Consider the following 122,174-nt stretch of genomic DNA (forward strand, 5'->3'; position numbering starts at 1 on the left):
TTTGAAAAGTGTAAATGGTCAAATTCAACATCATTCTTTTTATTATTCATGATTTCTATGATTACCATTTGTGATGTGCTTGTAGAGACAACACTATGTTATTCACTACTTTAGTTGCGGGCACAAACAAATTATAAACTCATCAAGAATCAGTGCTTAATTAAATGAATTAACAAACCGTATGTCCCTAGGAAAGAAGCATGCTGCTGTCACATCTGTATAGATTAGCTGATTTCTACAATTATAGTGGCAAAGGGTAATATATCCCCTAATGAGTACTGAGTCAACGTATTCTAATGGAGATAATATATTATGAATATAGGAGTTAAGGAGATAATATATTGTGAATATAGGAGTTAAGGAGATAATATATTATGATTATAGGAGATAATGATATAATATAATATGAAGGACAAATCAACTACTGCAACATTATAAAGGTGCCATGATTCCCTGCTTTTTATAGACTGATTTATAGACTGTGTTTTGTAGATCGGTTTACAGACTATGTTTTATAGACTGATTTATAAACTGTGTTTTATAGACATATTTATAGACTATGTTTTGTAGACTGACTCATCAGTTAAAGCTGAGTAATTTATCCTTATATATATTAATACATTAGTTATTAACTATTAATTAATATTATTATATTATTTCATTTACTTAGTAATTAGTTATTAGTAAATTCATTTTGTATGTGTGACGGGCAGGTGTGAACAACAAAAAAGAAGCGATCACGCCAAGTCTCAGGGAAAAAGGATGGTTTAATATAAAGTGTGCAAACCTAAAACCCGTGCAATAGATCCAAATTAAGGATATAATGACCAGCGGTCAACTGGTACGACGACAAGACATATATAGACAGACAAACGACCATCAGGTGGGAACGGATCACGGGCTCGGCCCACCTGAGGGGCGTACACGACATCACAAAACAACAACAACACAGCCGCTGTGGACGGAGGCGACCGGTAGGGGGCCGCCTCACCGTGACAGTATGGAGTGATTTTTGTTTCAATAGTTCCACAGAAGCAAAAATAAATCCAAGAGCAGAAAGTATATGTTATGAATGCAAAACAGAAAAAAATATATCAAAAGTATATTTTTAAAATATAATTGGTTATACTTATTTTCTTATACTTATAAACTTATTTTCGTTTGCATTTTGACAAGTTTTTGGTTCCATTGTTTTTGTTTTTTTGGATTTTCCCAGTAAGGTTTTTTGCTTCTGAAATCTCTCTTTGCTTCTGCTTCGTTTTTTGCTTCTGACTTTTGGAACACATTTCACGTGTGGGAGGGTCTTAGATGAAGGCGTTCGTCTGCAATCTCCATTGGTCACTGATTCCAGACTGACATGCTGCTGTGAAACAGAACCCTTGCGTTCCACCATGTTTGAAAACGCTGGGAAGCTGGTGGGGTGGGCGTGGCTTGGTCCCAGAGGCGGTCTCAGAGCTCTGTGTCAGTCTGGAATCAGTGACCAATGGAGATTGCAGAGGAACGCCTTCATCTACTTTTAACTCAACTGCTTGATTTTCACATTAAACAATACTACATGAACTTCTTTCTACTTTTACTTATGGGAAGGATGTGTGCATATCCCCCAGAAGCAGCTGGATGTCAGAAGAGTGGTCATGTGTGTGTTCAACGAGTGTGAACATAACGCACAGTGTGAAGTATAAACACGACCTTGTCAGCAAGTCTCCTCCATTCCACAAGAACCTTCTGCGGTGTCTCCACACCAACCTCCACACCCGAAAAGAACAGGAGGGAGACAAGGACACGCAAATGGCTGACAATTAATGCTGCTGTACCTTTCAGATGTAATATCAGACTGTGGCCCAGTGTCATCCCTCATTACCTTAAGGTGGGAGACGCCACTGAAATAATGAACCAAGCAAGTCCTCAGATGAATTGGAATGTCGATCTCTATTAAGAGCAAGAGCACGGACTCTGTCCATCAGGAGTTCCCTTTCACTTAAGCTGTGAAGACACAGCCAGAGAAACGTGATCTCAGAAGGACTTCAGAAGTAATTGTCTAAGTGGAATTATCTGAGCACATTGGCCATTCCACAAAAGTCAGTAATTGTTTACTGCATAACTTGTTCATGAAAAGAAATTCAATTAGGAATTAATTGTCTTACAACCAACTTCAGAATTAGGCCATTATTTCCACAGTCAAAAGATAAACAGTTTGGAGCACTGTGCCTTGTGTAACGTTATGATAAGCTCATTTGTTTTTTAAATTAGGAATCACTAGTATTAATGTGCTGTGTATTTCCACATTACCCTATAAAGAGATACAAATCCTTTGGTGCGATTCTCTGTTCAACGTTCCCATCAGAATTACACCGCCAGTCAAACACAGTCTTCCTAAGAAAAGATACCTGGTAATAAATATGATTTTTTTTTTCTTTAACCAGCTAGCCAGAGCATGTGTGCATTGAGATGCTTGTACATCACTGAGTGTGACTCATTGCCTGATAATGAGCGAGACGGCAGGCTGTAAGAGTGAGGAACATTTTATCTAAAGGGGCAGGGCAAAAGAAAGGTAGGGTTAAGAGGAGATACAGGTAAAAACAGGAAACACAACTTACATGCTGTACAGTGGGATCTTATGTGAGCTACTGCTGATTTGCTTATTGGCTGTGACTGGGATCTGGTGTATTAAAAAACAGGTGCCCATGATAAGGCAGTTTTGCTGAACTCTGATTGGCCAACGCAGAGACAGCAAAGGACAGAAGTAGGAACTGGATTTCCTAAGCTATTGGAGTAACAGGTGGATCTGTGTCTGGTTCACTACAGGACAGCAATTAATCCCACTTGCTGCTTCAAGACTGATGAGCCAAGTTAGAGGGACACAGTGTGGTGATTGGCTGACTGGAGCAAAACGTCCCACCTCCCCTTTTTAATGTTAGAAATCCATGACTGCTGTAGAGAAAATGTGAGACTATTTTGAAGGATGCTGATTGGGCGTTTTCACACTCATGTTTGCCTGTGTGTGGCTGACGATTTCACTGTGTAGCTCAGTGAATGTGAACTTGTTGAACATTCATAGGTAGGACACTTCTTTAACTCAGCAAAAACAGCAGTAAATAATGCTCCAAGGTCATTGGTCCTGTTCCCAGCGAGCTCATATATACACGCCTATTCCAATACGTATGTTAGTTTCTGTAGATACGAGCATAAGCTGAAATGCAACATATGTGAGGTCATTGTGCCACATTTACCTTCACAGATATACAGAGGGTTGGTTATCTGAGTAAAGTGTATGACTAGCTTTAGTCTTCTAGGGATTCAAGGTATCCTCAAAAATCCTCACATATGGTACAGTGTAGTCCAAAACCAGGTTGAATTTCTTTCATTAGGCTGACAAACAGTATGACCAATACACTTCACATAGCAGCACAAAGACTTCAGTTCAGCGGTGCTTCAAGGGTGCATTTACGATGCAGGCGGAGAGAAAGAGACAAGGGAGGTTATGCTACTTTAATGTACCCTCCATCAACATAAAGTTATGATTGGTGGCATGTATTTAAACACACAATAAAGCTGTTTAGAGGAGAGGAGCACCTCCTTTCTGTGCAAGATTAATGGTTGCCTCTGGCCCTGAACTGGTAAGGCTAACCGAGACACCCTGGCCAACAGAACACTGTTCATAAATCAAGCTAAATGCATCGATATTTCTGGGACTATGAAGGTAACTTATAGTCATTCCTAACCCAGGAAAGCCCATTAAAAACTGGGAATGACTCACGGCTGATGGAAAAGTGAGGTTATTCCTTCACCCTGGCTTTCATTGCCATGAAACAGTCAATATAATATTAATCTGTACTATTCCGCTTTGCTAATAAGGCACCAGTTCTGTGATGTTTGCTTGTAGCTGACTATAGCATTAAAAAATCGGCTTGGGCAAAATCTACTTTGATTCAGTCACATAAAATAATTCATTTGTAAGTGCCTCTTACAAAAACAGCAACTATAAAAAGGAAAGAGCGGGAAACCCGCTGCAAATCTCCAACACCCACGTTAAACAGGGGCAGTGACATCTTTAATAGCAGGAATGGTGAAAACTGTGAGGTCATGATGGCTTCAACTGATTTCTGGATTATGGGGGGAAAAAAAACAGCTCCACCGCTTAGGTTACGTCCTGCTTGTAACCACACGTGGATTTGTTAGCAGAACCCACTGCGGTGGTTGTGGGGGCCTGAATCTTGTCCATTGGTCAGGACAGGTGTGGTAGGACCTGCCAGGACCGGCAGGTGTGGTTCTGGCAGCCAGGACTGGATTGAGGTGCTGCTCTCTGAGTGGGGCGACATTATTCTGTCCCCTCTCAATCACAGCGACCCAAACCAACGACGTGTGTGTGCTGGCGAGCGCTGATGAGGGTGGTTAGCTCTGCCCTCCGAGTGTGTCCAGCTTCCTCTGTGCCACAGCGAGAGGAGCAGCTAGTAAAGACGTGACCCTCCACTTCTCACATCTGGGAGGAAGCGCACACTCCCCTGAACCCTCCATGGTTGCAGTGTGTCATACGATATGAAGAAGTTACCTGACTGATGGCTGTGGACTGGCATATCAATGACATGAAGAGGTTAAGAAGAGATAGACATGCAAGATTAGAGTGGAGCGTCCCTACCCTGCGCAAAAGTGGTCTTAACACCTGCTGAAATTGCGATGCAAATGTGTCTATCTTGAGAATCTCTGTTTGCCAGAGGGGCGTGTAATCAAAAGTTAGGTTTCATTTTGTCATGCACAGCTAAGATCAGAACCTCCACTGTTGCTAATGCTAATGGCATCTTCAGGTATATCAATTTAATGTCCTAGTCGTCAAGATCTCAATGACGCGTTCATCCCCTCTTCTCTCCCTCTATGAGACGTTAGTCAATAAGCTCTCTGTCTGGTCTGACACTCGGTTTCCTCTGAGAATGCTGTGTTATTCTGTTAGTTCAGAAAGACACACTGACAGCGTACAAGAACATGTCCTGTTTGAATAAACAAGGACCACCAGTGCCCTGTCAGGGACTGCGCATGTGTGATGTGAAGCGCTGGGCGCACTGTAGCTCTGCTACACAGCCACAAAACTACCACGATCTTAAAGAGCAGAAAAGTCCAGCAGGGAACTGGCCACGGCGGACTGGATTTCTACCTATTTAGTTCACTGGTTCAAGTCAGAACAACTCTGAAGTTGGAGAATATGATGGTTTTTCTCCAGGAAAACTTGTGAAAATAATGACCTAATTCACGTGTCCCAGATTTCACAGAGCCAGTGCTGCGCTTGCGTAACGCAGGTGATGGTGATTTATGACCAGGAGGGCGGGATGTGGCGCAGATTTGATCATTTCCTCCTACCCGTCAGCATCAAACTCACTCGGGAGAGAAGAGATGGGAAATATTGGCTGAAAGTATTAAAAGCTTTGTGTGTGTGTGTGTGTGTGTGTGTGTGTGTGTGTGTGTGTGTGTGTGTGTGTGTGTGTGTGTGTGTGTGAGTGTGTGTGTGTGTGTGTGTGTGTGTGTGTGTGTGTGTGAGTTGTCATGGTGAGACCCACACCCACTTGGCCATTCCACATCCACTTTTTCTTTCTACTCAGTAAAACTCAGTAAAAAATATCACTGCTGTTGCCCCTACATCGGAAACTTTGGGCAGAATAACTGTTTGTTCGGGAGGTATTGTTATATATTTTGTAATGAAAATTACACAAGATAAGTAAATTAAATATGATGATAGTTTATGAGAAACCACTGACATGAGGTGTTTCATTGTGTTTATCTCAGCTGTATGAAAGTGTTAGATCCAACGTGCTAGATCCAATCTGTTTTAAGTTCCTCATTAAGAAGTGGTGTTTCACAGCTCTGTTTAAAACGCGAAGCACAATCTAAAGATGCATCTGAGGTAAATAATGTAATTAAAGTGTCCCTTCTCCTGCGCCGTGTGCTTCTGGGCTTTGTCCCGAGTATAGCCGTGTCTTTCACGCAGTCTTCTGTCTCTCCCTGTCCTTCCCCAGGGGCCTGATGCCGCGTACGCTGGACAGCCAGATCACCATGGAGAAAACCCCGAGCTACTTTGTGACGCGGGAGGCTCCGCCCCGCATCGCTAGCATGTCGCGGGAGACCAAGCTCATCGTGGTGGTGCGCAACCCCGTGACTCGCGCCATCTCCGACTACACACAGACGCTGTCCAAGAAGCCCGACATCCCCACCTTCGAGGAGCTGGTCTTCAAGAACCGCAGCCTGGGCGTGGTGGACACGTCCTGGAACGCCATTCGCATCGGGATGTACATCCTGCACCTGGAGAACTGGCTCCAGTACTTCCGCCTCTCGCAGATCCACTTCGTGAGCGGCGAGCGCCTCATCACGGATCCGGCCGGTGAGCTGGGACGCGTGCAGGACTTCCTGGGCCTCAAGCGCATCGTCACGGACAAACACTTCTACTTTAACAAGACCAAGGGCTTCCCCTGCCTGAAGAAGCCGGAGAGCAGCAGCCTGCCTCGCTGTCTGGGCAAGTCCAAGGGCAGGACGCATGTGCAGATCGACCGGGACGTCATCGAACAGCTGCAGGACTTCTATAGGCCTTTCAACATCAAGTTTTACGAAATGGTAGGACATGACTTCAGATGGGACTGATGCAGGTGTGTATGCGTGTGTGTGGGGGAGACAACTAGATGGAGAGGACATCACCCTGGGGAACCAGTCAGACTGTCTTCTCCCAGTGCGTGGACAGTTGTGGGGGGAATGAAAACGGAAAACCTCAAAGGACACCTTAAACTAATTGAGACCAAATGCTCTTAAGATATTAAAATAGCTTATAAGCTTACAGAAAGATTAAATGCAGGCATATTCCAAAGGTGATCAAACTGTAGCTTGAGAGCCTTTCACTTGAAATCCTTTAATACAGTTAGAATTGACACTGGCTCATTAAATCAAGAGAATAAGTGAGAAGCTGTCTTTTGGTGTGTTTGTCACGCACTGCACTGTGTCTGTTCACTGTCCGCCTGTTATCATTTAAAACACTAAAAATGTGTCAATCATGCGGATTTGGAATTTAACTCCCACGGCATACAGCAACTGCTGAGGTGTGTCATCACATTTCATTAAATGTGAAAGAAGAAAAGAAATTAAACACATCCCCCAGATGTTTAGCACTGACTCTTGAACATCAGCAACACTTCAGCACACGACCGTGGGCACCACGTTGACTTATCCGTGTGGGATCATAGTTTCAGGGTGTGTGTAATTCTGGGTGCACGTGATCTTGTATTGCTGCAGATACCTCAAAAACTGCTTGCCATCAGCACATGTCACTGTTTGACACCAGATGTGATCCACAGGCCAGATTAAAAACCTCATGGAATATTAGAGATGGTCTCCATGGCAAAACACTAACAGCCTTTTTTCCCACTCGCACCTGACAATGAAATGTCAGGAAACCAGATGCTCACAAAAATACCTCATTTACTGTATCTGAAAAAGACTATATTGATATTCTTATTCACCTAATGATTATTTTTTTACATTTCAGTGTACAATTTATACAGTAATGGCAGGACCCCAGTGTTAGTTGGGGTCAATGTTGAAACCAGTTTGCCAGCTATCACTATGCTATTAAAACCTGACAAAAATAAGTCAGCAGATGGTGTGTAGTTGAGCTGGTGTGTAACTGAGCTGGTGTGTAGCTGAGCTGGTGTGTAACTGAGCTGGTGTGTAACTGAACTGGTGTGTAGCTGAACTGTTGTGTAGCTGAGCTGGTGTGTAACTGAACTGTTGTGTAGCTGAGCTGGTGTATAGCTGAGCTGGTGTGTAACTGAACTGGTGTGTAGCTGAACTGTTGTGTAACTGAACTGGTGTGTAGCTGAGCTGGTGTGTAGCTGAACTGGTGTGTAGCTGAGCTGGTGTGTAACTGAGCTGGTGTGTAGCTGAGTTGGTGTGTAATTGAGCTGGCGTGTAGCTGAGTTGGTGTGTAGCTGAACTGGTGTGTAACTGAACTGGTGTGTAGCTGAGCTGGTGTGTAGCTGAGTTGGTGTGTAGCTGAGTTGGTGTGTAGCAGAGCTGGTATAACTATAGTTGGTGTACAGCACATACCTCAGAGTGTGACTGAATTAGAACCTGGTCCTAATTAGCAGCGTTGTGAACAGGGAGGAGTGTCTGTACCTCAGAGTCCTGCTTTAAAGGTCTTCCATTGATCTGATATGATCATGGGGAAAGCAACAATGTAATTACTACTGCACAACCATTTAACCTTCAGAGGAAATGGCGAGAAACAAACAGGCTGTGGTAGAAATGTCATGAACTTTGAGGTTTTTGCAAGCGTTACTTGCAGCATCTCAGACTTATTAAGCAATGTCAAACACGGCGACGTATGACGTGACATTTTCACAGTTGTGTCTGTTCACAAGCACATGGGAGGATGTGAGAAATATCACTGTGCTGGAACTGCACAGCATCTCAGCGTCATTCTATACATGTATAACGGATTTTTCCCCAGAACTTAAATAAAGCTGTGATGACGTAGAACACATCGTCATCGTATAATGAACTCCAGTAAACTTGAATTCCTCCAAAAGACTCTTCATAGCTTAATGTAGGTGAATTCATATATAATAATGAAAGTATTAATTGACTTTTTAAGGAGTTCAGCGTATGTCACTGATATGAGCTGCACGTGAGGGAGTGGCGTCTCCTTTTAGGGTGTTCCATGCAACTCAGGGGTGACATATTAGTTTTGCTGTCCACTGGTTTGCCAAAGTCTTATCAGTAAGACAAAGACTTGCATTATTAAAATGTCTTTTAATTAAATTTATTTAGGGTTGTGTTTACTGCTGAGTAACAGAGGATGTTCTGACGAGATCTCTGGGTTAATTACAGGACCTATAGATGCTTGACTTGTTTCACCCCAATGTTGTTTAAGATTAACTTAAATTCAATTAAATCAGTTAAATTCAGTATAGTAGAAACGTTTTGCTTTCCTCTGGTCACAAACAGCATCGACTTTCTATAAAATGTCTAGTCAGATTGAATTGGGGATTTGAAGAAGAAATTTCAATAGATTTCACTCTATTCATTCTATTTGATCTTGAAGGTCATTTGAGTTCCTTATTTCACAGAGCTGGATTTCTGAACACAATCTCATGCAACTTCAGTCTGGCATATTTTACAATTCATCATTAATCTGAGAGTTAGATATCAGTAGATAGGCATCGCACAATATGCTGATCTGCACAAGTGACGAACATAAATGTCAACTCAGTTGACAAATTTGTTAAATGTTTAGCATTTAATCTAGGGAAGCATTTAATAGTACATGTTTAGCATTTAATATTTTAATCTTTAAAACTGAAAATGAAAAATTAACATATAAGTAAATATACAGGTGATTACTTGAGTAAATATAAAGGTTTCTTGGTTGCCAAAAGCCAAATTGCTCATATCCCATAATATTCACCAGAGCATCAAGCTTGGTTTCCATGCTCTCGGGTGTTTCTGCAGTTAATAGCCTGGTGCATTAGCCTGATGCATTAGCCTGGTGCATTAGCCTGATGCATTAGCCTGGTGCACTAGCTTGGTGTGGTGTGGCCGCCCCAGGCCGCAGACAGGATGCCATGGGCACCACAGGCCTCACTCAGAACCCGGCCCAACTCCAAACGCTCCCAGTGCAGCACTCCCAATGCAGGAACCTCTGCAGCGCCTGGCCGAGTCCATCACCCTGGAAAACGAATCTAGAGTCGTCCAGGGGTTTTATTTCTGCCGGTGTACAAATTGTGCATCAGCTGCGTTGGAGGCAGGAGCAGCGTGTGCTTCTGCTGTTGCTCCTTCTGCCCTCGTTACAAAGGGCCCGTGTCAAACCGCAGCGCCCCCCCCGCCCAACCTGACAAACGCAATACGCTGCTTGCTAAGTGGAGCTCATTTGTCACAGGCCATAATAAGGCTGACATGACCCCCGACGTGCTGTCATGCTCCGGCCCCGTAATGGCCGCCCGAACATGTGCAGGCTGCACAGACGCCGCTCCGCCTGTCAGCCGCGTTTGAGTGCGTGTGCTTTACGTGGAAGGCAATTTCCATGAAAAAAAAAAACAGCCTTTACGTGAAAAGGCCTGTTTATGATCTTTCACCCCACCCATTAACATGAAAGGGAAGACGCTCATCTCTCGCTCCGCGCTGAGGCACACGGCCGACGTGGCTGACACACAACTGCCCCTCATCTCACGCAAAATCAGACACGTGTGACAGGTGCCACGTGGACTGCAGATATACCGGTCCCTCTTACAAACTGACCCAGGCTTAAATCTTGACATGAACAAACTGGTTCTGCTACTCTTAACAAACACACACACACACACACACACACACACACACACACACGACTGTGTCCTCCTCTGTCTGTCTCTCGCTAGCAGAGATATGTGAAATCAGCCGATGATGCTGAGCGCACCAGCTTGAACGCTGGAGCTGGTGGGGGTAAACCAGAGGTGGATCTCCGCCCCTTTCACACCAAGCGCTCCCGAGCTCTCCAAGACGTGCTAATGAGGAAGAGGAAGAGAGTCCACAGCCAGAAGCAAGGAGCAGCACGACTCAGGCCTTAAGGAATTCTCCAGTTAAAGCGTCTGCTCCGTATATTTATGGAACGGCCTCCTCTATGCACAACCTCACATGAATACACTAACCTTTGTGCATCTCGCCCGTAATGCAGGAATGCATCACACACAAAAGTTGTTTTCTGTAGCCTAATATGGTAATGCGCAAACAGTTTTATCCTATTTTATACTAGAAGCAGACAAAACTCATGCTCTTCACTTCAAATGGCTATATTCCCAAAGGTACAAAATCAACGTTTCACAGGAGTGTTCCAAAAGGACTCTCTGAGCCTCACAGGAACTCACACTAACAAATGTTATTTTTATTTATTTATTGTTTCTTACACATGTAATCCTGAAACAGCACCTCACAATTAGCATTCCAGCGTCGCTGGCTAAGGCCGCCTCTCCGTGGCACTGTACATGTCCCAGTCTAATTGGTGTCCGTGAGCAGCCGTGGTGTGTTGAGCACATCCTGGTTCAGTGTGATGGGTGGGGCCTGCACAGTGTCAACACGCCGCCTTAATGAAGACGGTGTCTGTTCTCATCTGATATCAGTCCGTCCTTCTTCACAATAAGTCGTCCGGTATCGTTGTCTGTTCAAATCCTTCCATGACAATGACTGACTCGTTAAGAATGCAAATGAACCACAAAAGCATCATCATGCTGCAAGATTCATAATAATTCCATCAGCATTTCTGTCATCTACGTCTTGAATCACAAATTCACAGCATGTTACACACAGAGCAGGAATGGGTTCCTTATATTAACTGTCCACCAGCAAAACATGTAAGCAAAATATAAAATGACTTCAGTTTTGCAAAACAATGTCATCCTTCTTGTAATCTCTAACTAAGTGGCTGAAACTGTTGTTATCTCTGCATTATATAATGTACGTCAGAAGCTCATGCACGCTGTGTGTGCATGTGTGTGTGTGTTTACCTACAAGCCTACAGAGGATAATGAGGATAGCGTCCACACGCGCGGTGTACCGAGCGAGAAGGACGCTAGTGTGAGGATGATTTATACGATGACTGGCACATTCCTGCCTCAAAGGAGTTCTCATTACGCACAAGAAGACCATGCGAGCTACGGTGAACCTCCCACAACAGGGCACAAGTATCACATCTCCCACCATCCCCGTGAGCACCACGGTTATACCCAACACCTAAAAAGAGAATATCTGAACTACAAAGAAAGGCACAAAAGAAATGCACGTTAGTGGCGTGGACAGCAGCACTAATGGCCTGCGGGAGTGCGTAATGGAGAGCTCAGTGTCTGCCTGACACAGGTGAGCCAACTCCACCTCAAGGGCTTCGGGCTGCACTAATGAAGCGTTAAGACGTTACGGCATCCGCGCGATGGGCGTGTCCTGTCTGGGTGAAAACCAGGGATCTATATACCAGCAGCCTGAGAAAGAACTCCACTAAAAGCACACTGGGTGCACTGCTTGCTGAGGTAAGCCAGCCCTGAGCCAGAGAAACAACCGTATTCCTCTCACTCTCTGGGCACTTTCACGTCCAGGCAGCCGTGCGGCCGCGAGATCCCGTCTGGCCGCTGGTGTCTGCTGTCGGGCCACGTCGAGACCCGAGCGGTGACCCCTCCTCCTGGCCAGGCAGCTCCACCCCTTCCTCCCTCATGGTGCTCATTTTCCCATGGCCTGCTGAACACACGCCGGTCGCGTACTGTTAGGAAAGGTCAACCGCGGAACACTTCTCCCAGTACACAGACAGGCTAATTAAGCTCCGGCTGCAGAGAATACTGAATCCCCAGATACCCAGATACCCAGCGCAGAGAGAAGACCTCTGCAGGTCATGGCCATCTTGTCCTAGATTTTGTGTCCATGTGTGTGTGTGTGTGTGTGCGCGCGCATGTCTATGTGCAGGTGTGTGTGGGTGTGTGTGTACGTCTGTGCAATTTGCATTGTCTTACAGTCAACGTGCTGTTAAATCCCCCAGGATTCTTAGCGGTAAGTTGGGAAAATGTCTGTGACAGAAGAGAGGAATCGCACAGCGAGAGAGAGAGTTCACAAATGAGGGAGTGAATGTTTTGTGTCACTGACTCCATATTCAGGACACTGCCGTACAAGCCGCTGGACCCCAACACGGTTGTTATTAATGCTGACGGGCGTCACCACTACCTGCTGAGGGACTGCAGGCCCAACATCTCAGCTGTTCATCACCCTTCACACGTCACAACACCAGCCAGCAGATCCTTAAGTGTGCTTGCTCATTGAAAACCTTCACGCCCTTCAGCACTACAATATTGTGATTTGAAGCCCATCAGTAATGATATGGTCCTGAACATTTTTTTATTTTGAAATGGCAATTTCAAGGTAAAACTGCAGTCATACATTTAACAGCAAATTATTCGCATTTGATAGATAATTATTTTCTTAAACTGATTCTGAGCTTGAAGCGCTCTGAGCGAGTCACATCCTGCACACGGCCGACTGTCTCAGCGCTACATACATTTGCACAGGAGCATTGCTGTAGCTCAATTCACAGCCAGTTCTTCTTGGAATGATGCATCATTACACAACTCTGGAGGCAACGCCAGCGAACAAGCTGCATCCCACACTCACTAGTCTAGCGCACGTCTGTGCACAACACATTCGCACATGGAAATGAAGGTGAGCAGGTGTGCATCACGGCTGCCTCTGCGCTCCGAGCTCTCGCTCTGGGACGCTTGCCGCCTGACCGCCCGTGGTCACGGCACCCTGCCCTTCTGGCCAGGGGCTAAGGACCTGCCAAATGAACCTACAATAAAGCTTAGTGGCAGCAGGACATTGTAATGAGCCCACATTTAGGCGTCTGCTCTGGCTTTGTGGGGATGCCGTGCGGAGTATGACGGTGCAGCAGGGGTTCAGGTGAAGACAACGGCCTCTAAGTCTCCCCCCTCATCTTCAAAGGCACCTGGCCGGTTGTCTTCAACATCGTCTTTGTGACGAGTAGCGTAAGAACGCCTGTCACTAAGGGGAAGGATGTGACGATTTTCCTCGAGGGAGCTGAGACACGGAAAGACCAACGAGGTCGTTACGACGAGCTCACTGACCGCTAACTTGTGTACGCCACAGCGCAAAAGCATGGATAATCCTCCGCTGCGCTGTCGGGAGCGACAGGTTTTGCTGGGTTTCTTTAGAGAGCAGCGAACAATGCTGCAATCAAGGGGAACACAAAAGACCTCCTGATAGACGGGACCCCGCCAGGCGGGGAATTATGGTCCAGCGTCCCGCGCCACTCTGCCAACAGGAGCGTTTGGACAGAGTGGCGTCCTATCAAGACTTTGTCTTTGTGACATTTATTTTCCTCAGGTCTGAAAGAAAGAAGATTGATTTCATAGAGTATCTGGTTACTGTGAGAGAAGAATGGCCGGTATTTACCATAAGCGAGTGCGATCTGAAAACATCTACAGGGGATCAGAAACTGACCAACTGTCATTCTCTTACTTCTATGCAGTAAACAGCATTGGACTCCTGGGAACATGTTTTACACCTTCAAGTAAAGAGAGCCAAAAGTTCCATCACAAGGTGTTTTAATCATTTTAATAAAGCAGTAATGGGAAAGATTTGATAAGCAAAGGCTGTGGCAAGTCTCCACAAATTAATTATTAAATAAAATTATGCATTATATGTAATGAGGAAAATGTAATAAAAGGGTAAAGCATTAACATTGAATTATTCACATATTTAATGTTAATTCACCAGTTGTTAATTAAAAGTCGATAACTATAGTATTAACAGTAATACTGGTTAAATAATTGTAACATTAGCACTACCATAATTAAAATATTACCTTTCTTATGACTAATTAATTAGTATCTGTTATTGTATGAATAATATGAATACTACTGTATGAATAAGTGTATATGAAACTATTAGTGACTGCAGTATAGTGCAGTTTATCAAAATAATACGCTTGAATATCTCAGCTGTATTACAGTATTACAGTATTACAGTCCACTATAGACCACAATGTGGTTAGTCATTTATGTCCATCACTGTGTTTGCAGAGAATGTTTTACTGGACCAAAAATAATAAAGGAGTGTTTCACAACCCTGACTGGAGTAATAGAAATCTAAACCCACTCAATTCAGCAGAAATTCTTCATGCTTCATTTTCCTCGTTTGATGAAACCCTGTTTCATGTTGATTAAGGTGATTTACTGCTGTGTGATATAAACATTCTTCCCACAAAAAGTCTTAATTAATTAATTAGGACACTATGGAGGTGCCAACACCTCCACTCCAACGATTCTTCCACGTTTGTACAGGAGACATTTGAGACCAGCACAGCGAAAGCACCTCAGGTAACAGAGGAGGTCCATGTCCACTAATTGCTTTGATACTGAGGAAGACATAGAATACGCTACACTGGTGAAAGTGTAGTTGGGGAACAACTGATCACTGTTCTGAAACCTTGGAAAAATAACCCCTAGCTGTGTTTCAGGTGCTACACACACACACACACACACACACACACACACACACACACACACACACACACACACACACACACACACACACACACACACACACACACACACACACACACACACACATGATGTCAATAAGTTCAGAGACACTGAGCCCCTCAGATGTGGCAGTGTGGCAGCAACACTGAGCAGCTCAGCTGAAGGTCAATACAGACTATACAAATACACTAGTGCTCCATCTCTCACTCTACCTCACTCACACTAGTGCTCTATCTCTCACTCTACCTCACTCACCTAGTGCTCCATCTCTCACTCTACCTCACTCACACTAGTGCTCTATCTCTCACTCTACCTCACTCACACTAGTGCTCCATCTCTCACTCTACCTCACTCACACTAGTGCTCCATCTCTCACTCTGCCTCACTCACACTAGTGCTCCATCTCTCACTCTGCCTCACACACACTAGTGCTCCATCTCTCACTCTACCTCACTCACACTAGTGCTCCATCTCTCACTCTACCTCACTCACACTAGTGCTCCATCTCTCACTCTACCTCACTCACACTAGTGCTCCACCTCTTGCTCTGCCTCACTCACACTAGTGCTCCATCTCTCACTCTGCCTCACTCACACTAGTGCTCTATCTCTCACTCTGCCTCACACACACACACACTAGTGCTCCATCTCTCACTCTGCCTCACTCACACTAGTGCTCCATCTCTCACTCTACCTCACTCACACTAGTGCTCCATCTCTCACTCTGCCTCACTCACACTAGTGCTCTATCTCTCACTCTGCCTCACACACTCACACTAGTGCTTCATCTCTCACTCTGCCTCACACACACACACTAGTGCTCCATCTCACTCTGCCTCATTCACACTAGTGCTCTATCTCTCACTCTGCCTCACACACTCACACTAGTGCTTCATCTCTCACTCTGCCTCACACACACACACTAGTGCTCCATCTCTCACTCTGCCTCACTCACACTAGTGCTCCATCTCTCACTCTGCCTCACACACACTAGTGCTCCATCTCTCACTCTGCCTCACACACACTAGTGCTCCATCTCTCACTCTGCCTCACTCACACTAGTGCTCCATCTCTCACTCTGCCTCACACACTAGTGCTCCATCTCTCACTCTGCCTCACTCACTTTTTCCCTCTCTCACACACTCACTCTTTTACACTCTTGCTTTCACACTCACACACTCTGTCTCTAAAACTCTCTCCCCTCATCACTTCAACCTCCACATGAAGCAGAGGAAGGCTGGTAATAATACACTTTATTCTCAGCATCCCATTGGCCTGAATTGCAGAATCTACTTGGTTACTGACAGGCAAATCATGTAAACATTACAAACAAATATCACATTCTCCTCATAAGGCAAGAAATCAACAAATGATCCGAAAAAGGTAAATTTCAAATAAGGGTAGATGCAAGGTCCCTTGTCCTGTGAGCACAGTGGGGGAATTCAGTGCACCTGGCATCCATGTGAACATTATTGAAAGTAAAGGAAGATCAAAGTGATCGCGCACCTTTTTATGTGCACGTTTGATCACCTTGGTCCTGGTAGGCAGGCAGATGAGCCAACCTGTGTGCTCAGGAGAGACTCCTCTAAAAGGAGAGCACGAGCAGGTCGGCAGGCTCAATAAGCAACTGTAGGCCTTGCCTTTCCCAGATGAGTCCCTCCAATCGGAATACTGCATGAATTAGTCAGAGCATACAGATGTGCCTTTGCCTGAACAAGCCCTCCTGAGGGCGGGGGGAGGTCTGGCTTCAGGGCCCCACGAACAGTGTCCGAACAAAGGAAACGCAACGGTGGTGTTGGGCCTGGTGGAGTGGGTCGTGTGTTCAAGACAAAGTCACTTCAGGTTTGTCTAGGAAGGTAAAAACTTCCATTCCTGAAGAAAAGTTTTTTTCTTTAGATTTCTAATGGATATAGAAAGTAATTATGTTACCGCCATCTCCTCCCTACCAAACAAGGACAGTGTAAATCAGACAGCAAAAAACAACACTGAAATGCTTTCTCAGTACTATGCTTGGAGTAGGTACCCAGGGCCAGAGGACGCCATGCTAATGCATCCATCACCTGTTATTTTGCGCACAAGAAAAGCGTGCTCAGATTTCACTCCTCTTAGCCTTGGCCCTCTCTGTTTTCATGACTCAATACTCTGATGGCTGAATATTAACAACCACAAGAGCATTTCTGGTGAAATTCTGCTGTCCCTGAAGTGGAGCCCTTTGAGGTCTGGGAGCAGGTGTAACGGAGATAAACACTGGCCTTTACCATGGCCCGGGGGCTGTCACGCGCGCTCGCCTTGAGGACGCCACCCGACACCTCCCTGGCACACGTGTCCAAGACAGAGCACGGAGTCAGGTCTGCGCCTCTCCGCAGTTCATCACTTAAAGGTCAGCAGCACGGCTATAAGGAAGGGCAGACAGGACTCTGCCGGTGGCGTAGGAGGAGAGAAAACAGCCACTTTCCTACTATCGACGTTCATGTGGTCGCAGTAGGGGGCGCTGTGGTCGATGTTCTCACACTGTAACCTTTCTCAGACGGCCCACTCTATCTGTGTAGAGAAAGGCAGCCGTAGCACAGGAGTTAGTCGTTCATTTCCTCTGTTCGGGCGGCCTGATCCCCGTCATGCCCGATACGACACCAGAGTGATATTACTTAGCACGAGGCGCCTTGTGCTGCAACGCTGACACCGTCATTTCTCCACTCGTTGACCCACGGAATACAAAGCAGGTTCTCGTCAAGCACCATCAGATGGTGCATATGCGACAGCCCCACTGAAATTCCATCCAGCTCCACGTCAGCATGGGAAGATCGACCACGTCAGGAACGCAAGTACGAATATCTACCGCTTCTATTTGCATTGTGTCCTCCAGCTGCAAGACCTGAAAATTTCCATTGTGGTGGAATGGCTGCCTGGATAATCCTGACCATCCTAGACACACTAATGAAGGAGACAGCACATCCTGTAGCTCCTTCACAAACCTGATCCGCTTTTAGAAAACAGAGGGCATCATCACGGCCATCACGGAGGCTGGCAGAAAGTGCATTAGACATGTTGGGGTTAGGGCAGGTCACTGAGTCAGCAGAGCTCCAATCACAGTGCTCCACCAGAAAATGCATTGCTCTTCAGAGCCAATCACAGTGCTCCACCAGAAAATGCATCTTCTTCAAAGCCAATCAGATGTTCAAGGTGGGAGTTATGATGACGGAAGACAACATCCATGGGAGAAATATTTACCCTCTGTACTAGCTTTCCTACATCTGCGTGGTTCACTCGGGGCTGTTCCCATGGCTCCTGCACTGTACCATCTCACAGAGTGTGCGAGGGTGTTATCAGCGTCCCTGAGGAAAGGCCTAATTAAGGGCTTCCCAGCTGGGGGCTGCGTCTCATTCCAGGGACTGATACACTTGGCAGTGCACTTCCCTTCAGTCACCTCCTGTCCACCACACGTCCTCTGCAGCAGACCAAGTAGCACCCTGCACCAAAGCAAGAACGCAGCGGTACAGCGAGCTGAATCTTTGTTGGAATCATTTAACAAAAATATCTGCAGGACGAGGCTTTTTTTTGTGCGTCGGTCGTAAATGTGGCTTGTGTTGTATATTTTAGATGAACACGCTGAAATATGGGAGCATCTACAAACCATAAAGAGACTAAAACGTCTCAGATCGCTGAGCAGGCAGCGGGAGTTCAGTCGCACGCTGTGCTGTCATGTGACCCAAACGGCACTGCTAAGGGTTGGAGGCTGAGCGACCCCTCCTGAGTCAGCGAAAGGCCTCGCTGTCTTCCAAGAACACAAGTGAGTTAAGGCAACGTAAACACCATCACAGTTCCTGGCGAGGACTTATCAAAGGACTTTAACGGCCTGGAGAATTGAAACGCTTCCTCTTCCTTTCACCTTCTGCACTTTGAGCTAGCAGACACACACATTACTTAAGCTGTTGTGAAGGCTGATTATGGAGGTGATGATGGTGGTGTTGGTGATGATGGTGGTGGAGAAGGCTGATGATGGTGGTGGTGGTGTTGATGGTGGTGGAGAAGGCTGATGATGATGGTGGTGGTGATGATGGTGGTGGAGAAAGCTGATGATAATGGTGGTGGTGATGATGGTGGTGGAGAAGGCTGATGATGATGGTGGTGGAGAAGGCTGATGATAATGGTGGTGGTGATGATGGTGGTGGAGAAGGCTGATGATGATGGTGGTGGAGAAGGCTGATGATGGTGGTGGTGATGGTGATGATGGTGGTGGAGAAGGCTGATGATGGTGGTGGTGATGGTGATGATGGTGGTGGAGAAGGCTGATGATGGTGGTGGTGGTGTTGATGGTGGTGGAGAAGGCTGATGATGATGGTGGTGGTGATGATGGTGGTGGAGAAGGCTGATGATGATGGTGGTGGAGAAGGCTGATGATGATGGTGGTGGTGATGATGGTGGTGGAGAAGGCTGATGATGATGGTGGTGGAGAAGGCTGATGATGATGGTGGTGGTGATGATGGTGGTGGAGAAGGCTGATGATGATGGTGTCGGTCCTCTGCTCTCACTCTCTCACAAACATAAAAATTAGCCCATGTTACGTTATTAGCTATTTTTAATATTTATTTGAGTTTAAAATTTGGTCTGCTCCCAGCTACACATTCATAAATATGGTGAGTGATTTTGCAAGTTTAAAAAATAAATCTATATATACACAAAATGCAATATGATAGCATTTTAATGAGGCCATTACCATGAACTGCTGCAATATATGAGTTCCATTGGCAGTTAATTTCTCTCATGATTAGATAAACAAATGCCCTTATAAAAGTTTGATGTTTCCAAATGCATTACATTCCTATCCAGGTAAGCTTTGACTTACATACAGAGAACATCTCATGAGTTAATTGTCCAGAGGCATCAAGGTGATCACATGAATCATGTTTTGTTTATTTCTCCATGTGTCTGGACACTGGGATCTTAAATGTGTTCCCTTCACAGACCAACAATCATTTGCACTTCAGACTCTATAACTGCAGCAGTTCTGTCGTGGGTCGACTGCTCCCCGCTAGCACACAACGGAACAAGCCCACACACTGCTGGGTGAACATATTAGCTATTGCATTTCAGATGTACTAAGTCTACTTTTCTGACATGGTCTTTAATATCTGCTTCTGCAGTTGTCGGTGCATAACCCTGCACCGCTGAGTGAAAATCCATACTGGAGCCAGTGCCAAAAAACTTTGAATTAATGACAAAACACGCTCTTCAAAAGTAGAGCAACTTTGCCAGTGTACAGGAGTTGGCACAAGCCCTGGGTGTTCCCCACAGGTGGCTCAGACACAGGGAGACAAAGCAAAAATGCCTTCTACCCACACAGATGCCAGACACAACAATCCAGGCTGTCTGCTCACTTCCAGAGGCTTGAAATTAACAGTTCTGGATGACTCAAACCTGCCACCCAATCAAGGCCTGAACAGACCATCTCGGTGAATGTTCTCTCCTGCCTCATGTCTGCAGAAATCACAGAGAGTCTTGCCAGAGTCTTGGAGGGTAAATCTGTAAGAGCACACACAGTCCCGCCATTAGCTCCATCTGCCTGATTGCACAAGAGGTCTACAGCCCTGAATACGTCCAGTGTTGCCGATTCAAAAATGTTAGTTACTATAAGAGGGAAGATCGCTACTTACCCCCTTACCCCCAATGCCCCCCCCCTTTCCCCCGGCCTTGTCCAATTACCCCAACATTTCCCTTGCAGATGAGGAAGATCTTATTAATCAGTGGTACCAAGGGGAGTCGGGGGGGGGGGGGGGGGGGGGGGCAGCATGCTACACTCACAGCAAAGGGTCCTTCAGTAGTCTGAGCATGTCGTCCCTGAGTGGCAGACCATGCAGCACGGAGAGGGGGAGGTGAGTAGATGCTGACCGACAACTCGTAGGACCACTCCACCCTGTTTAGCATGCCTCCATGAGAGCGGGGGGGGCACCTACCCAGTCAACAGGGCTCATTGCTGGGACGGTTGGTGTCAGAGGGGGGGCGAAATGATTTCACGCTCGGGTTCAACATCTGGCATTCTGCTTGATGGGCGCTGAGAAACCACTCCCACTCAAAACCCCCTCCACACACACACACACACACACACACACACACACACGCACGCACAAAAACTGCAGGCTTTTTAGAGCCGCTGACACAGTGCACTTGACACACACACCTGGAGAGAGATTGGGGGGAGTAGGGCCTTCACACTGCGTAGCTCATTAGACTGATCTGTCTTTTAGGCTGGGCTGAAAGAGAAAAACCTACCTAAGGTGCCTCTTGCAAGACTTGACAAAATGCAAGCACTACTGATCGATAAATGGTATTAAGAGAAAGAGCAAAGAAGTAAGAGACAGAAGAGACCACATCACGTCTCGATGTAATTAAGACCACCACTCCACACTGCTGCAAAACCCTGGTTAGGGTTTACTGACATTCAGCAACAAACTGTTCTTTGATAAGTAGTAGATTTAAGCAAAGCATCTCAGAGACAAGTGTGTGGATTAGGTTTACTAAACTGTTTTTGTGTGTGCGTGTGTTTTGCAAATGATAATCCACCATATTATCCTAAAACAATAAAGAAAAATACCTTAATTCACTGAGTGGATTCCCTAATAAAAACAGCACTCACTTATCTCTGGGCTTTATAATTAAAATCATAATTACACATCTGTGCAGACAATCTCATTTCCAGTCTGCTGCAATTAAATATAATGTGACATTGGTTTAATGATCATTACAGGGGAACTTTGTCTCAGACAGCTTGTCTAAAACCTCAAGAGATGTGTGCTCAGAGCAAAGCCCAGCTCACATCGGCACACCAGCTGTCTGTCTGGGAAAAAAATCCACACTCATCTGTCCTTGCGCTCTTTCTGACACAATGGACGAAAAAGTATTGCATTTATTGCCATGACTAGAGGAGTCTTGTGATGTCTGGATATCAGCACCAAGGACAGCAGCTCTGCTCAAGCTGAACCTCTGAGTTTAGTACACTGCCATAGGAGAGTGTTTGAAATGATATCAGAGATATTTTTGTTTACAATCCAATGGCAATACAATGGCAATGGATTCCCACCTACAGTCTTAAAGCGTCACTTTGTAAAACAAAAAATAGCAACAAAATTTTTATCTTTTTGCATGATGCATTTTTTGCGATATTGCATGTGTTGTGGTATTTGGAAAACTACAGTGTGGAAGCATGTATTTTAAGAGGCTTTACTGAAAACATCACACCAATATTAATCCCATAGTCTTGGACATGGTATTAATCCCATAGCCTACTCTGGGACATGGTATTAGTCCCATACTCTGGGACATGGTATTAGTCCCACACTCTGGGACCCGGTATTAGTTCCATACTCTGGGACCCGGTATTAGTCCCATACTCTGGAACTCAGTATTAATCCCATACTCTGGGACATGGTATTAATCCCATACTCTGGGACCTGATATTAATCCCATACTCTGGGACCCAGTATTAATCCCATACTCTGGGACATGGTATTAATCCCATACTCTGGGACCCAGTTTTAATCTCATACTCTGGGACCCAGTTTTAATCTCATACTCTGGGACCCAGTATTAATCCCATACTATGCGACCCAGTATTTCCACCTCACCACATCCAAGTCACTGGGGAGGATGAGCAGCCAATAATTGTAGCACTCAGATTACCTGAGAATGCTATATGTAGTCATATTCCAAACTCTGAAGTTAAATGGCTCTATCATTTTTATTCACTCACATTAGCTATTGGCACAGTTCATTTTTCACATTATCAAAGAGAAGAGCTTTGGTGAAAATATTGCCTAAGGTGGAGTTAGCCTACTTAAAATTGATTAGAGCAATTTCATAGCACTCCCAGTTTCACACTACAGGGGAACGCTCACTTCCCTGTGAAATGCACGTCATAAGTGACTGAACTCAATAGACTCAGAATCCCATTCACATCAACGCATTTATAACCATTACTGCCAGCATTTTAAACGCAAAGGGACTATAAATATCATGTTAACTTTTCACCCTTCGTCCAGTTTTATTGACGAATCCATCAAAGCCGTCAACACCTCCACAGACTTTCTTAGGGACCACAGTACCATAAAACTCACTGTTCCCCTCTCAGTACATTAGCTGTGAAAATGCCAGGAAACATGTCAATTGTGCTCACAATCAATGCTGGAAATCCATGAAAATGTAAGAATATGAATTAAAGCATGCCTTCATTTTTTGTCTGTAAACATTTAATACATTACATGTAATGTATATGGGACTTCTGCACGTTTACAGTGTATTCCTGACAGTAAAATACCTTCACATCATTTTTAGTAGACTCTGAAGATGATGTCCTCACCATGCTGCTACTGGAGCTCCTTGTGCCACTCCATGCTGGATTATCCCAACGAAAGATAGCGTGTAGTTAAACACATCTCACTGCACCGCGTGACTTCACGAATAACGCCTTAACTATTCAAATTACACCCTGTGACAGAAACAAGCAAAGAAAATTCAGCCCTGACACATGGGCCTGTTCCAGCAATACAGTAGTCCCACCCATGATTCTACATGTCAGAAAGGCCTTACTGGTGAATCATGATAGCATACTAAGTGTAATTCAAAGCAAGGCATTATTAATACGTCCCACTGACACTAAGGCTTATGGAAAGTACTCACTGATGCTTGCTGGCCTCATTACAGGCCCGTTTAGAATCGGTGGGATTAGAGAGAGCGTGCAACAGAGATAAACGTGCAGGCTGTATTGATCTAACAATGGCTAATTCATCAAGACAAAATTAAACATGCACGCACACAGGCTTTGTTTGTATGAGGCCACATCGGAGGAGACCCTGATCATCAAAAGCAGATCCATATCTCTGTTTCCACACGCCAACCAAATTACACCAACCGCTGTCATGTGTTTCACACATATTCAGAGCATGCTGCTGAGCATAAAGGCAAATGTGTGGTGATTATTGTCTCGATCGTGAGTCTCGAAAAAACAGAGGAAACAAATAATCAGGACACAGTGTTCTCCAGAGTCCTTCATCCTTTCCTGTCCATCTCTTTCTCTGTAGGCCTGTGATTTGTCTCCTTGATGGTTTATTCATGGCAGGCTTTGGAACGAGTGGAAAATGAACCAAGGGAAAACTGTAACATCATTTGTCTGTTGACTTTCACAAACAGATGTTTTAAGCTTGGAAACTATTGCTGTAAGTGATGGTGGTGATTCCTCAAAGAAAACTGCCAACTCAACACGTTCAGCGAGTAATGAAACTGCGAGAGAGGCGCGCGAGAGGTAGGCGACTGCCAGGCATGTCGGTAACATTCATTTAACCACTGATGCTAAATGGCAGGGTATTGGGAACAGTTTTATTCAAGCCGTTGATTTCCATGGTGTCTGGGTGAGTGTACGTTGGTGGACTGATGAACCACGGCTGTAATAAGCATGTTCCATCACTTTTACAAGTCTGGCACACCGTGTGCTCTCATCCCAGCAAATGGGACGGAAATGTTGTTTACATGGGACTGTGAGTGTCCAGAACTGCAGCCTGAGCAGGACACTGCTCACTGAGGCAAGACTAGAGCAGGGCAGAGATCATTTCATCCATAATGTCCAGCAGGTCGGAGTGAAATTTAACATAAATCCTTCAGCAGGACCAGAAGGCCTTTAATGCTAAATGACTATTCCTGACCATCAGAATGTTTTCATGCACGTTACTGGACTGCTACTTTGTGGTATGTTATGATGAGGTTAACTCAACCATGGAACATCCTGTTTATTACTACATATGTAAATACACTACAAAATGTAAATAACTCTTGTTTATGGTTTCTGCTGCAGTTGTGAAAAAGACTATCGAGATGTTATATTCATTACTAGACCAAAAGTCATTTTGTACAGTATGTCTGGAACAAACTCAGTCACTCAGTGGTCAAAAACTAATTTAAGGTCACACTTTTAGTTCTTAATTATATAGCTTCATAAGTGTTGACTTTTTTGTAGTAATCAAGCATCAAACATCAAATCTTATCCATGTTGTGAAGGTATTCAGATGCAGTATGAACCCTCCAATCAAATCTCATTCAGACCGGGACTGCATAGGCTCGCCCCTCATTCAGTATAGACGATTGTGAACTTTTCTTTTCTTTTTAATAACAAAACCAAAGCAATGAAAACCATGGAAACAGTAAACCCTGGAAGCACAAGATTGAGAAAATTAAAAAAAAAAGTTAATGAAAGCGTAATAAACCATAGCCTGTAAGCAGGTAAATATTATTCACAGTTTTTTTTCCTATAAAGACCTCAGGAAAAGTTTAGATCTGATGTAATTAAGTCTAATCTGATTGGCCTGGGAACAGTACTGTGGTGCTGAGATGTGTCAGATGTTCAATCAGTTGAGTTATAGCCAGAACAGGTGGAATATCCCACTTGTTCTAACACGGGTATCACAGTTCTAGCATCAACTTTCATTGACCCAGAGGTTAAAAAACTGGGTTAAAAAAAAGGATTTGGGGGATGATTGAAAATGTATTGCTTTGTGACTGAAATGTGTTTGCTGTCAAAATGCAAAGAATGGTGCAGCATCTTAAAAAAGAATATGAAAGATGTAGAGAAAGAGGAGAGAGAGGAAGGAGAGAGTAGCCGTGAACATCCCTACAAAACTGGATGATTTAAACAAATACAGATTTAGTTATTTTCTACAAAGCCAGGCAGTAGCAGATACTAAACATACTAAGAAGCATGAAGAAAAAAAACCTTCAGTTTTGCTAGAATATATTTCCATAATAAAAATATTACTTTGAACTCCTTATGGTACACTGAGTGGGGCTGTGTGATAAAAAGCAACAGTCTGAATCAAGCTTCATGCACCTCGTGTGTGGGACACAAATGACTCGAGAACCACGGGAATCTGTCCACAACACTGACAAGGTCTAGCCAAATGACACAAATACTACAGCTACCTCCTAATTACACCGGAGCATTCCGGGAGAGAAAAGAAAACCATAAACAGTCTATAAACCAAAGGGATATGACAACGTCTCTACATCCTGTCAGAAAAAAAGCTGATATTTTCAAATACAAATTGGGATGACTGTGGAGAGAGCATACAGTATTCATTATATGATGAAGTTCTGGAGAGCAGCAATTCCAAAGCTGTCACAAAGCCCGGAGAAGGGGCCCTTTCTGCCAAAGCCCGCCAGTGGCTCCTGCCCGCAACGAGTCGTCTCTCTGTGGGGATTGCTTTTGAAGCTGCCTTTGCTCCTCTTTGTCAGACACTCCAGACTCAGGAGTCTAAAACCACTTCAAAGCTGAGAAGAGACTGAGGCCGTGGTGGGAGGAAGCGAAGCAGTGTAAAGTTAGGCCAGGGAACCGAGGTAATGGGAGGCCAGCCAGTTCACGGGGGACCAGCCAGAGCAGCAAGACACCTTAAACCCACACAGCCATCATTACACAACACAGGCAGCACAAGAACTCTGATACTAATCAGTGGTTCAAAAGGAATCTCACTTTCTACCGAAACAGGAGGATGTATTGCATTCAGAACACATTACATTCCTCCGTGCTGCAGAGAGCTGGACAACACAGGGGTGTGTCTGGTGAGTTATTAAGCGTGCGTGTAACACAAGCATGATCAAGTCCAGCAAGCAGAAGTCACTGGTCACTCATCATGGTCAGGTAGACTGCAACACTCCAGCGGGTTTTCGACAGGTGCCAGCACCAAGAGAACCTGGTAAATGTGCTCATACGCGCAATGCCGATATCAAACTACAGCGCTGCCTCTGACGATATGAAATACCAATCATTTTCATCTCCCTTTGCATGGGTGGCTGAAATGAGGCATCGGCCCACATACTGTTTACCACTGCGTTCGTATTCCCTTCACACCCTGGCGTTATAGGAGTGTCGCTGAATCATTTTCACATGGGTTCTGCAGGGCTTATTCAAATCAATAAATGGCTGCAATTAAACTTGAGTGCGGATTCTAGTCGATGTGTTCCTTCTCCTGCAGGCCCTGTTTTATGTCTAGCTCACCCATACACTGTGATTGTGTACAGAAAGTAGCATGTTGCCTAAATCAAACAAATGATCCCTCAGGTCTCCTGCAGCTGCCTAATCCCCCCCAATCACCGTCACCCCAGTGGGTCATATCGCCGCCCATCAGTGAATATTTCATTCCCCAGAGATTGTTGGCTGGTAATTCGTTTTCTGTATTTATGGATATTCTCAAAAATCAGATCACTATTTGCATGAGTTATGATATGCCATAAAAACTGAAAATCTCATACATACTAAATGACACAACCATCTGTTTCTCTAACAAACAAAACTTGGAGCCGCACCAGAGCTGAATGCGGAGACTGACAGGCAGGATTCAGGTTGAGAAATGGTGCTAATGTTTTCTGTCGTCCCCTTGGGAATCATTCATACTTACGTCAATAATGACTGGCAATAGGAATTTATATAGAAACTGCAGAACATATGCTGCTGTTTAACTTATATTAGGATACCATACACTAATAAGGCATTTGAATCTGACCTGACGTACATGCTTCTATGATGGGATTTGACATATTGCTTACACATAGTATTTTTGACATTAGCACTCTTCAATCATTTGATTAGAAATACATCTTTAAAAATGCAGAGTAGGTGTAAAGTGAGAAGCTACAGTCCATCTGTTGCCAGGAAACAAACATCAGCCATTCTTCAGGTCTGCCCTGACCGGTTCCTCAGGATGGCTCTTGACTGCATGGTGCAAGATCTGTCTCAGCCAAGTGGGGACACTGACCCAACTCAACTCTGCTGGGTCCAGCACACTTACAGTACTACAGTATCACCACACTGCCAGCGGTGTCTGGTCAGTGATGACCTCGCCAGAGCAGCTCATGAATTGTGTATGGGCAACCACTGAGGTAGTCTGCAACAGTCCACTTATAAAACGGGCATATAAGACGGGTGTGTCTAACAAAGGTCCTTTGATTGTAGCTTCACAGTGGGGTTTCTAATAAAGTGGCTAATAAAACGTGTGTGTGTGTGTGTGTGTGTGTGTGTGTGTGTGTGTGTGTGTGTGTGTGTAAGAGAGCAAGAGAGCTGTGATAAATAACCACACAGACCCTCATGTGACAGAGGTGCATATTTCATATGCCTTCACTACCAGCCAAATGAAAATGTCCCTCAAATAGTGCTCCCACTCTAGCACTGATAAATGCTTCTCTCCCTCTTAGACAGTGATCAAAGGAAACATGCTTTTATGCAGTTGCAGCATGTAAAACTGAAATATTTTGCCATGAATAAAGCCTTTATTTAGTGCACATGTTTTTGAGGATGACTGACTTTATTCAGTAATATTCTCAGTCAGACTCTAACCACCTCCATTTTCAAAAACCAACCGAGATCCAGCTTTCAATTAAAAGGTGTCGCACTGTTGTGGGAAATCGCACCGTTAGGAAGTGTGGAGACAAACGGTTGCACTGAGTCCATTTACTCCTTTATAAACTGAAAATGGAATGTTTAATATAGACTAGAAAAGTAAATACGGCAAAAACAAATTGCAAACAAAAGTTTTTATGTCACAGCAGTTGTGACACAGCTCAGAACACATGTAGCTATTTATATGCTAGGTTATTTTACAGGGTGTTATTTGCATAGAGTCAATTTAGACTACAAATTTCCATTTTCATAATCAGAGCGCTCCAGTTCATGACATCCCTTCCTCTCTGACCACGCCTTCTGCTCTGGCCACGCCTTCCTCTCTGGCCACGCCTTCCGCTCTGGCCACGCCTCACCCCTCTTTCCCCACCAACCTCCAACGTCATATGAGCAGCAGACTGTTAGCCACAGAGTCTGGTGATAGTTAACTGTTAATGTCAATCCGAGTTACAATGTTATTCTCTTATTAAAAGTAAAAAATGGGTGAGAATAAGTCATTACTTACTTAGTATCTGCAAACATTAAGATCCAATAGTCTACTTTGGAAACTAGTTAACAAGCTAACCCAGAGCAGGATAATGTAGTTTCATGGAACTGGATACTATTTAGAACAACAAATTCAAAGTTTACAAAGATAAAAAGCTGAATAGTTAAATTTTCGACCTACCTGATACAAAATGTGGTGAACGTGAGTATTTTCAGGATCCCAATACATCCCGCTACTCCTGTCTGTTGATTAGCTTTGCCTCCTCTGTGTTGTCTTTTTAGAGCCTTGGAATTATGTAAAACGTTAAGTCGTAGATTCTAATTGCTTGTTGTCAGATTTAACTTGTTTGAAACTAAGCTTAAAAACAAAGAGGGAAATCAATCCATAATGCTGTTTCCCTGCTGCATGGCCTCATCCGCTCTCTTAATAAAATATGCACTTTATTAAAATCAAAAATGTGAAATGCAAAATTAAAGTTGCATTACAAAAATGTTGCAAGATTTAAAAATCATAATACCTTAGTTTTGTTTGTTGCGTTGTCTTTTTTTTTCCCTCGCCCGTATTAAAGATCGCATGGATTGACTCCATATTCCTCGTCCCTACACGCCATTGAGTGTTTGCTTACAGACATCCCCTCCAGATGTGGTTCATTCACCTCTCCCCACCTCTCATCGGACCACGGACGTGCGCGATCGTCGTAGCAGCTCTCGTTAAATGGCACACACATGGGGAACGGCAGACCAAGGAGGAACGGCACACGTGGTTCACGCTCGGGAAGGGGAAACCCCGTTCCGTGGCCTGCGAAGGTATCGTTACAGCGAACGGACATCTGGGCCTAGAAAAGCAAAGCCGTGCTGTTCGGGCACTTTTATTTCACACCCGACGACGCAGCCGAGGGGTCGTCACGCTGCGGCAGACCGGGAGCAGAGCGCCAGCTGACATGTTACATAATGCAAATGGAGCGACGTTAGCGGCGTGGGGTGTTCACCGCGCCCGTCTGTGCCACCCACCTGGCAACGTGAGAACTCCACAGAGTGTCTCTTCCTCATATTTTTTTGCCACGCTGTACATATATCGATCGAAATGACAGTTTTGTTAAGAGCGCCATGTTTTGTGCGTTCTTCATTAACACTTCCGTTTGAACGTAGGCTATATTCGGCGCGTTAAAGCAGCAATATCAAATATGTCCTGTGGGTTTGACGGATAGATGATGATCGTCAACAAGGTCGGAAATGAGAAACACTTTTCCTGAGTTCCTGTTTGCCCTTCCCAAGATGGTGAGGGTGATCCCGTCTGGGAGAAGACACCACGATATGATTAAATTTCTCCCTTCGGCCACAAGGACCGAAAACACAAGGGGAATAGCGCCAAGGTCACAGCACTTGTACACGGTGTCCGTGTCCCCCGGGCTGGGCCCGTGAGTCTGTGTTTACCTCAGTCGACTCCCCCTTTTCTCTTTGCCCACAGTCACTGTGAAGTAACGGGACCCATCAGCTCGTAGTCGTAATCTGTTTCAATGACACTGCCGAGGACCAAACGCAGCTAAACTGCGTGTTTAATAAACGCGGAGCTTACGCTGCAGTATGATCTTAACTGTGATTCATTACTGCCACACCATGTCGTCCGGAAATAAAAGAGCCTCATGGAGCCAGCTCGCTTTCAGCTCTAGTGAATTGCTGTTAATGGCATCTGCTTTAAAAAAAATAACATTTAGAAATCATATAAAATATTATGTATTCCAAACTGATTCTTCTATAACACAGGTTATAGAGACATTCGATAGGACATTTACGAGCTGAGCTCTCACATATATTTACAAAACGGAATCCTACAACTGACCAGATTTCCAAAACAGACCGAAGCATTCATGTACTGCGTAAACCTGCTCTGTTGCAGGGCCTCGTAAGAGTCGTGCAGTTTACAGTCGCTTGTAAATTGTAAAGCACCATTCCTGGCACCACGGTTTCATTCCGATGACCAGCACAGAGGCTGTACTGGAGTTCTGTACCTAGTGTACACCGCATGTGTTGGCCTCTTTTGTGAGTGACCTGATTTTGGCCAACGGGAAGTTGTAAGCAGAAAACCGTTAATATCCATTTGTGTTGTAAATGCATGTGCAAAATGTTTTTAATGCAAATACCTATGAATACAACATGGAGTAATACATAAATAAAGGATATGCATTTCAAGTTTAAAACATTACAAATAGACAAACATTACAAATAGACAAACACAAGCAATTTTCATTAAAAGTCACTTGAATGGAAGCATGGCCATTTTTATAACTGCTAATGCCTGCTAATAATGGTTCTGCCATACAATTCCCACAAGTCTTTGGAGTGTTTTTAAAAAGTGGAGTGGCTGATTTAGGTCCTCCCTCCTGTCTCTCTTTCCAAATGGTCATCCCTGTCTGTCATTGTGCTCAGAAGAAACACCACGGGGAGGACGGGAGAATGAGTACCTCTGAAATGAGATTCACTGTATGTCTCTCAATCCCCTGGTGACCACCACTAAAGCATTCTGGGAGTGTTTGAGAGATCACAGGTAAATGTCCTCAAAACTTCTCTACATAATAAAGTCTTTCTGTTTTTACGTGGAGTTTGACATGATCTATTATTCATTCAGTAGCATTAAGCTTATGGGGCAGCCCACTGCAGAGGAACAGGACTGGGCCATCACTATTTACAGCAAACGCTCATCTCTTGAAAATGACAGAAGGTTGATGGTTTCAAAGCACCCGTACCATACAGTAACCGAATCCTCAGGCAAATGATATATTGGAAATGGGTTGCCATATTTAAGTTGTATTCTCCTTGAACTGGGATCTTGGAGTACGTTTCCAGGAAGTGAGTTGGGATCAAACATGTGAGTCTTCTGGAGATAAGAACCTAGTGCAAGCTCACAACTTCCCGGAGCCTGTTTAGAAAAGAACAACAAAACTACATCTTACTATGAGGAGCGGAGGCTGCAACGTGTCCACGGTGTTTGTGTTAAGAAAGCGTCACCTCTCAGTGTCTCATTGCTGGTTGTGGTATTAACTCCTACGTGCTCAGCATCCTCCTTTAACTGGAATGAAGGAACGCAGCAAATGCCAGCAAAAGTTTGAAATCACATCTTCTTTTATTCAAAACAGCTATCAAGATGTTTACAGAATAGTACCTTTTTCAAGTACTGGTTTTAAAGAGAGTCACTAAATACATCTAAAATTGTGACAATTATATAACATGTCAAAAATAAATAAAATTTTGGCATAAATTATAATAAATACTGCTGTGTGGGACCAATGCCTGTTCTGTATTTTATACCAAGTGCAAGTTTTACCAACCCCAGTGTGACAGCCCATCTCTCTCACACACACACATACACACAAGACCAATTTAGAGGTGCCAATCAACCATCAATCACACCTTTGTAATGTGGGAGGAACCGTAGTACCTAGAGGAGGCACAGGGACAATGTCCTTTTGCTGTATTAAAAAAAACAACTGATGTTTTTTAATACTAAAATTATTGAACATACATGCCAATGGTCAATAGTAAAGGATCTGAATCTGTCTAATTCTAATTCAAAATTATAAAACTAAATCATAAATAAAGTGAATATTCATGTAAGAAAAATGTAAAAATCAATTAATCAATTCCATTTATTTGTTTTAAGAAAATATGGGTTGCCAGCAGACTACATGAAACATGGAACCATTGTATGTGCAAAAAGAAATGAACCACAGCTGCACTGGTGAAGTGAATTAGGTAAAAGACTCAAATGAAACACACGTGAGTGCTCAACTGATCAATTAAGCAGACCAATCAAATTAGACATCCCTGGGAAACGATTTGAGCTACACTGATTAAAAGGGAGAGGAAACCAAACCAACCACTGGTGCGCCAACAGATCAACAATGCGGAGAGGAAAGGAGACATCTGAAGACATCATGAAGAAGGTGGTGACAGCCCATCAGTCTGGGGAAAGATACAAGACCATCTCCAAAAGATTCCAGCTTCATCCATTCATGTAAGACAAATCATTCACAAATGGAGAACACTCCAGGAATCATTGCTACTCTATCCAGAAGTGGACGGCCATCAAACTTACACCAAGAAACACCAGAAAACTAATAATTCAGGTAAAGACCAACACACACACACACACACACACACACACACATGTCCAGAGAGTTTCAGACCTCTTTGGCAGCATCTGGGATAAATGTACATGTGTCTATAATCAGGCCAAAAATCAATTGAAATGTCATTCATGGGAGATTTGCTAGAAGAATAGAGTTGCCCATTTAACTGTTGCCAGAGAGCACTTGGACATACCAAAAAAGCACATGGCTTTCTGGAGGTCCCTTCTCTGGAGAGATGAGTTCACAAATTACTGGGCCAAAATCAGTAAAAAAAAAGTACCATGTTTGGAAAAAAAAAAAAGCATGGTGGTGGAGATGTGAAGAACCTCCTCCCAACAGTGAAGAATGGTGGTGGAGATGTGAAGGTCTGGGCCTGTCTTACTGCCTCCAGACCTGGATGACTCCGTATCATCCAGGGAACTGTCCGCTCCCAGGCCCATCAACAAATCCTTGACCAGAATCTCCTGCCATCAGTCAGGGAGTTGAAACTGGGATGGAAATAGATTATGCAACAAGACAGTGACCCAAAGCATTCCAGTAAATCTACCAAGGGATGGCTTAAGAGAACGATTTGCTCTCTGGATTGGCCCAGTTAAGTCCAGACCTCATCCTATAGAAATGCTGTGGTAAGATGTGAAGTGGGCGGTACAAGCCAGATGTCCCTTCAACCTCCCTCAACTGCCAGTGTTCTGCAAGGAGGAGTGGGCAAAAATGCCCAAGAAAGCAGATGAGACACTAGTTTGTGGCCTCAGAAGGTGTTTGGTAATAATGGATGCAAAGGGAGGTTCCACAAGCTAAAAGAGCTCATGCTAAATAAGAGTTCACATACTTTTGCACTTTTTAGAAAAAAAAGTGTATGTGTATATACCATGTGTGCATGTATGTATGTATGTATGTATTTATGTATGTATATATATATATATATATATATATATATATATATATATATATATTTTAGAGCTGTCAATTCCAGGTGCCGCAATTAAAAGTCCTCACCAGGATTTTGCTCAAGCTTGCTAGATTTTCTAATTAGCAATCCAGGTAAAATTAGTGTAATCAACACAATCCAGGAAGCCTGAGCAAAATCCTGGTGAGGACTTTTAATCGCGGCACCTGGAATTGCCAGCACTAATATATATATATATATATATATATATATATATATATATATATATATATATATATATATATATATATATATATATATATCTTTCTTGGTGTGTGCAATATATATATATATATATATATATATATATATATATATATATATATATATATATATATATATATATATATATATATATATATATATATATATATATTGCACACACCAAGAAAGAGGAAATTTTGTAATTCTATAAATATTTGATATAATCTTGCTTCTAATTAGTTTAGGGTATTTTGCCTATAGCTAATATTTCCTGGGCTCATTTCCATCTCATTTGCACACAACGGTGATGAACACTGAAGAAGTTAAGCACCACAAAAAAAAAACAACAGAGCGAGAAAGAGAGAGAGAAAAAGTTTTTTGGCTATTGCATTTGTTAAGATTTATTTATTTGTTTGTTTGTTTTTAAATAAAGCATGACAGTGGGCTAAAGTGGGCTGATTTATAGTGTGGCCCTGTAGGTCTCTCTCCTTCCACGTCTTGTTGCTGCAGTAAAGATCCCAGCAGCTGCGTCTTAATAAAAGTAATGAGAAATTCCACTTGCTGACATATCTATTAAAGTACCAATTTACTTTCCAGAACTGCTGCAGGTGATATTTATGATGCAAAAGTACATGCGGGTGGTGGAGGGGGTGGTGGTTCGAGTGGGGGGGGCTCTGACGATACAGTCATTAAAAGAAAATGGGGCTACATTTGCATTTTGAGTGTCTCCGTTTAAAGATGAGTTTTAGACACACAGAGCATCCTCACCTTAAGTGTCTCACTCTGGCTAGAGGCAAGAATCCTTCGTAATGACACATCTGGGCTGTAACGTTAACCAGTTTTATGAGAAATGCTACATTTGAAGATGCATCGTTCTTTCTACAGAGCTGACTTAAGTCATGATGAAGAATTATACCACAGGAACTGCTACATTATATGCAACATATACTCAACGGCCACTTTATCAGGTACACCTTGCTTGCTTGGACCCCCTTTTGCCTTCAGAACTGCCTTAATCCTTTCGTGGCATAGATTCAACAAGGTACTGGAAACATTCCTCAGAGAGTCTGGTCCATATTGACATGATAGCATCACGCAGTTGCTACAGATTTGTCTGCTGCACATCCATGATGCGAATCTCCCGTTCCACCACATCCCAAAGGTGCTCTATTGGATTGAGATCTGGTGACAGTTGAGGCCATTCGAGTACAGTGAACTCATTGGTGTGTTCAAGAAACCAGTCTGAAACGATCCGCGATTTGACATGGTGCACTATCCTGCTGGAAGTAGCCATCAGAAGATGGGTACACTGTGGTCATAAAGGGATGGACATGGTTAGCAACGATACTCTGGTAGGCTGTGGCATTGACAGCGCTCAGTTGGTACTAATGGAACCAAAGTGTGCCAGGAAAATATCCCCCACACCATTGCACCACTACCAGCAGCCTGAACCGGCAGGATGGATCCATGCTTTCATGTTGTCGACGCCAAATTCTGACCCTACCATCCGAATGTCGCAACAGAAATCGAGACTCATCAGACCAGGCAATGTTTTCCCAATCTTCTATTGTCCAATTTTGGTAAGCATGTGCAAAGCATGTGTAGTCTCAGTTTCCTGTTCTTAGCTAACAGGAGTGGCACCTGGTGTGGTCTTCTGCTGCTGTACCCCATCCACCTCAAAGTTCGACATGTTGTGCTTTCAGAGATGCTCTTCTGCATGCCACTGTTGTAACGACTGGTTATTTGAGTTACTGTTTCCTCTCTATCAACTCAAACCAGTCTGGCCATTCTCCTCTGACCTCTGGTATCAACAAGGCATTTGAGCCCACAGAACTGCTGCTTACTGGATATTTTCTCTTTTTTTGACCATTCTCTGTAAACCCTAGAGATGGTTGTGCGTGAAAATCCCAGTAGATCAGCAGTTTATGAAATACCAGCCCATCTGGCACCAACAACCATGCCACATTCAAAGTCACTTAAATCACCTTTCTTCCCCATTCTGATGCTCAGTTTGAACTGCAGCAGATCGTCTTGGCCATGTCTACATGCCTAAATGCATTGTGGTGCTGCCATGTGATTGGCTGATTCGACATTTGTGTTAATGAGCAGTTGGACAGGTGTACCTAATAAAGTGGCCTGTGCATGTATCAGGATACACATAAATGTCTCTATATAACCCAATACAGTGCAAAAATCACCTATACACAACGGCAAAGCTAATTTTGTTATTTGTTGCCCTTCTGCCCGTTGGTGCCCCTCTGCCTCCGTCACAGGCTTTTCCTCCTAACTAAAAGACCAATATTACACGAATGGACAAAATCGGATGACTGTCAAGAATACAGAATCACCCTGAACCCCTGAGCATATCATAAACGTCAATAACAACAAACAACAACAATAATAATAATAATAGAGAGTGAATACGAATGGTCATCCGTTCCTGTTTCTGAGCTCCTAGATATACCAGCACAGCCCAAACATATTCATGAGTGCATGATGGCGTGGCGTCATACGGGAGCTCATGGCTCCTTGGGTCCATGTCAGTGCTTCAGGAGCAAAGCGTCATGATAAAAAGCAGCTGTGGGGTTTGGCTTTGAAAAACCGAGACGGCGCATAGATCCTGCGTGTCGTCATGTCCTGCCCTGAATCAATGGACGTGTTGTAATTAACTCATTAATCATGTAAAATAAAGTGACACAGCAGCACTGTGAGCGAGTGTAAAGCACACACAGAGCTGGGCTATCAGTATGAACAGTGCAGTGCTAAACGCACAGCTTCAAGCTTGTAGGATATAAATGAATAATGAGAAAGGGAAAACTTGGTCATTCCTGTACAAGAGATATTTACCCCTGAGGCTGAGCACCTGTTATCCTGGTATTATATTAATCATGTCATCAAAATAATGAGGAAGAACAGCAGCTTCCTATTCCAGCACCTCCCTGTCAAGCAGGCAGATATCTATGGTCATGCAGATATCTATGGTCATGCAGATATCTATGGTCATGCTAAATGATCGCATGGAGAGTTGGCCTCCTGCATAAATCTGCATCCATAAAGCGAGCCAAACTGGGTTATTATATGAGACTGATCAAAAACAGGTCCACCTCCCATCTCTCTCTCTCTAACTCACACACACACACACACACACACACACATTCATGGACAAAAAATGGAGGGAGCGGGGCAGAAAGGGTAGATTTGACATGATCGTCACACACTTTGTTCTCGGAGCTGCTGCTGACGTCTGGTGTCCAGCCTGTTCGTTCGAGTGAACGTAGGAGCGGATGGAAGAGGCAGAATGGCAGAAAAGCAGATTAATGTGATTGTTGATTGAAAGTATGACACGTATGCAGAACCATCTGACCACTGCTGCAGACACAGATCTGAAATACACACACTGGAGGCCTCTTGAAATTAAGATCTTTCAAATAATATATGTCATGTCTTTTCAGATAATCATGCTTAAATGTAGCTAATCACACACTGAGCATCATGATCTTGGAAGAAACTAGCCAGAAAGGTGTGCGATACCATTTTGCCATTTCAGTTCAATGTTAATGGCTACGTGAGGTGCAGGAGATTGCAAATCTATATTAAAATCAAGGGCTTGCATGGCTCAGATAGGGATTGTGGTCAAACACCGTGCTTTTCGTCCTGGGCCGGGTCATTTCAGGGTTTGCTGGGACAGATAAGATCCGAAGGAGAAACAAAAGGAAATTGTACCGATGTGTTTCCACGACAACTCCCAGGCCAGGATCATAAAAAAGTCAAAACGCAACTGCACTGTTTCTCTTTTGTGTGCAATATTGTGTTTTTAAGAGTGGCCTTTCGCCGAGAGATGGAGGAGGTTTTCAGAATCGTACTGGGTTGAAATGACGGCCCGTGCCAGGGAGGACGGCGTCTGCGCAGGGACACCACACAGCCCGGGAGGGAGGACAGTGGCCCAGAAAAGCTCTTCTCCCTCTAAGGAACGAGGAACGTCTTGAATCTGACGCTGGAAGCCACTGCACATCTTCCCCCGTAGATTCTACACAGGATTGTGTTACATAAGTTTAGATGAATGGGACAGTTTGTAGAGTGTTATGATTTGTCTAGAGGATGATTCTAGACAAGATTTGTTTTATTATTGCTTATGATGGATGCTGTGTGTTGTACTGGTACTAGGGTTGTTTTTTTTAATTCACACACACACACACACACACACACACACACACACACACAACCCAAACAATTAAAACAACACATTAAATATATTATGTTAATATACAAGTGTTACTTTATATGTCCCTGTCTACTCGTTTTGATGATCTTACAGGACCTTTTGTGAGTAACTCATAATGACCTAGCTGACCAAAAATAATTACACTGGTCTTTTCTACAGTGTGTGTGTGTGTGTGCTTTCTTCTGCTGGATTTGAGTTTGACAGTACATCCCAGAGTTAACAAAATGTTAGCATCACTGTCACGGTGCACTTACAGTGAGACGGACGAATCCCAGCTCTTCAGGGGCGGCGCGCAGGCCTAAACAACTGGGCTTCACATCATAAACTAAACTAGCATGAAAGCAAAATATATGGTAACGAAAGCATCGTTTTCTAATTAAACTCGATATAAATACTTTTCAAAACTCACCGAAGACAGTAACAACTGCCCCATTTCTCCAGGCATTATTGCCTGTAAGTTGGCAGGGATCCTCACAGCGCGCTGAAATGTTTTCACTGTGTTTCACCGGAACATTTGTGAATGGAATAAATGTTTCAAACGTTGCAGTGTTGATATTATAAAGTGATGGAATCAAAAGCATTCAGTTGTCGGAACACCGAACCAGTGTAACACCCGCTCGACCACTGAATCATGAAGGGCTACTTAAAAACGGTCAGATGTGAGATACATATATAGAGAACTGCTGAAATATATGTGAAGCAGCTCTCCCAGAAAGAAGTCTCATATAAAATGGCTACATTCCTGCACATGATGAATCCAATTTTCAGACTGAGCAACACTCGATGACTTAAAGATACAGCTAGACCACAATGACCGTGACTTCTGCCTCCCTGTGTACGCCAGCTGTCAATCATTATGGAATCTGACACACCCTCACATTTCCGCACAAGAAACAGCTCGGAGTATTTTACTGCAGTGTGAAACTACAATTTATTAATAAATACACATTTCTGGAGCGTTGGTAAGTTCTTATTCCAATGAACGTCTTTTACTATTTAAATATTTTAAACTATATTAAACCAAGCTGACAGAGGCTTTTGAAGCTGTTGATTCTGACCTGACCACACACACACACACACACACACACACACACACACACACACACACACACACACACAGAGAGAGAGAGAGAGAGAGAGAGAGAGAGAGAGAGAGAGAGAGAGAGAGAGAGAGAGAGAGAGAGAGAGAGAGAGAGAGAGAGAGAGAGAGAGAGAGAGAGAGAGAACCAAAAACAATACCCACATGCGCATCATATGGAGTTAAACCATATGCAGTACATTTCCCAGCTATTACACAAGGCGGTAAGCGGGGAGAAAACACACCGATAATCCACAGAAAGGACATTACACTGAGAAACTTTATCGGGCTTTGCAACACGCATATTAAGAGCAAAGTTCTATCTTTCTCTGGCTGTGTCGCTCTGAGCACCGAGCAGAAGCCTCTCTAACTTCTTGGAAGAATCAATTACTATTGATTTCCTTACGACCGTGCACTGCACTCCACGGGCTATGTCACAGGATGGGAGAGAAAAGGAGATTAAAACCACAGGTGAATTACAAAAGTAACCTCCTTTACTGCGGCCCACTGAAATGGAGTGCGAAAAAGGAGAAAGACGGACCGGCGGCACAGTGAACGGGGGTGAATATTATCTTCCTCTTAGGCGACGGTCGCCTTGCGGAACGAGGTGGTGAAGGTTCATCCTGATCCGTGGTGCATCTCCTCACACACACACACCTCCGTGTGTACAGGGGACACACAAAGGTAAAAGGCCGGTTAGAAGGCACCACACACAAGGACACCGCCAGTCCGCTAACGGATGCGTCTAACAGTTAACGGAGTTCACCTGTAACGTGGTCGAGGTTTCTGCCGTATTTCCTGCATCGTTCTTGGCGCTGCTGTTTAGACAATATTACCTGCTTCTGATTTGATTTTGATGCAGCTTTCGCACAATGCAATCTGGAGGGCAGCGCACACACCAGGGAGGACTGCGGGCTCACTTCATCAGTATGCTACACGTATTTCATTGTTTCAGCGTTCTCGTGCCCTTGACAAGAGGCCCGGAGTAACTGACAAATTTGCACCTCAAAGGTAAATAAGCATAATTTGATGGCCATGTTTATTTTTGCTGCATTTACTTACAGATTCAAAGAAAGTGGCGTGTTTCACTTCTTTTGATTCTGAGCGGCTCTCCCCAGACACACAAAGACTGCTTACAAAACACTTGTCCTGACCTTCTGAAAGCCAGCAGCTAAGCCACTGAAGCCATGGAGACTAAGTGAATCTTCACCTGCACTGTAAAGATTTTGTTTGACAAAACAGGATGTGAGGGAAGTAATTTTCATTTGCCAAGGGCTTCCCGAAGTCGAAACACCATCTTGCAATAAAATGAGTGAGTCCTGCAGTAGAATGAGACCCTCCTGCTGGGTGCATCTCTCATCTGCTGTTAAACATCTCCAGCCCAGGGTCTGCCTCCACCCCCCCCCCCCTAGCCCAGGGAATTTACACTTGGGGGGGATGATTAGGCACAAAGGAGATGGGCAGGGGGGTGAGTACAGGACCTGGGGGAACACATGTAGGGGTGATGTCATAGCAGACCTAAGAACTCTGGCATGGATCCTGCAGGTGTGGTTTGAGAGAGCATGGGGTCAGAGGTTAAGGACAGGGGTCATGATGTGGGCTCAAAGAACAGTAACTCCTAGACCTTCTGGAGGAAGTATAGCTCAGTATCTTCTCAAAGAAATGAAGAGACTTTCAAATGCTTCTCATGGAGACATCAGATACGCTGGCGGTTCTGAACCCTTTGACGAGACTGCTTTGCTCGAAAACTGCTCGCACCTCTACTGAGCAATTGCAAAACTGAGAAGTTAAACTAAAAGCACGTGGTAAATATTTTAGACATCCCTTAAGGATGGAGTTGCTACTGAAAGATAAGGCTAGAGGAATGTTTTCTACTGGCAGTGAGAACTTTTTGTCTTCAAATCATATTTCAGCATAGAACCATATTGTATCAACTTGTAGTATAATATTTTTGCATTGCTGACAAAATTATATATAAAACTATAGATGTTATTCAATGTTTATCACAATCTACTTATGATTTTACACACACACACACACACACACACACACACACACACAGAGAGGGAGAGAGAGAGAATGTTGACGCTGTAGAAACCAAACTCCGTTCACTTCACGGTACAAAATGGGCAAAAAGCTCCACCTAGTGGACAATTATACATAATGCAATGATTGCTCCTGACTTCAACGAGCGCGCTGGTTGAAAGACACGAGCTGGTAATGGACAACATTCATAAATGTTTGTATTTTCAGCATCTTGATGCTGATCCAGGGAACAAAGTGATAAAGCACAGAGCAGGCTGAGATCAGACCTCTAGGGCAGGTCCATCTTTTAATTACATTTCAACTTTTGTCTTACATTGGTGAACCAATGTTATGAATATAAATGATTTTCTAGAAGAAATGAATTCTTAAAAACAAACAAAAATAAAACAAATTAAAAAACGTTTATGAAAAGTGCATACACATTTAACAAAACATACAAATAAATAAACAAAGCCATCTGGTGCAGTCTCATGCAACAACATCTCTACATGACAGTCCCTCTTTATTCACCGCTGTTGGTCAATGGTTAAGACTGTTGCACAATGTAAAAGAAAAACCCAAGTCAGATCCAAACAGGCACCAGTTCAAGTAGTGAAGAACACAGGAGAACAGAGCCGGGACTTCCGTGCCAGAACAACTCAAGTCCAGTGTGTAAACCAGGAATAGCAAGTTCATATGATTGAAAGGACTTGTCATTTGTTACAGTAGTAAATTAATCTGTTCTAACCTAAGGCTTACAATCATGTTATATGCACTTGAGCTATTTAAAAAGTCCCATACACATATAATCTAAATTTTTCCAAACTTCTGTAAGTCCAATTGGCCCAAAGTTTCTTGAAAAGCAGCGTGACGCACTACCCACGCGGCTCTGTGGCGCCATCATGTGGTAGATACTCCAAATGACATCAATGGCATCTTATTAGTGTCTCAGAGCGGTGTTTGACGAGGGACTTGACTGACACGTACGTGACTGAGCTTGTGCGTGCGTGTAACGAACTGCTGTGGTGGTGGGTGGGAGTGAGGAGCCCCCACACGTGTTTGACATGCGAGTACACTACTACAATGAAAGCTGAAGTCAACATGACTTGATTGACGTGTAAAGAAAATTATCCTTATCGAATAAAAGGGAGAATTTTTCCGTTAAAAGCTTATGAATGGAAAAGTACCGAAAACATATTTAATAATGCTTTTAAGACATGTGATATAAAGCATGTAGACTAATACCCAACACTCTTCCTTTGCAATCGTAAACAACAGGAACCAGAAAAGTGCAAAAAAGCAAGAAGAACCAAACCATGCTCTCCACTACTGACATTTAGAAAGACAAAGATTGGCAATCACTTAATGTTTCTTAGCAACAATCGCTTGCATAGTTCCATGCATGCACCTGTGTCATCATGCAGTACTGTTTGCCATAATTGTTCAAATGGTGCAAAAGGTCCCCTTGATAAAAACCAATGCTGTCTCAGAGCCTGTCCAGAGGGGAGAGGTGTAGTGGTATGTAGCAGTCTGTCAGAACCATATCGGGTCTGTCCTGCAGAGGGTCAATATCGGTGTCGGTTGAACTGATCAGAGCGAAAGGTCAACGTAATAAAGCATTACTATGGACTGCATGTACCTACAGCCGGAAGCATCAGAGCCAAGCTGCCGTCGTCGGGGGAAACGGACCCTGAAGGAGGAATAACTGAGAACACTTATCACAAATTTGATTAAAAAAAAAAAAAAGAAAGAAAGGTTTTAGCTAACAAAGTACCTGGGAGGAGATCAGAGTTGGGGCACCTTTTATGACAGCATGTGTTTTGAAGGGATAAATGTGTGTTAAAATTTAAGGGTGAGTTTTACAAGAAAACCTGTTGTAAGGAGCACAGGTCCTGGTAGTGGCTGCAGGCCTAAGATGGCAGTTCTTTTGTTTCTTTTGTTTTAAGATATATAACCAAGTCCAACTCTCCCCAGCAGAATCACAGTGATCATCTGATCCTCTGTACCAGTTCTGGGGGGGAAACTGACACTTTGCTGGGAACCCTGCACTAACATATGAATATGGTCCACTTTCAAATGAAACCTGGACCAGACCTGATCTCTGAGCACCGGTCACCATAGTGACCCCACCACCCACAGGAACGGCTATACAGATGTCCTAGTCCACACTTCATCTCAAGTCCATTTCACAATATGCAGATCAATTCTTTTAAAGGAATGTTAAGCTACATTTCAGATGAAAGTGCAGTTAGAGACTTGAGTCATCTGAGGGGCAACATTTCACTTCTGATCTGATCATGCCACAGAAACCCAAACATCTGAGAGTAAAGCAAACCAAGGCCCATCATGGGACCAGCACTGGTGAAGCTCACTGTACGATATACTTACTTTGATATACTTTGACTAAATGGTTCTCATTTCTATTGCATACATACAGTATCTTTAAAATCACTGGAGTGGAAAGTAAAGAATATCCAAAACATATACATTAAATTCAATGTGAGATATATATATATATATATTTTTTTTTTTTATGGATACAGAAGTAATATTTTGCTTCATCTACAAAGTTCTGAAAACTATTGCACTGTTAATCCACAGATTAATATGGAGCTCCAGACAGTGGTGGAGTGGCTGAAGATCTGAAGATCTGTTCAAAGCAAGTGAAGCTGCAGTTAATGAACGCTGTTGGCGTCGAACTTGGCGAACATTGGGGAATAATTGGTTGAAAACGTGACTGTACTCATCACATTTCTCACGTAAAAAGAGCTACACTGCCTTTGCATCCCTCTAGAGGACCTCAAAGCACATATCTCGAGTAAAAATAACCATCATTTAAGATTGTCTATCATTTTAAAATGTCTCATTCACACAAATAAGTTGTTGATCTACTGTTGGCAACGATATGTACACTTCACAGGGCAGTTATGCTACCGGAACATGTTACTTGATAGTGTGGATGGAGACCAGGTAAGAGAGTTTGGACAGAGGCCTGTGGGTTCTACCGTGGACACTTCTGCATGCACACCTGGTCTGGTCTGGTCCCAGGTCGCGTCGTGTCCACTCCGCCAGCATCATTTCAACAACGTCAGCGGAACGTCTCCATTTAATTAGCACCAAGTGTGGAGGTGGAGCCAGGAGGTGGAGCCAGGAGGTGGAGGTGCTCAGAACGAACCGACCCAGCGGACAACTCCAAACACACAGTAACAGTAAAAACAAATCATCGATCCACACACATTAGTCTCCTGATGGTTGAGGATTATTTGAAACAGAAAACAATATATACAAAGTGCTAAGTTAAAACATTCCTATTCAGACTTGTGAGCAGTAGTATATTTGTATACCACACCTCGCCAGAGGAAACCATTCAGTTCCATGGCAGGATTAAAGGCGCTTTGATCATGTTTTTCTTTGAGAAAAGTAAAAGGTATATTCTATATCATTTTTGTTATATATATATATATATATATATATATATATATATATATATATATTCTCATACATACATACTCTCAAACACACACACACACACACACACACACACACACACACACACAATAGGCACATCCAAAAAATAGCTGCATTACAGAATATAATGAAGGTACTAACATCATTGAGGCGTCTGTGTTGGGCGTGCAGAGGGTTGCATGCTGGAAGGAAGCTTTCGGGAAGAGGGCGTGGTCTTCTCAGCGGGTCTCCTCCCACCGCCGGGAGACTGGAGATTCGTCTCGGAACTGGAAGACTTGCACTTGCCCACAGGCAGCAGTGAGCGTTTGCTGGGGGTGGAGACGGCTGAGGTTTTGCCCTCGCTGGTGGAGGGCGGCGTGGGGGCGCTGCCCTCGCCCTCCTCCGCCCCCAGTTTGGTCTGGCTGCTGGACCGGGCTGTCCTGTCGCCGCTCTTCTTGGCGAGCATGGCGTTCTTGCCCAGGTCGGCCGAGCGGCGCGTGTCCTTCTGCCTCAGGGCGCTCTTGAAGAAGGAGAGGCCTTTGTCCTCCAACTTGCCTCCGCGGTGCACGTCCCTGGAGGAGACGCTGGGAGACCGCAGGCTGGTGACCGAGGAGCTACTGCTGGAGCTCCGCAGGGTTCTCCTCTCGGGCCGGACTCCCTCGGCGGGCCGGGGCTGAGCGCAGCGCGGCAGGGCCGTCGCACGGGGCTTGTCTGCCAGGGGGCTGGTGTGGACAGAGTCACGGCTGGAGCTCCTCTCCACCAGATTCTTCCTGCTGGAGGAGCAGCTCTTCTCCAGAGTGGTGAGGGAGTTCCTCTTCCCAGTGGGAGATGGGGAGGCTGAAGACAGCGGTGGAGAAGTCAAGCGCTGCTTCACTTTTGCCGCCCCGGATGCCGCGGCCGACTCCTGGATCTGGGAGTCCTTCTTCTTGGAGGGAGTTCCTGGTGACCCCACTTTGGTGTTCTTCACTGGGTCAGTCTTCTCCTTCAGATTGGTCACTCTGGCACCCTTTGCTTGAGGGCTGGAAGACGAAGATTGGGACGAAGTCAACTTCTGCACGGACGTCGTGCTTTGGCGCTTCTTGGAGGACTTCTCCTGGTCCCCTTTCCCCCTGCTCGAGCTCTTCTTCGTCACGCTGGTCTCCCCCTTCGTCTCTGCCGAGCTCTTGTGCTTCTGCTCTTTGGATGGAGTCCCGTGCACGTTCTGGTCCACAGCTGTGATCTGGTTGTTATTGTCCGGCGGCTCCGCCTTCGAGCTCCTGCGGTCGGCCGGCGGCGGGACCCTGCAGTAGGCGTCGTCCAGCATCCTGGTGCCCTCCTCGCCCCCCACCACCTCCATGGTGGCCAGAGGGGCCTTGCTGCCCGCGTTGCGCTCATGACGGCTGTATCCCCCGAAGCACGACGTGGACACCTTGTCGTCGCTCGTCTCCCCGATCCTCTCCAGCGGCGGCGAGGAGCGGGAGTCTAAGGAGAAGTGCGAGGGCGAGCTGGACCTCATGTGGAGTTTGGCGGACAGGGACCAGCAGGGCTTGGTGCCGTTCTCGCTGAAGGCCAGCGGGCTGGCCAGCGGCGATCTGGAAGACAAGCTCTGACGCTGGATGCTCCGTACAAAGGGGCGGGTGGAGAATCCTCCTTAACGAAAAGGAGAGAGATTGAAACTAACGCGCTGATACCAGAGAGAATGGAAAGAGCAGAGGGCATGCAGTTGTTGGGCTTAGCTGAGCACGGCGAGCGATCCTGCGTTAGTGCTAGAGGTGTGAAGGAAGGACAGTAAAGAGTCATCAAGAGACAAACGTGAGATCAGGGTTAGTGTTACAGCTCAGGAGTAAACGTGGAGTTTGATCAGATTCGACTGATTCACAATGTTTCTGTGGTTTCAGGTTTGGACATATTTCTGCTTCACAGCCTCACATGGTGAAGATTAAGCATTTAACAAACCGCTTGTTCAACCTCAGATTCATTCTTTACAATATAAAGTCTTTCTTCCACTCTTGAAGGTTGTGCAGGCTCAGGTAGTTTTCTGCTGTCCTTCACACGTTTTCGCCTTCGCATACACTCCGATTTCCCCGTACGTGTATATACACACACACACACACACGCACACACACACACACACACACACACACACACACACACACACACACACCCTCTGTGCCCCACGTAAACTTTCCCATTCAGTTTGCTTTCACAGGTTCAGTTTGCCTTTGGTATTATCTTACTTTTCCTAAGTGGAATCAGTTTTCCTGCCTTGATTTATGCCTTGGTTATTTTTTCCTCCATATTGTTATTTTATTTTTTGCTCTATTTAATGTATGTACAGTGACTCTTGGAACCTTGAAAAAGACTTAAAATAGAAAATATTTTAATATTAGACTATAATTATAGCTATGTAATTACAATAAGAATATACCATTATGACAATAATAATAATACTGAATGGGCTCAGGTCTACAGCAGCTGTGTTCTGGCTCCAATGAAGCTGTTACTGTTCTCAAAATGGCATAGAAACATTGTGAAATAGTCCAAACCACGTACAGAACCTGCACACTCATCCCATGACAACCCAGAACCAGAAGAAGAGCCCCCGTGCGAGGCACAGTCCCCCACATGCTCCTCACCGTCGTCTTCGCTGCGGTCACCCGGGAACTCCACGGACTCTGCGAGGGAGGCGAGGGAGGTGCGGCGTGACGAGGCCCCCGAGGCCAGACTGGGCGGCCGGCTTCCTGGGATCCGGTTCACCCAGTGCTCACAGAGGGATGAGCTGGTGGAGCCTAAACCCAACACGGGTACAGAGACACAGTCTGAGGCACAGCTACAGGGGCACAGTCAGAGGTCTCAACACGGGCGGACACGTATGGAGGAGGCCTTGGGCCAAACGTATGGAGGAGGCCTTGGGCCACACGTATGGAGGAGACCTTGGGCCTGCCTCCCACACAGAGAAGTGAGAAAGTGCAGAGAAAGCTAGATGGGCAGTGGCCTGCCAGTCCGGCTCCACTGGCTAAACGCCGGCAGGAGGCGCGGCCCAGACGAGCTGCCCCCACAGGACACACGAGTCAGCCGAGAGGCAGAACCACTCAGCTCATCTGGCCCACGTGGTGGAGTAAGAGCGGAGACTCACCGGCCACCGAGCTGTTGGCAGACCATGAGGGAATAGTGTTCCTCCTCTGGTAGAACAGAATGTAAGCCATCTGTTGGCACACGTCCTCGTCAGGGATGGTCTGGACCTCGCTGTCATCAAAGCAGTACCACTGCCCATCAATGGAGTTCTTACAGTACGCTGAGTAACAAACACAGCACAGCGGTCCGGGTTCCTCTAGGGTTTTCACTCAAAACTAATAAATAATCATTAAAACCAGCCAGAAAGATTGTTCACTGTCAGCAATATTAGCACTTTGTGATTGAACCTTTAAAAGACTTGTTAGGCCAGACGATAGACGCACCAGCTGTAGTAACACCAGCGACTGTTGCCCCGTTACCTGTGTAGTGACCTCCATGCATGTTGCCATGATGATTGCACACAGCATACAGGTCGTAGAGATAGTCTTCCGGGTTGCGGCCGAGGCCGTAAGGTCGTCTCCAGGGCGACCAGTGCGAGGGTAGGCTCCAGCTGCTTTGGCTCCTCTTGACCACATGGGGCGCCATGTCCAAGCCCAGCAGAGGGAAGTGCACCATGTTCTGCATCTTCAGCCTCCTGTCGCCCTCCTGCAGGACGCAAGCGGCATTACACGACACGCCAGCACCACCGGCACGGGGCCAGCACCAACCCCGCCCCCCTTAACCCCACCCCCCTTAACCCCGCCCCTCTTAACCCCGCCCTAATCCACAGAGCATTCACTGGATTACGGAGGGTGTACTGCCGAGAGGCGACGTAGCGGGTGTAGCGTACCTGCCTGAACCGTTTTAGGTGGAGGATGAGGATGTCGGGCAGGGTCCACAGGCTCAGCTTGATGCGGCCCTGCTGTAGCTGCTTACAGTGCGGACAGCGCCAGGCGTCGTCCGGAGCCAACTGCAACGACACAGCGCGAGAGGAAGGGCGTAATGGAGCGGCCACGTGACAGCCGCGCACGTGACAGCCGCGCACGTGACAGCCGCGCACGTGAGAGCCGTGGCTTAAAACCGCACCAACGGTGACCGGGGCCAATGCAGGCCACCACAGGGCGGATTTGGACTGCACATGGTGCCGTTGGAGGGTGAAGTCCGCACTAGCAGAACCGAGGGGAACCACCATTTAACGTCCGCTCAGGCAGATCAGCCATTAAGGCAACGGAAGGACAGCTGTAGGTAAGCGAGCCCCGCCCTGAACAGGGAGGAGCTGAGAACTCACTGGGACTCAGCAACACTGACCAAACTCAGCATCACGTCTCCAAATAGAACACGCCATTTCAGTACGCTGCAACTTAATTAACAATAAGTTGTTTAAGTGACCTATGCACTGGCCACGTGTGCTCAAACCATGTCTAGTACAGCTGCTCACATTACAGCGTTTTGCTGCGTGATCAAAGCATTTGGACAGGAACATTGTACACCATGTTACAAACAAACATACTGTGTTATCAACCAGACAGAAGGGGAGTTGGGGGCGGAGCTGGGGGAGGGGGGAAGGGCGGAGCTAGCATCACCTGCTCCTCTTTGGTGTAGAGCTGAAAGCACTGTGCCAGGGAGCAGGCCTGCGGCTGGTGATGCTGCTGGCGGTGCAGGTACACGCTCTCCGCGTCCGGGATGTACTCCTCCTCCGTGTGGCCGAACAGGCTGGGGGGGCAAAGCCATCACACAGCCTGTCAGACACGCCCACCAGGCACCTGCTACCTGCCCGCTGGGGCTCGCAGAGATGCCACAGTCACACGGTTCCTGCAGCGGCCGTACAGTGACCTGCCGTACGCGGAGACCTGCCGTACGCGGAGACCTTCCTTCCTCTTTAGACAAATGGAGGTTCTTGTTCCTGCTTCTACTTACTAGTCCTTGGTCTCCTTGTCCCACTCGACCACGATCTTGACATGAGGAGGGCCGCCATGGCCGCACGACTTGTACGCCCTGCAAAAAGATGAGTCAAAGAACCATAAGCTGACTCCTGTCCAGTTAACTTAAGACCATCAGTAAACAATGGAAAACACACATGTGAACATTACACATCTGATAGATGCAAAGCAGGTCAATTAGAGAGAGAGAGCGGGCGTTGGGAAGGTGTGCTGTGAGGTTCTCCCAGAACAGACTGGTGAGAAGCTGACCAACCTCTCCACGCTGGGGTGACAGAGCGGAAGCTCTTCCTGAGGTAACAGGTACGTGATTCCCACTACACCAACAACACGCAGACTGAAGGGTCCCACCTACAACACACACACCAACACACACACACACCACATTTCCACATTTGTGCTGAAACAAACTAATGAAAGTCTGACTGGATCACGTTAAGGCCGCGATATCCCCCTAACGGGCGGCGGGCAGACGGCTCTCACCTGGATGTAGACACCTTGCCTCAGGAGGTGGTGCATCTTCTCCAGGATGGCCTTCTGAAACACATCCCAGGTCACAGTGCGCTCCATGTACAGAACAAACGGAAGGCCAAACCTTGCAGAAGGCAAACAGCAGCTTTAAAAGTCCTGCTACACCAAGGGAATCTCAAAGAATGAAAAGAAATATCAAAAGAATATATCTCCTGAAAAATCACAATTCTTTCTATTTCATGCATAGTAGCAATTTAGCACATCCTTATGGTGTGGGGAACTCAGGACAAGGACGTTATGGGTAGGAGGTAGGAGGAAGGAGGTAGGAGGTGGGAGGTGCTAGTGGGCGGGGCCAGTACCTCCTCCCCTGATGACCAGTGAAGGCTCTATTGCAGATCAGCAGAATCATCTTGTCAGACTCCGTGTTCTTATTGGGTGACGCCGGGTTTACGGCCCCTTGCATGAATGACGGCGTACGCACATTCTCCCCACTGTACTTCAGATTGTTCTGGTTCAGGTTGGCCAGCAGGCTCCCTATGAAACGTGAGCCAGTTTTGTTGATGCCGCTAATGAAATGTGCTTATTCACAGGTTGATGCCAATGATCAATAATAATAATAATTCGCCATGACATTTTGATTTAGAAACGCAATGCTAAGAAATCAAAAAGCCAAGTTTAAAATATATGTGTCAATTTTGCCTCCCAATGAAACAATGCAACAAATGAAATGAAAAGAACCTCTTTTGGAGCGAAGGTTTTCCAGTCGGAATGTCTCGGGGGTTTCAAACGCAAAGATGGAGTCACTCTCTTGAATGATGTCGAGATCGTCGTCATCGTCGCAGAAGGACCGGTGGAAACCATCGTAGTACATTTCAGTCAGGACAAACTGCCCAGACGAGGACACACACACACACACACACACACACACACACACACACACACACACACACACACACACAATTAACAGTACTGCAGCTTTTGGAGGTTGTTCCAACACAAACAAAAGCCACTCCTTTCCACTAACCAATCCACATGGGTGTATGTGCAGAACTCTGTGGGGGTTGCTGGTATCTGCCACTCCCATTTGTGAACACCAGATGTGATTAATGACAATTTCACTAAAGTAGAAGTGTTTCTACGTTTCAGCAGGTCTCTCTCCAGCAGCACGTGTGCTTCTGTCACGTGGGTGGGTCCTCGGCTTCCCTCACGTCTGGGCAGCTCATCTACTCACGTGCCCTCAGGGTCAGGCACGCAGCACAAGATTTCACACGTACGTGACCCAGACAGCAGCTCTGAGGCTCTCAACTACATCATCTCAGTAATCAAGTCATCCATCGGCTGTATTTCTAAACCATCAATGAACACGTAACACTCCCGTGTCTCTGCGCTCACACTACTGGGGTCTTTACTGCTGGGCTACTGCGTCTTATTATACACAGTGTTTTACTTTAAATCATTAAATGTGGACTTCAACTCTCCCAAAGTGTTTTTGTATGTTATTAAACCAGGGGCAACCAGAGAGGCCTTTGGATGTCATAACATAACTGTGTAAATGAGTTAAATTTAGCAGATGCTACTGGAACAATAATGAAGCAGCATCCTGTCCTGAGATCAGGTCCTCCTCTGGAATATCAGGGAGCGCTGTGAAAGAACAGCGTGTTTTCTTATGTCCTGATCAGCGGGCTCGCTGGTGTTTTAATGGAGCTATAAACGGATGACAAGGTAAGCTACAGCTGTTCATTTCATTAACAGGTCAGAGAAAACACCATTTGGATTTACCCCAAATACAGCCTGGAACAAATGCTGGTGTGGTGAAGTGTTGTGGTAAAACGCTCACGAGTACTCAAACAGGCCCAGAGTGAAGAACAAAAGCACCAGATGCACAGGCGGAGACACCAGAGAAAATGAGCATTACTCTCTCTTCAGCTGAGCAGCACGTCAACACCTCACAACCAGAAGCAAAGTCTAAACACAGAGTCTAAACACAACCCTCCTGTTTGTTCACAGTCCTGAACTTCATTTATAATGACAACAGAGAAAAATTGAATTACATTTGGGGGGGGGGGACACATTTCAAAAGATGCAGTACAATGTAATGCATTTCAAATCGATCAAACATACCAAATAAAACAATAATGTCAACCACATCTCAAGTTAAAAATTTATTGTTGAAAGGCAAAAGAAGATGAACAAAGAAAACCCCTTTAGAGAGCCATAAAAGCAGATTTGTGAATACTCCGGACAGAACACGCCCTGTGGAGATGCTTGGGAAAGCAACTGTGGTTATTCTTACTGTTAACGAACCAACTACCAAACCAGCGAGTATTACTGGCTTTGGCAAGGGCTTCGTTCTCCAGGATTACTACGTCAATCAAGTCACACTCCTTCAGTGGAGGATCTCCACCATGTACGGCAGGCAATTCCAGCCTTTTAATACGTGAACAGATCCCATCAGCCCCCTCTTCCTACACGTCCCCGTCTGCTTTTCCCATTCCACTGCAGCAAGCAGCTACATTTCCACTTTACAGATTAAAGGGCGAATTCCAGCAAACCATCTTCAAACATATCTGTAGCTGAGGGTACAGCAGACACAAAAACGGCTTTGCCTCGCTAACAGCGTTCCAGCTCAGAGACGCTGCTGCCTGCCTGTCGAGAGGCAGCATCTTTACACTGAACTTGGCCTGACTGAGACGTAAGAGTGCTGGATCTATAAATAAATACAGCTGATTTAAGATACAGGATACAGAGACATGGCTGATGAGTTGGAAACCACAAAACTGCCTAACGCAGCCACAGCCATGAAACAGCGATTCCTGCAGAGTCAGTCTGTCCCAGTCTGAGCCAGGAACCGAGGCCTTGCAGCAAAACCTCACAGTTTCCATCAGCCATGGAAGGTAACGGGTCCTCTGTGCATGTCCAGCCTGTGTGAGGGTGGGTGGGGGGGGGGGGTACCTGGTCCGGAGGAATCTTGGTCTCTCGTGACACAGCCTCCCGCAGCTTGGAGACGGTGCTGTTGAGGGGGACGGCCACGCCGATCCGCATGCAGTGGGAGTATTTGCCCTGATACACCACCGTCACGTACAGCGGCCTGAGGGGCGGCGACACAGAGGAGAACAGCTCAGCACACGCACAGGACAACCCGCTGCTACCCTGCCACTCCACAAACAAGCAAACCACTGGGGAAACACGAACAGGTCACAGGTCACACTAATGAGTGTAACACAAAAAATTAGTGTGACCAATCAGTACACTAATGAGTGTAACACTAATAATTAATGGAACCAATCAGTACACTAGTGTATTATACATTCACTATATGTTGGCAGTACGTGCTCATCAATACACAGATACTCTGTGCCAACTACAGCGGCTCTCTCTGTGCCAACTACAGCGGCTCTCTCTGTGCCAACTACAGCGGCTCTCTCTGTGCCAACTACAGCGGCTCTCTCTGTGCCAACTACAGCGGCTCTCTCTGTGCCAACTACAGCGGCTCTCTCTCCACCACTGACCAGCTGCTTGAACTGTATGCAAGCCACACATAAAATAACAACTGGGCTCCTGCAGATATTCCTCTCTACAAAGGCAGCGAAACATTAGAATCAGAAAGTGCAGTTTAGCATCCAGAGCCCAATAAGAGACAGACACAGCTGGAGAGGACGCCATGATACACCACAAAGACGGAGGTACCGTCATGCACTCCAAAGCTTCTCTCACCATGAAATCTGCTTCTCATCCCCATTTAACATATTCCCAGCAGTACCTCTCTCATCCAGATTTAGTCTAATCCCAGCAGTACCTCTCTCGTCCAGATTTAGTCTAATCCCAGCAGTACATCTCTCGTCCAGATTTAGCCTAATCCCAGCAGTACATCTCTCGTCCAGATTTAGTCTAATCCCAGCAGTACATCTCTCGTCCAGATTTAGTCTAATCCCAGCAGTACCCCTCTCATTCTGATTTAACAATCTCAGTAGTAGCTCCCACATCCATATTTAACATAATCCCTGTAGTAGCTCTTAACCCATATTTCTTTGGGGGGAGGGAGTGTCCACACTGCCTTCAGTCCATATAAGTCATGTCTATGGAGGGAAAGACTAGTCTAATAACTCCCTAAATTAAACAGGGAACGGAATTCTGACCCTACTGGCTGTTCTTGTGATGATGGTTTAGATGTAATGGATCATCCCTAATGTAGTGACAGGGCAAATGTGCACTAAATCATCATCTGGACTCCCCCTAATAGTAGGATATATTTAATTATTAATATGCAATAATAAATTGAGAGGCCTTAAAAAGAGCCAGCATCGAACAGAGAGATTTGGCCCTGTTCAGGCACCGTAGCAGAAGCTGAAAATAGTACCACTTTAAAACCAAAAACCTGGCGGACAGCAGCACCTCTAAGAGGGTCGAGGAAGTGAAGACTCCTCAGTTTCCCACAAGGTCCTCGAAGAAGTGATACACCAAGCAATTCCAGAGAAAAGCACTCACATAACCATTACGAACTGGATTTCTCTTCTGTTCCCAAGTAGATAGCTTAACGCAAGCCACGCTAATTTGCAAGTGGCAATTACTTTGAATGAGACCCACCTAACGTGCAGTAAACGAAGATAAGACCTGAGGCTTTCATCACAGAACAGGCAGCCTATCGCTGGTGAATGAGAAACGCTTCTTCAGTCAAAAGCCCATTTATCCACAGCAGGAAGAACACAAGCATGTTAAGTGGTTCACAACCGTACATATTAACTCTTCTCACAGCGTGAAAGATGCCGATTCCAGCTCAATTCCAGCAGTCCGACGTGTTCTCCCAGTCACGGAGACAACACAGGACGAGCGAACAAAAACTAGGTTAGCTTCTGACATGGCCCAGAGCAGAGGAGAAAGAGCAGCTCACGGGCGGAGCACAGCCTCCCAGATGCCCAGTACAACCAGCGGGAAAAGCAACTGGGAAACGCAGGAGACGGTGCCCACTTACCGAGTGTGAGGTAGGGGGATGGGGAGAGAGATGCACAGGAAGGGATCAAAAGTGTTGCTCTGTTTCTGACAGTGTGGGCAGGTGAGTGAAGACCTGTGTGAAGGACAGAGAGAGACAGACAGAGAGAGAGACCAATAAAATGGAGGTCTTCAACAAAACCCAGTGACACAAAGAAGCTGCCATACCTGTACTGGGCCTGGAAAAGCTCCTGAACAAAAGATCCAGCCGACAACGGCAGCGAAGGTCCCTCCAGACCTCCATCATCGTCCTCTAGGGGGGGCTGTGGCGCAGAGGACAGCAGAAAACTCACATATGCAGGACATGACTGTAGATGAAGATGAAGGCAATGTCACTTAACTCACAAGTGAATTAGGACCGCTCCCTTCCAGATACTGTCGTTAACTCAGACTGTAATTTGAGTACATGAAGAATATGTGATCATATCCATCACGGGCACATGGACCACTCACCCCTCAAATACAATGGCCAGCACTTAGCAGTCATGTACAGTGAGAGAGGATGACTAGAACGTGCTTTTGCACTGATGGGACAGATCTTACAGTGAACTGCATCCTCAGCTAAACACATCAGATATATGCATGCAAGGCAAGTATAGAAACCAGCTTTTTTTTTTTCTTCTGACATTTCTTGTCAAGTTGCCGGTGCTCCAGGGCTCTGCAGGGAACGGCATCTCTTCCCTGTGAAACAGCACGTGTGCCTGGCCCGAGTGACCCCGCACGAGGAGGCACGTCCCCAGGGCACCACGCCCAGCAGGGCAGCAGGGTATGGAAGAGCACACCCACCCCCTGACCACAGGCCACTGCCCACAAACAAATGGAGAGCTGACTGGCGGATGATGAGGAGCAGGGGATTATGGGTTCAATTCCAGCCTCGCCCTTCCATCAGGCACTCTGTTTGCCAACCAGTCAGCTGATTGAGATCTAAAGCCCTGAATGAGGAATCGATGTAAATCCGCCACACGCCACACGCAGAGAGTCCTGGACGTCCTGGCTGATGGCGGTGAGCGTGATACCTGACCTACCCTGTCGTTTCTTAACTGAATGAAGGTGCATCTCTTTAGCCTGTCAGACAAGGTCAGATTCAGTCTTAAACCAAAAAGGCAGCTCACAACAAAAAGACAACAAGGAACAGAACACAGCAAGAAGATTTAACCACCCAGGGATCACGGCAAGCAACGCTGTGTTTGTAAAGTTCTAGGTCACTTTCCCAGGCACTACAATCCAAAGCCCAGCCCACCTTTATAGAGGGCCTGCTGTGCCCCATGTTGTTCAGGTCTTCATGCACACGGTCCAGAAGCCAAAGGAGAAACTCCTGGGCATCGTGCTGGGCGTTTCCTCGGTACTGCATGGCACGCTTCGACACGGCATTCTACAAAAACACACGCCACACATCACACCAGGGAAACGACAGGCAAAACTTCAACAGTACCACATAGACGTTTCTCCAGCCCTGAAGTACATGGTTTGGCTTGACTGTGTGTTTTTTTCCATGCAAACTTTTAATGCAAGATAAGAGGAGGAAAATGACAATACTATAGTTGCTCTTTGAGCTTCGACAGACATCGGTTACTGCTTATGGGCTGCTATTTGGGTCATTTTACCATGACAGCACATACTTGTAACAAACATGCTGCACTTACTTTGAAATCTCTGCTATGTTGTGGAGTATATTCAAACGTCCACAAAGATCGAACCAATCCGGCCAGCTGTTCGGTCACTTCGCCTTTCTCCTGAGCGCCTCTCCTCTGCAGGAGGACGCCGTTTGTCTTGGGTTTCTCTTCCTCCGGTGCATCTCCTCGAAACTGTTCCAATGCCAAATACTCTGCGAAAAGCTCCGTATTGCTCAGACACTGCAGAATGGCGTTCATGAAGCAAGTGTTGCCATGATTCTTCAGACCGGACACCCCAGGCACTTTGTCTCGCCCGAGAAAACCACCGCAGTCGCTCTCGTCCGATGCGACGGAGCCCTTGCCGTCGCTCTTGAAGGATCTGAAACCTCCGTCGTCCTTGTCACCTTCTGGAGGGTGTAACTCGGATCCGAAGTGGGAGAGGGTTGACAGGGTCTTCAGGACCCTGCTCATAAAACTCCCCACCGACCGAACAGATCCTCTCCGGAAGAGTTTCTTACCGAGACTGGGTTTCTTCTCTTTACTCGAGGCTTTGCTCGACATGACAGGTTCTTTTAGAGCATCTCCACTAAATCGGGGGTTATGCAAGAAATAACGCCTGGAAAAGGCGGCGGGTAGAAGATCCCCAACACGAAACCGCAACAGTTCAGGAATGTCCGAGCGTCTGCTTTATTTATTAAATGACTCTCAGGTCGGCGTACAAGCCTTCATCTTCCATCAGCCGTCCTGCCCAGCCGCGGCTCAGCTATTTTGATCCAGGTGGCGCACCAAATGCTTCTCTCGTCCAAGTGTAAAAAGTTAACCTCAGAAACACAACCCTTGCACATTTGCAAAGTTGCATCGTGACGCCAACTGGACAACCAGTCCTCGCTGAAGACGTAATGGAAGCTGCATCCTAGTTTAGACAGCAATTCCCCAAATCCACGCGCGTGGTGGTTCTGGCCCGGTTCGTCTCGCTAGGTACAGGCCATGTTACACAGCTCATTAACACCACTAGACACGTTAGCTGGCCGGTGTGCTCGCTTTAAACTCAGCAAGCCAGTCCGATGTTACAGGCCCAACTTTGCTTTGCCGTTTGCACGTCACGAAACCGAACCGGATCGCTAGATCTAAGCCTTGCGCAAAGCCCAGATGAAGACGCGTCTCGTGCCCCCGCTCCACCAGCGCAGCCCAGACGGCCACGCTGCAGAAGGAGAGTGGCGCGCGCAGCCTTGCAACCAAACACCAACCGATCTGCCCCGCCAGCCCGCACGCTCGCGCCTGCCCAGCTAGTCCGTGCGTTAGTTCATTTATCACTTAACGTTATGGAGCATAACAAGTAAGTGCATGATTGTACTAAACTGCAACTCCACCCCAGCAACGGCGACGCTTGCATGTAGGCTGTTCGCTATCTAGTTAGACAGGGAGGCTAAATAGTGAGCAATAACAGTATATCCACCATCGGAGAGCGCGACCGTGGTAGTATTTATCGCGACACCAAGCCGTCCCACCACAGATTGTCCATAGTAAGGTAGCTAAATGCTAGCATTAGCTACAAGCAGCAAGCCACATTCAACCGAGAGACATAGACAGCTATTTTTCACCATAAGCGCAAAGGTTGGCTGCACATACGAATAAAAACCCCGCCATGTTCCTTCCACTGGTGCGGCGGCTGCGCCGAATGTTGTGCCGCTTTACGGATGCGATTTTGCGCCACGAGAAACGCTTTAATCGAGTCCGATGGTCCATGTAAGTCTTTTGGGCCGTTTCTGCTTCGCTCCGTCCAGCGAAAATCACTGACGCTGCAGGGCGTTGTGATAGTGACGTCACGGGCCAGCACACTGGAGCAGGTACCTCGTAGTTTCCGGAGAGTTGGGATCTCTCTCCCTCTCTCTCTCTGTTTTATGTAATATAGGATTGCAGGGTCCAACGTTGTCATATGGGAATGATTTTTGCCAAATAAAATCATGAATGAATATTTCACGAAAGACAGTGTTGACTGTAATGTTGCAGTAGTTGCTACTTTGTGTATGAAGAATCTGCTCCGTTAAGGACTCCTACTGGAAACCGAACCACCCTCTCTTTACCTGCGTGTGCATTTACTACTGGAAGCAGCAGTCCTTTGTCTGGACCAACCCATATAGGCAGTTTGTGTGTAATTCAGCAGTGACAACAGTTGACCTTCTAGTGATGCCTCACCAAGATGTGTGGCCCTCCAACAGCTGCTTCATGTAGTCAGTTCCAGATGGGGCATTTAGCCTACAGCCCCTTGGTGTTGTGTCTTAACATGAGGACCAAATAAATATCAGAGGCGGTAAAGGAGGCCAACATGCGTGGATACAGACATGAGCACACAGAAGAGTAACTGTAGCAAAAGCAGCATTTTAGCTCAGCACAAGAAAGCACAGATAAGCTTAGCAGCAGGGGGGGCATATGACATACTTGGAAGGGTCACAGCATGGCCTGACAGTCTAAACAAGTTATGTTTAGAGTGTTAAGAAAACTTTGACGAACAGACGATTTCTAGGGTGTAAGCGGTCACATGTCAAAGACGATGTATGAAGGGGATCTTACAGAAGCATCTTAGTCCAGAGGAACTAAACGAAGAGCACTGTGGTCTCTGTCACGTACACATGCTCATTTGACAATAGAAAGGTCAATGTTAAGAATACTATGAGGATAAAGCCCTGGCTACACCAGAAGAGAAGACCACAAACAGTTCAAAATATGAGTTAATAGAAGTGAGTTTTTAAGTGCTCGGTGACTCAGTGAATCTTCTGTCTTTGTTGGAAGACAGCCAGCGGACATTCATTCCACCACCTGGGTGCCAAGACGGATCGTGATGCTTCGTGTTCTGAGGGTCGGTGAAGTTGAGCAGTACCGGAGCCCAGTAGCAGTTGTACGTGAGGGTTGGGTTGGGTCAGCGCCTTTAGGTGTGTGGGAGCTGCTCCTGTCTGGGCTTTGTCTGCTCAATCTGATGTGATGTGGCAATAAAATGTTAAATATGAAAAATAAATAAACAAAGAGAAGAACACTACAGTGTGCTCACATGAGAGTACGGGTTGTTAACATAATCACGGGGAAACGTGTGAGGAGTTGTAGAGTTAAAGACAACAGATAAAGATAAGAGGGGAAGACAGCTGCCCTGGAATGCAGAAGGTGTGGAAGCACAAACAAAGAGTCCCTGAGCCCACGCCTAGCACGTCCTTGGGTTGGGGTTAGCAGGGTTAGGAGGGTTGGTAGGGTTAGGGTTAGCAGGTTGGGGTTGGGTTTAGCAGGGTTAGGAGGGTTGGTAGGGTTAGGGTTGTTGGGGTTAGCAGTGTTAGGGTTGTTGGGGTTAGGAGGATTGGTAGGGTTAGGGTTGTTGGGGTTTGCAGGGTTAGGAGGGTTGGTAGGGTCAGGGTTGTTAGGGTTAGGAGGGTTAGGAGGATTGGTAGGGTCAGGGTTGTTGGGGTTAGCAGTGTTAGGGTTGTTGGGGTTAGGAGGGTTAGGAGGATTGGTAGGGTCAGGGTTGTTGGAGTTAGCAGTGTTAGGGTTGTTGGGGTTAGCAGGGTTAGCAGTGTTAGGGTTGTTGGGGTTAGCAGTATTAGGGTTGTTGGGGTTAGCAGGGTTGGGGTTAGCAGTATTAGGGTTGTTGGGGTAAGCAGTGTTAGGGTTAGCAGGGTTAGCTGTGGTGAAGCACAGTACCACAGGCAGGGTCGCCACCTTGGGTCGCACTTCTGCTCTCTTCACTCAGGATTGGACTGTATTCAGCAGCAGTGGGAAGATCTGTGAACAGAAGCAGCCAAACAAATGCTTCGCTGTTGCCTGCTCGGTCAATTATGTGACACATTCCCTGGAGGCACAAACAGGCAGTAACTCAGAAGAACTGTGGCACACACTCCTACCCACCACAGGGACTTACCTGTTCAGTAGCAGGGCAGGACGTGCACCTGTGGGGAGACCTCTGTGTTACATACAGCCTGCTTTACCTGCTCCTCCAGGTGAGCCGCAGGAAATTCAGGCTTTCATTGAGGGATGTCCATTGTGGGCAATCTTTAGGACACATGGGCTGAAAATAACTTTATTTATGTCAAATGCTTATGGGGACCAAATATAAATAGTGCTGTGATTCCGGCATGATTTTCCTGATGCAGGTGTAAACACCCTCAATTAAATATGACACTGCACATTAAGCCCCTGTTTATTGTTTGATTTTTATTCCAGTTAGCGGGAATACAGACCGAATCACTGTTCTCTTACCACCAGGCCTTACTATACATCAACTTAATATTCATTCACAATATTAGATTCAAAATATTCATTAAAAATGCAGTGATATGCTGACAGGGAAAACAGATAGAATCGAGTTGAGCTCGGCGTCACAGACAACACAATCAATCAGAGAGCCAAGGTCACTTGGCTGGTGTAATCCGAGAGGCTGGTGAAGCTGATGTTCCTTTGGGTTTCTCTCTTTCTATGACCCCTTTCAGCACGGCCGCTAGGACACGAGAAAACTCAGGCCTTCAACAGACTGCCAGCCCTACAAAATGAAGCATAATCTTCATTAGATAATGTTCTGGCCTCGAATGCCTGCTGGTCTGGAAAATGGTGGCTGCACTTCCCAGCAAATTAAAATTGGCTGCCTGTATGTAGTCAGCAGCTAGCTTGAAAAACACAGTTATTCTGTGTAGATGGAGGTGTGGTGGAGGAGAAATGGGGCAGAATCACAACCACCAGGAGGAGGGCCGTAAATCCTCACCCTGGACACTGATTACACCAGGTCCTGGCTCACAGCTAACCAATATTGTATTTATTAACATAATGGATTAAATACACTAAATTAATTAGCACCACTCAGTGCTCGTTGTGCGGATAAATTGAGAGGTGTGTTTAAAGAGGCATCAATTAACATTTATATGTAAATATGGTCTAAAAGCTAAAAATCTTATCAATGGATGTTTGGGTCTGTTTGGATTGAAGGAATTGCCTGAAGTATCACTTCATGCGTTTTCACAGTCGTGTAAATAAGTGCACCTCCCCTCCAGCACGTGTGCGCACACAACACTGTGAATCACTGCAACTGTCTGAGCCTCCTTCTGCTCCATGTGTCAGTGTGCTGGAGAACAGACGCCACACGTGGTCTCGGGACTCTTCTAGTCTCCTCCAGTTCACGTGTTTGCAGTGAGACTTACACGACACGTGAGTCAACAGTACGCAAAACTGCCCCTAAAGCCTGTGTACATGATCTAAAGCCTGTGTACATCTCTTGTAAGAACACAAGTGTGAAAGTCCCCAGGTTGTCACCAAAAGCAGCAGCTTCTCTGTACACTGTGCAGCACTGGCACAGATACCTGCTGTCTCTCTCTCTCACACCTGTGCAGCACTGGCACAGGTACCTGCTGTCTGTCTGTCTCTCACACCTGTGCAGCACTGGCACAGATACCTGCTGTCTCTCTCTCTCACACCTGTGCAGCACTGGCACAGGTACCTGCTGTCTGTCTGTCTCTCACACCTGTGCAGCACTGGCACAGATACGTGCTGTCTGTCTCTCACACCTGTGCAGCACTGGCACAGGTACCTGCTGTCTGTCTGTCTCTCACACCTGTGCAGCACTGGCACAGATACCTGCTGTCTCTCTCTCTCACACCTGTGCAGCACTGGCACAGGTACCTGCTGTCTGTCTGTCTCTCACACCTGTGCAGCACTGGCACAGATACCTGCTGTCTCTCTCTCTCACACCTGTGCAGCACTGGCACAGGTACCTGCTGTCTGTCTGTCTCTCACACCTGTGCAGCACTGGCACAGATACGTGCTGTCTGTCTCTCACACCTGTGCAGCACTGGCACAGGTACCTGCTGTCTGTCTGTCTCTCACACCTGTGCAGCACTGGCACAGGTACCTGCTGTCTCTCTCTCTCACACCTGTGCAGCACTGGCACAGGTACCTGCTGTCTGTCTGTCTCTCACACCTGTGCAGCACTGGCACAGATACGTGCTGTCTGTCTCTCACACCTGTGCAGCACTGGCACAGATACCTGCTGTCTGTCTGTCTCTCACACCTGTGCAGCACTGGCACAGATACCTGCTGTCTGTTTGTCTCTCACACCTGTACAGCACTGGCACAGATACCTGCTGTCTGTCTGTCTCTCACACATGGCATTTCATCCAGCCAAGATGCTGTGGGGATCTGTTGTTTGAGGAGCAGTGCTGACTTGCTATGTTTCTGCCAAAAGCCACCCTAGTGAATCCAGAGTGAAACTCCTGAGGGCCAATAGAGTATTGGGCTCTTCATGGCGTGCCCACAGGGATTGGACAATGTGTTGCTATGGCCAGGAGCCAGAGGGCAGGGAGGTTCTGCGCTAGAGTGTGTGCGCTCTCTCACTGATATACAGCAGAGGTACCTGTGCATGCTGCTTGGAGAACACCAAAGGCAGGAAGCGTGTCTCAGCATGCTTGAAGCTCACAGGAGAAGGCGGATACACAACACCAGTGCATACAGATCTCCATGGTGAATGACTCGATAACAGACAGAAATTCCTGTGCAGCATGGGAAACTCCTGCAGGTCCAAATGGCGTCATCATCTGTAAAGGATCCGCAATGTTTTGTCCAGTAAGAGTAGGCGATGGGTTAAACCTGTCCTGATCAGGGATGCATGGGTAAACCCTGAGAGAAGCTCCCACCGCAAGCTGCCCCTTGTGGCAATATGACAAAATATAAGGTATTTTATATTTTGCATTTTATATATATATATATTTTTTTATTTTATTACACACACACACACACACAGTATATATATAATTATTATAACAGTACTTTTTAGTTTTAGAACATGCATTAATATTAACTGTGTCCAATAGCCATCTAAATAGGATTACAAGCATATTATACCCTATACCCTATACATATTATACCCTATACATATTATACCCTGGCCTTCATTTTAACCAAAACCCCAGTTGAGAAATTACACTAAACAATTATAATCATATTAAGATCTTGCATATAAAAATATCACATTACTTCAATCATCGGATTTTTAAAAAAGTAGCCCCATATCGCCCTCTTCTGTTCTAACTGGAATACTGCTTCATATCAGAATATTACTATGGGGTGTGGTATATGACGACCATTTCAAGCTTTCATTAAATTATTTAAGCTCTTATCAAGTTATTTGAAAAGTTATTACACACATTCAAGACACTCATAAAACAGTTTTTTTTTTTTTTTTTTTGGAATAACAGTTTTTATTTAGATTGACCTGGTCTAGCACTACCATCATATACATTGCCCAAGTTGTTAACTTGCAATTACATATATAATATACTATGTGTATACACAAATTTTAAGCATAAAAAAATACAAATACAAAAAACATTTTATAGGATAGTAATATAGGAACAGCAGTGACAGTGTAACAGAAGGCATTTTGGTCTGCTTCTGCCCATTTTTAAAATACATTTTGCAGATTGCACACAAATGAAAGAAAAAAAAAAAAAAACAAAACAAAAAAAAAAAAATTAGACTGAGACAGTCCACTGGAAACCAGCAGGAGCCCCAGTAAAAAACAACAAAAAAAAAAAAACAAAAAAACAAAAACACAACTGTGCCCATTAAATGTTTAGTTAGCTCTATACACCCCACCTTACAAAACAAACACAAAAACAACCACAAAAGGACAATGGGCACCCACTGAAATGTCACCTTGGACTGACATGTCCTACAGCGAGGAAGAGGTCAGAGTTCACACGCTAGGGCTGCTGTACATATCCCCATGAGCTCGGGAGACGCAACCGCAGCACGGCCCAGGATAGCTGGCCACTTGTGTCTCCACCAAGAGGCCTCAAACCTCTCGGGGCCAAGACCCAACGTCGACAGTTCATCAGCTAGGTAAGAGGACGTGTAAACATGGGGACTCAAACCAGCCAGGACATACTAGGTGGTACCACAGTCAGGGTAAAGGAAATGTTAAAGATTATTGATTAGAAAAACACTAGCAATGTAAACGTAGCCTTCATCAGGCAATAGAGAGGTGACCTGGACCTCCGAGAGTTATAGCTTGAATTCCACTATTTAAAGCCCTTTGTGTCTGAAAGAGACTCAGGAAAATAGGATGCACAGGAACATCTGAATATTTCGCTCCTTAGTATTTCTGTCCGTTATGTGTGACATGGGCCTGCGTCCAGGCCTAGCAACGTTGCTCACGTTTGTTCCTGACCACGTTTCAAAATGAGATACTAACATTTTGTTGGTCATTTAATTAAAGGCAACATTGTCAAGAGTTCTTTATAAACAGACAATAGTGTATATTTTGTAAGATCAACTACAAAAAAAAAAATAAATAAAATATAGTTGAACAAAACATATGATTGTACATCTTTTAAAAAGGTGTTGCAAATCATAAGCTTGAGCTTTAATTCTAGTGGATTGCATACTGCTACAGTCTGAAGTCATATGATGTACAACTCAGAACACTCCGAACATCCTCTAGCTAGAACATACCGTGTCTGCATGTGAAATAAGGGCGCACTGGGAACATCCTCTCCAAAAGCTTATACCAATACCAAATACTTGACAACAGTATCAGCTCACACACAGTACTGATACAAGCTTCTTAATTTTACCAAACTGCTTATGTTAGCATCTATAGAATATGGACCCTTAAAACAGACACACAGACTGCTAGAATTATAAGAAATTTTAGTGCCATGTTGAGCCAAACCCAAGCGGTAATGATGCACCCTTGTGTGACTGTGCCCAGACCTGCACAGACCGGAAAACGCTCATGTTTTTCAGTTATTTTTGACTGAACATAAAAAATAACATCCACAACTAAAAAATTAAAATAAATACCACCAAATAACAGTCACTGTCGTCTCACTAATAAAGGGGTTTTCTAATAGGACCGGACTCTGTTGCCTTAAAGCAAGGCTGGTCCCGATTCATAATTACCCAGTGAGCAGAGCTGGGACTGGGGGGCTCAACTCGATTCTATATTCTGGACCATTTGTAACTTGATATCCATTCACCATATCTGTAGTCCATTACCACATACCAATGTTTTCATGTCCACAGAATACAACTTACTCAAAGCAAACATGCAAGGCTAGCAGTTAGCAACGTAAACAAAAGGTGTTAACATTTTTCTTTAAGAACATTATGGTGACTGTTTCTAAAATAAGTTATTTAGTTCGATATTAGCATAATTCCTTGCTTTACAAGATAAAATTTCCTGGTGGAAAGATTTGTAGGGTCTTTAACCATTGTAGCCAGAACAACCTTTTTTGCTTTAGGGGGAATATAAAAGAATATGAACAGCTCTATGAGAGGATGCACACGTACCAGCGTCTTACATGCATTTACGATACCGACGACTGGACCTGCTGCTGAAAATGTCTGAACATTTACAAACAGAAACACCAAGTGCATGTTGATTTTGTGCAGTAACAGAGTTTGCAGTAGCTCAAGATACAATTGGCCCAGAATATTTCTTTAAGATGTTTACCCTTCTCCATAACAACAAAAGAAAGAATAGTTCCAGTAGACGTTATCTGGAATCAATCCAAGGATGGAAGACAAAGTTCACCAGCATGTTACAGACCCCCCTTCCCTGCAGCAAAACGACCTAAAAAATCAATAATTAAAAAAACAAACAAAACAGAAAAAGCACTTCAGTACTGTAATCTTGAGACGAGTAGATATGGACGCGTTCTCCTGGCCCCTGTATGAAGGGTGACCAACACTCCACTGGTCCAACACACGTTTGATCACCCCTAGGTTCTGCATGCTCAAATACATCTTCTTAAAAAATAACAAATAAAAACTGGTAAATCTCCACTGACCAGCAGCACCACGCCCCTCACACACTGACAGCATTTACACACACACACACACACACACACACACACACACACGAGAAGTTCTGCTCTCTCGGTTTTGAGCACTGAGGTTCCACTTTAACATAATATACATATTGTGATATATTTTTGAAATGAAAAAAAAAATTACTGAATCATACGTTTCGTTATTAAAATATTTTCAGCAAGTCAATGAGACCCTGAGTAAATTGTGGCCCAGATATGAAGGAGGCCTTTTTAGCTCATAAGTAAATGACATGCATATCATCACCTTCAGAACGGGCAGAATGCCTTTCCCTTCCATAAACATGAAATAAAAACAATGAAATTGTCCAGTTTTGCTGTGCAGGTCCAAACAAAATGTCAGTTACCCAAAAAGAAATAAATGAAGAAAAAAAAAAAGGCCATTGCAAATTATTCACCTTCTATTTTTGCAAAATCTCTATTGTGATGTGAAGCCCGTGATGCACCTGCGGTTCTGATGGACCAAAGCCGCGAGGCTTCACAGTCGAGAGCCTTGCTCCTGAAGGATCTGTGAAACAAACGTTACAGCGTCAACGTTCAAGCAGGCACAGGACAAAAATCACCACACCAAGGAAAAGAAACAAATAAACGCCAACAGCAGCGCACCAGCACGGTCAGCGTCATACGTCGCTTCTCTGATCGGAACATCTCAACTCTAAAGTGCCTAAAAACTAGAGCTGCTGTGGCCCGTCGCTCATGGGCTGTAGGCAGCATACGACACCACTAGAACACAGAGCGAGGAGAGAACTTCAGCACAAGCTACAAGACAGGAGATACAGGGAGGGAGTTTCTGCCCATTAGCTCAGCCTGGCATCAGCAGATAACGACGCCGATACCACGGAGATGGGTGGGTGGGGCTCACCTTGGCCTTCTCACTCGGCTCGCTGCTTGTGCCATACGACTGATTGTGCAGCTCCTTGGAGACGACACACAGGAACTCCGCCTGGTCCTCATTCCCGTAGTTATACGATGAGCCGATACTGACCAGCTGGGGAGAGAGACAGGAAAGGTGAATGGCTGCTGTGTTTTCTACTCATTTTTATGTGACTACATTATAATATACAAAATATAAAACAAAAGAAACACATAGTAAGGGTAGAAAAGAAAATTCCACTTTGAATAGAATTTTTATTCTTTCCTATTTAGAATATATTGTGATTGCACTCCAGGTCCCGTAGCCCTGACTACTAAACAACTCAATGGCTACTGATGACCTTCATTAATACTGAGCATGAATAAACAAATTTAAAACGACACGCCTGCTGCTGCTCATATAGAGAGGAAGAGCAACTTCTGAGGAAGATGAAGATAAATCTTCATGCCATAGCAGAGACAGATGAAAGTGCACATGCGTGTCTCCAGCAGCGCCGGGAGGGGCTGGTGCACACACTCGCTCTGCCCTCAACTATCCACACAGGCATTTCCTCTGGCTCTGCCTCCCTCTCAGACAATTCACAGTTTCATACGAAATATCACACCCAAAGGAAAAGAGCAATACGGAAGCTACCTACCAGCTCGGGAAACTAAAAAGAATATTCCAATTATGTATGTTTTCTCAGGATAGGATAGATTAAAGAACTGATCTGCCAAGAGGAGCTATTCCTTTACAGTAGGTCTATTTTCTGAATGCTACCAGTTCAGTCTAACTTTATTTAACATTTTTTATTCACCAAAATCTCCTTGTGTGGTCCAACAGGCAGCACTGATAAAGCAGCCTTCTGACGTCAATAGAGTCTCTTACCTGTTCAAACTTCCACCCATCAGACATAGTGGAGACCATCTGAGTTAGTTCCTCCTCCTGGCACTGCAGGACTCGGTATACGTGTTTCACAGGGATCTGGGAAGAGGTGAAAGAGGTATTATGCTCTTGTACCCATTCTAAAGACTTGGCCCAGTGTAAGGCATACATCCTGAATGGACAAAAGACAGTAGTGATGCAGGATCCTTGATTTTTTCCTGCTGTATTCATGTGAACTGCTTGCATGATTCAGTTCCTTCCAGCTTAGATGCAGTCCACATTCCAAACCATCCCTATAGGATGCTAAATTAGGTGGCCAGCCTGTTCTAATCACTGACCTCAAAAGACTGGTATGAGTATTCCAGCCAAGGCATTTGATAAGATCTAAACCTCCAATAGCTACTGCGCCTAGGCTCCCAAGATAGGGCTGAATTTAACTATACATCTGCATTGTATACAGAGAAACTTCTTGTGGAAATTTATTTTCCACACAAGTGGAAACATTTTTGAAATTCTTATCATCCATTATATGAACGAAAGTTAAGGTTAAAACAACGAATATGTATTCATAAAAAAAACAAACACACCAAAAGATTTTTTTAAATTAAATATACCTGAGCTGTTCTGCAGTCCCTCTCCCGGATTTTGTCTTTGACTAGTTTTATCAACGAGGTGATGTTGTAGAACTCTGCCTCTTCCAGAATACCTGGCAGGTAATTGCCAAGTTAATCAACAATGAACCTTCAAATGAGGATCACATATGCAAGAGGTACCGAGAGGGTTACCATAACATGACTCACACATCCCAGAAGAATACCAAACAAATACGGCCAAGCCCTGACATGACAGCGTTCTCATCATACCTTCTTCCGCAAGGCCTCTACTGAGCACCAGCCTCCCATGCCGCAGGTAATTCAGTACTGGCCCAAAGTAGGCTGGGTCTCGGTCTATTAAATAGGCACCCGTTTCATCCTGGGTATTGGGATGGAAAGGACAAAGCAGAAAGTCAGAACAAGCGGTATCTTAAAGGATTCAACAGCTCCATTTACAGGACGTCTTTGCTGGTGAGATATCAAAAGACAGAACACCACCCTAAGGTCTAAGAAAAAAAAGCACACAAATACTCGCTTTACAGATTTGCTTCACATGCAAATCATTTAACTTTATCATTCAAATGCAAAGGAGCTTACATTTGAGGTATGCTCCTCATAAAAAGGGTTTCAGGCTGATACAAAACCCATTTGCTAAATATTTCCAAATGTTGAGTCAATCCTTTTTTAAAGACTTTAATTTCAAGTTTGCAACTTTTTAAAATTTAAGTTTGCAATATTCAGCGCGACCCAGTTCAGTTTTTTTTAACATACTTGACCTTGGGTGGTGTCAATCAATGGTGAAATCAGAGGATCTACCTGGCTATTTGGGAATTGAACAGATTTGGGAATTCTTGCTGGATTTAACAACGTCTAATATAGAATGGGGTTGAATACGTTGAGAAGTATTTTATCAATATAAATAGTTTATAATAAGACTGAACATACTCGATACATAGCTTAAATATTGGGAAAAAATAACTGGGTTAACTATTCTAGCCAGGTTAGCTAGCAAGCAAATACACGCGCCCAAAATCTAAAACAGTAATCTGAAGAATTAAAGACTGTCGCTCTTTCAGCGAGTGACAGTGAGCTGGTCCTCTAGCTAACTATCCCATATTAGCCTACATGTTGGCAAAATGATGTACAGACATTTTTTAGGCCAACCAACGGTCCACTGAGGTATTCAGAACCGTGTAGCAGGCTAACGCCATATAAGCAGCTCGCGCCAGCTAACGCCATATAAGCAGCTCGCGCCAGCTAACGCCATATAAGCAGCTCGCGCTAGCTAGCTAAAAGCTACCTGAGGTCTCGCTAATCCAAGAATGAACCGGCGCTAACAGGCTAACTAGCTAGCCGGTGCTTGTCCGTGTATAAAAACGTCCACACAACAGCTGTCATTAACAGCAATAGTCACATCTCAGCCACAGCGCACTGGCCACCAACATGTAGCCGAGTCGCCAGGCAGCTGACGGGTTAAGACACAAGCAAACCGGATCCAACCACCTGGACCGACACCGGTAGCCGACGACAGACTAGCCGACTTTACCTTGTCAGAGTCGAGGTCGGGGTCGGCCTGGCACAGTCGGTAAAGAAAAGATTTTGGATCTCTGCACAGCGTTTGTCTTGTCGTAAGAAAGTATGTGCCGCCGACGTTGAGGCGAACCCATTTTGACGACCCGGTTCCAGATGATTGCATTCTCTCTCCAGGAGACAGGGCGGGACACCTCCGACCAACCGAGCCGCTTGGGTCAGGGCTCTTCTCCGCCATCCGTCCTGTATTCCGTCTAGTCTGAAGGAACTGGGCGCATAGCAGGAAATGCTCGCTTTTACACTCGCTATGACCCACCCACCCCGCACATATGAGCGGATTCAAGTGGAATCGGCGTAGCGACTATTTTGCGAGACTAAATCAGGTGTATTGCATGAGAAATACACCAAATTATGCAAAGCGGATGTCTCCCAGACCGGAAACGTTCTTTACAGCACCGCAAGGCATTGTGGCATTCCCGTTTTTAGGCCATTTTTGCAAATAGGGACGCCAACTTAATTCCACTTAGTGGACTCTTATTATGACCCTGATGTTGCTTACTTTAAACAACGTATATAACCCTTACAGACCACTGTCTTAAAAAGAGGCATCACATTGAAATTTTTTGGCAATTCAGTAAGTCTCACATGTCTCACAGCCCTTCTAAGAAATAGATTTTTTAAAGCGACTTCTATGAATAAAGTTCTTCAATAATAGGAATTTTGCTTTCAAGTTGTCTGCTTCTGACGTCTGAAACAAACTAGATGGTAAGTAGTTATCCATTAATTGATAAAGAATCCCATATTACTTCTTGAACCTGACATCATCCAAACATCTGTCCTATAGCATATGGTGCAGTTGGAGATGCTGAGCAATTCTTAAAACAGATTTCTTCTGGATTAATAATCTAAACCAGCTAATCTAATGACTAAAGTTTCTATTTCTATAGAAGCATCTGAATATTACATTAATGCACGTTAGAATTGGTTCAAAGCTAAACTCTGCATATAAATGGATTTCTATGAATCTGGATTAGGCATCTTACTGTTAAATACATGAGTTATAAATACTGACATAATATTCCTTACATATTCCAACATTTAATAGAGACTCTTATTCAGAGTAATGTACAAAAGAGCTTTGTTATCTACACATAGAATGTATCCTAGCTACTGCTAGGATAGGTTATAGTCCAATAGGTCATTGAACTAGGATACTGTCAGATCAATGTCAATCACTAGAAAGAGTCTCCAAATGAGCTTGGGGTGCTAAGAGGATTCAATTGATCAATCGTAGTGCAATTTGCTATTTTCATTTCCAAGTGCAGGATTAGTTGTCATGTAAAATACTCCAAAAATAGATTCGTTTGCAGGGTCATTTTAAGGGTATCTGCATTTGAAGACTGCAAGAGAATCTGTTGTTTGGCCATCCAGTGGAAATTTGTTCCACCATCTGGAAGTCATGACAGGTAAGACTCTTGATACTTGTCTTCCATAAGACTTGAAGAATAGTGATTACAGCTAAGTCACACTTGAGGTTCAACGTACCTGAGGTTTCGATTGAGGTATGGATTTGGCCACTGCCATGATGTAGGGAGGGTATGGCCCTTTCTTGGCTTTGTAGGTAAGCATCGGGGTTTCAAATCTGATATGAGCAACTACTGGAAACCAATGAAGGCAACAGCAGTGGAGTAACAGGAGTGAGATTCAGATCTTCATGCGTGAGCTATCTTCTGGATCAGGCAGCCTGATGGCCCATATAGGAAGGCCAACAAACTGTGCGTTGCAGTAATGAAGCCTGAGCAAGCACCTGGGTAGTTTACTGAGAGAAAGGGACAAATCCTTCACAGGTTACAAAAGAGAAACCTGCATGACTATGCCCGTTTTGAAACATAAGTTGAGAATGATAACCGGTCATCCACATTTACTTCAAGGTTATATGCAGCTTTAGACTGGCTGACCAGTGAGTTCATGGTGAGGACTGGGAGTTAATGGGACCTACAGAAACTTGGCCTTGCAGGGGTTGAGCTTCAAGTGGTGTGATCCCCAAAGTGACATCAGCCAAGTTTACTGAGAACTGGAAACCTGAGTGTCAAAAGGTGAGAAAGAAAGTATTGAGTGTAATCAGCCTACAAGTGGGAGGAGGACTCACTGGAAGATATTGTATCACCAATAGGGTGAGTGTAAAGAGAGACGTGAAGAGGCCTAGCACTGTTCCCAGAGGGACGTCACTGAAGGGAGAGTGTACATGGAGGTGGGTAATTGATTATAGACTGCTTGTTCTAGAGCTTGAAGAGGAAGAGAAGACTGATACTGGTCTGTCATCACATATATCAGTGCTGTTGAAGAGAAGTGAAAACAGTGAGGAGTTTGTATGGATCAGGTGCTGATGATTCTGTTATTTTTCTCTGTAGTATGTGATTTTGCAGATGTTACTTATAGTGAGAACTTGGAATGGAGAGACTGGCACGAGTGTGAGTCTGAATCTAGGGAGATCTCTTCAACTATCTCTCTGCAGTTGTCACTCCTGTACAGTACATCTGTTAGCCAGGGGGCAGGTGGGTAAGATCTTGCAGGACTGGAAGAGCATGGGATACATTGATGAGGATAGTGTAGAAAGTAAAGACAGTGATGTCCAGTGCTGGCATGGGGTGACCCAGTATCAGGTCCAGAATATTGCTCGCTCCGTTAGAAGAGACTGTTTGAGGGTCATGTCAAATGACAAGAGTGGATGGTGCCGGGATAACCTTGAACACCGCCATCTTGGACGCTTGTTCGCCTAAACCCCGTTACGAGCATCAGTCTGCTTCTCTTGTTTACTCTGGACAGTAAATGGTATAGAGATGAGAGACAGCCAACAGCGTTCTCCAGAGCACCAGTCATGCCAGCATTCCAGATGCAGTTCACATTCTGAAGATGACTAGGGCCAGTGACCCAGTTCTAGTCCTGTTCCATGGAGAGAAAGAGAGATGAGTCCTGCCTACACATTCAATTTTTATTTCCACTCTCCTGAGAAATATATGCTTCAGAATATATATGTGCTACTTCAGAACCAAGTAGATAAGCTGTTGAACGCTGATATCATTAAAGAAAGCTATTGTCCTTCGGCTGCACCTGTCATTTCAGTTCAAAAAGGATGCCACCTGATGATTCTGCCTAGAGAAGTTTAATGCTGTGACTATCAAGGGCTCCCATCCATTACCAAGAGCTGCTTGATTCTCCACCATGGATCTTCAGCAATGTTCTTGGCTTAATTACCAATGAACCAACCAATGAAATTGGAAGAAAATGGACATTAAGAAAATAGTAGTTCACTTATCTAAAAAAGTACTGACTAATATTGAACAGATGATAATTTTTATCATTTAATAACTGGTAACAGTAGGACATCTCAAACATTTCAAAACTTGATTTACAGAAAACAAATATGTACTTCTTCCTATCTCAGATGTATAGTATAATTAATTTGTAAAAGTACAAGAAAGAACAGAAATAAATCTACTGCAATTGTCTATTGGTTTCTTGACACCATGAATTGTGCAACGTATGACTCAAGCTGTAGTTCTGTGGAAGTAAACATGTGGGCCAACGCACAACCCTCATGTCACCTCATGTGACAGATTTCTTCATAAGACATTCATTTAAACCATTTTTGTAAAATCAAATCACTGATTTAATGTATCATACATGTATGTCCTCTGAGATATTACACCATACTTATGTCCTCCGAGCGTTCTTCAGATGGAGATAAAGGCTACGTCCATACATCGTTCTTTTCCCTCAGAGGGATAAACAGCTAAAACTAGTTTGGTCAGGTCTTATCTGACATAGTCCGCTTGATAAACACACCAGTGTGGAATCTAAAGATGCCTTCCACTCAGTTCCATGGAAATTACATGTTTCTGTTTCCCTGTTTTGTGGAAGGGCAGAGAGGTTTATGATCAAAATGTTTTCTGTGCACCAGGGCTTTCCTGTATCTGGCTGGACTGTCTGTGGTTGTTAAGCACCTGTGGTCTATGGTTAGGCTCAGATAAACACTGTCTTCATCTCTCATTTATCCAGCATATATTATGCACAACCCCAGGCAGCTCTGTCTCACCCTGTATTTCATGTCAGTGTCTGACTAAAGTGTACGATCACAATCTCTACATGTCCCTTTTTATGTTTATTTTATACTGATTATCTTTTGTGAAAAGTTTCTAAATACATTCCACACATATAAGAATGAAAAAAACAAGAAAATAATATTTCATTAAGTCTTCTTTATGTTGTATATTGGATACATCTCCTAACTCTTCCACCCAAACATGTTTTATATAGTAGTTCACAACATAATTGTAAACAACAATTGTAAATAACGGTACAGCTTTAAGCATTATGTACTGAGGCAATATTTATACACCAGTATAAAACCATAAACAGCCATTGTTTGTATATATTTGCATAATATTTGAATGGCAAATGAAAATTTAAGAAAAATTTAAGAAATTGTATGATGTGTTGTCATGTCAAACCATCTGATAGGAACAGTTGATTTCAATGCCTGGAGAAACATCAGTGTGGAAGCTTATAAAGGCCTGGTCCACAGACGCATCTATCTCTGGTTCGTTGCCATGATCCAGGACCTCACTGGTGCTCTGATATCCAAGAACGACAGTAATGTCACTGCTGGAGGGAGGGAGCTGTGTCAGGATGGTGTCAGCAGGCCCTGAGCAGCCATTACATGGGCCGTACTCAAAGTCTGTTGGTATCAGTGGCTCCATGTCGGATGAGTGTCTAATAGGTTGGTCCAAAAAACAGGAGCCCCCAGAAGTTGATGCCATATAGCACTTGTTGCTGAAGGACGAGCCAGAACTATTCCCACAATCCATCCGCATATCTGAACCACTGTTGTTTGGTTGCAGATCTTTGTGAAGCTTGTTAGATGTTGGCATGTGAAGGTTTGCTGCTTGGTCCTCACATTTAGAACCAGTTTCTTCCACACTCTCATAGCCAGTTTGGGCAAAAATCACTTGAGATAAATCACCACTTTGGCCAAGACTGTGCTGACTGTGTTGACTGCTGATGTCTACATTGGAAAATGAATTCCTGCTGACAGAAGAAAGGTAGGACTTCAGATCAGAGCTAAACACACGCAGATCTAATAGCATGTGTGTGTTCTTTTAATCAATTTCGAGTGCATGAAAATTAAACCTTACCATGTCTCATCAGCAGTGTGGTCCAGTTTTGAAGTTTCAAGATGGACAGTGGAAATCTCATTTTGAAATGATGGGAAGTGTGGAACCTGGTAAACATCAAACAAAAAATATATATTAAACACCCCAAGCAAATAGTTTTCAAGCAGAGTTCACAAGATATTTCTGGTGGCTGCTTAAGAGTATGCAAGAGTGTGTGAAGCTGCCATCAAAGTAACGGATGGCTACTACTAATAAAATGAGTCTATCACAGCATAATTAGGTGTTATTTAATGTTGGAAATATGTGCATGTCCAAACTTGTGAGTAGTTCTGCAAGTGCTGCAGTTATACCACCATTACCTTGTCTACATACCCACTAAACCTTTTCTATTTTCATCTCTACGTCATATTTTGCACTGATTCAGACACACAAGTTGCACTGAAGTTTACTGGGCATCTGAAAGGCCACAGCAGCATTACACATTGTTAGTTCTCATCTATCTAACCCAGAATCCCTTTCATATTTCCCTTATTCTTATTGGACTGGGCTTAGGCAAGCCAAGTTTGATCACTTATATATTCTGGTTTTTCTTTGCAAACCTTTCTGTCATGTGGGTCATACAGTTTTAAAGTTATAACCACCAAACTATTAAAATCTGTTACCTTTACCCATTAATGTTACTTTACTTTTTCATTAAAAAAAGTGGCTCACTCCATTATCTGAACCGCTTAATCCCACTAGTCGGGGTCACGGGGGGGCTGGAGCCAATCCCAGCATCTCCGGGCGAAGGCAGGGTACACCATGGGCAGGTCGCCAGGCCACCGCATGGCCAACACACACACTCACACCTACGGGCAATTTAGAGTGATCAATCAACCTAACACGCATGTCTTTGGACTGTGAGAGGAAACCGGAGTACCCAGAGGAAACCCACGCAGGCACAGGGAGAACATGCAAACTCCACACAGAGCAGCCCAGACCGAGAATCGAACCCAGACCGCCTTGCTGTGAGGCAACAGTGCTAACCACCACACCACCATGCTGCCCCTTATCTTATTATCTTATCTGTTATTGTGTGTTCATCTGTATAATTTGTTTTTGTGTAATTTGTAATTTGTGTTAACGGGCCGCCCAATGGAGGATGGGTTCCCTTTTGAGTCTTGGTCCTCCCAAGGTTTCTTCCTATTCCCCACCATCATAGGGAGTTTTTCCTTCCCACTGTCGCCTTTGTGACAACCTGTGTTGTGAAAAGCGCTATACAAATATATTTGATTTGATTTATCAAATTGCAATTGCTTTTTAACATTTTTATCACAAAAATGTTGAAGACTAAGATTTTTCATTTTTCTGTTTACACACCAAAAATGTAATACTTAGAAAATTTGAAATCATACCATTGGTTTTATAAAATTTCACTCCTTCCTTCTTGCCATCCCTTTCACCCAGAATTCAGTTCTCAACCCTGAGGAGCTTCCAACCAATCACCATTCGTTAACACGTTCCTCTTCACCTGATTATTGACTTCACATGTTCTTCCTGTAGTCTGCCTATGTACACATATTGCCACATTGTTTCTGTTGTGCATTCTGTCCTAGTTGCCTGTTTCCATGCCAACTCTGTTTTTTTTCTTGGACTGTATTTTTTATCTTGTTTTGGACGTCCCATGTTAAATCTCAAGTACTTTCTTCATGCTTAAAGTAAGAAATAATCTTAATAGTTATGTTTGTCTTTGGGACAAAGTACTTAATCCTGAACCTATAGCAGTTTCATTAAATAAAGTCATCGTAAATAACAGGAACAGAATATTCCCTACCTTTTTTTCAAAAATGGGAGCTATTTTGGGGACAGGAATTTTATCCCACCACTCCCTCGTGATTCTGCAATAGAGGAAAAAAGAACTGTGACTTAACTGAGAAGTGTTGGTCTGAATGAGCCTGGTATAATAATTCAGAATTGCTAAAAGTTTTTATTTGATTATATTTGATGTCCACTGTGCTTAGGGGAAGAGGCCCATGCTCTGTATTTTAAATATGGCAGCTGATATATAACATGTGTTTTTTATAATGAAAGATGCCTTACATGAGGTAACAGTGGTACATGGTAAATATGAAGAAGACCAGAATAAAACACGAAACGGGAACTATTATCTTCAAAATATTTTGTAAGGATGAAGCTGAGGGCACAGAGACAAAATCCATTCAGAAGGGTCAAAATATGTTTTCACATACTCATTTAAATACAAAGAAACCCTCAAAACTTACGTGTGCTGAAGCTATATGGTTCACTATAGTCACTGGATTTATTATTGTAGTTTGTAATTACTCTTGCCCAAACAGCATAGTTGGAATTAGGCCTAAGTTTTCTGCCCACAATCTCGTACTTAGTTTGATTTTTTCCTAAAAGGTCTGTGGTCACCTGCATGGGCAAAAATACAAGTAATCAATTTTTAAAACATATTTTCCTTTACTACTGCAATATTAGGTGTGTGAGCAGATGTTTAATTGTTTATTTGAATCAGCTCACTTACATTGTAAGTGTCTCCTTTAACACTGTAGGTGAGCTGTGCAGACAGACTGTCATAAAATACTTTTCTGTGGGTATAGTTGGTGTCCCAGGTGATAAGGAAGTTTCCGTTTTCTGTCATATTGACTGATATGATGATTGGTCTTTTAGGCTTGACTACACAAAAGAATAGTCAGTTGTAAACTTTACAAACTCTTCTGTCTCTTAATAAATTGTAAAATTCTCTGATTCTCCAGTACAGAATGTCAACAGCTGCGTACATGCACATCAGATACACCAAAAATGTTCAGATTGACATAACAGAATTATTAGTATGAAGTTCAGTTAGTATGATGGAGAAATAGTTGATCACCACATCTAAGATGTGTCACAAAAACATGACAGACAATTTAACAAGCTACCTGCTGAACACCTAAAATTACAGAATTTTAACACCTTAGTGGGGGAAAAATGTCATTTATTTTGCTATGCCAAAATTACATGGCCACTTGTTACATGTCCATAACATGACAGCTGAAAAGCCATCACGTCACTAAATATAAAAGTATGACTGCATGAAAAAAGCAAGTAATATATGTAATGAAATACTGAGATGACTAAAATAAAATTAACATATAACTTACTACTTTCATTAGTTTCAATATCTTTGGTAAATGAAACATTTCCTTTTCTTGACAGATTAGCCTTGAAGGTTGTGCGATAAGCAAAGCCGTTAACTCGGAACTTGCATTCACATGCCCTGAAGTAGACAGGCTCAAAATGGCATGTAAACATTCTGGAAAAGACGAACACACAGTGTAAACAATCAGAACTGATACCTGAACGTTAACTTTAATTAGCCAACTACCCAGGACTAAATGGGCCTAATAATTATAACAAAGAACTCACTCTTGTGGTTGTATGTAAAAAAACCCATCAAGTTTGTATTCAGAGCAGTTGTTTTCTGCAGGTATCTGACATGCCATTTCTGTGTCATAATCATTGATACAATTCAGATCCAGTAAAGCCTGTGAAAATGCTGTAAAATCAACAGGACACAATTTTTTTTTAATGATTGATACTACAGTACAGTTAAATGACTGATACATAGACTACAGTACAGTTAAATGATTGATACAATAGACTACAGTACAGTGGTTGATTTCTCTACCAGATAATCAACCTTAAGGCCCATTCACACCCTACGGTAATTACGGATACGGACCCTTTCGTCCGGTTCCGGAGGTCGTTTCATCCGTCAGTGGGTCCGTTGCCAGAGCGCTTACGAATCCGTAGTAACGGAGCAATATAAACCAGAAATCAGGGGGCAGTAGAGAGTCAGAAGCATCGGGAGTACACCAATTCGGGAAAATCAATGAAGAAGAGTACTGGACTTTAAAAAATGGCGCTCGAGTTAGAAGAGAAACTTTGCGAGTTGGTTAGAGGCTACATTCTGCTACGGTGCCAGGTCATCGCGATAAACAGCGATGCAAAAACAGCTGGGAGGAGATTGCTGGTGCGCCGGTGCCGGAAATTTGACTATACTGCCCTCTAGAGGATGTATTTTTAAAAATCATAACAACGTTGGAACCGGAAAGAGGTATAGTGGTCCCCTACGGAGGCTACGTTTGGTACGGACGGACGAAATTCGTCCGTGTCCGGAGGTATAAAGCAGGCTTTAATAGACCAAGATCCTTCTTAAATCATTGCATTACACTACATTTTTATATTATAGTACTTGGATCAATTAGTCATAGTACAATAGAGTTGAAGTTTAGTAGAAACCTTACCAAAATATTCTGTAAAGATGACACTGACGAGGGCAAATCGCAGCAGCAACATTTGATGGCTGCGCAGAGTCGAGATGTCTATGGACAAACCAATGCGTAAGCACTAGTTTCACAATGAGGAGATTTCTCTTACAACGCCAAAGAGTATTTAACTATTAATATATCTTACGTGTGCCTATATTTCCTGATTACAGCAAGCCTATATGTCTACTAGCGCTTTCTGAAACTTACCTGTCAGGTCGAGCAAAGTGTTCAAATATTAGTATTTAGGTTTGTTGATCTTTTGCCGTTGTAGTAGGTAGTAGTATTGAAAACATTTGCGTTTTGCCTTTAAGGAGCATTAGTGTATTCTAATCTAAATGTTGGAATACATGGATATGGTAGTGTGGGCGGAATGTTACTGGATCTGTTACGCTAGAAGTTCTGTGGAACTGAAAGCTTCATCGCCTTTCACCCACTCTACCAAAGCAGGAACATATAAAGAGCAGAATACAGAGCTAGGGTGAACCCGAAGGCTTTCTTTGGTATCAGTCAATATTCTTCAGGACGTTAGTATTTTATTCAAAGCCAAATTGATATGTCGGTAGGTGTTGTTCAGTCTATTATTCAGGTTTCTAATATCGAAATCTGATAACATACGGAATTAAATGCATACAATGAAATTAAAACAATTTACGTGAGGCACACGCTTTTCCTTATCTGGTGGAGGAAAAACTTTAAACGTACAGACGCCACGATAACTTTGTAATGAGAAATTAGACTACCGTTTTGTGTTGCGTAGCGGCTATCGTCAACATGTATGAATCTGGCTTCTATTGTGCATATTTCATAGAATTATTATTATTGTTATGGTTATAAAGCGTTAGTACACCCTCTTGTTTACAGATGTACTGATAAAGTTTCTATGGAATCCACACCCATAGCCATTTACAGTTCATTACAAATCTTTGCAATGCGATATGGAGGCTTCACTTACCCAGAGTCCATCTCTAATGAGCTTTTGAGCCACTGCATCTAAAGGCCTGAAGCCCCCGGATTAACGCGCTCTCGCATGCCTGGCCTGATATTAACGACCAGTGAGTGAATTAAAGAAACAGACAGAAGAAACTGACAGTGAGCAGAACTATACTCTAAAATAGCATTATCCTTTTATTACAGGCCTTGAGTTCATGTGGAACATATCTTCAACTGAACTGAAATAAGCACACAACACCCAGCAGAAAATATCTTACATTTGAAATAAATAATTCAATTACCAAATAGGAAAAGTCCAATGAAAAGAAAAGTAATATTCAATCAGAGGCTTTATTTTGTACCTCAGTACACACACACACACACACACACACACACACACACACACGGAAGGGCCCCTGAAGATGACTTCTTAGAACATGGTTCATATATTAGAATTTAAATAACACATGAAACAGCATGCTGAACCACTGTCAGCAAATAACCTCATATAAGAATAAAATATAAAAGATCCCTGTATCCCTGTAACATGGTGTTACGTTCATTTTACATATGTACATCACAGTCATAATCGGCCACAGACCAGGTAGAACACCAAATACACACACCAGAAAACTCAAAACAAAAGAAACAAAACAAACAACATTGCCATAGTTTTGGAGGGAACCGAGTTAACCATTTCAATATTAAGATTGCATGTACAATATATATTTACATTTGAGAATGGCTACTTTCACAGAATGAAAATGAAAAATGCGTACCTAAACAAGTATAACTTTGCTTGTGTTCACCTATACTGCAAGTGCAAAACTTACTTTTATCTGATTGTTATGTTTTAGTTTGTAGCCAATTCAAAGGCAACATACAGCATCAGCGTGTACAGAGTTGAGGTGTGTGATGAACTGCAGTAAGTAGGTTTTTTCCCAGCAACATATTGAAGATAATGTGTCATAGAAAAACCTTCCCTATGACTCAGTGGTAACAGACTTGAAACTCAAACTCAGCACAGCCTCCCATCATTGATGAGGTACCAGGAAACTGACTACATACATTTCTCACTGTCTATCTCTCTCTCTCTCTCTCTCTTTCTCTCTCTCTCTCTCTCTCTCTCTCACACACACACACACACACACACACACACACAGTTATCCACAATCTCGATAAATAATCACCATCCCAACTCTTACCATCACCCACAGAGCAGGGGGCTAGCGCATAAAATCACAGAGGATACACATACATGAGAGAACATGACCTTAATATTGAAATGTGACCCTTGTAAAGTGCTACAATAGCCTTACAGGAAATTTAAGATCAGTTCATGAGGTGTCCTGACAGAGCAGGACTCGTCCCGCAGCTCCTTGTCCTCCCGTGGTCTGATGGTTATGGTAAATCTTCCCCCACACCTCCTGAATCTTCTTACACCATTTGTCTGCGTTTCCACTGGGATCCATTAAATAATAGGTCCTGTTTGGCTGCATGGGGAGCAATCAGAGATCAGGAGTGAATGGGCTTTCATTTCATATACAGGGAGTGAAGAGTAAATAAACAAATAAACAACAAAATTGCCAATGATGTACATAAACATTTTCTGTACCACAACTTTAAGGTAGCCATGATGCAGTTTTGCATCGTTTCTAAACTTGTGGATTTGAAGAATAAAATTAGCTAAATGACAGCTAATAGACCGGCCATGTTTGTTACTAAAATGACGTTAACCTCTATAATGATGTCATGGCCGCCCCCACCTGTCAAGCGCACCTTTTGTGGCCATGTGTCTGTGTTTTGGTTCCCCATGTGTTTCTCCTGCCACTCCCGTGCCATTTGTAACCCCATGATTATCATTCGCACCTGTTTCTAGTTGTTTCCTTGTTAGTACAGTGTATTTAAACACTGTTCTTTGTCTTGTTCAGGGCTGGTTATTTGTCTATTTAACCTGTAAATTATTTCCAGTTTGTTTTTCTGCCTAGTTTCTCTTTGTTAGTCACTATGAATCTCAGTGTTGGCTTGTTGACCCAGGACAGTCACCCTGACTCTGATTATGGATCAGCCCTTAATAAACCTGCTCTGCTCAGCACATGCACCCACCTCATCGCTCACTGCCCTGGCGTTACAGATGACCGCTAATAGATCAGCCACGCTTGTGACGGAAATGACGTTAACCTCCATAATGACAGCTAAAAGATTGGCCATTCTGCCATGTTTGTTACTGAAATGACGTTAACGTCTATGACTCTGGTGAAGAGACAGCTGACAGCTTTCGCAGATGAACGTTAAACAAATTGAACTGGAAGTGAATTAAACAGGCACTGCATATGATTATTCACAGTTGACATGTAACTGAAAAGACTCTGGATTAATTTCCAAACACACATGTAAATATAAAATAATAAAAAACAAAACTAAATTAAAAAGGTAATAATAATCACACCCACTAAACGCCTTAAGCAAGCGATGAGGCTTATTTATACCAGGCAACATCTGTGTAGTGAATTTGTTTTAAAGCCAAGAGATGTTCCGAAAGAGAACAAGAGGTCCAACTTTACCGTGTGGACGAAGAACGTCTTGAAGTTCTTGGCCTCTGGACGCAGCGCTGGAGACCAGGGGATCTCTCCCTTAAGGACTTTGTTCACAGGGTCTACATAGTAGAGATGTGGCCCCTCCGTCAACAGCAGCTGCCTCCGCCGAGCAAACAGTCCCTGTGAGGTCACATCAAGGTCAACGCCTTTCTGAAACACAGACTACAGAGGGCGCTCTAAATCCGATGGCACAAACACACTTTATGCTGTGCCGTTTTAAGCAAATATCTTTACATTCAAACTACGCACTGTTTTGACAAAGCATCACATACAGAATTTAAAGGAAAATCACTCACCTTCCTTTTGTCAACTGGACCCATTTTAAGTATCAAATTATTTCCAACAAATTGGTGCCTTGAAACAAAATGAAATGAAAGGACAGTATAGGTTGATGGGTTATTGACTGACCTCAGTCTAAATTCAGAGTAGGGTCAGGGAAATAATGTCCAATCAGGAGATGAAATTAAAATGAATAAATCACATCTCTGAACATCAACTGGGATTTGAATTCTAGCTCATTGGCAGAAAAAAATTAACTTGATGCCAAAAGCATATTCCCCTTTAATTTTGCCTGGGAAAAATGCAAATACTTGTACATACTCAATTACTCTTATGAAATGCTCAGCGGAACAAACTGTAAAAGTACCACTGGCCAACGAAGTCACGGTTCCAGCACCTACCAGGGGTTCCCAGTGGACTGCTTCTGCAGGAGGAGTCGTTTCTCATCACTGGAGAACTGCAGGTCCAACTCGAAGGAGTTGGTGTCCAGATCACGGATATACTGCTCAATATTGCTGCTGGACCTCTGGCGGAACATGGAGGCTGGCACGGAGAGGACGGGTGGAAGCGCAGAAGACACCACCTCCATGTTCTCGAACTGGCTCAGGAGGTCATCATACTGCCAAATGACACATCCATTTCAGCTACTGAGAGCGGAGTGAGAGGGGACTGCACATTTGGAGGATGGTAAACACTCTCACAACTGAATATAATAATATATTCACATGGAAACCGGGTCATAGTTTGTTGACGCCCATAACTCTCACTTTGTCTACACGGTAAACTCATTTTGTCTGCATGGTAAACAAAATACGCTCACGTTGCTATAGTAGTCTTCATCATCCTCTGCCATGGCTGGTAGGTAAGGAGTGAGCTTCGGGGGAGTCTGGAGGTGCAGGTCTTCCCAGGAGATGCCCTCAAAGAAGACGTGAGCTCTCAGCAGACCGTAGCCTCCCATCTCCTCACAGCCCAGCCTGTGCGCAGGGTCTAAGCACTACAGAAGCAATGTTGAAATGCAATTTAATGTAAATGTGCCATATTTGTCAATTTTTTCACCGCAATCGAAATTTGTCCTCCGCTTTTTACCCATCTGTGCAATTAGAACACACACACACACACTAGAAATTACTAGGGGGCTGTGGTGCACACATGCCCAGAGTGGTGGGCAGCCCCAGCCTGGCGCCCGGGGAGCAGTTGGGGTTAGGTGCCTTGATCAAGGGCACCTCAGTCATGGTCTCAGGCCTGGGAATCGAACCCACGACCCTCCGGTCACAAGACCAGTTCCCTACCACCAGACCATGACTGCCCCAGGGAGGCAGAATGCACAGTGCTCGGTTTGTGGCCACACACGAGCAAACTCACCAACAGCTTCTCCACCAGATCCTTGGCTTTAGAAAAGAATTTCTCTGGGAACTCGTACTCCAGTTTAATAATCTTCTGGAATATCAAGTACTCGTTCCTGGGAAGATGTGAAAAGACATTAAGAAAACCTTTCAGTCGTATGGTGGCTTGATGCATTACTGATATCAAGAGTTCTTTAAGTACATCAGCATGGTGAAAGCAGTCACATGGTGTTTGAGTGTTGTTTTCAATGGCCATTCACGTGATGCAGTGGTTGGGGTTTTCTCAGTGCCTTCAGACTCACTACACACCATAAACACCAAAGCCTTTACTTCCTGTTATTTCACACGTTTTTCATATTAAAGGGAAAACAACTTTGGTTAGAGCAGGCTAGAAGTCTTGTTGGCCTTTCTCACAACACTGGGGACGCCATGAAGACAGGGGAGGAGGAAGGAGGGAGGATAGAAGAGGAGGGAGGAGAGGAGGGAGGAGGGAGGGGAGAAAAGGAGGTAGGGGAGAGGAGGAGGTGGGAGGGGAGCTATGACTCACCCTGCTCTGAAAGGTGCCAGTCCTGCCACCAGCTGGTACGTGATACAGCCGAGGGCCCACAGGTCCGAACTGAATGCACACACACACACACAAAACACAACACAAAACTAGCTGGTTTTGTGTCTTTCTACAACTGAATGTAAAAGTCATGTGTGAACGAGAGATACGTTGTTGAGGGTTTGAGTTAAGCACCTCTTACAGGCCAACTTTCTGGTCAGCAGCTCTGGAGAAACGTATTGTGCGGTTCCCACAAAGGAGTTTGCCCTTGCTGGAGAGACAGACAGAGGACAGTCATAGACAAACAGCTTATCAAGTACACAGTGCTCCACAGTGGGCACGGGGCCCTCACTGACTGGTATAAACATGGCAGCGTCTTATGGGCACCGCGGCTTCTCTTCCAGAAATGAGAGCATGCACTATGGACCCTATTTACTATCTTGGTGCTGAGAGGAAAACTACAGTTAATGTCGCTAATAAAAAACAAAGGTTTGGCAATGACCTACAGGGAGGTGAAGGTAAGCTAACCACAGTGGAGTGGTGCAAACGATACCCAAAGAAGAAGGAAGTTAAAGCCAAGATTCAACATTACTTGGAGTACTGTCGGAGGAAAACTGTTTTGCTGTTCCAAAATCAGTGATCTGAATGTGCATCTCTTCGTTCAGTAAAATATTTTCTGGTTTGAGGTCCCTAAGAGAGAGCAAAACACACCACACTGCAGTCAAAAACAGCCAAAACTACCAGAAGAAAAAAAGACAAGCAGAAACCCCTCCAAAAATATTAACTCTATTTCATAAATATTTACACAGAACCTCCAGTACCGGAGTCCTGCAGCACTGAATCACCTGTGAATGATTCCTAGTGAATGCAGGTGTTGGAGAGCACACACTATCTCTGCAGAGTAGAACCTAGTACAGCCTTCATCAAACGACCCTATTTTACGAATGTACTGAAGCAGATCACCATTCTTTGCATAACTAAGCCCAAAATCTGACCAACAGGTTAAGGACAAACAGTGGTCAGGATGAGAAAAACACTAAATTAAAATATCATCATCTCAGTACACCAGTTTTTGGTGTAGACGTGAACAACCTTTTACAATATCAAAAAGGATACATAATTTTTCAACATCTTGAAATGTGAAGTAGAGTTTTACAACAAACGGATGGTCCAGCCCTGACAGGATATCCCTCTCTCTTTTCACATAGTGCTGTTTCTTCTCCTTCCTAATGTGCACCTTCTCCACAATCTTGACTAAAAGATTTATAATAACAATAATAATTCACATTTAAACAAATTTGTCTTTTACCTGAAGAGTAACATCGTTCATAAACAGCGCACTATTTAGACATTGTTTGACCAGATAGGCCTTACTTGCGTATTCTTTTCCTGTTGACAGTTCTCTTGCTAACACAACCTGCAATAAAGAAGAAAATCTGGTATTTAATTGAATTTAATTCGATGTAAGAGAAAGCACCTGTCCAACCAATAAAAAAATGCTAAAACCCACAGCAAGCACCTGATGAAATATTTGATCTTCACCTGAAGCGCCTCTTTTAACGGACAACTAAATTAACAATATACCCAAGGAGTGAGCTGCAGCATCAAATGAACAGAAAGCTGACGCACCGTGGAGAAGGCCCCCTCCCCGATGATCCTGCCAAACTTGAAGTCCTCTGGTCCTTTCTTGTGTTGTTGTGAGGGTAGAGGGTCGGGCGGCATGTGTGTTTGGGGTCCGGGCAGGCCGCCAGGGGTCTCCATGCTAACGAGGTGCTGGCGGCTGGAGCTCACCTGGGCCCTCACCATGGAGAGGGAGGCACGCCGGGCTGGGTACAAGCACACACAGTTAATCATAGATTCATGCCCTACAAAGAACAGGAAAGTTGAGAGAGAAGCAGCTCTGAGCGAGTGAGTGGGTAGCGCAACTCACACAGGTAAATAAAGCTACAAATCATTTTCAGTAACATCGATAACACGCTAGAAATGATAACCTGCCAAGCAAGCTAAAACATCACATCTTTAACTTGTGAGACAGGACCAGAAAATATCTCCTCAGTAATTCATGCAGAACCAAGAGAGGAATCTGACCAGAAGAAGAAAATGGTGGTATGTCCCTTATCCACCACATTTACCTCACAAAACACAAATCAGTGAAACACCAGCAGATCATTTCTCCAAATAATACTAGTACTAATAATTATAAACCCTGTTACCTTCTGCTAACTCAAATAAAGACGGGACAAAAAGAAAACATTCTAATGCCTCGAGCTGGTAGTCCTGCAAATGGAGGAAGCCCCAGTTCCCTACATGAAGCTGATCAGTCCTCATTTGTTTGTGAGCGCAGCAAAACAACATGCACTGAGAGAGGTTCTGTTATTACTGTGGCTGTCTGGTACTTTCCAGACACCTGCCATAGTGAGAGCCCCACCCTACAACAATAACCTGTCAAGAACAGTCAACCACAGAAACCAAAGGAGCCTGATCCCCCAGCCCCCGCCTATGCCTATCTCTCTCTCTCTCTCACACACACACACACGGTGCTCCTCACAAAACAGAAGGAGTCCCTCGACATGGAACTGGATGAAATCATCATCATCATCATCATCATCATCATCATCATCATCACAAGGACATAGGCCATTTCACAACCTAAAAAAAAATCTCTCATTCACATTTCATTGGTCCAGGCCTTTCAAAAGAACACACATTACATGAAACATCACATGCCAATCATCCCACTCTAAGAATCTGAGAAGTGCTCAAACGCTCATGCTACATGTTATGTCTCTTGCAAAGCAGCATCAGCACAAACACGAGCCACTCCATGTCAGAGCACTAGGGAATATGGACCACCCAATCAGATCAACATCACAAGCACAACCCATTCCATTCCTGTGTTCTAGAACACTAGGGAATATGGACCACCCAATCAGAATTCCCACCATCAACACAAGACATTCTATGTCTGTGTTCTAGAATGGAACACCCATCACAAATCATTGAGTCAGACACAAATCACATGTTCAACATCTAGCAGATTGTATAGACAATGACACAGTTACTGGCTTACTGGTTGGTTACACAGGCAAACAGAAATATGCATTTTTAATAATCAAAGAAGGGTTTAGAAGTTGCTATAGCCAAAATATTAAATATGTAGTCTAATTAAAAAAAGAAATAAAAGTTTTTTAGCGTTACAATACTGCTGCACATCTCAGAAAAATGTTAATCTAAATTTAAAAAAGCTAAATGTTTTGAGGAAACAGACCACACAGCCCCAAGTGCCACACGTTGCTAATCATGCCACACAGAAAGCTAAAAGCAGGATCTTTCAGTATGACAAAGCCACCCCCACTCATTATTTCAGCAACGCATTACTTGATCAATGAAAGAAAGCAAAATGTAACTCGTCTCAATGTGTACTTCAGAATTTTCCATGTGTACTGTTTGTTGAATACAGAATTGTTTGTATTGTCTTTTTTAGTGTAGTATTTGTAATAATTTTGTAAAGGTTTTTGAGACTTGCTTGAGAAAAGTGCTATAAATATTTACATACCGCATACTTACCGCTTCAAGAAGTCATTAGGATAGGAATTACAGTTCAAGCAAAGTACCGGTTTGCTTCATTCTTAATTTTACTCCCTGTAGTTAACATGACTCAGATACAGACTCCTAACAATGCACTTTCCAGATTAATTATTAAATCAATACATTATTTTCCAAACATAAAGCGAGTATATGTGCTGCCGTTATATGGTTCTCATATTAAATACATTCAATATGATGTGGAGTCAAGGCCTAAGTTGAACTAGACATACTCTTTTAACTTCTTACTTCAGCAACCCTTAGTGAAGGACGAAGTTGTGAACCATAGCCAAGCCTTGCGTTACAGCGCCGGTGTAGAGGTCTGGCCCACAGCTCACTGCTTTGTTTATAAATGTTATAACCTCAGCTCAAACACTAAAAACACTCCAACAGTCCAACACTCCAACACTCAATCAACAATCAACACTCAATCAACAATCCAACATCAACAATCCAACAATCAACAATCCAACAATCAAACAATCCATCAAACACTCCAACAATCAACAGTCCAAAACTCCAACACTCAAATCAACAATCCAACAAACAATCAACAATCCGACCATCAACACTCCGACCATCAACACTCCGACCATCAACACTCTGACAATCAACTAGTGGTGGGCGATATGGAAAAACATTTTTAGCATGATTTTTTTTGCATAAAATCACGATTTCGATTTTTTATCACGATATTCCATCCAAAAAAAATGGGGGGCTACAACGCTTTCTTTCTAAGCAGATTTTAATGAGTGACACTGATAAAGTGCACTATTGCACTAAATATACAATATTTTTATATTATTTTTATATTAATATACAATTTAAGTTAAATATTTATTAGGGGTGGGAATCGTTTATTATCTCACGATTCGATTCGATTCTGTCACGGTACGGCGGCCCCCTACTGGTCGCCCCCGTCTACAGCAGCAGCTCGTCCTGTGGGTGTGGTGTTGTGTTCGTCCCTCAGGTGGGCGGAGCCCGCGATCCGTCTCACCTGAGGGTCGTTTGTTCGTCTATATATGTCTTGTCTTTGTACCAGTTGACCGCTGGTTATTATATCCTTAATTCGGATCAGTTCACGGGTTTTGGTTTGCGCACTTTACATATTAAACCATCCTATTTCCCTGAGACTTGGCGTGATCGCTTCCATTTATTTTCGCTCACCCTACCCGTCACAGAATTACCAGCCTCTTTCGGAAGCCGCCAGTCTCCTTTACTTTCTCCTTCGTTCGTGGTCATATCTCGTGGTAAGTGTTTGTCTGCGTGGTGTTGTATGTTTCGTATGAGAGTGAGCTGGGTCGGTCTCCACTCGTCCCGCCGTGTTTAGATGTTCGTTTGTCTAGTGTATTGTTTGTAACACGGCGAGGACTGGAGTCCGTTACCCCCCTAAAGCTCCTCTTTTATGGATGTGCGTTTCGTTTTTTTTGTCGTAATGTGTGTGTGGACAGCGGGACCGAAGCGTGTTGCACGCACACGTTTGAATGTTGTGCGTGTGAGACGCGAGAGCCTCTCGGCATTGTCGCCTCGCTCTCTGTGTTGTGTTGTATGTTGTGAGCGAATGCGAGCTGAGGAGGCGCGTCCCTGTGGACCGTGACGCGAGTATCACTCGCTTTTGTCGCCTCGCTCCCCATGTGTTCCGTGTTGGAATTGGGGAGCGACTGCGAGCCGGAGTGGTTGCGTCACCGTTTACAGAGCGCGCGTATGTTGGTCCTGTCCATTTGTCTTTTCGTGTTCGTTTTGTCCTAGCGTGTTGCGTGATTTGTTTTGTGTAATTCCACACATGCTCCTCCCCCTTGAGTGTGTGTTGGGGGTGGACCAGTGATGGTCCCATGGTCGCTCCTGAGGGAGGCCCTGACCAGGAACGTGGGGGGTTCTCCTGAGCAGGTGGAGGTCCCCTGCTAAGACGGAGACCCCTCCCCCATTGTAAGGGGGATCAGGGCAGTGCGCGTCTATGTTTTGTGTTGTTGTGTGTGGGTGTGTGTGTGCATTTTATGTTTTATGTGCAGGTGCTTCTCCCTGGCGGTGGATCGTGGCAGTCCTGGACCTTGTGGGGGTCTCCAGCTGGCAGGAGCCCCCTTATGTTGTGGGGTGACCGGAGCCCGATCGGAAAGAGCCCCTCCCTAGAGGGCTGGGGCCCCCGGATGTTTGGGGACGATAGGGCTCTGGTCCGAAGAGCTCCTGCTGAAGATGGAGATCCTCCCTCCTGCTCGGGGTGACCAGGAGGCCCTTGGGGGCTGTTCCCCAGCCCGCGATAAGGGTGCTCTGGGCCTCGGTCTTTGGCGCTCCTGGGTTTGGTGGAGGAGTCCACCTCGTAAAGTCAGGCCCCGGCAGGGGCTGACTCCCCAGGAGGCTGGGGTGGCCCCTAGCAGAAGGCAGGGGCCAGCTCCGGGAGGTAACCTGCACACATACACCCCGGACGGACAAGGAGCCGTGGCCCGTCGTCCTCGCACCTGTGGGGCTAAGCGGCTTAATGCCGGTTAGGGCGTGAGGGCCCTGTGACCGACCGGGGCGTGGTTTTGTCTTGTTGACGGCCCAGTCGGTCCAGGGTCCCGCCCAGGTAGGTGAGCTAACCTGTGTTTGTGTTGTGTGTTACAGCTCCGGGACTACAGGGGGTGTCCCTTGTCCCTGCCTGCCTGTCCCTTTGTTTTGTGTGCTACCGCTGTAGGCCGCACAGCCGGTGGAGGGGAGTGCGGCTTGGAGGGGGGATCTGTCACGGTATGGCGGCCCCCTACTGGTCGCCCCCGTCTACAGCAGCAGCTCGTCCTGTGGGTGTGGTGTTGTGTTCGTCCCTCAGGTGGGCGAAGCCCGCGATCCGTCTCATTGTTCGATTGTCGCGATTGTTCGTCTATATATGTCTTGTCTTTGTACCAGTTGACCGCTGGTTATTATATCCTTAATTCGGATCAGTTCACGGGTTTTGGTTTGCGCACTTTACATATTAAACCATCCTATTTCCCTGAGACTTGGCGTGATCGCTTCCATTTATTTTCGCTCACCCTACCCGTCACAGATTCAGATTTTGGGGGCCACGATTCGATTCAAAATCGATTTTCGATTAAAAAAACAATTTGATTTATAAAAATTTCTGCTTCAGTCTATAAAATCTGCATGATCTACTACAGTCTGCTTTGCAAGACAGAATGACAAATACAGAAAATAAAGTGTCTCACATTTAATTAACAAAAATAATGTGCTTTGGTAAAATAAAATGCTTTTTGTTGTTACCAAAATTCTTTAGCTTCATTTTGAAAGCTCGGATGCAGTTCCCCCAGCCGTTGCTAGGGGCACCAGAGTCGTACACAGCCAGGTCCCTGCTTTCTCTGTGATTGCTTCTCGTTTAATGGTGTCTTGCCACCTCTCGCTATTCGAGTATCTATCTCCTGCGTCGCTTCCTGACTCATCTCAAGTTTTCCCAATCCTGTATTTCTTCCTATCCGTTTTGACTCTATTTTTGGGAAGGGTTTTATTTTGCTGCGGCGTTTTTTGCCAATTACTTCTTCTGGCGTCCTTGGTTTCATTTTCACGTTGCATTTATCTGCGCCGTTTTTTAGTTACTGTTGTTATTTTGTTTCTTTCTCCCTTCTCTCTATGGTTGAGTGTTATTTTTCACGCGTTGTATTTTCCATGTTGTTTTTTTGTTTCTATTTACTCCATGCCCTCACGGTTTTGGTTTCTATTCTTGAGTTGAGTCTTCCGCGTTGTTTTGTTTGTTCGTTCTGGGTCTCGCTAATACATTTGACAAGTGTCAAATGTATTGCTTTTGCGAGCCGGCACTCAGGTCCACCCTTCTCTATATTATTTCATGAGGTGTGTACGTTCCCATGCTCACCGCGTTACACACGCCTTGCACACGAGCTACATTGTGTCAAGTTCGGTCTTCCCTGGCATTCGTGAATACCAAAATGAACCCATATTTTTGCCTTAAATGAAGGTTAACTATCTCTTTCCTCCATCTGTTTTGAAACCTTTCCGCACACGAGTGTGTCCCAGAACCTGCTGCGTAAAGTCTCGCATAATTTTGTAATTACATAACGCGAGACTTCACCACGACTTAGAATCGATTTTGGGACATTTAAAATTGATTCTGAATTGTAGTAAATGAGAATCGATTTTTGATATATGAATCGATTTTTTGGCACACCTCTAATATTTATACATATAGTCGAAATTATTCGAAATAATTTGTTTCTTTATCACATTATTTAATGTTTGTTTATTTTCAAAACGCCCATTCTTAACGTCTTCACGTTCTCTCATGTTTCGTCCTGGAATTACAAGAGGCTCATATTTGTTAATGTAATACAAGAGAATTGTTCAGTCAGACAGATATTTGTTGTGAAACAAACAATTTCAAGTACTTTAGCCTAAATTCCAGCACTTTTCAAAACTGAAACACAAAGCAACATTAAAATTGGTCAGGTAAATGTTCCTTCCTGTTTTCGAGGGGTGTTTCTTTATACTACCACAAATCGTTTCGGACAACATTGCAAAGAACGTAAACACAACATGGAGGCGTGGAAGACGCACAGTTCGCTGTGATTGGTCAGTCCTACGTCGGCCGCATCGGTGGAAACCAGCATTAAAAAAAGTCATTGCGCTGATTGGCAAAGGTGATACGATTTCTCTAATTTGGTAGATCGCCTGCAATTCTCCACTCGTTATCGCCATTCACGATTTTATAGCGTCATATTGCACACTCCTACAATCAACACTCCAACAATCCAACAAACAATCAACAATCCAACCATCAACAATTCAACAATCCAACAAACAATCAACAATCCAACCATCAACAATCCAACAATCGACCAGTGGTGGACGAAGTACACCAATTATGTAGTTGAGTAAAAGTACAGTTACCTTGCATTGAATATTACTCAAGTAAAATTAAAAGTATTCACCTCAATTTTTTACTTGAGTAGAAGTACAAAGTATCTGCCTTCAAAAATACTTAAGTATTAAAAGTAAAAACCTTTTTTTTCTTAGCGTCACATCAAAACCCCTAGGCCTACTCAATCAACAGGTGAACAGGAAACAGTGCCTTACATTTGCCTAGCAAACACAAAATACACAAAACTAGCCTATATTATCCTCACGACATTCATTTCCAAACTTTATCCATATTAATAATTCACACTAGAAAGGTAGACAAGTAGACAAACCGTTTAATATGAAAACATAATTCACCACCAAACAGAACAATAATTTCGAACCGGCCACTTTAGTCCTAGCTTGGGGGACTTTTTCTGAGGTTATACGTTGTCCACCACATGGCGGGACAGGGAAGCTAGAAGCTCTAGCACCTAGAACTAGCAGGGTTGCCAACTTTTGACGTTCGCTTGGGGTGAGATTTTAACCTGGAGCCGGTGGCGAGTGTATTTTGTTGAGCGGGGGGGACTTGCGAAGAATTGCGAAGTCCGCTTCGCTTGGCCAAATTCACGTGTATGTGTACCCGGCTTTAACGTTTGATGTGGGAGTCTCCTGTGTTAAACTGGCACTTAGCATCTCCACAGATTGCAATTTGGGTACTAGCACACTGCTTTGGATAAAAGCATCTGTTAAATGTAGTGAATTTCAATGTAACCGGGGTATATAAACCACCCTGTTGGTAGTCATCTAATGGCGAACTTACTTCGATGTGTTTTTTCAAGTTTGACGGCGAGTTCATAAATGATGACAGCGATGTGTTCTTCGGAATGCAGAGGAGGAACAGTGATGTCAGTAACGTGTTACTCTAATCTTACCACTTTTTTCGGTAACGAGTAATATAACGCGCTACTATTTCCAGTCTAGTAATCAGATTAAAGTTACTTATCCACATAACTGTGCGTTACTATTTTTATTTTCCCTAAAATATATATATTTGCTTTCTTCTTGGCTCAGTTCTACTTTTGTATCTGACCGTAGCGCTCGACTCTGCACGCTGCGCGCGACCCTGTGAGACTTGCGCGTTTTACAAGTCATTTTTTGCAATGTTCTCCGAAATGATATGTGGTAGTATAAAGAAACACCCTCAAAAACAGGGGAAGGAACATTTACCTGAAGAATTTTAATGTTGCTTTGTGTTCCACGTTTGAAAAGTGCTGGAATTTTGACTAACGTAGCCTACTTTAAAATGCTTGAAATTGTAATGGTATTCACAACAAATAGTTGTCTGACTGAACAATTCGCTTGTATTACGTTTACAAATAAATGTACAAATAATACCGCGCAGCTACACAAACGTAATGTCAGGATATAGCGACTACTACTCGTAATGGTGAATTCCCTAATGGACAGACACTTGGCCACTCTTAGCCTTTTAAGTGACACTGGGGGTGGGCGGGGCCTGCGCACGCCAGAGTTGCGCTATCAATCAAGTTTCCCTCCTCTGGATTTTTGGATTAAGCAGTTTGTGCCTCGGTTACCGAACCTGCTTCAATACATTGTTACTGTTAAAAATGCACTTCCAATAAAGTGAGTATTTGAAAATTTTATTTTGTTGCTGAAACTACTAAAGTAACTTGTAATCTAACGTAGTTACTTTTAAAATCAAGTAACGTAACAAAGTTACTTTTAAAAGGAGTAATCAGTAATCGGATTACTTTTTCAAGGTAACTAAGCCATCACTGAGGAGGAATATGAATCATTTTTCTTTTCGAGGAATTCAAACAATTTGGCTAAATAAGGCCAGGGGTGTTGGGGGAAGCCATCTGTTGCAGCCATGTCAGATCCTCAGCCATTTAGCGTACAAATCTTAATCTCTTACTGAGCGCTGATTGGTTTTAGTCTGTGACATGGTACACTTTGACCTTTCGGTATTTTATTAAGCGTTGAAAAAGGAAAAAGGAACGAGATGTTTCTGCAAATGTAACGAAGTGAAAAGTAAAAAGTTTCACTTTGAAATGTAGTGAAGTACAAGTATAAAGTCTTACCAAATAAAAGTACTTGAGTAAAATACAGATACATGGAAATGTTACTTAAAGTACAGTAACGAATTACATGTACTTAGTTACTGTCCACCACTGCAATCAACAGTCCAACAATCAACAGTCCAACAATCAACAATCATCACTCCAACACGCCAACAATCAACACGCCAACAATCAACACACCAACACTCCAACAATCAACACTCCAACAATCAACAATCAACACGCCAACAATCAACACGCCAACAATCAACACGCCAACAATTCAACAATCAACACGCCAACAATCAACACGCCAACAATCAACACGCCAACAATCAACACTCAACAATTCAACAATCAACACTCTAACGCCAGCCTGCAGCTTTGAGCGCTGACAGCAGAGCTGTCTAAACTTCACTGGAACTAAAGTGGTATACATGCGTTAGCGACATTTTATGAGCTTCCTGTTTTAAAAGGGTTTACAATTTTCTTCTGTGAACTCTTTTCTGTGTAATGTTTAGCTCTGCAGCTAGCTAGCAGGTTTCGGACAGGAACTAACGCTACAGCTCGCTAGTTAACTTAACCCAGCCAGTTAAAAACACTCACTTAGCAGGTTAAATGGACGATTACTACAATTAATTAAAAAAGCTACCTAAAAGATGCAATAGCTAGCAATGTTGGCTAGACAGCTAGCCCTGGCTAACCTCAGTGAACTACACCATGCTGTTTGTTTATAAGTTGAGACATGCAGCAAATCCAAATTGTTCATACTGTGGGGAACTCGGACGTTATAGTCTAAGCTCCCACCATAAACTAGACAAATTAAGTGTGTAATGGGAAAACAGAAACACTGGATGCAAAATGTGTAAACGTGCAAAAATAATAATAAAGCGACTTCATAAAAACACTCGCAAGCTGCTTGGCTAGCTAGCGCGCTAGGGCAGTTAGCCAGCTGGTCCTGCAGCGTTAGTCAGTTGGACAGATCAAACGGTGTTGAGCCGCCACGCTCCGTGCCGCCGTCTCCGCTGCTTGACGTTAGTGTGTCGAGAGAAGGCCGATTACTCACACTTACTGTCCGATCACTGGTCCTCGCCATGGAAGTTCACACGCAGCTTTGCCTCAAAACACGGGCATGGTGACGTCACTCAGCACGCAGCGACACAGGAGCGTGTGATAATAAACCTTTAATTATAGAGCGTGTGATAATAAACCTTTAATTATGGAGCGTGTGATAATAAACCTTTAATTATGAAGCGTGTGATAATAAACCTTTAATTGTGGAGCGTGTGATAATAAACCTTTAATTATGGAGCGCGTGATAATAAACCTTTAATTATGGAGCGTACATTTAATTATGGAGCGTGTGATAATAAACCTTTAATTATGGAGCGAGTGATAATAAACCTTTAAAACACTGTTTTCAAACAAAATATGAGTTTTCAATTCATTCTTCAAAAGTTGCACTATAGCACTAAGTTATGCTCAGAAACACTGTTTAGGTCGCTTACAACGCCTGCAAACGCTGTTTTGAATGCCTAAATGCAAGCCTTGCTACTTGCTTGCAAATGCATTTGTAACATTGCAAACATGATAAAACAGCGTGTTAACACATTAAATATGGAGCGCCTCACCTCTCCGTGCTTTTAGCTACATCAACAAAAGCGATACGCGAATAGAAAACGCTACATCCTCCGTGTACAAGATTTACACATACTACGCACTGATCACATAAAGTTGTCAAAATTACCGAACAACGTAAAGAGAGAGCTAGATACAGTGCGAACTAAACTAAAAGATTACATGAATGGGGAGTGCCAAGACGAAGCTTTGAAATAAACAAGTTTGAGCCATTTCCCATAGATTTTGTTAAAAAAAATTGTTAAAGTTGCATAGCACATGTTAAGAGAGTGCAGGATTTTTATAAGACAGCAATAATCAACTCAAAAAAAATAATGAAGTGAAGTGATGCTAAAACGGGACTAACTCGAGCATTTAGGTTTCTTGATTATCAGTCGACTGGGTGTCATGCAGCGAAAAGTAAGTTAGCCCTAGAATTACAAACATTAGTATATTTTAGCCAGCAGAGGGCAGTATGTCACTTGGTATAATGTTCAACAGAATGGAAACACTTCTAGTTTAGGTATTGGTCGCCCAGTGAAGAAAGTTGATTATGAATATGTCTATTGGGCAAATAAGAGGTCTTATTTGAGGCAAAGATAACATTTCACATTTCACTAAGACTATATGACTATACTCATTCTTCCAATGACAGCTGCAAATTGTCAAGGGTCAAAACAGCCACTTCTGTATTATCTTCTAACGCTGATTTTAACGGGTCTGTTGTGGTCTGAGTATCTGCTGCTACCAGACCAGGCCCGTTTGGCCCTGTGCTAAATGTAGGAATTAGGCCAGTGGCAGTATTGGTGAGGGTGCAGTAATTCTGAGTAAAACACGCAAGCTTTGGGGTCAAAGCATCAGGGGATGAAGAGATGTCATGGCTGAGCTCCAGATCGGCCAGAGAGAGAAGAGCTATGGCCTCATTGTCTGTGTGCAGACAGCTCCTGAACTCTTCCCCGGGCAACTGCCCTGGCAGGAAGTTGATATCAGTACTCGAGATGCCGACATCAGTGCTTGATTCCTGCTTCTTGAAGGGGCCCCAGACGTCTGCTGAGGGGCCTACATAAGGTGTGGAACACTGTGCCAAACAATATGTGTTACAAGTCATCTGTTGGTCCTCCTCTACAGCTGTGAGCTCCACTATCATATCAATTGTTGAAATTTCCTCATAGCAGATTTCTTGCATGTGACCTTTCAACCCTTTACCCTACAAACAAAAAGACATAAGCCATATGTATAAAGCCATGTGTGATAGTTGCTGGTTATTATATAACACCTATTTGTGAGATGTGTTACCTGGAAATGTCCATTATCATTATAGTGAAGTGACTTTAAGTATGGAGTTGGTGTTGATAGGCCAGTGATCACTTTAATCTTTATCATGCTGCAAAATGAAAGCGTGGTTTTATATTTATATTTAAAAAGAGTACACAGACAGATGATACACTAAACACAGTAGAAATAGAATATGTGCCAGCCTTGGTGTACACACTAGTAACTTTAAAGACACCCATCCTGTATGTACCATGCAGGTCTATTTCAGAAGTATACAATTATAAACTTTATCTGATCTGTTGGTTTGTGCAATCTGTAGACCACTCTGTGCTGTGTTTGTCACTGCTGGGTATCTTACTGCAGGGATACTGCTGGCAAGATGTTATTTGGGTGGAGGACTATTCTCACTACAGGGGTAACACTGACATGGTGGCAGCATAGATGTGGGGGTTAGAATATTAGTACAGCAGTGCTCATGGGAATTTTCCACAACCTCCACCCAGATATGTCCAGCCAATAGAGGTTCTGTGGCCAGAAACACAGCCTTAATACAGATTAAATTAAATTATATTAGATTATAGATTTGCACATGTTCAGGGCAGAAAAGATGCAGCATATACACATTATAGGAATAAATACCTATTGTACCAAATAAATGCACACTATGAATTATTGCACCGTAAGTTGTAATTGTACAGTGAGTTATTACACTATGCCTTATAAAAAAAAAAACAAGAAATAAACAATAAACACAATGGCCTAGGGGCAGGGTTGCAATTACATACTTTCTGAGGTGTATGCAAACATACTATCGGCACCCCCCGCATTACACCCCCCCCACCCCCACCAACTCGGCAAATAATTTTCTGGCATCGATTTGGCACCCCCTCTAGTGCAGCGCCCCTATGCGTCGCATACGCTGCATACCCCCTTTTTGCGCCACTGCCTAGGGGAACCTCTCTGGGAGGAGACCCAGAGAATGAGACAGTCACATAACCAGGGTGGAAAGGACTGGAGTGTCCTGGGGGACGTCCACAAACTCTGCACACATTTTAAATGGGCTGCAGAGTCCTTGAGTCTGTAACTGAAAACCTACATGTGTCTATCCATCTCTCTCTGTCTGCTTGTATGTGTATGTGTGTGGTGGGTGTGTATGTGTGTGTGTGTGTGTGTGTGTATTTACCTTGCCACTGGGTATGCCAACAGAAAAGTTAGTATTACAGCCAGACAGATAGGAAAGATGATCTTATTCCAGGTATTTAATATTGACGTTTCTGTAAAAAGGAAGTAAAAAGAGTTTAACCCTGCCAAAGAACAATCCTATGTTCATAGTAGAGGCTTAGTACATAAGTAATATGTGAGCTCAGTTAGCAAAGCTCCTGTTATCACCACTGACTCCATATTTTAGGGCTGGGCAGTATGAACTCAAATCACTATCATGATTAGTTCAACATTTTACATTGATTACGGTTTATGGATGATTTTGTTTTTTTTTTCTATATTTTTCTGCCCATATAGTTCACTGACAAGTGTTCAGCTATTAAAGCTGGGGTATTTTTTTCTAATGAAAGAGGTCATATCATTTTGATTATAAAACTTACAAAAATGTTGCTTCCCTGTCGTTGACTGTACAGGGCACAGACTACATATATATTTTTAAGTACATGAATGTGGGCTAAGTAACATACACTATATTGCCAAAAGTATTCACTCATCTTCCTTGACTCATATATGAGCTTAAGTGACATCCCATTCCTAATCCAAAGGGTTCAATATGATGTTGGTCCACCTTTTGCAGCTAGAACAGCTTTTAACTCTTCTGGGAAGGCTGTCCACAAGGTTTAGGAGTGTGTTTATGGGGATTTTTGACCATTCTTCCAGAAGCGCATATGTGAGGTCACATATTGGTGTTGGACGAGAAGACCTGGCTCTCAGTCTCCTCTCTAATTCATCCCAAAAGTGTTCTATCGGGTTGAGGTCAACACTCTGTGCAGGCCAGTCCAGTTCATCAACACAAGACTCTGTCATCCATGTCTTTATGGACCTTGCTTTGTGTGTTCCACTGGTGCGCAGTCATGTTGGAAGAGGAAGGGGCCAGCTCCAAACTGTTCCCACAAAGTTGGGAGCATGGAATTGTCCAAAATGTCTTGGTATGCTGAAGCATTCAGTGTTCCTTTCACTGGAACATTATGCCAAGCCCAGCTCCTGAAAAACAACCCCACACCATAATCCCCCTCCACCAAACTTTACACTTGGCACAATGCAGACAGACAAGTACCGTTCTTCTGGCATACTCTCATTCATCAGATTGCCAGATGCAGAAATGCGATTTGTCACTCCAGAGAATGCATCTCCACTGCTCTAGAGTCCAGTGGCAGCGTGCTTTACACCACTACATCCGATGCCTTGCATTGTACTTGGTGATGTATGGCTCAGATGCAGCTTCTTGACTATGGAAACCCATTCCATGAAGCTCTCTGCGCACTGTTCTTGAGCTAATCTGAAGCTTACATGAAGTTTGTATGTCCGTAATGATTGATTCTGCAGAAAGTCGGAGACCTCTTCACACTATGCACTTCAGCATCTGCTGACTCCGCTCCGTTAGTTTATGTGGTCTACCTCTTTGTGGCAGAGTTGCTGTTGTTCCCAAACACTTCCACCTTCTTATAATACAGCTGATAGTTGACTGTGGAATTTTTAGGAGCGAGGAAATTTCATAATGAATTTGTTGCACAGGTGGCATCATATCACAGTTCCACGCTGGAATTCACTGAGCTCCCCAGAGTGACCTATTCTTTCACAAATGTTTCTAAAACAGTCTGCATGCCTAGGTGCTTAATTTTATACAACAGTGGCCATGGAAGTGATTGGAACACCTGTTTCTGAAAATTTGGATGGGTAAGTGAATACTTTTGACAATATAGTTTATATTTAAATGAAGTATAAATTTTAGCATAAAGTTTAAGTGTATATGTTATATAATATAATTAAAAGCCAAAAACAACCAAAATAACCAAACATGGGCAAAAAACATTGTTGTTTAGAGGTTCTGAATGTCAGTTTCGATGTATTTTCGATGAATTACCCACCCTTACTATATATACTTGTGGTCCAGTTGATTGGAAAGCTCCACAGACTTTTTGTCCCGTTATAGTATGTATTAGGTATAACATCACAGCATATCTGTGCAATGTAGGTGCTATCTGGATCAAGGGAATGTTCTGGAATACTCAGGATTGGTTGCTTTCCTGTAATTACCGTTAAGGCCTGCAAGAAACAGAATTAAAGCACATCGTTGCTGCAGGATTGTAGAGTATATTAAGAGTTTCCTTCTGGACATCAGGAGCACTCACATGTGACTTACCTCGTCAGCCTGTCCCTCTTTGTGGTATGAGAATATGTACTGAAAGGGTAAGGCCTCAACATACGTGTGTTTCTCATATCCACTTATCCATCTGAAGGTGTAATTTTCTTTTGCGTATTGCATTGTAATATTATGTGGTGTTATTGGTTTGACTGAAAAAAAATAATTAAAATATCTGTAGGAATGTCAAGAATACAATTATATTCCATATTTAGAATACAACCAGAATAAAGTCCATATTTTGTATTCTTTGTACGTTTCAAAAGGAGATCAGAAGTAAGCCTGCAGAAACATCTATTGTTGATCCATTTTTATAGCATGGTGCTATAACTGCTTGATACAGTATACATACTTCTGTGGAAACTCACTGTGTTTTGCTGGGTAATAAGCAGAATCCAATTGTCTAGACTTTTTATGTCCATTCTCCATAGAACAAAGAATGATTTTAAAATAATCTACATTCATGAAGACCTCCTGAAATTTGGCTTTTGGTTTGGCTGTGAAACTACAGGTGTAGAGATCCTTTCCTATTAAAAGTGAACAGTTAAAGGTTCCCCTGCGAGGAGGAGAGCCATCTGTTAGTCTGGATGTTTTATGCAAGGTTATTACACAAGTAGAGAGCGTAGTTGATGAGATAAATGAATCTGTCACTCATTACATTGGTTTGCTCTTCATTTTGAAATAATGAAATTCCAGCCAGTGTGAATCATTTTCAGTGCCACTGGTAATGACTGACGAGTTCAAGAAACAATCAATGGTCAACCAGTAGCTGGTCTCACAAGTGAGCCCATGGTCCTGAGCTGAAACGTTAAACAGAGGAAGGTCCGTGTTACATGCTGACAGCAACTCAACATCTTACATATTCTGAGGCCCTCTCTCGTTCTTAATACACATGTGTATAAAGAAATGGAGCTGTTGGACATAGTGTATTTGGTTCTATACAGTGTGTATGTTACTCACTATACTGTGTATTTGTTACTCTCTATAGCATGTGTAATTGTTACTAACTAGAACATGGTGTCAGACAGCTGGCCTTCTCTGCTGGTTTTTCAGACCATTACCCACAACCGCCTAATTTATGTCACAGCATTATCAAATCCTTGTTTAGCTAAATTGTATGTCAAAGTCTACTTAAACACAATACTGCATTTGAATTACAATTGTAATAATATACCACTGAATTACAATATTCACATATAAAGGCAATAAGCAGCTCATATCACCTGATGACTGAGCTTTAGAGAGTCGTGAAATTGTTAGAAATGTACAGAGAACTTCCAACTGTAGAATCATTTTCACAAGGTGTCTTTTCAGACAAAACTTTACTTCAAACCAGAGAGCTGAATTCCACCTCTTCAGATACAATCAACCTGTACATAACGCACGTAATCCATATGCGATTGACCCTGCAATAAAACACATGAGACTATTCCCATCATGTGTGCACACAGCAAGATTCACAGGCGTGAACAGACAGAGCAGGATAGCAGGGTAGCAGGACAGCAGGGTAGCAGGACAGCAGGGTAGCAGCACAGCAGGGTAGCAGAATAGCAGGGTAGCAGCACAGCAGGGTAGCAGCACAGCAGGGTAGCAGGATAGCAAGGTAGCAGCACAGCAGGGTAGCAGCACAGCAGGGTAGCAGGATAGCAGGGTAGCAGCACAGCATAGCAGCACAGCAGGGTAGCAGCACAGCAGGGTAGCAGCACAGCAGGGTAGATATCCCCAATAGATAGAGCCCCTGTTCTCCAACATATGATAAGTGACAGCAACTTAAAGAGTTCTCCCATGTTCACAAATGCATTCAGAGCACGCTACACTTGTGTAGTCTGAATCAGATGGAGGCACTGACAATAAGCCACAAAACATTATAAAGTAATTTTATAAACACCAAGCACAAGTACAATCAGAGTAATTAAGTCCAAATGAAAAACCAGACCTGGCAAAGTAAAACTAAACATTAAAGAACAATTCATTGTAGCCCAGTGTTAACAGCGTTTTTGAGTCTTCTAGATAAATGTGTGGCATTTATTACAGTTAAAAAATTTAAAAGAAAGCATGAGAAATATCACCATATTACCTTGCTCAGCGCGAGTCTGTCAGGTAAAGAAAAGGGGCACATCTCAAGCATGGCTTTGTACATACGGAAGTTCCTGTTTTTGTTTGATCTAAATCTCTCTGAATTATCTATGATCAGTTGATGAAAAAAGTGTAATGAACGCTGAGCTCTGACACGTCGTTTCCACACTAATCATCACACTCATACTGGGACATCAGGGTTTGTATTTAAGATTGAACCCTGACTGTATCATGTATCATGTATTTTAAAATAGTTTATGTTACAAAACAATCTTGATAGGGAAACTGGACTGATGTGGAGGGTTTGCTTCTCCTATATTTTAATGCACCTGTTAATCGGAATTAAAACAATAATAGTAATAATACCTGAGATATCTGTTGTTTTATTTGCAACACTGCATGTATGTGAGCTGATCATGGTTAAGTGTGAAAACGTGTGTAAGCTAAAAAGAAACTTGACAGAATGCTACTGCAGTAATGAGTAATGTGCAGCAGGTTTGATCCCAGCCGCCCCCACCATCATCATGTAGAAAAGGGGCTCAACACAGCTCGCCACCAACCACCGTGGGGGAGTTTCCAGCCCCAGGTGTGCTAGGTGAGTGATGAAACCCAACTCTACAGTTCCTAAACCGAGCTTCGTACCTGACCCTGCCAGCTGATCCAGTCAGGCTTGAGCTGTAAATACACTGCTGTGTTGAAGTGGAGGAGAGTCACTTACTCAGCTCAGTGCTTCTAGACATGAACACAGAAGATCTGATTGAGCAGAAAAGCCATTGGCATTATCAGATCGGAGACGCTTCATAACAATATGTGAACAGGCTTATCTCTCGTGAATAAACACACGTATCGGTCCCCTGCCAGTTCGTCCTCAACCCCAGAACTTGATAAGCATGGAACTGTGCAAACGATAAAAGTTTTCTGCTCTGTTTTTTTTCCCTCCACCACAAATGCTGAAAAAACACAAAAGCATTCATTTCTGACATCTCAGCGATGCTAAAGGAGATTTTTGCCACTCAGTAGTCTCATTTCCTCAGAGCTTACTCCCAATCAGCTACCACAGATTCAAGAGCATCAAGGCTGTTGTTCTCATGTTAGAGTGCAGCCAATGTCTTTAAGTCTGTAAACCATGCAGACAGAAACGTGCCTATTGATTGTGGTACAGCAAGTTCCCATTCCGTTGCACAATTAGCAATCAGTGTAGGCAGAAAAAGAGTTCATGGTAAAAGTGGTTCCTCACTGAGTCACAGACTCTGCTGCCCCGAGTTGCTTCTGTCCCCTGGTGTGGGCATAAAGGCCACCCACTGTTTGACATAGTTTGAGTGGGCACCCGCATCGCCCCCCAGTAAAGCGGCTTCAATGTGCTCGCCTCCATCACACTCAGAGCTCAGCGGGCTCGAGCAGTCCGACTCTAGGAAGCCGCTATCGATGGTGTCCAAGTCCAGGCCCACTTGGGGGTAGCCATCGTCGTATTGGTCATTAGAACTGAAGGAGTCGAGGGAGATCTCTTCGTTCTCCGGGTCATTGGCCCGGAGCTGCCACTCCTCAAAGCCCCGCCCCCGGGCACCCCTCTGTCCATCCAGGCCCAGAACCTGGTCCTCGTCAGCAAACCCATCTGCCCTCTGATTGGTCCCTTTCAGGCTAGCCTGATCTTCCAGCTGAGGTCCGTCCCCGCTGCCTCCCGTCCAGTCCGACACGGTGACGGTATCCATGGAGATGTGGCCTCCGGAGTGTGTGGTGCCAAGGCTGCTACTTCCGAGGAAGCAGCGATTGGACGAAGGTTTGAGAATGCGCCAGTCTCCTAGGCCACTCCCACTCCTACCTCCACCTCGCTCCTGCAGAAGCTCCTTCTGACACGGCAGAGCGGCCAGCGGCTTCTCGCTCAGCACCTGCAAGGGAACGCTCCTCTCCAGGACGTCAATGGTGCTGAACGTTAGTACTGGGCCGACCCATTTCTGAAACGGCAAAGGAGGATGTGTTTACACCACGGCTGCTTACTGTGAACTATATTTAGCATGAGGGTCAACATAAGCGTGCTTATCTACTGTCCATCTCTACTGTGAACTTAGCAAAAAAATTTAAATGTAAATAAGCAACACCTGGTTCTAGATCTGTACTTTATTATCCGAGTGCTATAAAAAATGGGCATATTGAACCATTATTTAAAACAAAAAATGAGAAAGTAAACAGGAACAAGAAACATACACAAGCACTGTGGTTACCTTTACCAAAGAGGAACTTGCTGCAAGGCTAAAAAAACGTGCTATTTTTGTGTAAATAGCAAGACATTTATAACAACAGCCTGAAACCCCAACTCTGCAGAAAAGATGATGAATATTGTGACAGTCCTGAATTTGATACAAGTCAGGAAAGCAAAAGGGGCAAACTTTAAAACAATTTTAACTTTATGGTGAAATCACGAGTTAGATCATGAGAAAGGTCTCAAATGTCACATTGACTAATAACGGTCTGCTCTATGACTCATTTCAAAAGTAAGCAGTGGTCTACTACAAGAAAGGCAACTAGAAATGAAAAATGATCAAATGAAAATGAAACGGATTAGGGTACAGAACTCTTTATTGCCATTTGTGTCACGTAATTGTCACATCTATGAGTAACATCGAGCAAGACCTCTAGGACTTGCTGTTTTCAAAATAATAAGAAATAGTTTAAATTTTTTTTTTACTTGAATCCTGTCTACATGACGAACACACTCTTCTACTATTACCTGCTATTTGAGCACTACTGTCCTCTACTGGGCAAATGGCACCTGTGAAGCTCACGCACGTTTATGATCTCGGCACCGTGCCAGTGACAGGTGTCACCACTTCCTTTGGAAGCATCTTAAGCTCAACACGGCCGTGGTGGCTCTTTGAGGTCGGTGACATAGAAGAAACCCTGTCATGGTTACTTATTTCACCTGTAATACACAAATGCTCTCCCTCCTTCCACAGCCACAGACCACTGCTGTCTACCACTAAAGGGGGAAGAAATATATCAACCTTCTGTGACGAAGATCTCAAGGCTGAGGGATTACTTAGCTTGGTCTGATGGAGTGGAATCTTCATAAAATTTCCCTTTTGATGAAAACATCTATATATATCTACCCACCTAATCTGAGTTTAGGTTTGAGCTCACAGTACTTTCCATCTGAGGGGAGAACTGACACTTTCATTTTGCACGTCAGTCCACCCAGATGTGCATCGTTCAGCACTGCCTTCTGAAGCCCCTGTACACTGACTCATTCATGGAAAGGCCACGTTCCCTTGTTGACTGTGATGAGAAGGGGTTTGCTATATTTGACACATGAAAATCCCTCCGACACACTGACTCTTAGCAACACAGTAGCGCAGGGGTCAGAGATGGGGTCTACTGGGGAAATATGAAAGGTGCCCAACATGGACGGCCAGACTGGAGACGTCTCCATACCACAAGCTGCTCTGCCATCTTACCTTGAAGTCCCCTTGGTACGTGTGGTAGAGGGGCTTGAAGAAATTTTGGGGATTTGGAATGTATTGAAACACACGCAGCTTAACACCCCACCTGCTGTGGACGAGAGGGAAGACAAGATTAAAAAAAACCCATCGTGTTATTTTAAGTTTGCCATAAACGTTCCTCAAAAGCTCAGTGCAGAAGCACTGTGGGTAGCAGGAGAATAAACAGCATCGTTGCACTGCCGAACATGACAAAAATGAGAGCAGTCTTGGTCTGGAGAGAAGTGAGCGTGCTGGGACGGGCATGTGATCGCTGCACCAGCAGCACTGCTCCGACTTCCTCCACATTCTCGTCCAGCTGAACCGAGGTTAAGCTGCAGCACGCGCTCTAGCTGTAGCTGTGGTTTCTGCTGAACGTGGGCGATGTGAAAGATCGATTCAAGTACGGTAAAAGATGTAATATCAATTACTGGAAAAGGTGGAGGCACTATCAGTGTTCAAAATCAGCCAATCAAATTCTCCTTCATTCTCCACTAATCAGAGGTTAACAACAATGAGCCATACACTGTAGGGAACAGATGGATAATGGCATATTTTATATTTGATTTGTGACGGGCTGTGATCGGGTAAATTCAGAACTTCATCTCATATCCTGGCTGCTTATGAAAAACACTGTGGTTGAATCTGAATTTATATTATTAAAAAAAAACGTTTGTGAAAGTGGCTGCTCATGAAGTTCTCCTTTTTTCACATTTACAACAAAGACTTGTTTTGTGACTTTTGCAGTTTTTTTGTTTAAAAAAAAAGATATTAGATATGACTGGAATTATCTGGAATTATTATACATGTGGTAATAAATAAAATGTTCATCTGCATATTAATTAAACTATTTCTACTATGTATGTTTCAAAAACAGATACTTACAGTTTCCCAAAAAGCAAAAGTACAAACGGGATCACTGCCAAAAACACCAAAAAGTAACGCTTTGTCCCCATGGCAACTGCATCTGTAACAGTGACATCACTTCACATCAGATTTTCGAAACCATCTCAATAATGAATTATACCAAAGTCACAAACATCATGAGCAAAATACTTAAAAATGCAAAATATATATATTTTTTAAGCAAAATTATGTCTGCATTAATCCATAATAGTTAATTAGCATGTGATTTTGGGAGGAAAATTATTTTTCCAGCTGTATTGGAATCGATTATTAAAAATGAGATAAAAAATATATCATGGCCAAGCAAGTCTCCCTTTCCATAAACAAAAATCTATTCCTGAAGTGACTGGACTGACCTCCAGCTAAGTACAATGAAAAACTTACAACCTGAAACTTTCTTGAACTGAAATTGAAAAACAGCCTCTGACATTCAAAACTTGTGACATAATATTCCAGTAACAGCATATGTATGAAGAATCTTTTATTTTGTTAGAGTAACCAGCTGGTGGTGCATTAGGTTATCTGGGAAAAAATAACATTCTGCACTTATTAAAAACTGCATCCAGCAAGTGGGGAGGAGCAGCATTTGGAGGTGCTGGGGACGGAGGCACTGTGGTTCTGGGTTTACCAGTGGGGCTGCAGGTCCATTCGATGCTTGGGCTCCAGTCACTCCACTCCTTCCCACTGTTCTGGACCCCCACAGGATTCACAGAGGCCTGCACTTCAGCAACATACACCCTCCCCGGCAAGAGCAACTCGCACCGAATTTCCTGGTGTCTGCAGTCCTCGTGGATGGTGTACTCCATGCTGTGTTTCTGTGTGGCGGGAAAATTACATACAATTTAGGTGACGTTACTTTGCATGTGCAGGATTGTATGATTAACCGGGAAACAATTATTCCACCCCATTTTATTTTGGTTGAAATATTCATTTCACACATATGTGGTCAGATGGGTTTACCTCATCCAGGCTGTGCTTTGGCCTTAAACGCACCCTGTAGATCAGGTCACCTTGGAGACCACTGATGTCATTGTCGGTATAGACCGTGTCCCAGGAGAGGTTAAAAGCCTGATTGTTTTTTGTAAGAGTTAGATTGACTGGTGGCCATGGCTTAACTTTAGAAACAAGGAGAAAAAAACAACATCATTAATGACAAAGTGTATGAACAAGAGCATATCTGTATAAAATGGAAACAAGGAAAATGACAATATAAGGAAGAATGAGTTGCAGATACGTACTGATGTGGTACAGAACCACTGGGCTTAGGGTGTGCTCTTCCAACTCCACTCGCTGGTTTAACTCCTTTACTTTTAGTGTGCAGAAGGTATCCATTTCAATTATGATGAAAAAGTTGTCTGGGTGTATTGTACACCACCGATATGGGGGTCTAATAGCACAGCTCCCGCTGACAGAATCCAACTCATTTCTACAAAATAAAGATAAAGGCATAGGTCAAAAAGTAATAATTTTGGATTAATAATTTGGATTATACATGAAAGGCGTGTAAAATAACACAGGGTCCTTGATAAAGTAGACAAAAACAGTCATGGTACATGAGAATGACAGTGTGGGATGAGGAAACGGTCTAGGAGATAAGCTCCTACAAGCCCAGAGTGAACCCACACCTGCATTCTGCCTCTACATCACAAGACGCTGAGCGGTCTGAGGCAGACATGGAGCAGTTCAGCATTGACCTATAGTCAGTGGTGCAGCTTATGTTGCATTCGCCATCACCTGCAAAAGCAAGAAGGTCAGAATCATCACAATCCTTCAGCCTGGCCACTCTTCAGTTTCACAGGCAATACATCCTATGCAGATACAAACTACTGTGCACACGATTCTCTGAAGAACAGTGGAGGAATTCAGACTTACTGCACTGAACAAGTCCACAGCACACGAAAAGTAGAAAAACAGCTCGGCACACTGCGGCCATTATGAAGAAGGCGAACTCAATGTGCAGGTCAATTCAGCTGTTTATAACAGCAGAAAAGTGAAATCTGTCATTAAAAAACGTAAAACAAAAGCCAATTGTTCATTATCTGTGTGCATCATCTATAAGATACACAGAATTATTTGTCATGACATTCTTTATAATCGGACAAGACTGCTTCAGAGGCACAAAATGAAATATGAAATTAAATTCCCTTTTATGTTTTCACTTCTACTGATTTCATTTATGAAGAATGAAAAAGAGGACGTGACGGACTATTTAGACTTTCGAATTAGACGAGAAGAAAAAAAAACCCAATAATGATCAACTTACCCAGTTATGTCCAAGACCTCCATCAATTTTGTTCCATAAATATCCAAATGCCAAAAAAGCAAATTTATCCCATTAAACATGATTTCATAAATATGTAACATTTAGTGGAAAACAGTTAGTCCTGTAGATGTGAATCTTCAGTCATTCAACAGATGACATTTGGGACACGGTGTCATGAAGGATGTGGGCTGTGGTCGTCTGCAAACGAGCCGTGGACGTAAGCACCGCCTCCCGCCTTTTTTTGTCTGTGTTAAGGTTCCGAAAAATGCAGTTTCATCATTAACAGGTAACAGGTAACATCTTAATTAATCTATATTATATCACGTGTTCTTAAATCAAACTTTTATTAAGGTTTGAATCACAGGTACAAAAGTGTGTGCGTAAAAAAAACGTTTCAAGCTGCACCTCAAAAAGTGAACTGAACTAAACAATAGATGGAGAAACCCACCTGCAGCTGGCGGAAACTGTAGCGCACAGCGCACTTTATTACAAACTCCGCATACTGTGCACACGGTACTGGTGACACTGGTATTTGAAGTTCTTTAACTGGTCCATCGCGTATTTAAATAGAGGTGTCCACTATATCGCCAGACAGAGAAGACTGTCCTATAATTTCAGAGAGCCGGGGTCATACATTATGCATGTTTGAGTGACTCTTGTATGTTACGCTATTAAGCTTTACTAAATACTATTTTCCATTTGGTGTTGGTACTCGTGATCTCTTGGACTAAAGATAAGTTAAACCTCGATTTTCATATTTTTATTCATAAATTATTTTACTGCTTATCTCTGTCAGCTGTTGTCTAGGGATACCTAACGTTATCCAATCCACGCCTAATTGAGGAAGATTTTACTCAGGCAGTTGGAAGCCTCCTCACAGGTCCTAGTTATTCTATGTTGTTACAGGAGGGAAACTTCGCTATCCTACTAGCTAGCTAGAAATTGTTTCGGGTCTGGTTTACGTTATCCAAACATTGGCACTCACACACACACAAAATAAACACTACAGCGTATTTTATCTGATCAAAGGTAAGTGTGTAAACGGGCCTAAAATGAGAGTAGGTCAGGTGGTTATCAGAGATGTGGTTCTTGATAGTTTGCGGTGTTTTTGTTTGGTTTGCGCTCGCGCTAGTTAGCCGCGCTCGCGCTAGCGCTAGTTAGCCGATGCTAGCCCCACTCCTGCGCCTTTATTAGCCGCTCGCGCGCGCTGGCTCTAACGCCGCCTCCGTTTAAAAAGACGCGTCGGGCGGTTTAATGTCGAGATCGCAAGCCGTGCGCCGTTCAGCGCCTCGCCGACGGCGTTTGCGCCTGACGACGATGGTGGTGATGGTGGTGGCGGCTTCAGCCTCCCGAGACGTTAGCTGGAAAGCTAACTAGCAAGCTGTGGTACGTTAGGCAGCTAGCACATACGCGTTTATAGCCGAGGTGTGCCACAAGGTAACGTGTGTGTTTAATATGGGGATAAGTGCAGCTATTTAAAAACCGTGGGGTTTTTTTCCCTAGTTCGGGTCGTGCGACTAGACTGAAACCTGTGGGCGCCTCGTCGGCCTTTGGGGCCGTTGGGTCTGTGATGTTGGGCTGCTTTGTGCCTCCTAGTTTACTTGGCAAAAGTGCCTAGAAGTTAAAATTAAGTTAATATTCAGATTTTTTGCAGCACTCCCCGACCCCACACATGTCAAATGGCAAGCTGTGAGATAGTTGGATCGTGTCTCTCGCATAACAATCACATCTGGTTTATTTATCATTTATCTTTTACAGGTTTACGTCCATAATCTGAAGGAGTCACGAGTCATGTCCGGTATAGCGTTGAGTCGTCTGGCGCAGGAACGAAAGGCTTGGCGGAAAGATCACCCGTTTGTACGTACGACCCGGTAGACACCCAGCAGCATTACACAGCTCTCCAATGCAGCCCGCTGTAAGGCAGGCCTCAGCAACATGTGTATTCCCAGGACACTCTTATGGCCTTTCTCTGTCTCTTCATATTTGTATGATGTATTTAGTTGGTGTGTTTATATTTAGACAAAAATCAAGGCTACGTCAGAGTAATAACAGGTCTTCTGATGGTTTTTACAAGTTTATAATGTAGAGGTAGTGAAAACTGCAATGATTTTTACAAAGTACACAAATGTTTTCCAGAGTAACAGTACAGTTCCTATTATATTATGACTTAAACATGTATTTAAGGAAGCCTTCTAGAACGTCAGAAGAACTTTGCTTGCACATCTGATGAAGGTCCTCTTTAAACTGTATACTTTGCTGCAATTTTGACTGCGTACAGCTTAAATTGTACACTGCAGACATTCCCTGGAATCTTGCATATGAGTAAGATTGAAATATTCTGACTTGAAATGGACAGATGAAGATTAATGGACAAAGTATGTTGCTATATTTTTATTTTTTACAGACCTGTACTGCAATTCATCAGTTTATTTCAATATAAAATTGATTAAATTCTGTTAAACTTCAGGTGGGTATGTATGGACCATATAGCAAATATAATTACAAATGGATCTTGTTTGTACATGAATTAATCAGCTGAAACAATTACTACTACTTTTTGTGTAAACAGCCCCATTACAGAACTATAACAACTATGGTAATAATGGAAAAAATGAACCAGCAAATGGAAAAAAAATGAACCAGCAAACATTCTTGTAAATATAAAGACTAGTTAAGAATGTGCCAATATTTTAGTAATTTTTAATTAAAACTGCAGCTTTTGAAAAGTAATTTTTTTTTGGCCTCAAGCTGTTCTCGTCTCTGTTTGATCAACCAAAACATGCTGTTCTGTTTTATTGCGTTCATGTCTCACATTAACGGGGTAAGTAAACGTGTTCATATAAACCAAATGCCATTAAGACGTGCTTTGAGCAGCGGGACACTGTCAGCTTGCTACACAGCATCCAGCATCTGTGAGCACATGATAGTCTTGAAACACCACTCAAATATTTCTGGGTCTCGGCGTTTGTATGAGTCTGTGCTGTGATCACCATTTTGCATAGCAATAGTGTATCTATATCTAATAACAAACGGTTTGCTTTACATTTTACATCAACACATTTTTGTACTTCGTAGGAACTTTGAGTTGTATTGTTTTTTTTTTTTAGATTTACTTCAATGTCTAAAACCATGCAACCAGTGCTTTAAGGCAGTGAAGCTGCTCTTGGCATAGGTACTATAGGTCAGCAGTGTTTGGAAATAGCCACATACCTCTAAACTTCTTTTCGATTGGAAGCCCATATAGTTGTAAGTCCAGTATTGAGTTCTAAATTTACACATGTGCTTAAAAACAAGTAGTTTGTCCCAAAGTATGCAGTCCACTGCTGGTACGACATGAAATAGTAGTACACAACCCACACCCTTTCCACTGCAGTGCAGATGTGTCTGCGTTGTGAAGAGTGGAGGGAGGGTCTCCTTAATGTTAGTCTTCAACAAAAACTGAACACAGTGAACTTTGATCATGGTTAGATTTCATGGATATATGCATTTCATGAAAAAACAGGCTCAGTGTGCAACATTTGTGAGTTGAAATTTATGAACAAAACAGCAACGTGTGAAGTTTTTGGTTTTATTGGTTTTAATTTGTGTGTGGATTCTCTAGAGCATTGAAGAACATTGGTGTTGAAGCATATTCTCTTTCACAGGGTTTTGTAGCCGTTCCGACCAAAAACCCAGATGGAACTATGAACTTGATGAATTGGGAGTGTGCGATCCCTGGAAAGAAAGGGGTGAGCATCTCATCTGGTGCAGGAGAGCAGCGTGGTGTCAGTGTGCACTGTAGCCTACGTCTGCTTTTATTTAAATTATTTTTGTTTTTGCTGAGTATGCATATATATTTTGGTTTAATTATGATTCCTTTTAATGAAGTGATCACCTTGTTTGTGTGGCGTTGCGTGTCTTGCAGACTCCTTGGGAGGGAGGCTTGTTTAAGCTGCGGATGCTCTTTAAGGACGACTACCCGTCCTCTCCTCCGAAGTGTGAGCTCCCGTTTCATTTTACCTCGTCATTTTATTCAGTATAATGTTCAAAGCTTCAAAAAAATGACCTGGTTGTGGTTTTTTTAATTAAATTTTTTTAAATGTGACGGCTTCCCTCAGGTAAATTTGAGCCTCCCCTGTTCCATCCCAACGTCTACCCGTCTGGGACCGTGTGCCTGTCCATCTTGGAGGAGGACAAAGATTGGAGGCCAGCTATTACAATCAAGCAAGTGAGCAGAACAACAATCACTACTTCCTGTTTATGCACACGTAATGCACTATTGGCTGTTGGTCATGAAGTTTGCGGACTGTTGAAGCAAGTATTATTGATCCAAAAACACAGATGTGTGGCTGTTCACATTTCATATGAATGTATTGCTCCTTTATGGCTAGGGTGTCTCCTTAAGTTGGTTCATAATCATTTAGCAAGTTCTCATTTAATATGAAAATAGGATTTTTTTTTTTTGTGAGTGAAAGGGAGTTTGTTGGCCTACCTAAGATAACTGCTACAGTTTCCTATTGACCACGCCTCTGTTTCGGTTGTCTGTCCTTAATGTTGGTGTGTGTAAATGGACGTGTGGGCGCTCTGAAAGGACGTTATCCAGGTGGGTGTGGGGAGGATAAATGGATTTGAAAGAACCTCAGAATGAAACATGGAATATCTAGAAGACACTTGGGTAATCACCTGCCAGGTCAGGTAATGTGGACAGGTTCGCTGCAGCAATATATATATCTGGGAGGCGCTATAAAATATAGACTAATGTACAAACTGCTTAAATTAATTTTTAGGGACATAAAAAATGTCTCAGTACGGTCATGTTCCCAGTAGCAGCCTATGGCTGTGAAACCCAGAACTGAGAGGCAGATATGTGGAAGCTGGACTTGGGTATGTGGGAGACGGACGCGTTTGCGTTGCATGCTGGGAGTCGATTGCTGTGTTCCATGAACCGCTAGAACTGAACTGCCAATAAGTCAGTTTGAGTGCAGCTAACCGAAAATGTCACACACAGGAAAAAATCACAAAGGTCATATAATGTCACCAAAATGTATGCAAACTTGTTAGAAGTATTAGCCGTGCTAGGCTGGGTCGGCGTTTACAGGAAAAACGTGACTGGACTCGCTGTCTTGATTCCATAACAATCGACACCAATACGAGGGCAGATGAACGAAAACAAGCCGTAGATCACCGTGTGGCTGGGAGTTGGCTGATCAATCGGATAAATCAGCGCCAAAAATCGTCTGGCATGATGTGATGAGGTTTAATGTAATGAAGGAGTCCAGCGCTGCTCTCTGGTGGTGGGGCATTACTTGGGCAAGCCTGGCCTTTAGAATGGCTCCCATCATTACTGCTGGCCTTTTGGCTGCCAGGGCAACCGGAAGAAAAAGGAGGGATATTTTAGACTTTGCAAGTTGGTGTCTCAATTTGCATCCAAGAAAAACATCCTTTTCACTTCCTGAAAGCAGACGAGAGTGAACAAGGGATCACAGACGAGAACTAAAAATGGCTGGCAAATACATTTGACAAGTGCTAAAAATGGCGTGAGGAGACTGCAGAGTTTCATGGCTGAAGAGCGTGGGTGTTGCTGGGTCACTGGCGTTCATGTCGGTTCCACTCGTGAAGCATATGGAGCCAAATATTACCTTCCATATGGCTCCCGTTAGTTTAATTTAATTAGGCTGTCTCTTGTGCTCAGTTATTGTAATGTGGCTGAAGACAGATCGCTGTTGTTCAAGATAACATGTAGCCTAAAATAAAAGCATGCAGTCTGTATTCTTGCCTCATTTCTCTCTCGTCCTTGTTTTTAAACGTTTGGGTGTACAGCAAAACTCCGCCTTCATCATTCCTGTTCCTCTTTGGAGGAAAATGCATGTTCTTGAGTGAAGGTATTACAACTACGTTTACCTGCTCTTGGAGTGTGTGTCCTGAAGGGGGCAGTATGGTGCCACCGGAGGCATATGGTTCACTTCCCTGCTGTGATTATTCTTGGGCTTGTTTTTCAGATCTTGCTAGGAATCCAAGAGCTCCTCAATGAGCCGAACATTCAGGACCCTGCACAAGCAGAGGCATATACGATTTACTGGTAAGGCCATCGAACACCAGAGCCCGTGCTGAACATGCAGCCTGGGCCGAGCTCGCCATCTGGGTGCCAAACCGAGACACAATGAGATTTAAAACCTTTCAAGCTCATTAGCAGAGTACTGTTCAAAGATGCATGGTAAATAATAATCATCTTTAGAGGTGATTGTGGTTGCCTGCATGGCTTGTGCGTACATGTGTAGTGGATTTCTTTAAATAATCATACATCTACATTTTGTTTTTGTTACAGCCAAAACAGAGTGGAATATGAAAAAAGGGTCCGAGCACAAGCCAAAAAGTTTTCTCCGTAAGCCTCAACGTTTTGTTGTGATGGAAAGAGTTTTGATGAGGTCTACGCAGCCCTCCTCTTCTCCCCACTCCTTCCCATAACCCTCATCCATTTCACACCAACCCTCCTGGATTTAAACAGAATTCCATGTGTTGTGCCATTCAGTCTAGTGACACTCGTCTAACAAAGCACTCTATTGGCTCTTAATTTGACTTTATTTCTTTCTGAAAGAGGTAGTGTCACCATTGCCCCTGCTGAAGCCAAATCAGGACACAGACTCTCCTTCCAGAGGCTGCAGGTCTGCACGGCTCCGTGGGTTTTTGGGTTTTGTTTTTGCTTTTTTTGCTCTTTCCCCCTCTCCATTGCTCTGGCCTGCTTAGATTCGTGATGGGCTTGGTAATTCGCTGACGAATCGGGCGTGTTGAGTAGCGAAAAACAAACTTCAGTAACGTGGCCATTCTGGTCAGAAGAAGACGATATTTTGAAGATACACCGTTTATATATGCTTCTTCGTACATGCAGGAAAAGGCACTGAAAACCCATCCATACTCGGCCTAATGAAATTATACTCCACACAAAGGTATGAACGCAACTTTTGTTTTGCTCCTGTTTTTCATTCTTTCAGACTGGCCTCCTTCAGACTCTTCCACAGTTTTAATGATGTAAGACTTGCTATTACTTAAATGTCAGTATTTCAACTGCTGTAAAATGATACTTTTATACTTCCTTGATTTTGAATTAGTGTCTCTCTAGAACTTTCCATTCCTGGTGCGAGCAGTGTAGACAGCATGTTGTAATATACAGTATGATAGCATTGTGCTGCCTTGGCCAACTAAATATGTCCTGTGAGAAAAGAAAGGCCTCTAAATCAAACCCGGAAGATGGATTAGTTTGTTGCTGCATCAATCTTTGTGTTAATATGGTGTTTTTGTTCATGTAAGTGTTTAGAGTAAATAAAAATGTTTATACAAAGCCACTGGTGCAACGGCTCGTCACTTCTGGAAGGTCACTGTCTTCACTGTTTAAATAATTTCATTATTGAAGTGCTCACTTTTTTTTCTGAGCAATCTACCATGAAGCGACCTCATGGTGGGGTTCACTGAAGCAGAATCTGCGCTGAAGCAGATCAATATCGCAGAGGTGGACATCGACTAGGCAGGGCAACTCGGGCCCTCTGGGTTTGCCTGCTAATAACCCGACTGCGTGCGTGCTACCATCCTTCAAAGCTATGAGGATGAGCTCCACTGTGAATGGTACACGCAAGTTCAACTAGGGGTGATGTGAAAATAACTCCAGTTGCATGTTCTATTAAGAAAAAGATCAGCTAGGATAATTCCAATTATCTGGGAATAAAGACCAGCCAACTGCAGAAGTAATTTTTCTTTTTTAAGGTTGCGTTAACCAGATTTCTTGCTCATTTAAATGACACAAGCTGCTCCTGAGTGGGTTGGCGGTGGAATAGTCTTACATCCCAGACCTTGTGATGAGCTGCTGGAGCGAGTTGTCCTGGTGATGGAGTGATGCTCTTAGACTGGAGTTAAACCCTAGTTAGGTCTTGAACCCAAGAATCCAGCTTCATCATCTATGCCTCTTGACATTCAGTTTCATGGCCAGGACATTACCGAACAAGGAACATTAAATTCTGCTGTCATTAAAAGGTGTGTCCTAGGTGTTAAGGGCTAGGTTATCATATCTACAAATACCCTAGATTACAAGTTATAAATGTGACATTTGGAGTAATGCTTTGGGTGTCTTACTGTGTCATAATAGTCCATCCCTCAGGTTGGATTTCACACATGGACAAAAGGTTTTGAGCATTTGGGTAATCTTATGGCTTTCTGTGTAGCACCATCTGGAAGATGTAACTGATAAAAACATGATGTAATTTGATAAACATTTAGAGCCATGTTTCAGGGTCCCATCTGAATGCTGGAAAAACTTTACAAATGAAAGAAAATGTTGTGCTCAGTTCAATCCCAAATCTATCTAGGGAACCTGTCCTGGGCTGAGTGAGGCATCAGATTCTGCTTTACTGTGAGTTAAACCCTAAACCTTCATGCCAACTATGCTGAATATACACTCAATAGTAAGTGAAGTGATGTATGAACACTCGCCAAATTCTCCTTTTCAAGTCTTGCCAGTTTGAAAAGGCATGGCCACATTTGCCCTATACTTCCACAATCACTTAGAGAACACCATTGGTAAACTGGGCTGACTAAGTCTGGCACCTTATAATGACAGTGGTGAGTAAATATACCATTGTGTCTCAACTGACCATGTAGGAATTCAAAACAACCAGTCAGTAATTATCTTCAGCCAAGCACGCTCATCTTCATTTGACATGAGCTAAACTATATGTACACCGATCCATGTGTACTGTATAATGAAGAGTTGAGCAAGTTCATATACATAATGGTTGCAGTGTTTCCGTGACCCATTTAGAGGCATCCGTGGAGCCTGCCAAGGGAGTCCTCACCACAAAGCTCCAGGGCCCATCTGATGAGCCTTCAGGTTAAACAAAATTAACACACAATGCAAATTACAGCTCTGCAATGCAAATTAAATCATTAGTGCTGCCACAAATGCCCTGTATGCTGGAGTGATACAGGATGTTGTTTAATCTCTTGAGTATTTGGTTTAAAGAAGAAAAAAGTGTTGATGTTCTAAAAGGGATTTGCATATGGCCACTGGGACAGTTACACTTTTCCTTAAGCAATCCTATTATGATTATGTACAATTTAAAATAGCATTAAGTCTGTTATGCAGCTTATGACAGCCAAGTGGCAAAGAGTAGCCCTTGGAATAAAAATAGCCCTTGGAATATTACAGACAACTGATGGGAGTGCCAGTATGCAAATTAGGTCAGGCTTTAAAAATTGTTGTGATTTTGGTACCATGAAGCCCAAGTAAACATAGAACTGAAAGGCCATGATCACAATTCACCTTCTCATCCAGTCCCCCCACCCTAAAACCACACCCTACTTTCCCTGTGGTTGGTAACTAAAGGAACAGTTATTTTAAAGATGCTGTGAGGCTGCCACTTCAAACAGTCCACACCAGCTGGGGTGGTGCACTAATGATGTGCCCATGGAAACCGAGCAGAGGACCATTGTGAGTCCCCAGATCAAAAGACCAACCGGCATCTGTCTATAGCTGTTGGCCAAACCACTCCTGCACAGACAGTGCTGACTTATAATGTGAGTCATATTCCGATGTGATATATTTTTTTCTGTTTCTTTTTTCTGTGTTCCACATTTCAGGGAAGGAATTTTTGACCCAGAAGGCTCGTGGGTTATGCAATGTCCTAGTTTGTTTGGGTCCCCCATACACACGACGCTCTCTCCCAATACCTCATTAAATAGAGAAGCACAGACTGTTTAATGGCATTATCCTCCTCCTCACCCAAATAAACATCACTTAGCCGTCTATGTTCATTTCTAGATTTTAGAAGTGATGTGTCTTGGCTGTAGCTAATAAAAATATCAAAGAGAAAATCACGTCATATGCATGTTTCATTTTGCGCGAGGTCTTTTTGATGTCATCTTTTTGTATGAACGCCTCAAGGACCACTGGAAAACAGATCTTAAAACAAACACGTTCATTTGATCTTTTCAACCAGGCGCTGCAGATGTGAATATGAACACAATACACAGGCTGGCTGGTGCGGAAACGCCACTGCCAACCATCAGGCACACAACACCACCACCCATTCAAACAGGAAAACTTTAATCAAAATGAATATACCGACGCGACGAATGCAAGCAGCAACAGTTTTCATCTTTCATCTCCATGAAGAGAATTGGCCATCTGTAGTTTTCTGTTTCATTAGTGATTGCGTTTTGGGGGTTATGTGCCCTATTTAACAAACCGTGTGTTTTCATCAATGGCCATTTTAAAACTGAAGTTATCTTGCAGTTCACACGGCACCAGATCGTTTGGTCCACTCCAGTTCAAACTGCACCTGACACTTTCCATCCAACAATAAAATAATTCAGAAGAAGCTGCTGTTCATTAATTCAAACTTAATGCACTAATCTTGTAGAGGCAATGAGTGATTTAGTATGTTCACTGCTCTCACCTGATTCAACGCTTTATCTGCGTATCCGAGAGCTGCACCAGCTCCACGACCACAGCTAGAACCCATCACACTAGATGGAGGCATGCCTTGATTAGTCATCCACTTTTAACAGTGCATGGTAGTAATGCAGGAAAGACAAAAAGCATGTGGAGGAAAAACACGCACACACCCCCATGATTAATCATCGAATCAGCAACTACTTTGCTTATACAGCATCGTCAATGCCGTTAATGCGTAAACGGTCCACTTGGACCTGGGTTCGGAACACACGGCCCCCCGTCACGCTCTGAAACCGTTTAAAAGGTCTCATTGGTCATCCAGCACCCCCAGGTTTTGGGTTACTGCCCATGCGTCGGATC

The 122,174-nt window shown here is 43.8% G+C and overlaps 8 protein-coding genes and 2 long non-coding RNA genes across 30 annotated transcripts in view; 4 read left to right on the forward strand and 6 right to left on the reverse strand.

Annotated features, from left to right (window-relative positions):
* The window catches only part of hs3st2 (heparan sulfate (glucosamine) 3-O-sulfotransferase 2), a 22,190-nt gene extending 15,374 nt beyond the window's left edge, over positions 1-6,816 (forward strand). Inside the window, exon 2 of the mRNA XM_077009263.1 lies at positions 6,003-6,816. Coding sequence (XP_076865378.1) covers positions 6,003-6,621 — 619 coding nt within the window. The 3' untranslated portion in view covers positions 6,622-6,816. The remainder of the gene's footprint in view (positions 1-6,002) is intronic.
* A 33,302-nt stretch (positions 6,817-40,118) lies between these two features.
* On the forward strand, positions 40,119-41,130 carry LOC143516248 (uncharacterized). The gene is made up of 3 exons (XR_013131621.1): positions 40,119-40,213; positions 40,392-40,456; positions 40,594-41,130. It is a non-coding gene; the product is annotated as an uncharacterized LOC143516248 (long non-coding RNA).
* A 700-nt stretch (positions 41,131-41,830) lies between these two features.
* usp31 (ubiquitin specific peptidase 31) lies at positions 41,831-58,864 on the reverse strand. 4 transcript variants are annotated; one of them, XM_077009265.1, is made up of 17 exons: positions 57,072-58,864; positions 56,669-56,800; positions 55,597-55,736; positions 55,412-55,504; positions 53,395-53,530; positions 51,181-51,328; positions 50,802-50,976; positions 50,455-50,566; positions 50,228-50,322; positions 49,952-50,029; positions 49,618-49,747; positions 48,885-49,004; positions 48,475-48,700; positions 48,117-48,275; positions 47,617-47,769; positions 45,164-46,627; positions 41,831-44,744 (listed from the first exon to the last, which is right to left on the reverse strand). In XM_077009265.1, exons 1-16 carry the CDS (start codon positions 57,600-57,602, stop codon positions 45,165-45,167), a joined length of 3,891 nt encoding a protein of 1,296 aa, XP_076865380.1. In that variant the 5' UTR covers positions 57,603-58,864; the 3' UTR covers positions 41,831-44,744; position 45,164. The 4 variants fall into 4 exon arrangements, with proteins under 4 accessions (XP_076865380.1, XP_076865382.1, XP_076865381.1 ...); XM_077009267.1 differs by having other exon boundaries at positions 55,597-55,691; positions 57,072-58,863; XM_077009266.1 differs by having other exon boundaries at positions 45,164-46,630; positions 55,597-55,691; positions 57,072-58,863.
* A 2,398-nt stretch (positions 58,865-61,262) lies between these two features.
* Positions 61,263-70,997, reverse strand: kctd5a (potassium channel tetramerization domain containing 5a). Of its 4 annotated transcripts, XR_013131860.1 has the most exons (8): positions 70,776-70,997; positions 69,500-69,608; positions 69,251-69,342; positions 68,640-68,735; positions 67,761-67,886; positions 67,297-67,406; positions 63,421-63,601; positions 61,263-61,560 (listed from the first exon to the last, which is right to left on the reverse strand). XR_013131860.1 is itself a non-coding variant. In XM_077009275.1 (7 exons), the coding sequence occupies exons 1-6, from the start codon at positions 70,995-70,997 to the stop codon at positions 67,377-67,379; spliced, it is 675 nt and encodes a 224-aa protein (XP_076865390.1). In that variant the 3' UTR covers positions 64,242-66,642; positions 67,345-67,376. The 4 variants fall into 4 exon arrangements, 1 of the variants encoding a protein (XP_076865390.1); XR_013131859.1 differs by lacking the exons at positions 61,263-61,560; positions 63,421-63,601 and adding an exon at positions 64,241-66,818; XR_013131858.1 differs by lacking the exons at positions 61,263-61,560; positions 63,421-63,601 and adding an exon at positions 64,242-66,642.
* LOC143517121 (uncharacterized) lies at positions 67,830-74,268 on the forward strand. Of its 3 annotated transcripts, XR_013131863.1 has the most exons (4): positions 67,830-67,907; positions 68,595-71,393; positions 71,491-71,524; positions 72,130-74,268. It is a non-coding gene; the product is annotated as an uncharacterized LOC143517121 (long non-coding RNA). The 3 variants fall into 3 exon arrangements; XR_013131861.1 differs by having other exon boundaries at positions 68,595-74,268; XR_013131862.1 differs by lacking the exon at positions 67,830-67,907 and adding an exon at positions 68,069-68,507 and having other exon boundaries at positions 68,595-74,268.
* A 765-nt stretch (positions 74,269-75,033) lies between these two features.
* Positions 75,034-81,299, reverse strand: LOC143517119 (uncharacterized). 7 transcript variants are annotated; one of them, XR_013131853.1, is made up of 11 exons: positions 80,457-81,176; positions 80,226-80,303; positions 79,345-79,474; positions 79,080-79,231; positions 78,461-78,612; positions 78,195-78,348; positions 78,013-78,106; positions 77,747-77,810; positions 77,328-77,480; positions 75,955-77,170; positions 75,787-75,847 (listed from the first exon to the last, which is right to left on the reverse strand). XR_013131853.1 is itself a non-coding variant. In XM_077009273.1 (10 exons), the coding sequence occupies exons 2-10, from the start codon at positions 80,275-80,277 to the stop codon at positions 75,265-75,267; spliced, it is 1,467 nt and encodes a 488-aa protein (XP_076865388.1). In that variant the 5' UTR covers positions 80,278-80,303; positions 81,202-81,299; the 3' UTR covers positions 75,034-75,264. The 7 variants fall into 7 exon arrangements, 3 of the variants coding, with proteins under 3 accessions (XP_076865388.1, XP_076865389.1, XP_076865387.1); XR_013131855.1 differs by having other exon boundaries at positions 75,789-75,844; XR_013131856.1 differs by having other exon boundaries at positions 75,799-75,847; positions 75,955-76,040.
* Positions 81,300-81,349: 50 nt separating this feature from the next.
* pdpk1a (3-phosphoinositide dependent protein kinase 1a) lies at positions 81,350-97,569 on the reverse strand. 4 transcript variants are annotated; one of them, XM_077009269.1, is made up of 14 exons: positions 97,490-97,569; positions 87,572-87,768; positions 87,317-87,359; positions 87,059-87,196; positions 86,788-86,932; positions 86,535-86,632; positions 86,138-86,213; positions 85,946-86,014; positions 85,418-85,514; positions 84,876-85,049; positions 84,457-84,674; positions 84,073-84,130; positions 83,744-83,896; positions 81,350-82,672 (listed from the first exon to the last, which is right to left on the reverse strand). In XM_077009269.1, exons 2-14 carry the CDS (start codon positions 87,746-87,748, stop codon positions 82,517-82,519), a joined length of 1,602 nt encoding a protein of 533 aa, XP_076865384.1. In that variant the 5' UTR covers positions 87,749-87,768; positions 97,490-97,569; the 3' UTR covers positions 81,350-82,516. The 4 variants fall into 4 exon arrangements, with proteins under 4 accessions (XP_076865384.1, XP_076865386.1, XP_076865383.1 ...); XM_077009271.1 differs by having other exon boundaries at positions 97,496-97,564; XM_077009268.1 differs by lacking the exon at positions 97,490-97,569 and adding an exon at positions 88,156-89,763.
* Positions 97,570-97,661: 92 nt separating this feature from the next.
* Positions 97,662-104,777, reverse strand: il21r.2 (interleukin 21 receptor, tandem duplicate 2). Its single transcript, XM_077009280.1, has 9 exons — positions 104,757-104,777; positions 103,903-104,085; positions 103,338-103,479; positions 103,048-103,235; positions 102,680-102,831; positions 102,405-102,582; positions 100,499-100,589; positions 99,337-99,424; positions 97,662-99,247 (listed from the first exon to the last, which is right to left on the reverse strand). Exons 2-9 carry the CDS (start codon positions 103,970-103,972, stop codon positions 98,678-98,680), a joined length of 1,479 nt encoding a protein of 492 aa, XP_076865395.1. The 5' UTR covers positions 103,973-104,085; positions 104,757-104,777; the 3' UTR covers positions 97,662-98,677.
* Positions 104,541-112,058, reverse strand: il21r.1 (interleukin 21 receptor, tandem duplicate 1). Of its 3 annotated transcripts, none has more exons than XM_077009278.1 (10): positions 111,843-112,058; positions 111,395-111,639; positions 111,004-111,101; positions 110,757-110,865; positions 110,370-110,557; positions 110,092-110,246; positions 109,760-109,946; positions 109,111-109,192; positions 108,205-108,298; positions 104,541-106,707 (listed from the first exon to the last, which is right to left on the reverse strand). In XM_077009278.1, the coding sequence occupies exons 3-10, from the start codon at positions 111,062-111,064 to the stop codon at positions 105,997-105,999; spliced, it is 1,587 nt and encodes a 528-aa protein (XP_076865393.1). In that variant the 5' UTR covers positions 111,065-111,101; positions 111,395-111,639; positions 111,843-112,058; the 3' UTR covers positions 104,541-105,996. The 3 variants fall into 3 exon arrangements, with proteins under 3 accessions (XP_076865393.1, XP_076865391.1, XP_076865392.1); XM_077009276.1 differs by having other exon boundaries at positions 111,004-111,128; positions 111,843-112,055; XM_077009277.1 differs by lacking the exon at positions 111,843-112,058 and having other exon boundaries at positions 111,004-111,128; positions 111,395-111,648.
* Positions 112,059-112,263: 205 nt separating this feature from the next.
* Positions 112,264-118,711, forward strand: ube2ia (ubiquitin-conjugating enzyme E2Ia). 2 transcript variants are annotated; one of them, XM_077009281.1, is made up of 7 exons: positions 112,264-112,423; positions 113,153-113,251; positions 115,039-115,122; positions 115,299-115,371; positions 115,492-115,601; positions 117,373-117,452; positions 117,699-118,711. In XM_077009281.1, the coding sequence occupies exons 2-7, from the start codon at positions 113,186-113,188 to the stop codon at positions 117,757-117,759; spliced, it is 474 nt and encodes a 157-aa protein (XP_076865396.1). In that variant the 5' UTR covers positions 112,264-112,423; positions 113,153-113,185; the 3' UTR covers positions 117,760-118,711. The 2 variants fall into 2 exon arrangements, with proteins under 2 accessions (XP_076865396.1, XP_076865397.1); XM_077009282.1 differs by lacking the exons at positions 112,264-112,423; positions 113,153-113,251 and adding an exon at positions 113,283-113,309.
* The last annotated feature ends 3,463 nt before the right edge of the window (positions 118,712-122,174 follow it).

This window comes from Brachyhypopomus gauderio, chromosome 6, assembly GCF_052324685.1.
Source record: "Brachyhypopomus gauderio isolate BG-103 chromosome 6, BGAUD_0.2, whole genome shotgun sequence".
NCBI lineage: Eukaryota > Metazoa > Chordata > Actinopteri > Gymnotiformes > Hypopomidae > Brachyhypopomus > Brachyhypopomus gauderio.

Excerpts from the sequence above, each read along its gene's own strand:
- LOC143517119 (XM_077009273.1), bottom strand. The coding sequence starts at position 80,277 with ATGTTGCTGCTGCGATTTGCCCTCGTCAGTGTCATCTTTACAGAATAT. Across the intron at positions 78,613-79,079 it reads TATTGAAACTAATGAAAGTA|TCAAGCCTAAAAGACCAATC; the intron begins GTAAGTTATATG and ends TCTTTTGTGTAG. Across the intron at positions 77,811-78,012 it reads ATGTACCACTGTTACCTCAT|AATCACGAGGGAGTGGTGGG; the intron begins GTAAGGCATCTT and ends CCTCTATTGCAG.
- pdpk1a (XM_077009268.1), bottom strand. The coding sequence starts at position 88,297 with ATGTTGTTTTGCTGCGCTCACAAACAAATGAGGACTGATCAGCTTCAT. Across the intron at positions 86,015-86,137 it reads AGAAAGTTGGCCTGTAAGAG|TTCGGACCTGTGGGCCCTCG; the intron begins GTGCTTAACTCA and ends GTGTGCATTCAG. Across the intron at positions 84,675-84,875 it reads ATGAAGACTACTATAGCAAC|TATGATGACCTCCTGAGCCA; the intron begins GTGAGCGTATTT and ends GTCATTTGGCAG.
- ube2ia (XM_077009281.1), top strand. The coding sequence starts at position 113,186 with ATGTCCGGTATAGCGTTGAGTCGTCTGGCGCAGGAACGAAAGGCTTGG. Across the intron at positions 113,252-115,038 it reads GGCGGAAAGATCACCCGTTT|GGTTTTGTAGCCGTTCCGAC; the intron begins GTACGTACGACC and ends TCTCTTTCACAG. Across the intron at positions 115,602-117,372 it reads CAGCTATTACAATCAAGCAA|ATCTTGCTAGGAATCCAAGA; the intron begins GTGAGCAGAACA and ends CTTGTTTTTCAG.
- kctd5a (XM_077009275.1), bottom strand. The coding sequence starts at position 70,997 with ATGGCGGAGAAGAGCCCTGACCCAAGCGGCTCGGTTGGTCGGAGGTGT. Across the intron at positions 69,609-70,775 it reads CCGACCTCGACTCTGACAAG|GATGAAACGGGTGCCTATTT; the intron begins GTAAAGTCGGCT and ends CCCAATACCCAG. Across the intron at positions 67,407-67,760 it reads AGCCGAGTGAGAAGGCCAAG|ATCCTTCAGGAGCAAGGCTC; the intron begins GTGAGCCCCACC and ends TTTGTTTCACAG.
- usp31 (XM_077009264.1), bottom strand. The coding sequence starts at position 57,602 with ATGTCGAGCAAAGCCTCGAGTAAAGAGAAGAAACCCAGTCTCGGTAAG. Across the intron at positions 53,531-55,411 it reads ATCCCCCTACCTCACACTCG|GCCGCTGTACGTGACGGTGG; the intron begins GTAAGTGGGCAC and ends GCCGCCCCTCAG. Across the intron at positions 46,631-47,616 it reads TGACCGCAGCGAAGACGACG|GAGGATTCTCCACCCGCCCC; the intron begins GTGAGGAGCATG and ends CTTTTCGTTAAG.
- il21r.2 (XM_077009280.1), bottom strand. The coding sequence starts at position 103,972 with ATGATTCTACAGTTGGAAGTTCTCTGTACATTTCTAACAATTTCACGA. Across the intron at positions 102,832-103,047 it reads TTATTACCCAGCAAAACACA|TCAAACCAATAACACCACAT; the intron begins GTGAGTTTCCAC and ends ATTTTTTTTCAG. Across the intron at positions 100,590-102,404 it reads CACAAGTATATATAGTAAGG|AAACGTCAATATTAAATACC; the intron begins GTGGGTAATTCA and ends TCCTTTTTACAG.
- il21r.1 (XM_077009278.1), bottom strand. The coding sequence starts at position 111,064 with ATGGCCGCAGTGTGCCGAGCTGTTTTTCTACTTTTCGTGTGCTGTGGA. Across the intron at positions 110,866-111,003 it reads CTGTGGACTTGTTCAGTGCA|GTGATGGCGAATGCAACATA; the intron begins GTAAGTCTGAAT and ends TTGCTTTTGCAG. Across the intron at positions 109,193-109,759 it reads ATGGACCTGCAGCCCCACTG|ATGCAGTTGCCATGGGGACA; the intron begins GTAAACCCAGAA and ends TCACTGTTACAG.